This window comes from Balaenoptera borealis (assembly GCF_965194805.1).
Source record: "Balaenoptera borealis genome assembly, chromosome: 2".
Taxonomy (NCBI): Eukaryota; Metazoa; Chordata; class Mammalia; order Artiodactyla; family Balaenopteridae; genus Balaenoptera; species Balaenoptera borealis.
In genome coordinates, this window is record NC_138867.1 from 27,571,128 (window position 1) to 27,715,306 (window position 144,179).

The 144,179-nt window shown below is 36.9% G+C and overlaps 1 long non-coding RNA gene across 1 annotated transcript; it reads right to left on the reverse strand.

Annotated features, from left to right (window-relative positions):
- Positions 1–7,517: 7,517 nt before the first annotated feature.
- On the reverse strand, positions 7,518–116,823 carry LOC309624476. Its single transcript, XR_014241959.1, has 2 exons — positions 105,910–116,823; positions 7,518–7,642 (listed from the first exon to the last, which is right to left on the reverse strand). It is a non-coding gene; the product is annotated as an uncharacterized lncRNA (long non-coding RNA).
- Positions 116,824–144,179: the final 27,356 nt, after the last annotated feature.

Sequence of the window (144,179 nt, forward strand, 5' to 3'; positions counted from 1 at the left end):
TGAGAGCTGAAGGATGAGAAGCAGGTAGAAGCGAGTGCTGGGCAACACTACAGTAACTGGGAGTACTAAGAGCTATCTCTTATTGAGCACTTAGGATTTACTGCGCACTGTTTGAAACATTTCACATTTAGTCCTCAGAGAAACTCTGCGACATTGAAACTATTATTTTCAGCATTTTCCATACAGATGAAGAAAATGAATTTAGGCACAGAGAGCTTAAGTGATTCTTTTTCATGGCTGAGTAATATTCCATGGTATGTGCGGATATATATATATGACATCTTTATCCATTCATCTATTGATGGGCACTTAGGCTGCTTCCATATCCTGGCTATTGCAAATAATGCTTCAGTGAATGTTGGGGTGCATGTATCTTTTTGAATCATTGTTTCCTTTTTCTTCTGATATATACCCAGCAGTGGAATTGCTGGATCATATGGTAGTTCTATTTTTAGTTTTTTGAGAAACCTCCATACTGTTTTCCATAGTGGCTGTACCAATTTATTTCCTACCAACAGTGTATAAGAGTTCCCTTTTCTCCACATCCTTGTCAACATTTGCTATTCGTGGTTTTTTGATGGCAGCCATTCTGACAGGTGTGAGGTGTTATCTCATTGTGGTTTTGATTTGCATTTCTCTGATGATTAGCAATGTTCAGCATCTTTTTATGTGCCTGTTGTCCATCTGTATGAATTCTTTGGGAAAATGTCTATTCAGGTCTTGTGCCCATTTTTTTGATTGGTTTGTTTGTTTTTTGATATTGAGCTGTATGAGCTGTTTATATATTTTGGATATTAACCCCTATTGGTCATATCATTTGCAAATATTTTCTCCCATTCAGTAGGCTGTCTTTTCCTTTTGTTGTTGCTGATAGTTTCCTTTGCTGTGCAAAAGCTTTTAAGTTTAATTAGGTCCCATTTGTTTATGTTTGCTTTTGTTTCCTTTGCCTTAGGAGACAGATCCAAAAAATATTGCTGATTTTAGGAGGAACAGAAGTCCAGTTGCTGTAGTCCAGGAGATGGATGATGGTAGCCCCAACAAGGCAGAAACAGATGAAAAATGGAAAGAAGCAGATGATTTCAAGGTATATTTTGAAAGTAGAGTTGACAGAATTTGTTGACAAATTGGAAAATTGATATGAAATAAGAGTCCCTAATGCCTCGCAGGAGGTTTCTAGCTTGAACAAGAGGGTAGATAGAGTTTCCATTTTACTGGAGTAGACTGGTAAAGGACACTTTGGCTAACAAGAATCAAGACTTCTCTTCTTCAATCTTTGTTTAGCTCGAGATGTCTGTGAGACATCTAAAAACAGACGTCAAGTTGCAACTGCGTATGAAAGTAAAGAGCTCAGGAGAGCTCTGGACTGGAGCTGCAAAGTGAGACGTCATCAGTCTATGTAAGGAATGTAAAGCCATGGAGGTTGCTGCAGGCTTCTAAGGACAGAGGAGAGAAAGAAGAAAAGGCCCAGGTGGGTTGCAGGAAGATTTTGATGTGGACTGAGAAGGAGGGACCAAAAAGAAGACAGAAAATGTCCTACAGGTACGCAGAAAACCAGGCTAGTGCCAGGAAAGGAGAATGTTTAAGGAAGGAGGACCTGAACAGTTGTGTCAATATTATGCCCGTTTGAGGAAAATGCGAAGAGATGAGTGTCTATTGGATTCGGCAACATTTTGTGGATTGTTATAGTCAGAAGCAGATTAGAGGGTTGGAGAATGAGTGGGTGTAGAGACAAGAGGTATAGACAATCCTTCCAGCTGAGGAAAATCATCAGTGCCCCTGGTGTAGATTTTTCCACAGCCTCTCGGTTCTAGAAACCATTTTTCCTAGTAATAAATGTAGAAAGTTGTTTCACACTGGAAAATGAAAAGCATTAGCCAAATAGCAAATGACATCAATGATGTCAAATGATGTCAGTGATGTCAAATGACATCTGGTTTCTATATAGTAAGAACTGAATCAGGAAAATTATTTAAGATAAATTACCAAAAATCAAGAAAAATGTGTTATTTTGATCATTTTGACTGGGATGGTATCTGATGCAGTACAAAACAGGACACATATCAGTCAAGCCTAGTCATGGTATACATAGACATTCAATCACACCACCAAAGCTTATTTCCTACTGTGTTCTGGGCATTGGGGTGGACAACAGGATTCAAAGATACAGAGGTGAACAAAAAATAAACCCTCCTCACAATGAGCTAACAGTTTGGAGAGGGAAAGGAAAAAAATCATCCATTATAGGAAATTTAATTTCATATCAGAATCAAAATGTAAAATCAGATGCAGCAAAATAACAAGCTAAAAAATACGTTATGACATGCCTTTAATTTGATATTTGGGCCCATCCCTTGAGACTTTCAAGCAGTTGTCATCATCTGAATTAGGACCATTTCTATAGCTATTTCGAACAATGAGGTAAGTTATGCTAACAGTATGCCTACTGTATTCTAAATATAGTCTTTGGACAGAGGTGTTGCTCTATACATAATTATGGCATTTTAGAACATGCATTTTCTTGATAGCTAAAAATATATGCGCACAAATCTGTATCTTTGCATACCCTGATTTACTTAAACTTCTAGAACAAAGAGAAATTAAAGCACATCGATAAATGAAAAAATTTTAACGGTATTAAGTAGAATAGAGTAGGTATTTTAAAAATATTATCCAAATACCTATCACCTGTATAAACTACAACATCTTATACATTATCTTTATAATTTTTCAAATATGCATGTATTTATGATCTAGATAAGAATTCTAATGAATTATGTTTCTTTTTAGAAAAGCACAACTATCCCAAAGCATTAGCAGCCACAGCTAAATTCTTCATCAGTTACAAACATGTTTTTTCCATCATTCATTTAAAATTATCCACCCTCTTCAGAAAAACGAAGAAACAGCTTTAGCTGCCCAGATGGGAGGAAAACAGGGTAAAGAGTTCGTGCATTTCTATGAAGTGAAATTTCAGAGAGCAATTTCTGAAAGTGTAAGACAACTGGAAACAACACAAATGTCCATCAACACAAAAACAGAAAAACAAAGTATGTTATATCCACACAATGGAATAATAAGCAATAAAAAGCAATGAAAATAAGCAGGCTACTGATACAGACCATATTTCTACTGCTACATGGAAGAATCTCAAGAACACTGTGTGAATACATATTGTATGATTCCATTTGCATAAAGTTCTAGATCAGCTACAACTAATCCACCAAGAAAGAAGTAAGAGGTTGCACCTGGTGGTAGTGAGCGACCCAATAGAAAGGATCATGAGGAAATTTCCTGGGATGGTGAAACGCTATCTTTTATAACAGTGTGTGCAATTGTCATAACTCATCAAATTGGAAAACTTAAGATCTGTACACTTTATTGTATATAAATTATTCATTGATTTTTTAAATAATAAAAAGTTACCTTTTTAGCAATCTAAAAAAAGTGTTTGGGTTAAATTGATAAAAGCTAAAGTAACCCATACTTATAAAAATTCCTCTTTAGAATTTGTACACAATTATATATTCTGAAATTCTCATCTTGAATTTATTACTATTAGTCTTATAAAATAAAAAAGAGCAAAAATTACTGAGGACTTAATAAATATCACATCAAGTTTTAGTCTTTCTGTTGATGGAGGTATTTAATATTCTTTTTCAGAGAGATCAACTGACACTTTGATATTTCTTTTAGGGATGCAAAATTCCCTTACTTGAAAAAAAAATCCTGCATTAACAATTTTGGAAATAATGAAGAACCCTGTTTTTAATTTTTACTTTTTCAATTCTTTTCATGGAACACTTAACTCAATTAAAGTTGTTGACATGCCACAGTTCCATTTTTAATGTCAGGATGCAGTGATTGACCTCTTTCACTCCAGGGTGTTCTTTTATTAATCATGTTTATATGGTGCACGTTGGAGCAAGACTCTGAATGACAGGGCCCTCGTGATGGACTGTTAATTAATTGATTTCACCAGAAACATCCCCTCAATACAGAAGGACATTGAATGTTGAAACAAACATCAGGATTTAATGTTTTGAAATTCAGATGTGCTGTTCTCATTACAAATTCAATAATAGTGGGCAGTTCTTATTAAATTATCACCTATTGGACATGGGATTAATAAATGAAAGAGATGGAGGAAGCTGGACGCCTCTGTCTGACCAGCGTCCTGTCTGAAGGGAGAATTCCAGGACAACATTCTTTCCCATGAAAATACCTCTTAAATTGGAGGCAGAAGCCCATTAGTAAGTAGTACCATGATAAAATAGCCAGTTCAATTTCATGTAAAGTATCTTCAAAGAATTTACACATGTGTTCTACTTTTTTTTAAAATAAGACATGCATACAGTATGGTATATCCAGGAGGGTTATTATAATTTTTTTCATCTACAAAGACATTAGCACACCATGAATGCAGCTTGACCTTTTGCCCCATACCAATTTGCTCATCTTCTCACCAGGACAGCAAGTCAATTGCACAAGTCCCCTGATGGGAAGAGCAGACTTTAGCATGCCTGATATATGCTGCTTAAGTTATAGGTTGTAGAGCTCTGAGAAAGAGCTGGAAAATGGAGTTTGAGCCCTATAAGAGATAAAAAGAAGGATCACTGTTATAGCCCAACTGACTTTGTAAATAATGCTGAACTCCCTGGGGGGGTATTTCTTGTTACCACTGAATTTACATTTTAAAAATCTCTAGAATCTGTCAGCTTGTGAAGCTTTAACCTGAGTCATAAATCCTATCCAATTATAACATGTGAAAAAGTGGTTGTTAGCCAAACAGTAGATCTTGTTACACAGAACATGGTACTTTATCTTTGTATTACTATCATTGTTTTTCCCACCTTTGTTCGATTTAAAAATTGCTTTACTTCTTTGAGGGGGAGGCAAAGACCTAGTCTCCATGATATAGGCGCTCATTAGTTCTACATAATATTGACAATGTGTATGAAAACAAAAAGAAATCCACACTAGACAACCAAAGGAAAGTAAACCTGTAAACTAACATCCTTTTTTTCCAAATAGTATATTTCTATCACCTTACCGAGCTGGATTAAAAAACAAACACAGCTCAACCTATCCTATATTTCAGGTCAAGTTTATTAGATCAGTGTCATATCAGTACAATATATTATGTTACAGATTATCATTTGTGCATGGAAGAGCAGTCGTACTAGCTGCAGAGCAATGTCTCATTTCCGTGGACTGGGTCAATCAATGACATAAGGCAGAAAAAATAGTTTTTCTAAATATTTGAAGGACTTTCTAAAAATACTACAAGAATACTGCAAGAAAAGAAACTTAAAGACGCACTAACTATCTTCCAGGGGTGAATTTAAATATGAGGAGAAAATAAATTTATTTCACAAAAGAAGAAAATCTTAGTAGATGCCACCCACAAAGAGAATCTCTTCTCTTCCAAGGACCATAGATGAATTACATATATATAGAGAGAGAAGTTTTGGCTTTACCTTTGATAAACTCTGAACTTACTTGGAAAGATAAAAATATGCAGCTCCAAAAATTAGGAAAACTTGGGGGAGATATTTAGAGTGGGAGAAACAGTATGGTAAAAATCAAGGCTATGTGTCTTTATTAGAAAAATATAAGTGGAGTAAAAGACTGCTGTCTTTTCTTATAGTAGATATCATAGAAGTGATAATGGTGACTTGAACCTTCAAGAAAATAGGAATTTCAATTAGGACACAGGAGGCAAAATACTCAGGCAGGAAGGAGAGCAAAATTAGTTGATGAGGGAATAAGCATGCATTGTGAAAGTCTTTTGTAAATGTTAAAAAGCTTACGTAAAATTGAAAGTCTACGATTATTGACCTACAAGTGATGATGGCAAAGGAGAGCAGTGTGAGTTGAGATCTGAGTTGAGGAGAAGCCGTTGATGTATCTGAATAGGACCAGACACACAAGGAAAGACAGATACATTTGATCATAAATCTTCATAAAGCATTAGGAAGCTTTTGTAGATCCTAAGCAGGAAGAAAAATCATAAAAACAATGCTCTATTTATATTCACCTATCAGCTGTGTACAAGACAGATTGTAGTGAGAGTGCCTTGGAGGCAGGGAAGTCAGTTATGAAGCAATTGCAGCATTTCTTTGTGATCATAAGCACCTGGAATATTCTGGCTCAGTTCAAATTTGTTGAGCACTAAGTGTGGTCTAGGCACTGCACTGGGCACTGGGAGTGGAAGGATGGAAGGAACAGTGCAATGGAGGACCTCATAGAATGAACACAATTCTCCTGCAACTTCACAAGTGCTGTGAGAACGCTGTGAATTTGCTGCTATGGAGGTAAGAGAAGAGGCACTTAGCTCAACCTAAGTGGAAAAAGGACTGTCTCTAGAGTAGGTTATGCTTGAACTTAGTCATGAGGGTTGAGTGAGTTACTAATGGCTGGAGGGAGGGGTCAATTTGGAGAAGGAAGACTGCAATATAATAAGAGAACCAAGGCAAGCTTTTGAGTCATATTATGGGGCTTGGTATCGATTTTATAGATGAAAGAATACCATTCTAATTCTAAGAATGATACGGTCAGCTTTGTGTTTTAGAAATATCCATCTAAGGCATACATGAGGCAAGGTGAGACTGGAAAGAAGGAACCTAGGATGCTGTTAGAATAATCCTGATGAGAAAAGAGCTTTGACCTGTGCAGCAACAGCAGTGATGAAAAGATAAGGAAGACTCTAGAAATATTTGAGAGATGAAATGGAAAGGATTGTGGGGTTGACTGGACAGGAAAGGGGAAGAAGGAAATATCTAGAATGATTATTAACTCTCTGTCTCTATCAGCTGGCTCAAGGGGTCGTGTGTCAGTAACTGTCATTCAGAATTCGAAAGGATGATTCAAGAGGCAGAAGCACAGTGAATTCAGCTTTGAACACAGTTCATCTGAGGTGCCTGTGAAATTCAAATGGATAAACAGCAGAGTGTATAAATCTGAACATCAGCAAAGTTGTCAAGACAAGATATATAAGTTTGGGAATCATAAGCACTTAAGCAATTATAAAATGATGAGCGAGAATGAAATTTCTAAGGAAAAGAACATAACCTGAGGAGAGCAGTGGGAAGAAGGCAACATCAGCAGTTAACAGACAAGAGGAAGAAGAGGACAACAGGAAGAAGACAGAGGAGAAACTGGCAAAGTTGCAGGAAGAAGATTTGTAGGAAGGGATTAGATAGAAGCCAAAGAAGTAGAGAACATCCAGGAGACTAGCAGAGAGAAAACTTGCAGACACGTGATATAAGAAAGTGGTGACTAACAAATAACTCAATATCGTTTCTTTTTACGGCTGAGTAATATTCCATTGCATATATGTGCCACATCTTCTTTATCCATTCATTTGTCGATGGACACTTAGGTTGCTTCCATGTCCTGGCTATTGTAAATAGAGCTGCAGTGAACATTGTGGTACATGACTCTTTTTGAATTATGGTTTTCTCAGGGTATATGCCCAGTAGTGGGATTGCTGGGTCGTATGAGTTATTTGTAGTGAGGTGGATGGACCTAGAGTCTGTCATACAGAGTTAAGTAAGTCAGAAAGAGAAAAACAAATACCGTATGCTAACACATACATATGGAATCTAAAAAAAAAAAAAAAAAAAAAATGGTCATGAAGAACCTAGGGGCAGGACAGGAATAAAGATGCAGACCTACTAGAGAATGGACTTGAGGACACAGGGAGGGGGAAGGGTAAGCTGGGACAAAGTGAGAGAGTGGCATGGACATATATACACTACCAAATGTAAAACCGATAGCTAGTGGGAAGCAGCCGCATAGCACAGGGAGATCAGCTTGGTGCTTTGTGACCACCTAGAGGGGTAGGGGAGGGAGACACAAGAGGGAAGAGATATGGGGATATATGTATATGTATAGCTGATTCACTTTGTTATAAAGCAGAAACTAACACACCATTGTAAAGCAATTATACTCCAATAAAGATGTTAAAAAAAATTTTTTTTAATAAAAACCTGGTCACTAAAAAAAAAAAGAAAGTGGTGACTGATGTGATTCAGAGGTGATCTTGAAAAATTCAGTTATAATTCCTCAGAAGGACTTGAGTCCAGGGAGCTGGGACAAATATGCCAACATTGGTAGAAAAAGCATTTGAGGTAGATGAGCGTAAGAGACATTTTATCGGTGTAAGTTTTTTGCCAGTCCTCATTTGCCAGCCTGCCAATCGATGTGGGTCTACAAAATACTGTATAGTTTTCGACTCAGTTGCATTAAAACTCAACTCCATCCCTATGTTCAAGGGCTGTTAGCCTCAATCAAGGAACTCTTAACAGTTGGTAGACTTCACAAATCAGAAGGAACAAGACAATTTCCACGAAGGACTGTGATTCTTATAGCTGTTTCCTTTCCTCACTTTATAATGGTACCATTAGTTAGACTTCCACACACTACGTAAAGGGAAACCATTCACTCAGGTTGACATTTATAAGGCTAACCAAATGGCTGTGAGGTATAGCAAATAACTAACTGTAGTACCTAAAACAAGTTGAAAAAAATCATAAAATACACCCACAGTGCATCCTAAAAAGCCAACAAGGAAGGTTTTTCTCAATAATGAGACAGATTTGGAGAAAGGTAATTATGCAGACAATTCAATGCCTACTGAAGTGTGAGTTCTGATACCTCTCCTCCCTCCCTGACATGTGTAAGACATTCTAAAGCGAAAGGGAGCTTAAATCAGTGACAGTTTCAACACCTTCCTTCCGCTCTGCTGTGCGAAAGCCACTCGGCCACACTTTCTCACATTTTGCAAAGTTGAGAGGATGAGGATATCTTTGAAAGAGTCCTCTTGAAGGGGAACATGGGAGGCAGGAGAGTGCTGTACCACTGAAGATGTTGCCCTCAGCATCACCTTCCTCTTCATGTTTCAAATGTAAGGGAAAGAAATTGGCACGTGTGCATGATTCATTTGGGAACCTCCTGGTGGCCTTATGTGGCTCATAAATTATTCTGAGGATATCTCTAGGGTATTTTTTTTTCCTTTAAATCACAGCTAGATCTCAAGATCCATAAAACTAAACAGATTCATGGAAAGTGAAGAAACACTGAATAACACAAAAAAGAATACCCTCAAAATTGGTATGAAATTTGCTACGTGTCATGATGTTCTTAAAACAAAAGAATAAGACAACTTTATTTGGATCTTCTCTATTCCTTTCATGACTAGCAATCAGGAAAAACAAACACAAGAAGTGTTAAGTAAACTACACAAACCACTTTATTCTGCAGAGTTCAGGGGTGCAAGATGTTCAGTCACTTGAAAATAATACTTTGTACCTCAATAGCATCTTTAGGTCAAGGGTCTTGGAGTATTTACAAACATGAAATACCTCTACAAAACTCTGTGAATCTGCCCACGTTGTAGACTAGCAATCTTCAGAGAGATTTAGCTGCAGCATGCCCCACTGCATTGCAAGTCACTTGTGGAGGCAGAAATAAATCCCAAAACCTTCTGCTGCCTGCTCTCCGCTCAAAACATGATTTGACATTTCTGCCCTCATTTTGAGTCACTGGTTCTTCAAATATTAGGAGAAGATATAACCTCAAAGATAAGAAATTTGTGAAATTAATATGTTGAAGCTGAAGACAAAAAAAAAAAAAACTCTAACTATTTAAGGTTGCCCAAACTCTTCCCATTCAAAATATTACTTCAGGGTTAGTGTGGTCTCAAATCCAATGTGTGAGCCTTTCTTCCTAATTGATGCAGGAAACCCACTTTCTATTTTCCTCTCTATTTCTCTGTCACCCTGTCTCTCTGTCTCTCTTACATTTCAAGTTAAAAAAACAATCAAATTAATGATCCCCTGAATAGTACTTTTCCAGAAACACCGGAAACTTCCAGGAAATAAAATGGCACCTACATGCCAAAATAAATGTCAAGAAGTCCATGTACCAAACTGTGTGCCCTCCTTCTTCCCAAAGAGTTCTTTAGACCCTCACAACTCACAGCTTACTTAATTCTAATGCTAAAGAGTCTAGCTATGGATGTCTGTTTTACAGCAGATTGGAAGCAACAAATTAGAAGGAAAGGAGGTAGGTGACTAGTGTCAAGTAAACAAATTATGAGCAAACTTTTTTTTGCAAAATATAAGACAATACATACAAAAAAGTCAAGCTCTTTCCCAGATGTTCTCATTTTGCTAGAAAATGTTTTTTTAAACTGTATTGGTTATTTATTATTGCATAACAAATTATCCCAAAACTTAGCATCTTAAAACAGCACGCATTTATTTTCTTACAGTTTCTGTGGATGAAAAATCCAGGCACAGGTCAAGGGGCTCTCAGAAGGCCGCAGTCAAAATTCAATGGGGCAAGATCTGCTTCCAAGCTCACACAGTGGCTTTGGGGAGGATTCAGTACCTCTCAGTCTGATGAATTGAGGGATTCACTTTCTCAGTGGTTGTTGGACTTAGGCTCTCCTCAGGGCCTTGCCATGTGGACCTTTCTGTATTGGTCAGGGTTCCCCAGAGAAACAGAACACATATGATTTATATATAGAGAGAGAGACAGTTTTACTTAAAGGAATTGGTTCGTGTCATTGTGAGGGCTGGCAAGTCCAAAACCTGCAGGGCAGGCTGGCAGGCAGGAGACCCTGAGAAGAGTTAATGTTTCAGCTCCAGTCCGAACGCTGTCTGCTGGTAGAATTCCCTTTTCCTCTGGGGACCTCAGTGTTTTCTCTTAAGGCCTTCAACCAATTGGAGAGGGCCCACTAACATTAAAGAGGGCAATCTGCTTTATTCACATTCTACTGATTTTAGATGTTAATCACATCTATAAATACTTTAACAGCAACATCTAGACTGGTGTTTGACCAAAGAGCTGGGCACCATAGCCTAGCCAAGTTGACACATAAAATTAACCATCACACTTTCCAACATGACAGCTTGCTTCACCAAAGCCTGGAAACCATGAAGTCCACAGAGAATCTGTTGGAAAATCGGGAGTCAGGGTCTTTTAATAATCTAACCATAGGAATTTTGCCATATTCTGTTGGTTAGAAGCAAGTCACTAGGTCTATCCAAGGGTAAGGGATTATACGAAGGCATGAATACCAGGAGACAGGGATTCTAGGAGGCCATCTTAGAAGTCTGCCAACCAACTAACCCAATTTTAAGATTCTTATTTATAAACTTTGCGTTAATAGCTTTTATCTTATTTTAAAAGTATGCATTTATTTAAAACAGAAAACACAGAAAGATACCAACATTCCACAGCTTACAGAAAGCACTTTTAATATTCCTTCTTCATTACTTTTTCTTGGAATTGGGATTATACTTGTAAATATAATATTAATCATAGACATTATCATCAGTGAGCAGTAGTTCTTGATCTTTAAATATAATCTGATATAGGCAAAAACCTTTGGCATATCATTAAACAGAGGCAGGTGAATAATGAAATACTAGACGGACATAAAAACTGAGAAGTCATATGGCTCAGTAGTTTTCAGCTTCTCTTACATATATTTTGTACATATGGTAAAATATACATAAGATTGTATTTGTCATTTTAACCATTTGTAAGAGAACAATTCAGTGGTGTTAAATAAATTCACAATACTGTGCAACTTTCACTACTATTTATACCTACAACTTTTCATGATCCCCAACAAAAACTCTGTACCCATTAAACAATTACTGCCCCTTCCCCCTCCCCCTAGCCCCAGGTAACCACTATTCTACTTTCTGTCTCTCTGAATTTGACTACCCTAGGTACCTCATACAAGTCAAATCATACAATATTTACTCCTCTGGGTCTGACTTATTTCACCTAAGTAGTCCATCCATATCATAGTATATATCAATTTTATTCCTTTTTATGGCTGAATAATATTCCACTGTAGCTGTTCACCACATTTCGTTTATCCACTCATTTGTTGATGGATACTTGGGTTGTTTTCAACTTTTTGCTATTGTGAATAACGCTACTATGAAATGCGTGTACAAATATCTGTTTGCGTCCCTGCTTTCAATTCTTTTGTGTGTATATATATATATATATATATATATATATATATATATATATATCTAGAATTGGAATTGCTAGGTCATATGATAGTTCTATGTTTAACCTTCTGAGAAACTGCCAAACTATTTTCCACAGAGTTCCCAGACTTTTGAATTCAGTAAATCAGGAAATACACACACACACACACACACACACACACACACACACACACACACACACATATTAGGATCAACATAGGGTTGTTTCTAATTCTGCCAAAAGTAAAGACCTTAAAAGAAAATCTATAAATAAGACTTTTCTCTCCCATTACCATATAAAGCAAAGAAGAAAGTGTTACCACCAAAGAGGCAGGTAAATATAATCTCAGAATAAAGAATCATAGTTTAAACTTTCTCTTAACTGGTCTTGTATATATTTTTTAAAATTTTATTATTTCCTGTATTTTGGTTTTGTTTTAGATCACTGAATATTTTGTCAGGGCCTGGCATTAGGCTATGGGGTGACATTTCTAAACCACTGATCTAACTGAACACAACTCATGTTTTAGATCAGGAGGCAAGGACCAGGAGAGATTCAAACTGGGACTGTAACTTGTTGCAGCTTAAATTTGTATAGTTCCCCCCATTTCAACCAAACAGCCAGAGACATAGAGTAAAAATAACCAAAATAATAATACTAACAATAGGACCTGGATACCCAGTGGCTCCTAAAAGTGATTAAATTAGTTGAGAATTAGAATGTAAAACTGTCCTCTATTTAATCCTCTGAAACCTGGCACTCATTTTCAAAAACCTTGCCAAAATACTAAATTTCTGTTCAGTCTTCCTCTTGTTTCTTTTGCACAGTTAGTGCTTCCATCCACACCCTCAGCATGACCTCCAGCCACCCTGGCCAGAGAGGTGCTGTAATGGCGCCTGCACCCTCTGTCACTGTGCTTGTACCACTGTCCTCTCCACTCCCACAGCCCCACTCTGATGAAACTGTGGGCAATCCAGCCTTAGAAATTCACCAGCTCTTTCACACCTTTTGATTTGTTCCAACAATTCTTGGACCAGAAGCTTTTGCTCAAAGTATCAAAGGTGCTCAAAGTGTAAAATAATTTATTCCCAAACCTTTTTCAGAAGATGTATTGTTTTCCCAGTTAAAATTGCACAGATGTTGTACAGCGGAAAGTAGTACAACATTGTAAATCAACTATACTCCAATAAAAATTTTTAAAAGAGAAATGCACAGGCCATCTAAAAAAATTACACAGATGTGATTAGAATATTCCTCTGTTCCTTATGTTTTCGATTTTAAACGTTATCCTCTTAAGTCATAAACAGCAAAAAAAATCTTAATAACTGTGAAATCATAGTTAAAATCTGCAAGTGCTTACCCTAAACTGCCCCTCAAAATCACCCAGGAAGTTTTCTAAATTAAGTATTCCAAGAATACACACCAGACCTCCTGAGTAAGAATCTCTGAAGGAGTGGCTGGGGAACTTGAATATTGTAAAAGGTCTCCAAGGGATTTGATATACAAGAAGATTTGGGAATTCATAGTCTAACAAAGTGACCAAAAAAAGGTAAATACAGAAATCTGCATGAAATGACAGATGTAATTTATTATTAAATTGCTTCTCTTAGCTGGAAATACAATAAAGTATCCCCCTGCAATTCCTAGCATATACATAGATTAAATTGGTTAATGAATTTATCTGATATGCCACCTTTGCAAAGTTTCCCATTGAGTGATTGATGGCTGAGAAGAACTGAATTCCTGAGGGGTTAATAGTGACTTACATAGGCTTCAGAAAATGAGACCTTTGGTTAACTGTTTAAAGTCATTTATTAAAAAAATTATGTCAGGTGAGGTACTTTACTAAAATACAGATATATATAAAAGCATAACTAGTGGAGAGGTGTTGCTCCCGAGAAAGGGTGGAATATTGACAACTGAGGACGTTGGAGAGCCAGCTCAACACCTCATGCAACTTTTGGGAGGCAACTCTGCACAGGTCTTTCACATTTTTGCATGTCTTCTGAGCAGAGGCATCAATGGCTTTTGTTCTGGATTATCTTTTCAAGGATGCTTGTACAGTGAGCAGCCTTGGAAGACTGAGAAAAGATCTCCAACTGGGGCGTAGGATAGGTGTGTTTCCTGAACAAAATAATAAAGATAATATTTCTCCCTGAGGCAAGAGTTGGGCAGCTTTGCTTGCCCCACTTCATAATACTAAGGTTTTGTTAAACTCAGGGTTCCTCAGCTGTGACACACACCCACTGTGTTCAGAGCATTCCCAGGTCTCACCCCTGTGGGACTGATGTACAAGGAAGCCAATGAAGAGATGAAGCTCGGGCCACCTGTTGCTCTGTTCTGTGAGTAGTAAAGACCTGTGTCTCTAATCCAGGAGTCTGTATCTTCTGCCAGCATCCATGAAGCTGTGGCAGGCTAACTTTTTAACTTGCAATTAGAGTAAAATCTCTGACTCTTCACAGTTCTTGACAGATTCTTGCCTATCTAAGTTTTGCTTTATAACATATCATATTTCTATGCCCTTCCTGCCATTTCTGGTTTCTGTTGCTGCCTTCCAGTAAAGAATTCTTATCCTGCCTCCACTTTAAAACCAGCACTTTTCTATACAATGTGAGAGCAGAAACTTCAAACAAAACAACTGAGCCAGTTTTTGACTGAATACAGGCATGTCCTATGGCAGAGGACTCTGCATCAGTAACTCTAAGAAAAACCCTAGTGTTGTCCTTTACTGCATAAAAGTGAGATGCTTGGCTTTTCTGGCTTTTTGTATGACATTTATGGTTCTCTGCTGAAGGTAGAGAGCCAAAGCTGCTTCATATAGGTTACAGAATTCTCTGTCCCCAGATACAGAGTGGTCATTTTAAATATAAAAGCTTTGACCAGTGCTTTACACTGGCAGTAGAACCAGGGTGGCTTTTTGAAGTGTAAAGGGCATTAGGTAGCTAAGGGCTGGGTCAAAGTATTTCAAGCTTAAAATAGCTCCACATGGGAGCTAAATCATCCCGGCAGCTTTGCTTCACAGAGATGAAATCCTCAACCAGTGTTTCCCCCTTATTCACCACATCATCTCTGTGAAAAGCAAAGAAGCAAATATTATTTTCATGCTATAGAAACTGATTGACAAAGTGGTAATCTACTTGCTGTTTTATCATTGGCTAAGCTGAAGTTTCCTTCAATTGTTTGAAACTATTGTTCCAATAGTTTGAAAGCTACTGATTTTAATGTTAAAGGGAAAAAAGTATATATATAGATTCCAAATCTTTAGTCTAGAGACCAGACTTGCAAAAACTGACAGGTGGGAGTTCTACCTGCCATAGAGAAATAAAGATTGTTTTCTCTTTACAAATCTATAGGGCATATTTTTTTCAGAGCTAGAAGTGGAAAATCCATAAAGAATAGATTGATCAAAAGTTAATTTTGATCCCTTGGGGAATTGTTTAATTAACAGAACAATTCACCATTCAATCTACGAGTATTTGCAAAGTGTCTGCACTGAGCCCAGCACTGTTAGATGCTGGGAAATCAGTGTACAATCGGGGCTGCCTGGTAGAGAGGTGATGAAGTTTACTAAAGGAGTTAGCCAGGCACATGATGGATATGCAGTGCATCTTCCATAGGAGGAAATAGCAGTTTTCAAAAGTTATAAGCCTGAGAATCTAAATAGATGATAATGTTTGTTTTGAAAATGATGGAGAAATTTGACTTCAGGATTTACTTTATCAAGCGGAAGAAGTCTTATATACTTAAAGTCTCACATATTTAGCTTACCAAGTTAGAGACTTGACTATGCATAATGCATATCCAAAGATTGATTTTGATGCAATCACAATGCCAGTGACGGGAGTATTAACAAACATGTTTCACTGTTTTTAAAAAAAGACAGGTCATCCTGTGCTGATAAGCAGAAAATGTCAAAGATGCTAACTGTATCTTATACTATACACATTCATTAGGTCTTGCGTGGATAAAAATGTGTTTTTAACAGACTCTTAGCATGTTTTATATATAGGACTGTATAAAAATTGTGTCTGTGATTCTTCAGACAATCAATCAATCCCACAGCTCCAGGAAGGTACCACACCAACACATCAAATTATTGTTATTAAGTATACAAATCAGGAATTTAATTGGATATAATTTATTTATACAGATTATTTTGTGAAGAAAACTAGTCCTAAAATGACTTTTCTTCCGTTCTAAAATATTTTGCTTGAACTAGAGAAGAACACCATGGACTGTCCAATTGACTTAGTCTGTGGGTGATAAATCTCTATTCAGAGCTATATAAAGCCTTGATTCAGGGAGAATCTCTGACTATAGCTCATGTCTGGGAATAATTGTGAAGAAGGTAAGATGTGAAAGCTGACTTCCAACCTTCCTTCTCTTTGTCCATCTGCTTCTTTGTACCCTTGTCAACTCAGAAACTAAAAATTCAAAGACAGGCCCTCCCCATGGTACCATCACACACTGTGCCCAGGGACCTAGGCACGCCATCCAGCCAGTACCCTTCATTCTGAACATACCTACCCACAGCCTCACTCACATAACATTGGTTGTTCCTATGAAATGTAAATCATGCCTCATGGCTTTGTCCTGCCATAAGACCTTGGGAGGTGAGACTTCAAACTCTGGCACGACTCAGTCATTGGCTAAAGGCCACCCCAAGGGATATGAACTCTGAGGCACTTCTACCTCCACGCTGGTTATGGGCAGAAATGTGTGTTCCTCCCCCCCACCCCCCAAAATTCATATTCTTATTGAAGCCCTAACCCCCAATGTGAAGGTATTTGGTGATGGGGCCTTTGGGACATAATTAGGTTTGGATGAAGCCATATGGGATCTTCATTACAGGATAAATACCCTTATAAAAAGAGACCAGAGAACTTGCTCTCCCCCAGCCCCACCTGGCGCCACGTGAGGATACAGCAAGAAGACACATCCACAAGCCAGGAAGAAAGTTCTCACCAGAAAACAACCATGCTAAGCCTTGATTTTGAACTTCTAGCCTCCAGAAATGTGAGAAAATAAATTTCTGTTGTTTCAGCCAACCAGTCTATGGTATTCTGTTACGGCAGCATGAGTTGAGTAAAAGAGTACTGCACGTGGCAAAGTGGTGCCAGTACCTAAAGACAGTCATCCAAATGGAATTACAGATACAGATCATGAGAAGCAAAAGACATGGAATCCAAGGGGTGCACAAGAAGAATGAGGAAAAGGAATCCAAGGGGATCTGAGCAGAACTCTGATAGAGTCCTCCTACATGAGTTAAGAAGCAAGAGGAACTGCGTGGGAAGCAATGATTCTGATTCATTACCCAGGACACCTTGTTTACTGTTTGCTTTCCAATGCAGGAGGGAGACAGAGTAGCCACTACCTTTATTTTTAAGAATAAAATAAAAGTCTCCACACGGTGGGGTGGAGACCGCATTGTACAGTGGTAAAAAATTCTAAAATATAATGTAGTATAATGATTTCATAGTTAACACAAAGTTGTAGGAGACTCTTTGTGGCATGGCCCTCAACCTAAATACCACGATAATCAAAGCTCAGTCATGTTAATACTTACTGCAGTTGGGCTGGTTTTATTGAAGACTGAGAAAACTCTTGCTTAATAAAGGATGGAAATAGATAAAATGATTCTCATCTTTCTACCATGGAGAACATAAAAATGATCTTGTGCTAAATATAGTCTATTTTCCTCTCCAAAATCAATTTATTCAATTTAATCGGTATCATTTTCTTCACCTCTTCCTGACCTCAAGGGCTGGCCTATATGAAAGTCATCAATAGACCCCTTTGCCCTTTTTCTTCTAGCTCTTTTTAGGCATTAGGAGGCACAGGTAGGCAATTTGAGGGCAGGAGAAGTATAAGCCAGGCTATTTATCCTTCCAGTTTTTTCTGCCAGGTGTTTATGAGTTGGGGGATGCCCTGTGGTGAAGGGCACTGATCATCTAATGCAGCTCTCTCCATAAAGCTATCCACTTGGGTTTAGGACTAGGGATGGTAAGAACCCTCTTCTTGCTCTCCTCAGGGTGTTTCAATCTCCTGTTGATTCCTTTAAACCCTGCTGACACCTCTGCAAATTATCTTGAAATATCAAGTATATATGTGTGTACCAACTGACTAATAAAGACTTTCTATGCTTGACACTGCCAAGAATCAAAAGAAAAGAATTTCATGGACTGCGCTTATTTGTAACCTATCACTAATACACAGTATCCTTATAATAGTCCTAGAGTAGCCAAAGCAAAAACAAAACTTTTTTCCCATTTTTATGAGATTAGCATTGTATATGTTAAAATCCCTAATAACTTGAACTACACACTATTCCAAAATCATTTCCACTAGGAAATCATTTCTGAGGATCACTGGACAATGACAGCCATCACCAAAGAGTGATGATCTCCAAACTTTCCATCACTATTATTTTCATTCACAAAATACAGTGGTTCATCTGATGCTGCCAAACCTCATGATATTTAGGTACCTTTATCTCTTTGATATTCAAATTCATTGCATAGTAAAGCACTTACTAAATTGGGATCAGAATCCAAGGTAAAAAATATTTTTGAAATCTAAGATTAAGCAGATTCGTATATTTTTTTTTTATTCCTGTCAGACTTCTCAGAGCCTATGCTGCACTGTGCTGTGCATGGTGAATTTCCAAGAGGAGCTACATTGCGGTGCAGAGCTCTCTAGATATATACAACCACAGAACTTTCCATTGTTTTCGTAAAATACCTATTAACATCTCTCTTGCAAAATAAGGATTTGGCAGAATCCTATTTGAGAAATAGCACACTAGTGAGTAATGGCTCTCAGTGAACACATCTCAGCCACCCCAGGGCCATCAGCAATCTGAGGGCAGGGACTGCTTCTCCGCGATCACCCTACACCCTGCAGTTCCTTCTATGTAAAAGAAGTGCCCCTGTGATTCTCTATCACAGCCTCCACTTATTCATTCTTAGCACTCGTCACGCTCCACAATATTGTTTGTATATATCTATTTCTCTTGTCCTATGTCCCACTGCTAGGCATATGAAAACACCAAGTAGGAAGAGACTTCATCTGTCTTGTACTCTGCTATACAGTGCCTGGCATTCAGTAAATATTCAGAAGAATGAATGACTCATGCAGAAGACATGGTAAACATTTTGTCAGTTGCGTACAATTCAACACGTGTATATGTAAGCTGACTCACTCAAACCACTAGACAGCCTACTAGAACCAGGATGAAAATGCTCTGCTTAATGTAGGGAAGGCTGCAGGTTGCACAGTCATATTGATGAAGTTTTGCTTTTTGGCTTTGACTATATTTACAAACATAAATATTTTAATTATGTAAAATAACCACTATATCACATATGACCTTTTTAAAGAAAGCAGAGTAATGAATACTTCTATAAGCTGAATGCAATCACTGTTACTGTTTCCTCTGTAACATGGATCATTATAGGTTGTTCATGCATGCCTCACACATATTGGTGACAGGGTTGATTAAAAGATGCTACATCCAGGGGCTTCCCTGGTGGCGCAGTGGTTGAGAATCTGCCTGCCAATGCAGGGGACACGGGTTCGAGCCCTGGTCCGGGAAGATCCCACATGCCGCGGAGCAACTGGGCCCGTGAGCCACAACAGCTGAGCCTGCGCGTCTGGAGCCTGTGCTCCGCAACAAGAGAGGCCGCAATAGTGAGAGGCCCGCGCACCGCGATGAAGAGTGGCCCCCGCTCGCCGCAACTGGAGGAAGCCCTCGCACAGAAACGAAGACCCAACACAGCCAAAAATAAATAAATAAATAAATAATAATTAAAAAAAAAAAAAAAAGATGCTACATCCAAAGATATGAGGATTAGAAACAGAGAAGTGTATATTAATATTAGTTTTTCTTTTTAATAGGCCTCTACTGGATAATTCTTTGTAAAGACATTCACAGTAACAACTGATTATATTGGATGATGTAGCAGAAATAAGGGATGCTAGGTATATCACATATAATACAGCATGCACACTGCAATATTTCACAACAAATGGCAGTCCTAGAGACAAGTAAGTACGGATTCAACTGAGCAATATAGTGGATCTCACATGTTAGCTACCAACCATCTAACAAATCCATACCTGCCAAGAAACCTGGATTAAAAACATGGCCCTGTTACTAAACCAATTACTCTAATCAAGGTTTTGATTTGGTGTACTCAAAACAGAGAAGATTGGCCAGTGCAATTCCCATGCAAAGGGAAATGTAGATCAGTGTTAATCTGATGTTTATCTGTAAAGATAGGCTTATACGTTGGACTTACAATGACACCATAAAATCTATTCTACCCTAAGGGACATCAGTATATGAATGAAGTTTCTGAGAGATTTTTTAAAATTCTACTGAATCATGATGTATCTTTTCTCTTTTGCCTCAGCTTCTCACATCTTGAAAATGGGATATTTAACGTTTAATTCTATGAAAACAACAGCAGGAAACTATACTTGTAAACCCTAAGATGTTGTTTCTATGTAAGTACTTCAGTGAAAATTATCAGTTACTATGTCAAGCATTTCACATAGGTATTGAAACTCTAAAAGATCAAATATCTCCATTGACCAAGTTAGTATTTTTAATTTTACTGGTTGAATGGTAATTCTCAGAACTTCTTAGAACTACTCTTTGACAGCAGCAGGCAAACTCTGAGGAGTAGTGAGTCACTTCTCATGGAATGCCAGCCAAACCAGGGGGGCAATCTAGGAGCTCATGGCATCAATTACCTCTTTATGGGCAGCTGCTCTGGAGTATGGGCATGGCCTTCTTTTTTGGTCTCATCAAGGTCACCAGGGACAGTCCTTGAGCACCTTAATGCTGTGTGTCCATTTGAAACTGATGGGGACCACTATTAGCCAGGATTCCCAGCGGGTCTCCCCTGCAATCAATGCTTTTACAGAAAGGTAAGACCAGGAAACTGGTCCTGGGGAAGGGAACACCTCATTCTGCTGGCCACAGAACGAATCAACCATTAGAGGAGAAGGAGAACGTACAAAAGAGGAATGTAATAGTTTCTTTCCTGCTGGCTTCCACTTCTTGGACTTCTGCCACATTGAAAACACAAGCCAGGCTTAATGTATTTCCTCTGCGCAGACCGACTTGGTCATGGTTGAGACCCTCTGGACGTTTTCCTCTCTAAATTTGCTGATCAGAGATAGGTCCACTTGGTGCTAAAACTATGCCCCCCGAAGCCATATCTCTCCTACATCACTGAAGTTGACCTCCAACATAATTACGTGTTGCTTAAACTTAAAAATCAAGATTATCAATAAATTTGTACTATTAAAAAGGTGTAACTTATGAAAAATAAGATTCATTATTAATTTTCAAAAGCAATATCACTAAAATACAATTGTATACCTTATAAACTAAACTACAGATGAATAAGCCCTTGGAAAAATGTGGTATAAAGAAACTTTTTCACATCCTAATCAATGGCTTAACGGCCCTTTTGAGTTTCACCTTGGCTGATGCAGATTTTACGAATTCTGTTTGAATGAGAAATTCTGTTTGTCAGATGCTATCATGTGTCCCCATCCATTTAAAATCCAATTTAATGAGGCTGTCATCCATATGTATAGTTACTATTCGAATTACCTGTACAGGGCTATATATTCCTAATAAATTTTGACATCTAAAAATGGATTTCTTGATTACTTTAAGACATTTCAAAATAAAATAAAATATTGTAGTCCGCTTCCTTTTCATATCACTGAAACAATGGGAATTATTTTACACAGAGAGAAAAAAAAGTGGGTCAAGTAGGAATAGGCATCTCTGGTACTTAGATAAGGATTCCAGATGCCCTGATTTTTGACAGATTGTACTTGTTGTCTAGGATTTAGTTATTCTTGACCCCAAATATTTTCTTTACAGGCACTTACAGGCAATGGGTTTGAAAGTACATCGTCCCAAGTGAAAATTCTCTTCTAAGAGCAATATTTCAAAGATCCACGTATAGCTTTGCAAATGGCCAGATTAATGGCTTCGCTTATAAGGAATACAGTAATTTACAAGCCACTGGCATCATCTCACCATTTTTCTAAAACTAAATATGATCCAAACCCTTATAGAAACCAATAATGATTTGCTGCTTCACTGAAAAAAAAGGTTGTAGTACAATCATCTGCTGGGATCAATACATTTTGAGAAATTATGACCAATATTTTAAAGAATCTGTTCGAAAATATTTTAGCCTTGTAATAATATAAATACTAAATACAGACATGACATTTATGATTTAGACCTACAATTTCACAACCCCTGTACCAGGCTACTATTATTTGTTAATATATGTATGCCCTGAAAACTTACAGTGGCTCTTAGTAGCCACTCCAGAGTGACAGCCTATGCCTATTTGGGTATTCACGGAATAGATTTTACTTTTTTTCCAAAACTAGGGGGCTATACTTTTCTGTAAAGTAGATGAGTTAAAATTTAGTTAAATTTAGTTAAAACTTGTGGTTTCACTGGAAACTTCCAAAGAACTGCAGAAAACCAAGTTGCCAACACAGTGTTGATACAGGGTTATTCCTGCTCAACATTAAGAGAGGAGAGAGGGATAGGGAAAACATGGCAGAAACAGCGCTCCATACATTTGAAACTTTCATATTGCCCTTCTCTCTACAACCTTCCAACACACAGACGCTTATTCTTACCTTCCTTGGTATCATCTTTACACATTTATGCTGCAGTAAGTGCACAATCCATCCCTTTGTCCTTTTTTGCCTGTCTATTGTTTCTAAGGGCCCCATAAACATTTTTTGGCTCTAAGGATAACCTTTAAGATGAAAGAACTTACTGAACACAATCAGAAGGATCCTTGCTATTCAGAAATATTGTCTGTAAAGCAAACGGACACTCAGCTTTGCTTTTAGCAATAATAATAATTAACATTCGCTTAGAGCGTCTCATGGGTCCAGTGTGCTAAGATTCTCTTTGAAACCTCACAACAATATAAGAGATATTCATTCATTCATTCATTCATTCAAATAAATGAAGTCAAGTACCCCTGACTTAACAGTATCATGCTAGATGCAGGGGATACTATGATCACCAAAAGATATATGACCACTGCCTTCACGGAGCTCATAGAGCAAAAACAGTTTCACACGGGAGGCAGCAGAGGTGTGATTTAACCCTACACCCTCTCAACTACTAGGATGTATGGACTTAACCATGTATCCCATTACAACATATACAAAGCCTTTTTACCTAAATAATTGATCAGATATTGAGGCCTCAAGCCAAAGACCCTCATTCAAAGCCCTCCATTGGGCAGGTATGAATTTGCTCCTCTGTGTAACCTTGGTGAAACATTTATTCTTGCAGAGACCCAATTTCCCAATTCTAAAATGACCTAGTATGATTAGGTGATCTTTGAGTCCCTTCCAGCTGTAGAATTTTAGATTTCTTATTGGAAATTGGTTGTACATAGCAGATGGACCCAGCAAGATTTTTAGCTTAAGCAACCCATGAAATATGGCCTGTCCATTTATAGCTCAGGATATGGATAAAGCAAAGTAGTTTACAGGGTAATGGGGTCACTGAAAAAAGGAACTCATTCCGTGACACGATTTTCTTTTATAATACAATTCTGCCCTTAACGCTGGGCATGCACTTTGATAACCATTGCCTGCTACCATCTCAGGTGGTCAGAATCCTCTGATATTTTAAAGGTAGGGAAAGAGGGAGGGAGAATTAGGAAAGAGAGTGGTAAAGGATGTGATGAAAATAGAGGTGGGCCAAGGGATCCATTTATTGAACTATAAAATAAACAGAGAAATGGATAAAGGGAAAAGTAGGAACTGAAGAAAGTGTCACCAACATAAAAAACTTCTTCCTTGATCCTTTATACTTTTGTATGATTTCTGGGCTTAAGGGTATGTGGAAGATTAGTAAGTGTTATGGAAAATGCATAGACTGAATTCAGATAGACCTAGGTTTAGGACCAAGCTATTTGAACTTGTAATTGTGTTTTAACAGAGCCTCCATTTTTTATCTAGAAAATGGGAATGATAATATACATTTGAAGTTTAAATATTCAACATATAAAAAGATAATGACATTGAGGCATTCACAAATTAGGTTCCTAGCTAACTTTAGCTTAGAAAAAATGAATTAGTGAGATTAAGTCATCTTCTCCAAATCCCCGGCTAGTTAGTGATAGAGTCAACCCACTGGAAGAAAAAGAATTTCTTCCCCACTCCACACTGACCCACTTCTTCCTTTCTGTTTCCTCTCATACTGAAAACCTAACCCCATTGCAGAATACCCAGAATGTTAAAGGTACTAATCTAAACCATGTACTGATACAGATTTTCTAAATAATAGGATTATTCAGAACTTTATGCACTACTATTGCTATCTCACATACTTGCATTTCTGTCTCTTGCATCTGTTTTGTGTTCTTCATGAAGGCTGAAAAAAGACATGTAAGATCAAAAAACATACAATCCAACTTACTATGTGTTGGCACTGCCATTTTTTTGGAGATGTTTTAGGACATTACTAGGGGTCAAGTGCTTTAATCAAACACCTTTATGAACTTGTTTACATCCACGAGTGCCAAGTTCTCTTACATAACTCAGTTATTCAGATAGTAATTTCCTATAACACAGTGCTTAGAAACCTCAGCCAAATACAATAGACTATGGGATTGAGTAGACTCATGGATATGTTCAAAGGCTAACCCCTGATAAAAAGATTTCTCTGCATTTGAATTTATTACTGGAGCCCCTCTGCACCATAGCGCTGCCCCCTCCAACAAACATGGGAGCCACTAGAAATAAATACCATTAACTCCCAACCTCCAAACTGATGAACATGCTTACATCTACCTTTTCCTTCTTACCATGAAATTAATATTACATCTTGATATAATGTGGATCCTTCCACCCATGATCTATATACCATAACCCTTCATTGCCTTAGGCCCATGGCTTGGCCATTTATAGCTTCTCTCTCCAGTACAGTCAACTTCTTCCCCTCCACTGTCTCCCTCCTGTCAGTCTCTCAACATGCACGGACTTTTCCCATCTTGAAAAAATCTTTCCCCATCCCCCCACCCAGCTATCTGCAGGTACTGCCTTGTCTCTTTCCTTTCCTTGAGAGCCAAACATCTTGAAATATCTTCTTTTATATTTCTATTTCATTTTACTTACTTAATATTTACTCTTCAACTCATTTACTCTTACTTCTCCCCTCAACACGTCTAAAACATTTGCCCATGTCTCCCTTTTACTAAATCTGTTGGAGGCTTTTTAGTCTTGATCTTATATGACTTAATTGTAGAAGTTGTCACTAATGGTTACTTCCACTATCTTGAAATATTCTCCTTTCTACTACTTTTAGGCCATCACAGTCTATAACTGCTACTGCTGTTATTTGTAACAATATCAGTAGAAATAGCAGTGGCATTTGATGACTTCCAAACCACTCTTTCTAGCCCAAATTTTTCTCTTGAGCATGAGCTCGGAATTTGGTTTCCACATCGATCTTAAATGAATCCAGTCTGGAAGTTTACACATCTTCTCCTCTTCCACACTTCCATTTTCCTCTTCTTATGCCTCTTAGCTCAATGAGTGGTATAATAGTCCACCGCTTTGCACAAGGTATAAATTTTGGATCACCCTATGTTTTTCCTTCACTTTCCATATCCAATTAACAAAATTCTGTTGATTGCATTTCCTATTTGCATTTGGAATTTATTTATTTCTCTCCATGCCCACCATCACCCTTCTAGGTCAATGCACTACCATCTATTGCTGTGACATATTCAACAGTCCTTTAACTGGACCCTGCCTTCAGCCTTATCCCTTCTAAACCATAAATCTGACTATGTCACTCTCCTACTTAAAATTATCTATGTTCATAGGCTCAAGTCCAAACTTCACAACATGTCCATCTCCCCATAACTTCTTAGCCTGCTGTCCCCTTTTCATTCTTTTGATCTTAGTTTAGATGTCACTTTCCAAAGTCTGAATCAGGTTCTATCCTATATCCATCCATAGCATCCCAGGTACAATGTTTGTTATGTGTCATGGCACATGACACTGCAATTGTCAATTTACTTGTCTATAATGGTTATGAGAAAACAAAATCCAGAAGGTTGGGGCTCCTGCTATATTGCCCCTTATCTCAGGGAGTCAACTTTGTATTTGTTAAAAATGCCCAAGCTTATCACCCAAACCATACTTGCCCCTGATCCACTGCTTGCTTGCTTTGCTGACACTGAATCCCTTTACCCATGTCTGGGGCTCTTTGCAGCTATGAACTCACTCTTTTGGACACAAATATCTGGACACAAATATAGAATTGAGGCATGAGAGAAACACACAGGCACTCACTCTTAGTGTGTTCTTCTCCTTTGGCTTTCAACTCTTCTTTTTCTTTCTCCCTCTAATTTTACCATGTTTTCAGTCCTTAGAAAAGCTATCCTATTTTATCCAGATGTACTTACAATGGACTCTTTCTCTAGACTTAAATGACCACATCTTCATGCATGACCCCATATCCATATATCAAGCTTAAACTCAGTTCTATGTTCCAGATCTGCATCTCCATCTGCCTTTTGAATATGTTCACTCAGATTCCACTACCACCTCAAACTCAAAATGTCTCGAATAAACTCAAATTTCTCTCTCCAAACCAGTACTCTGCATCATGGCCTTCTGACTCCCTGCCTTCTATATGCAACAAGCCAAGATGTTCTTTCTCAGCTTTCTTCACTATTTCCTACTTTTTATTTGTTTACCCACCTGGCAATTTCCTCTTTTTATAAACACAGTTTACATTTCTCATATGTCATTATTTTTGGCTATATTAGTGTCCAGTACCTGTGAACACTTGTATTAGTTTGCTAGGGCTGCCATAACAAAGTACCAAAACCTGGGTGGCTGAAACCACAGAAATTTATTTTTTCATAATTATGGAGGCTAGAAGTCCTAGATCAAGGTGGTAGCACTGTTCGTTTCTTTTGAGGCCTCTCTCTTTGGCTTGTAGATGGTTGTCTTCTCCCTGTGTCTTCACATGGTCTCTTCTCTGTGCATGTCTATGTCCCAATCTCCTCTCCTTATAAGGACACTAGTCATGTTGGACTACAACCCATTCCCAATGACTTCCTCTCACCTTAATAGTCTTTTAAAGACTCGATCACAGTCACATTCTGAGCTATTGGGCATCAGGACTTCACTGTATGAATTTTAAGGGCACACAATTCAACCCATGACAACATTCTTTGTTTTTAGATTTGGGGAATCTCCTACATTATGAATCTTTTCCTACCACCACTGAAGCCAGGTTCCCAGATTTCCCTGCATGTAACTTAAGCTCACAACCTAGTAACGCATAGAATGAGGCATCTGAGCAATGCACTCTGAGAAAGAAAAGGTAGATACATCTTGTTTCCGGGGGCAGCAGTACCAAGATTCTAGCTTTATACCTGGTGCCCAGCCATGGTATCTGTGCTTTCTCTCCTGGAAAGGGTCTATGGTACAATCTGGGGCATTGTTTCTGGAGCGGAAGCCTCCACTGCTGGTTTTCTAAACCTCTCAGAGAATATGTGAGTTACTGTATATCTTTTAAAAAATTTTTCACCTAAATTAAGAATCTGTTTCTATTGTTTGCAATTAAGAACTCAGTTGATACCCTGAATTTCAGAGTGACTTATATAAACCTCATCCTGGTTGAGGTATTATTACAGAAGAGATTGATCAGAACCTATCAATTACTAACATTAACTTCTCAAAACTATCTTCTTTATTCCTGCTTTCAGTAATTCGAAAAAAAGGCAACTATAAGCATCCTAATTTGGACCTTATCAAGTGAGTCTTTCTGACTCATTCTCACTCACTGGTAGCAAATCTAGCATGTTATCACCAGGTGGATTTATTTAAAATACATTCTTTGTAACCAACTCACTACCCACCTCAAAACTTTCAAATCTATCCATTGCCTATAGGATTACATTCAAATGCCTCTTGTGTGTCATTTAAGCCTTCCAAAACAACTTAAATGTATTCCATCTTTCATTATAAATCCTCTCCTTTCTCTAGAAAAATAAAATGGAGCAATCAAAGTTCATTGAGCACATGGCATTTTGAAAAACCTGTTAATAAACACTGTTTCTGACCACACATACAACTCTTTGGGCTTATTACCCCCACTTGATGCATATGAGAAATCTGAAACTAAGAAAATTAATTAAGTTGCCTAAGGTCACACAAGTAATGAATAATAGGACTGGGTTTTGATATCAAGTCTCTGTAGCCTCTTCTCTCCCTATGTGATTCTCTCCATTGCTTCCCATACACTTTCCAGCCTCTCGGATTTTGCTTATGTGGTGCTGTGGCCTGGAGTATCCAACCAATCTCTCCTTTGTCTGCCCAAATCTTACTAATTCGGAGTCCAGCCCAAAACCTTCAGTCTCAGTGAAGTTTCTTTGATGTCTCCAGTTGATTTTTCTCCTCAGAACTAGTGTAGTATTCATTATCTATACCACTCTTTCTGATGTTTTAATACATTATCTCATATTAACCACTTTATACGCATTTGCTTTTCTTCCTGTTTGTGAAAATCTAAACTTCTAAGTATGAGATTGTCATACTCTACATGTCCCTAAGTATTCTGCATGGTTTTATGCACAGAGGAAGTGCTATTACACAAATCAAATAGTCCCCATTCTTGAGCCATGGAAAAGGATATTAAAATCATGTTTTACATTAATGTTGATCTTCAGGTGAGAGTATGCCCCAATTGCTTGAGTGATTGAGCATCTCCTTGATATTAATTTCTTTGGAAAAGGGAAAAAATTCTCATACACTTTTATCACTTATTTTTAATTTGTAGGGGCAATTATATTTTCAAAAGTATTTTCAGTAATTCCAGTCGAATAGATAACAAACCCGAATTTCACTGGTAAGCTCAGAGATTTTGGTTTGACTGAAAAAAGCAGCCTGTGATCAAATGGTGGAAGGTAATGTACCACAGTTTACAGCAGATCATTTTTAAATTTTTTGGAAAGTAAATCTTATTGCCTTTGCATCATAACTTGACAAAAGCAATGGACTTACACAAAAATTTGAGGTGGATTTTTCAAATGGCTTTTAAGGCCAAACAAATAAAAGCATAGGCTCACTAGAAATATTTTTTGTTTCATGCTAATCTATACAATACAACCCTATGCAACAAGGCACACAAGTTCTGTAATTAGACAGTACACATCAGAAGACATTAGAAATAAGATGTACAGAGATGCATTAGTGCATGACCACATCAAATTTGCTTTTTTAAATTTAAATGACCATATTAAATAGTCCAATTACTATCCTCATTTGTGTATAATTCCAAGCTCCATTTTATCCTTTGTGTGTGAAGAAAGTATAAAAGAATGACTATGGCGACTATAACTGTGTGTTTTTATCCTCAGTAATCTGAGCATCCTTCCCATTGTTGAAATAAAATTCTAAGTTTTAGTTTTGTAAATATCAGCAAACATTTAAAATTATTTTAAATCTCCATATAAGGCTGTTGAAACTAAATATCTTAATTGCACTAAAGTTTAATTTATATTTTAACTGTACATCACAGAACCCCTTAAAAAGAGAGTCAATAATATTCACTCTGACTGCCCCGTGATTGTAGGATTGTTGCCTAGAAATAGAGGCTGGGAAATTTCAACACATCTTCTCCTTTATTTGTAATGTAGCCTATGTCCACTTAAATATTTGTCTGGTGTCATTCTGTGTCTAATTGATGTGAGTAGATTGTCTGTGAGAGTCAAGTCATACATTCTGGAGAGTCTTTGTAAATAATTTGGCCCACAACCAACCATAGTATGATAGGACATGAAAATGAAAAAACTGAAACGGCTAAATTAATTATGACCCAATTAGATTATACTACTATATAGATCTAGCCATTATTAGAAGCCTAGGGTTTCAGAAGAAATCATATAGTAATCTAAATAAGTACTCTTAGAATAATGATCATTCAAGTTATATTTTTATTGCTTATGTTCTATCACAGGACTAGACTAATATAAGTTGGTAAAGCTGTAAATATGTACAAATGACAGGGTTAAGTAATTAGGAAATGCTCCTCAAAGGATCCTAGCATATTCTCCAGCATTCCTTTCCTTCAACCTGGACATGCAAAATCCAGGGTCCAAACTACAGGAACAAAAGAAGAGAAAGGATGAAGGAGATAAGTTTTGATGACATGTATAGGATGTTTAAGTCTTCCCTCACCTGGTGTATCTTTGAAGGTTACATGTAGTAATTTCACATATTAGAAAGACTGAGTCTTGTAACTATTCATTTTGCAACAAAAATCAGTTGAGGGCCACTATGTGCCAGACTGTTCTAAGCGCTTAGAATTCAGTGCTTTGCCTGTAAACGGCTGATGAGAGGTTACAGCCCAGTAGAGAAAGCATTCAATAAGCAAATCTTTTCACAGATTGCCAATTAATAATACTTGTGTTAAGTGCTGCAAAGGATAAGTACACAGTTTTACATAGCCATACACTGGTAGTCAGAAAAATTTTCTAAGCAGGTAATATTTAAGATGAGGTCTGACAATTAACTAAAATTTAGTTTGTCAAGGTATATATATTTATGTATTTGAGTCACAATAAAACACTTAATTGTTTTATTTTAAACATGAGAGCACAGGGAGATCAGCTCGGTGCTTTGCGACCACCTACACGGGTGGGATAAGGAGGGTGGGAGGGAGATGCAAGAGGGAGGGGATACGGGGATATACGTATGCATATAGCTGATTCACTTTGTTATACAGCAGAAACTAACAACACTGTAAAGCAATTACACTCCAATAAAGACGTTAAAAAAATAAAAAATAAAATTAAAAAAAAAACATGAGAGAGCCTCGAGTATATCTAAAAGCTGTTTGGAAGGACCTCGTAAACAATAAAGGTTAAAGATAAGAGAAAGAGAAGGGCTAATGGATGGTGTAAGTTTTCTGTGAAGTTTGGAGGGAGGTGAAGTGACTGACCTTAGCTTGGAGAAGAGGCAGCTCCTCTTACAGTTTGTGCCCAATAATTTAGAATTTGAACTTAACTATTGTGTTTTATTCATATGTTAATTACTTGATATGATTTTTAAATGATGCTAAGGCATCATCTCTCATGTTTCACATGTGAGAACCATACATATATGAATCCATCTATGAACATCTCTGGATATCTATTCTGTTGTAAAAGGCTGAATACACCCTTCTTGGTACTATTCTTTCACATCAAATCCATCTGCAAAGTTTAAAAAATTATTCTTAAAAAAAAAAAAAATTATTCTTTATGCGTAATAAGTATTCCACTGAGTTGTTTCTGCTAATATGTACAAACTTTTGCCCTGACTGTGGCCCTCTATCATCTGCATGAGCTGAAACTTTGCTAGTTTCCACATATTAAGATTATTTTTTGTTTTAGCTCTATTGGGATATAACTGATATACTAAAAATAGTACACATTTAATGTATAAATCTTAATGAGTTGGACATATGCATACACCCATGATACTATCATTACAATCAAGGGCCTAAACATGTCTATCACCTCCAAAAATTTCCTTCTGCTCTTTTGGGGGGTTTTGTTTTGTTTTACTTTATGTTTTTTTGTGTGTTTTTTAAAGAACACTTAACATGAGAACTATCCACTTAACATATTTTAAAGTGCACAATACCGTATCCACTTTTTTAGGAGTGTCCATGTGTAGTATAATATTTTGGGGTTCTCTTTGTTGACGTTTAAACAGCTAGCTTTCATTCGTATTACACATGTAGCTAATCCAACCAAGATAAATCAAAACTTCTTCCTTAATGCCATTCCAATAAAGTATCTTTTTAATGCATAGCCCAAGACCTACTTTATTCATAAAGCTCAGGTACTGCAATTCACACCAGAGTCCCTTCTTGTGAATTTCTTTAACTCTTTACATTTTGTTCAGAAAATTTTAAATTTGACTGTGAATTGTCTTATATGGTTCACTACTTCTTCATGCATGCAAATGTCAACTCTAAAATAACTTAGCTTGTTCTTCCTTTTTTTAAATGGCTTTGATTTTTCCCATAATGCCTAGCACAATTTGGGGCATAAAATAGATGCTACATAGATATATTTTGTTTTAACTTCATGACATTCTACTAATGCTGATGGACTGGTCAAAATCCTGTATGTTATTGCTGCTATCTAGATATTAAATGAGATTTATAAGTGAAGTTAATAAAACCTCTCAAGGAAATAAGGGCAACTTTTGTTGTGGAGCCAGTTTCCAAGTTTCACAATCACATTGAGGTTGACCATCACTGAGAAGGTCTTTAGGTTGTCTGCATGTGATTTGAAGTCACATATAATGCCACTGTGGATGCGTCCCCTGCAAGCATATACTGGATTTATAGATTTGTTTTCATCTTTTATCAGAGCATTGTTTTATATCATACTGCTGAAATGGCAGAATGGTAATGGTTTTCTCTTCTGTATAGTTAATGGAAATTTTTTACTGCTTTTAGATTCCTTATATAACTACATTTTCTTCAGGCCTAAGTCCATTTGACTGTCCCTAGTCTGAAAATGATCTGTAATCTCTTGTGAGCCTTTGTGTGGGAGAATTTCTAGCTTACTGACTCCGGATCTTTTCAATGATACCAATAGCATATTGAGTCATAAGAGGTTTGCCAAGGCTTTTAAGTGTAGCAGAACAAGAGTTGCTCTTGTCCATTGTTGCATTCTTATCTAAGCTATGGAATATGTATATAATCAATCTAAACTTACTACACAATTTATTTCACTTGATTTTAATTAAAAATGGATCAGTAGAAAAAAGTCAAATCTAACACAGCCTGCTACAAATTAAGGAAGTTTCCTTAGAAACTCGGTGATATTCTTAAGACAACCAAATCTACCTCTCAATAATACTTCCAGGTGAAGTGTTTTTATGAAGCTGATTAAACTACATCATTATCATTGAGAAACATATACTGAGAACCCATAACATTAGATTATAGTCAAAATTTTGAAATCGGTCTGGTTCTCATAGTAATTACAGACTACTTGTAGAATAAAGTCCTTGAAATCTTATTTCTCATTACTATTTCTGTTAAAGAAAACATTATCCAAATGAGAAAAAGGCTGAATGTGGAGACTGCACAGCTAATAGCATCACCTACTAGGATCTTTGATTAACAGAGCAATGGAATCTAGACAGAGCACCACAATTTGAGTCGCTGCCTTTCTTTCCAAAAATGATAGTGCAACCTTGGTATTTACCAAAAAAAGTTTAAAACTCACGTTCAGACAAAAATCTGCACACAGATGTTTATAGCAGCTTTATCCACAATTTCTAAAACTTAAAGCAACCAAGATGTCCTTCAGTAAGCAAATGGATAAATAAACTGTGGTGCATCCAGACAATGGAATATTATTCAGTGCTATAAAGAAGCAAACTATCAACTCATGAAAATACATGGAGAAAACGTAAATGCATATTACTAAGTGAAAAAAGCCAATCTGAATGGCTACATACTGTATAAATCTAGCTATATGACATTCTAGAAAAGACAGAAAGACCAGAGACAGTCAAAAGATCAGGTTTCCAGGGGTAACGGGGAGAAGGTGGAGCACAGAGAATTTTCAGGACAGTAAAAATATTCTGTATGATGCTCGAATGGTGGATACATGTCATTAAACATTTGTCCAAATCCATAGAATGTACAACACCAAGAATAAACTCTAAGGTAAACTATGGACTTTGGGTAATTATGATGTGTCAATATAGGTTCATCAATTGTAACAAGTGTGCCATTCTAGTGGGGAATGTTGATAATGGGGAGGCTATGCATATGTGGGGTTAGGGTGTATATGAGAAATCTCTGGACCTTCTTCTCAGTTTTGTTGTGAACTTAAAACTGTTCAAAATTTTTTAAATTTAATTTCATTTAAAAATAAAATAAAAGTGATCCTGAAATGCTAAGCCTTTTCATTGTACGTGTTGAAAACAAGCTTTAACAGGCATGGCATCAATCTCTACCTTGTCTTCTTAAAAGTCTCAGCAAGAAAGTTTTATGTTATTCTTCCACAGCCCCTCAAAAAGAAGTAAAACAGAGCTTAATAAAAAGAAACAACAGTAGTAATCTTCAGAAGGATCAACATATCATTTTCAAAGAGATTTTATTGGAGCTCTGAACACCAATAGCAAAAAGGATGCTCTTTATAAGGTGAGTTCTACTGTATCAAAACTTAAATTCATTGTTTTCTTGTAAAGTATGAAGACAAGATAAAATCAACTTCTAAACCAATTATGAAATGCAATTATTAAAATCAATAAATATAATTGATTAAAATCAATAAAATCAAGTCTACAATAGGAATATAGACTCGATATTCTTTGATGCTCTTGAAGCTCATGTTATGTCAATAGTAGAAAATTCAGTGAAGAAAAAGGGTATTCATTCTTAGCTAACAATAGAACTATTCTAGCAAGTATAACTAGAACATGTCCTATCCTAGTCAGCAGCAAACAAGTGTTTACCTAGAACTACTATGCTTTTGTTATTTGCAAGTAACTGTTCTAAGATAATACCAGTACTTCAGAGAAAAATTTGTTTACCAGAGTCTAGACAGATCAAAACAATGGTATTACAAAATATTTTCTCAAACAACTACTCAATAAAGGTCTTCTTCTTAAAGAAGAAAAATGTTAAAGAATGTCCTGTGCGGCATTTGGGTTTCCTCAATTAGGGAGGACCAGCATTATCTCCAAAAACATTTTTGCAGTCAGTTTTTTTACAGTGGTAGAGTTGTCTATACCTGTATGTGTATGTTGCTATTGATGTTTAGTCTGTGGTAATGAATAGGAACATCGAAACGGCAGTCCTTGACATTCTGTTTCATTAACCTTGCAGAGTGCTGTGCCATGCCATGCTCAGATGGACTGTTTAAAAACTGCTGCTTGATGCTGTTGATGATGATGATAATGATGATGATGATGACAATGACCACTGGTAGGTTAGTTGGGGACTTTCCGCTGTCCCCTAAATACAATTTCCTCCAGTTGGTCAATAATTTGCCTTGCTCTACTAATGATAAAGGACAATTAAAGTGTATACTGAAGATTTTAATACCTTTTAAAAATATTAGCCTTTGCAAAGCTGATAAAGTTAAATTATTACTACAGTTAGAGAAGCTCTCATAGGCTACTATTTACAAAAGGAAAAAGCATTTGTATTCAGGAAAATATTTTTTAAAAAACAGGAATAGCATTTTTGTTGTAAAAGAACATTTAAAAAATATAAAATATATAAAGCAAAAATTCATTTTTATTCCTGCTCAATTCCTCCTCCCCTCTCCAGATGCTTTTTTCCATAAACAGAGTAATTAATAGTATAAGTACCCCTGCAAACATTTTCCTGTACACTTAAACTGTGTGTGGATGCTTGTGTAAACTCTAGTTGATTGTCACATACTTAGTTCCATCTGGAGCTGGTAAAGATTTCTTGAGCTATCATGTCCTTCTTGTTTTGAAATGCTGTGAGTCAGCTCTAAGGGTAAAATGACACACAAGAGAACAGCCTCTCACATCTTCCTTCGAATCCCTCATCCAATAAAAGACACTATGTAACTCAAAGCACCTGTCCTGTTGCTTAGGCCTGAAATTAGGGAATGAGCCTTCCTGGTTATCAAATCCCTTCTCTTGTCAGTTTACAAGGTTTTTACCAATAAAAGTCTTACTGCCAGAGCGTTCAGTCAAGGTGGCCTGACTCTCAACAAGACAGAATGGCAGCCTATGGGGAGCAATTGAGCCGTTCATAAGATGCCCAGGCTGCAGCTGAAGGGCCACCTGGTGTTTGACAGCCTCAGGGAGGCTCAATCCACTGCTCGTTCTTGAAATAATGTAGAGCAAGGACACATTAGCACTTGGCACTTTAGCCAATGGAAATACTTTAAGACTATCAAAGTATTGAGAAAGGTTTTTTCTGCCTTGTAAAATTGTGGGTGGCTCTAAAACATGTGTCCATAAAACTGTCCTTTTGTCTCTCTCTTTATTAAATCCTCCATTTCTTTTAGAAGCACAAACCTGAAAGATGAGCGTTTTGTTCTTTGCATCATGTAACCAAGGTCTTTGATATTTCATTATCCTTATTTAAAAGGAAATGTTGGCTGAATTTTTCCAGTTCATCATCAGATGAGTATCAGGTGTTGAACACTGAATAAATGGCAATAAGAGGTGACATGACTAAAAACGCTCAACTCTGAGCAGCTATACCTGAGACGGACTGGTTTGCACCCCATGATCCACTGGATGGTCAGGAGGGCTAGGGGTCTGGCACTGAGTTCTCATCAATCAGTAAAAGAAGAAACGCACTGATGTTATAACATGATGTTATACAGAATTTCTTCTCATTATAATCAGAAGCAAAAATGTTTGGTTTTTATTTCTAACATCTTGGAAAATAGAAACAGAATTTATGATTACTCCAAAAAATAAAATGGATGTTCTATTGCAAGGAGCTAAGGATTCATCATGCATTTTTATCATAGGAAAAAATCAGTAAATAATGAAGACCCACCAATTAATAAATTTGGAAGATAAAGATTTAAAGTGATAATGAATACGAAACTGAACAAAGGGTTGAAAAACAATTCTCTGATTTTAAAACCTTACAATAAGCTGATATATTCAGAATTATGACCACCAAAATCTAGGGAATGCTATTTCTGCATAGATGATTCACTCTAGTTTGAATAAATTAATTTTAAGAAAAATGCAAAAAATAAAAAGGTAAATGTTCAGAGGAAACAATAAAATAACTTATAATAAATTATCAAAAAATATTGATTTGTAGATATTAGCTTTATAAAGACAAGTCTATAAAATTATTCATTATTAATAAACTTTATAATATTAGAACGAAATTGGGATGCTAGAGTCCAATTTCTCTCATTCACACCTGAAGCACTGGAAAACCTGGGCTAAGCCTTCAACATAGTAATTTGGGACTCACCTTCATTCATTCATTCCACATTCAAGAACTGCCTAACATGTGCCAGGCACTGTGTTAGGGACCCAGCGACCCACATGATAAGAATGCAACCCCTGTTCTTCAGGATTAGCAATGTTAAGGGAAAAACTGTCCTGTTTCTGTGATCAGGTAATCAGATAAATGATTATAGAAATCTCTTAAGTGCTATAATAGAGGCATGCATATAATAAAGTTCTTTCGTCTTTCTGGAAAGATAAAAAAAAAAGACTAAATATTCAAAATTCCAGCCAAATCTTGAAGTTTGAGTTGGAATTTGCCTAGTGAACAAAAGCTAAAAAGGGGGAATGGGGAGAACAGCTTTCTAGAAAGCAGATACTGTAGGTGCAAAGGCATGACAACAAATGAAAAAAAAAATTTAAAAACACCATGAACTTTTGGGAACTGTAGATAGGTCTTAAACATCAAATGCAGGACTCTTGTCTTAGCTGTAGCCTGAAAGAATAGGCAGATCATGAGGGCTTTGCGTATCATTCCAAAGTTTTTGGATTTTATGTTATATACAGTGAAGAGCCAGGTCAGGGTTTCAGTAAAAAATGTGTGGGATCATATTTATGTTTTAGCGATTAATCCCCTGGTATGAATGGATGACTGAAAGTCCAAAACTCAGTGTGTGTTTTAAGAAACTTTCTTGCAATTCCTGACTGTGTGCATAAAGCATGGTTTTAAGATAAAATCTCCTTCAGGACTGTCTTTGAATGGAAATGAAACAATGAATTCACCCCAGTATCATAGACTGCTCCAGATGGATAAAATCTTGTAGATCATTTATCCTACCCCAACTCTTATTACTAATTTATTTATCTGTTAGTTTCTCAGATATTTACTGAGCATCTACATTGTACTAGACAAACTCTCTGCTTTAATGAAGCATATAACCTACACTATCTAGACAATAAAGAAACAATAATTAAAATAAATTTACATTTAAAAATAGTAATACATGCAGGCAGTAATGAAATAATTCTATGACAATGCTATACAGGAGCCCCATATAGACGGTGGGCTTGGAAAAGTCCTGTTTGAGAAACTGATTACTAATTGATATCTAAGAATGATTAGGAGATGATTAAATAAAATGTGAAGAAGGGAAATAATGTGCAAAGGCAATGATGCAGGAAAGGTCTTGGTACATTCCAGGCATGAAAGAAGCTGGGCATGTTTAGGGATAGTGAGCAAGTGAGATGTTGGCAAGGGAGATACTAGGGAGTTTGGTGGCAGCGATCAGGGAACTGTAGCAGGTTAAGAAATGCAGTCAAGAAAAATCTGTATAAGTTCAGGTCTCATGATTCCTAGTCAATGTTCTTTAGAGCCTGGAAACAAAAAGATGTCGGGGGGCAAAAACATATATATATATATATATATATATAATTTTCCTGTATAATTCAGTATCTTCTCATGTCATCTACATTGGGGAAAAAAGTCTTGCTTCTAGCATGCTGCATTACATTTTTAGTACTTTTTTTTCCTTAAGAGATATATTAGGGACTTCCCTGATGGCACAGTGGTTAAGAATCGCCTGCCAATGCAGGGGACACAGGTTAGAGTCCTGGTCCTGGAAGATCCCACATGCCGCAGAGCAACTAAGCCCATGCGCCACAACTACTGAGCCTGCAAGCCACAACTACTGAGCCCACATGCCACAACTACTGAAACCCACGCACCTAGAGCCCGTGCTCCACAGCAAGAGAAGCCCCCTCAATGAGAAGCCCGGGCACCGCAATGAAGAGTAGCCCCTGCTCACGGCAACTAGAGAAAGCCCATGCGCAGCAACAGAGACCCAACACAGCCAGAAATAGATAGATAGATAGATAGATAATACAGTCTCATGGTCAGTTGTCACAAAAACTGGATCTACTCTGGCTGGCCATATCATTTCCCAGACCACCCTAGTAAGACTTTAAATAAAGAAGCATTGAAGGCTATGATCTAAATATCAGACACTCACCAGGATTATGAACAAGAAACAAACAAAAAAAACAGAATATGAGCGACTAATAAGTCATTCATGAATTCAGACTAGAATTATGATAGTTTGTTAATCCACATTTATCTAGAATAATTAAAATTCCCACTTTCAGCAAATAAGCCATTAAATGCAATTTTGCTATTTTTTCATGATCTGATTGACACAGTTGTGGGAAGTTTCACTTAATATATGTATATGATTATGTAGATCAATGTTTACATTTTTGCATTCTTATAGACATGTGCTGAAAATACAGTACATCAATAACTTATTCCCTGGTTACCAGAAAATGTTTATATATGCATTGTAATAGCATAGATGAAGGCTTGGCAGAGGAGGTACGTAGGCCAAAGGATCCTTATTCCCAATGTTCTTCTTCGTTATTTGTGGTTGTGGTAGAACTAATACCCCAAATATGCTTCCCTTTAGAATGAATTTTCTAAGCTTCTTCTCAAATAAGTACAATGTTGTAAAAAAGTGTTAAGTTTCCATTATGTGAAGAGAAAAATGTGATTTTTTTTTCGGAGAGCTTTTTACTCAAGCAACTCAGAGAAGGAATTTATTTTTTGCCACTTCAATCTTGTCATTTATTTAGTCGTCAGTGGGGAATAGTGTCTTTGCTTTGGTGGAACTGAGCAATTTGCAGAGGAAAGGATAAAGTCCCTGTAGTAAGTTCTGAGGCCAATCTTTTATAGATCTCTGGCACATGTGATTATTAATTACCTCCAAAGATAAATATACTCAGTTTGTAATTCTTATTCTAAGTTAACTCAATTTTTATATCTGTCATTACCCTTTTTTCTAAAACGATAACGTTACTCTATTCTTGAAGAATATGAATTCTGATGGTAAGCACTGTAGACTATTTTGATAGCATGTACAAATTTCTACATGTCTTCGAGCTTTAGATTTGGGGCATTTAATGGAAAAAGGAAGGTAAGTTAGATTTAGGTGTTTTGATCGTGTCTCATATCTGTGGCCATGAATACTGCATGCTGTACTATACCTAAAAACAAAATAGAATAGAAATATGCTAATGGTGAGCTTTTGAGATATGTTTTCTATTTAACAAACATTTGAAGTCCAAATATTTGCCTGAAATCATCCTGCTTTTCTTTGGGGTGGGAGATAGAGTCCTGGAAATAAAGAAATATAAAATATACTTCTTAGTGCCACCATAGACATGTACAGATAAATGGATAGATGATATCTATATCATGCATAGAGAGATTATATAGAGAGATAAATAATATTCCAATTACAGAATATTTCTAACACATGAATTCAAAACTGGCTCTATCATTTAGCAGTTGTCCTAAGGCTGTTATTTACATACTCAGGGCCTCAGTTTACCTATTTTGTAGGGGATGTGGATTAATGAACTATCATAATTATAAATGCCAACATCAGTGAAAATTCTTTCCCTTTTCTCCTTGCTTTCCCCACGGCATGCAGAAAGAAGAAAAAAGGGGAATGTTACAAAACATAAGGAAAATATAAGGTCTTAGAATCAGGAAGAAGGAAAAGAAAATCAAAGGAAGAAGTAGGAATGTAAAAAGGAGGAGAAGCAAAAGCATTGAACTGTGTGGTAAATACTTTAACACTACCACAAGTTTTTTACGAAGAATTTCTCCAAAATCTGTGGCATGAATTGCTTACCCCAGACACATCAAGGGTAGTTAAGCATAGGTGAATCCACAGTACAGTAGCAACTCGAGCTATTGCAATCAGAACTTTGAGTCTATTCACATGAACCCTTCATCAAAGAAACTGTTGTGTCTGGTTTCTAGTAACAGATTTATTACATTGACTAATGGGCTTTATTGAAGGTGACAACCACTAGAATCTACAGAACCTTTAGCTTGTTTTTTTTTTCAGGAATTCAAATGATATCCTAAACTCAGGAGGACAGATTAAGCTCAATGGTGTATATCCATTTAAGGAGAAAGGAAAACATATTTCTTGGATCTATATAGCTTGAGACTCTTAAATCAATATCTCAGAATCCTCTAAACCTAGTCTGTATATAAGCAATCAATCCACAAACTCTGAAAAAGAAAAAGTAAGCTACTATGTGATTCTGTGACGAAAAACCACTACAAACAATTTTAATCTCTTGCATTAGGGGAATGCATTTTATTTTTCACTACTGGGAATCAGAGCCATTTGATATTTTTTCTATAAGGGACAAGTTAATGGACAAAAATGATCTTCTTTAATTCAAATTCAGGGAATAACTGATATAAGGAACTTGATTTTAATCTGACCACCCCATCCAATTGGCAGGATTTAAACATTCATTTGCCTCAAATCAGTAGTCATACACATAATAATTATCCAAGTACAGTCTGTTTCCATTACCCTTTGCTAGAAATCAATTCTTTCATCTCTTTTTGCACTTTAAATTTTTAAGAAACCTGATTTGTAGAGTGAGATGATAGTGTCTGGCCTTTTTTTTTTTTTTAAAGGATTGCATTATTAATAAGCCAGTGACAATTAAAGTAATTGATGCTAAAAAGAACCAAAACACAAATTCAGGCTTTAAATTAGAAGAGAGCACTGAGTGGGGGTGGGGTGGGATGAACTGGGAGATTGGGATTGACCTATATACACTAATATGTATAAAATAGATAACTAATAAGAAAAAAAAAAGAAACAGAGGAAAGACAAAAAAAAGAGTACTGATTTACAATGTAGTCATTTAAGTGATCCAGAATATGCATATATTATTATTGCATTATTAAAATTGAATTCTTCTAGAGAATCCCCAAACATTGAAATTATATCTGCAGCTATTTAATGATATCCATTTGATAAACACTGGCTTAATGCATTAAATATCCCAGGTACATCTGTATTCTAAGAAGAAATTTTTAAAACAGAAAAGATTTTAAGACTCTAAGAAATTTGTCTCAAAGGTTAAATACCAGACAGATGGTGAGAAAAGTATTTGAGGCGTATATGGCTTTCCTAAGGCTTTCTGAATCTCATCCTGGAGGCAGCCATTGATGGTATTTTCTTGCTATAAAACATGTTCTGAGAATAGGCCCTCCATATTAAGAGTTCTTAACATAGTAAACAAAATCCATAATGCAAAATATAAATATAGAGCCCCATTATTAAGATCTCACTAAATCTTAATTGGATAATGTTCCCAAGAATGTCATCTTTCACATACCTCTGTTCAAAAGTGTAAATTTCATTTTCTTTTGAAGAGTAATGTGGTATCTATGGCTTTGAGATGTACAGAGGGATTTCCTCCATTCAACCCAAAACTGATTTCCAGATAAGAGAAATAAGATTGCCATCTGAAAGTTTAACTAAACATCAACATCAAATGGATTGAAACACATATTGTAAAGTCATGTTAAGTTCTAGAAGTTCTCCCTGGAATCAACAAGATTTGAGCAATGAGTCAATCAGAAGGTGAATTGCTAGAAACCTAACCACATACTAGACAAGGTAAAAATAAATAAATATATAAAGAGTAACAGCATTGACAGTGTCCCCCCAAATTCTTTAATGCCCAAGGACTTGACTCAATCTATCAGTGTATTACGTGTGTATTTCGGATATGGATGCTCTATGCTAATTTACCAGATGCCATCAAACCTCATTGAATTACTAATTCTTTCTGTTCCAGTGACTTAGTAATCACAGCAATTTTGTAATTATAATGTGGCTTCTTAGGGCATGGCTACAGAGAATGAAAGTATTGACCACAGGATGTGAGTGTTCAGGACCTTAGCCAGTTTGCTTCTTATTGTGAATGAAATCAATTGATGTTCTCATTTTATGTATCAACATGTATGAATTTTGTTAACATAAGCCCAGCATGAGAAACAGAGTCACTCTCATTACTCCTGAAATTCAGGTTTCTGAACCTGTAAGGGTGAGAGTAAGATTAAGCAGTGCAGTGAATGCGTCCTGGCAGAGGCACCCTGGGGTCTCCTCTAGACAACCAACAGACCTGACTTGATCAGTGACATTCTGATCCTGGCACTCTTCCTTGAAAACCTGGCTTGTAGAGGATCAAAGTGAGAGAATGGGTAGAAAAAGAGAGTACAGTCCAAGTAGTCTGAGACTACAAGTAATGTCAACCATCAGGGGGAGGAGCACAGAAGGCAGATCCTAAGACAAGGCTTGATATAGGGGAAAGAAAGCAGACTTTGAGTGACCTTATCGTTACTCAGTTGCTCTAAGCCTGCTCTATCCCTTAGCTACAAAATAAGAATAATAACACCTAATTCACAGGGTTCGTTTCTTTTGGGGAGGAAGAAGGGAAGTAAATGAATCTCAGAGCCTGATGTAGGTGCTTGATATATAGTTTACTTTTTCCCCTTATCATAATTTTATTCATGTATATTGATAATAGAGCAGCCTGCCCCAGTCTTATAGAGAATTTGAAAACAGGCAGCTCTAGTTTCCATATAGTCCTTTTCTGACAAAGTGCCTGTTTTTCTCATAATGTTTTCCTTCCACCATGAATGGTGGAAAGCAAAACAGATATAGTAATTTGTTCTCAGGTGTTGGACCTTCTTTTGTTGTTAGTTAGCATTTCATAGAATTGAAGGCCCTGTGAAATCTTTTTGTCCAACCTATTACTCAGCTTGATAATCAGACTTAATCCATTGAGAGTATAGTTGATTCACGATTTTACAGTCATTTTAAAATTGTCAGCTGGAAGACAGCAATGTTTAACCCCAGACAATGAATGATTGCTTTGGAAATCCAAGCATTTAAGAAAGGACACATCAACCTAGAGATCCTGCTCTTAAAGCAAACTTCCACACAGCACTTAGCAGTTTTCCCATAGATTCTCAGGAATACAAACCCTGCTAGAGGTAGCAAACGGCTTTTGTTCTTGTGGTAGTCTTTGGTTTTATCAGCCTTTTCCTAAGGAAAAAGAAAAGTGTACTTTAATTCTATATCACTTAATTTTGGACATGTGTTTCCCAGTTTTAGCTGTGTTTATGATAGATCATTTTATTGATATTACATCTTGTTTCTATTACACTGTATCAATTTCACATATAAGGGAAGTGGCATAACAGGTCATAATTTATCGAGAAAAATAGTAAGAGAAAATGTCAAATAAGAGCAGCAAGTATGTGATGACTCTCCTGTATACAGCACAAGTAACTGGAGGAAATCAGTTTTAAAGTTATAATTTAATTTAAGTCACAGTCTAGTGACTCTAGCCAGAGGAAATTTAAAAAACAGGTTGTAGCAATAGTGAATACAAATTCAGAAAAGGACTGGCTCCTAAAATTTCTACAAAGAACTATGAGTCAAGCCTTAAGGGAACTTCTATATTAAGGTACCAGTTATGAAACCATGCCATGTCTCCATATAGCAGGGTGAACTCTCTCTTGCATGGCTTAGCTGGGGAAAGAGATGCTTTATTTCATAACAATAATTAGCATTAGTGGAATGCGTACTGTGTGCCCGGCACTTGCCTAAGCTCTTTATTGCATCAACTCATGTACTACACAATAGTGCAATGAGGAGGATACTATTATTTCTCCTTTTCACCACTGTGAATATGAAGGCACAGAATATTAAGTGCCATGCCCAAGTATAGTCATCTTGGAAATAGCAAAGCTAAAACTTTAATCCAAGCAATTTGACTTACAGCTGAATTCCTAACCAAGTAACTATACTGCTTTTCTTTTATAATTTTTAAAAATAAATCTATTTATTTATTTGACTGTGTTGGGTCTTCGTTGCTGCACGTGGGCTTTCTCTAGTTGCAGCGAGCAGGAGCTACTCTTCGTTGCAGTGGCTTCTCTTGTTGCAGAGCACGGGCTCTAGGTGCGCGGGCTTCAGTAGCTGTGGCTCGCAGGCTACAGAGCACAGGGTCAATAGCTGTGGCACATGGGCCCAGCTGCTCTGCGGCATGTGGGATCTTCCCAGACCGGGGCTTGAACCCACGTCCCCGGCATTGGCAGGTGGATTCTCAACCACTGCACCACCAGGGAAGTCCCTACTGATTTTCTTTTAAATGCAAGTATTCTTGCTATCATGCCACATATGTGTTTTGGGGTGGGGAGAACATGCTTTCTGTAAAATCACATGGTGAAAATAACATTGGCTCTGGAAAAAAGAGTTGGAGCAGACCCCTGAAAGCCTACTATATCCAGAGAACTAACAAAAACAATATCAATCCTAATAAAAACATAAATGCATCTAAAATATGTTTGGCATTGGCTTCCAGTATCACAGTTAATTCTTTCCAACTTGAATTCTGGCAGTTGTACATTTTCCTTCGCTATGTACTTCTCAGAGGGCATTTGCTTCCAATACAGACATGTTCATCAACATGAAAAATCTTCTCCAGACCATAGCCTCTTTTGTTAATCATTGTTTAATAAGGGAGGAAATGTCAGCACCATCCCCTTCACATGCACTTGCATTTCACTGTAGCTTAACACGGTGGAGTACAAGCACGGCTTGCACTAAAAGAAGACACTTTTGTAGAGTTTTAGGTCTTTTCATAAAGGATTTATACGTTGATAAGGCATTTAATAACGATAGTCCACCTCAATCACTTAAAAAAAATTAACTCCCTGAGAAAAATCATGTGTGAATCAACACCCTTCACATTATACCAACATCACTCCCCTATTTACCAATCACCTAAGAAGTAATCAGTGTTAAAGAAACACAGATCATAGAATAGACATGATTGTTAACTAGTTGTGATTAATTGATTATTCTACCTATAAAAATGGTTGAAGTATAGAGTCACATTTACTCACAATTAAAACTATCCTGATTATAATGTCCTTCATTTTTTTTTCAACAAATATCTTTGAACATCTACCCTGTATGACACACTGTACAGAAGGCTGAAGATGTAATAGGGCACAAGATGGCCCTGAACTCTCTCATCATGGAGACCAGAATATCTCTTGGGTTTTTCAGAAGATGTGTACGAATCCTGCTGTGACTTTAAGCTATCATGATTTTATCAGGGAATTGTCAGTTGTGGATTGTTGTACTAATGGATGAACTAACTTTTCATATTCTGGATTTTGCCCTCAGTCAATGACAAACCTCCCACAGCACACATCTACATACACCTAAAAACACAGAAAACACATGAGCTCAATCCAAATATGCATTCTTCAACCCACTGATTGTGTTTTTTTAATATTACAGTGAACCGCCTCATCCATCTGACATAATCTGCAAACATGGTATTCTGAGTAATTTAATTGTCCTAGAAACTGAAACACATTCCAATTTTGGAAAGCCTATTTTTAAAGGAAAGAGTCCTTCTCATGTGATAATATACTGCTTGATTTCTTAAATAAAATGCAATGCCCAAAATGTAACCCTGCTTAGATCAAATTGAAGCATCTAAGTCTATGAATGCCATTCCCAATCTCCTCACTACCCCAGCCTCTTCAAGCTGACTTCAGACACTGGGCATGCTCATTACAATAGTGTATAGCACAACTGTCACTTGCAATGGTGATCTCACCCCTGGGCCTGTTCAGATCCTTCAACACATTGACACCAAGATGGCATTAGACAGGCTCAAGAGATTTAGTGGGTCAGATCATGTACAAATGGCAAAGGAGGAGGGATCAGAAATAGGTGGGAAGAGCTTTCAGGTAGCCATGCAAGTCTGATACTTGCGAAAGGAGATACAGAAGAAAGGATTGAGTAGGAAGAGCCTCATACCACAGCACAGTACTGAGAAAGTCTCAGCCAGGCTGAAGGGGAGTCCCTACCTATTAGAAGAGTCCAAAACTGGAGAAGAATAGCCCCTACTCTAGTACCTCTGCCAGGCTCAGCCACTGGCTGGTAGCAGCCTAGGGGAACAACGGCCTTAGCATGCTGGCTGTCAGTGAACCATGCTCCCCATAGCAGGCCGTTGTGAGCAGTGCACATCTATCACCACCCCATCAACTAAATGTTTGCAAGAATTGACTATTCCTTCCTTGGGCTTAATGAGAACAAATAGCAGGACAGATGGGGCACCCATCACTTAGAAAAGTTATGTCTAATTCCACTTTTGGGGAAGTAGGAGGAGCTGGCATTTGGCTAAGGTTTCAGTAACTCTGTCCATTGACAGAGACAGTGTAGCCAGCTCCCCTGTGGTTCCAAAGGCAGGGGAAAGCATCCTGTGAGGCAACCAGGAGACACCACCACTAACTTCTACCTGCTCTTATTGGAAGGTGTCATTGCTCAGAAAGTCAACCACCACATGTACATGCATTCATCAGTCAGATAAAGTCACTTACTGTCACCAATTACATTCTTCTATTATTGCCATGAAAAAAAAATGAAGAGAGCTGCTGAAATCAACTTTGAATAACACTGATATTTAAAAGATGGACAGCAGTTATCTCACCTTATGTTCCTTACTCACGGTAACTCCCAATACAATCCTTCCACCTCCACATCGTCCCTCCCGACATCATTGTATATGCTGTCAGATTTTATGTGTAAAACAGAACTTGTCATCTTCTATCTGCCCATAGTCAAACTTATTGCCATGATATCATTTCAAATAATTATTTTATAAATAACCTGGTCTCTCAAACTAGAAAATTTTGAATGGACTTCTCTTCTATCAGCCCTCGTAATTGTTTAGTCACCAGAATCCTTTGAGCATTCTGTAAGTTAGCACCTGGAAAAATGCCTAACACAATGCCTGCACATAGACAAATACTTAGTACATCTCAGTTGATCCTAAGTAAAAGAGATATAAGTTAATGTTCGGTAAGTGTATTAATAATTATTTTTGTAATAGAACATTTTTCTAATTTAATCAATCGAGAGCTTACAAGTTACAGAGTTAGTGCCAGATCACTAGAGAACTTACCCTGACTTTTTAGATTAGACCTTAAGCCAAGATGAACTATAAAATAACTTGTGACCTTTGTGCCACTGAAGCACATTGACTCTATGGTGCAAAGCCCTGTAAAACTCCCTCTATCAACAATTGCTATACAAAACCCCCTAATTCTTTGGCAATATTTAGAACTTCTGAGTGTATTATATCTTCAAAGAAATTGTCAGGGAAGGAAAAGTGGAGAGTTACAGCAATGCTTTGGATAATCAAATTATTGAAATATGTTGGAATCTAAGGTCCAAGTGCCCCTTGAGAACCAAATAATATAATTCAGACCTCTATCCACACCCTGTGAAGGGCTGTCTCAAATATTCTTCATATTTTCAGGAAATATATGTTTTCATGGATAACTCCATGTTACATCACCCTAAATATGGAACTTAGTCCTTTCCTTGATTTACACACACACACACACACCCACCCAAAACATCAACAGACATACTGTGGTAGGTGACTTTTAAGTTGGCCCACAATGACCTCTTGTATAATCCCCTTCCCCTGAGTGTAAGTTGAACCTAGTGACTTGCTATCGACTGAACAGAATACTGAAAACATAATGGGATGTGACTTCTATGTGTAAGTAACAAAAGACTGTGGTTTTCATCTTTTTGGCAGACTCACTCTATTGTCTTCTGGACTGCAGACTTTGATGAAGCAAGCTGCCATACTGGAGAGAACCAGCCAGCAAGGAATGGATGTCCTAAGTCCAACAGCTTGAAAGAAGCCTTCAGATGAGAACTTAGTCCTGGCCAATACTTTAATTGCAACCTTGTGATAGATCCTGAACTAAAGGGCCCAGCTAAACCATGCTCAAATTTCTGAACCACAGAAACTATGAGATAATCAATGTATATTTTTTAAGATGCTAATGTTTATGGTGATTTGTTATACAAAAATAGATAACTAGTACCCATGAAACATAAACTCAAATACACATTTGCCATTTGAATTCAGAGTACTTTTCTGGAGACTTAGGAAGGCTAAGCAGGAGTTTACATCAAGGGCATGTAAAAAAATTGCAAATTGAGTGTTAGAAATTGTAATCACTCCTTCAGCAGCCCACAATGAGGGTTTTGTTTCTCTGTTGTTATTGATATTTTTCTTTTGTTTTTATTCATCTATCCAGCAGCTATTCCCTCACTCTTTTCCATTTCTCTTTCTTACCTCTTCACTCTCAGATTTAATTTCAGCTCTTTTCACCTCCTACTATCAGTTTACTGCTGGGCTCTTTTTTTTTTTTTTTTTTTTTTAATATACAAGCAAATCAGGAGCTCTTCTACAAAAGGGCATTCCAGAAACAGGATCTACCTTTTTTATTGTTCATTTATTTATTCAACAATCATCTATTAAATTCCTACTAACTGCCAGACAGTATTCTCTGCACCAGGTATACAGTAGTAAGTTAAAAAGACCTGGTTCATGTTCACAAGGAGCTTATGGTCAAGTTGGTACGACAAACATTAAACAGACAAATGAATATGTAAATGAATAATTACAAATTATAAAAGTGCTTGGAAGATAATAAGCATGTTGTTTGTCAAAGCATGAAGGGGAGAGACCTGCTGAGTTTTTTTTTAATATATATCATTTAAAATCTCTACCTTTTAATGTAACATTTAAGTTGAGATTTGAAGAGTGATAAGGAGTGAGGGAGGGACATCTTGTACAGAAGCTCTGCAGGGGAAAGACTGCGTATAGATGCTCTGAGGTAGGACAGAGCTTGAGGTATTCTAGGAACTAAAAGGTGGACAATTAGCTGGAGCAACAGTGAGAAAAAGAAAATGGTTCAAAATGAGGCTAGAGAAGTAAGCAGAAGTCAACATAGCCAGGCTCCTGTAACTCATGGTATGGAGACTGCATACAATCCTATGTACAATGGGAAGCCATTGAAGAACTTAAGGGGAGTAAGGCAAGATTAGATTTACCTTTTTAAAGAATCACTCTGGATGCTGTGTATAGAATGGTTTGGAAAGAGATGTAAAAAGGAGGCATATGGACCAGTTGTTAAGGAACAACTTAAAAAAACAATAGAGAGAAGCTGGGGTAATAAATTAAAAAGTGGAAGTGGAATTGGGAAGAGACAGACAAATTCAAAGATTCTGTAGAATCAACTGGTTTGGTGAAGAAGGCAAAAGTATCAAAGATAACTCAGATTTCTAAACAATCCTGAAGGCAGTTGTGATTGTACAGAGCACAGTGGTTCTTTTTTCTTTGATAGACAGGGACACGGAGTTCTTTGAAAGAAAAGGTAAAGTTCCCAGTGGCACCCCCATATTGCTATCTGGTGTTGTCTCAAACCCTTCCATTAAAATACTGGGTTTCAAATTGCATCAAATACTAAGGTGACACATCACTGCTGTCCTTTGTTCCTATTTTACATAGATGGTAAAAATTTTGGCTTTAATCGTTTACATTATATCTTGTTGTTCCCTCATGTGCAGTGAGGCAACATGACATAATTTGTCAAGAAAAGAGAATCACAAAAAGGGTCAGGTACCACAGATGTTCCTAAGAGAGCTTTTGCCCAGCGCATCGCATAGCTGTTATGTGGTACTTTTTATGTGCTAAACAGTTAGACTAAGGTCACTGCTGAATATCCAGAAAACTTTTTTCAGGGCAGGTAAATTTGGCATTCCCTGCTTATAGAAGAAGAGAGATAAAGAGGTTAAATGACATACTTCCAAACAGAAGAAAGAATCAAGCTCAAATCTAGGGAAAGCCCTCAGAGCATCTTAATCTTAATTATACGTTCAGTATTTTCAGAGGAAATTAAATATCATTAATGGGTGCCTGTGAAGTGGCTGAAATTCAGGGAGGGATTTTGAAAGAGTGGGACAGAAAGATGCCGAGGGGGATCTATCCCTATTTAGCAGTAACTGTTCACCAGGCCTTGTGTTGTGCTGCCTCGGCTCTTATTAGCCAACTGTAAGATCTTTCAGGTAAAAGTAGAATAGAACTGTACCAGCTTCATGGAAAAAGATGATGCTCTACTTATTAATCAAGAGGAAAGAGAAAAATCATTTTACTGACAAAGCAGTATTAACTCCATGGATGCTTTGAAAGTAGAGCTATAGAGAAATTTCATTGCTGCAATGAGAAAACTGGAGTATAAAGGAACATGTAAAAGAGTGTGTAGGAAATCTGACATCACAGATACAGAGAAAAGCCTGCTTTTTACTCCTGTATCTGAGTGCACTTTTATTCTAACTTCAGTGTGTATTAGAATTACCTGGAGTGCTTATTAAATATGCTTATTCCACCGTGTTATGCCCAGAGATTCTGTTCTGGTAGGTCAGGTCTGGGTCAAGATTCAAGAATCTGGGTTTAACAGAAACTCCCTGGGGGATTTCAGTACAGGCAGAAATGCTAGGATGCTGTCCACCATAAGGCCAAGCACGCAGCCCAAAGACTGCAGCTGCCTGCCTAGGTGATGCCAGCCCTCCTTCCTTCCATCAGCCGCGTCCTCCTTGAGTGCATCTGGGTGGATGGGTTCCAAGTCTCACGTGTAATATTGATATTTTAAATCGCCGTCCATGTTACCGCCCTTGTAAAGCATTTCCTGAGTTCCCCCAAGCTAAATGAGCTCCTTCGTACTTCCAAAGCTCCTTTTTAAAGACTTTTATTATAGCATTTATTAAATAATATTATAATTATCTTCTTATGTGAGTCATTCCCCTATCAAAATGGGAGCAACTTGAACATGGCTTGTTTATTTTTTGTCTCTGGGACTGGATGCACTTCTTGGCACAAAGCCGGTACTGAATGAAATTTTTCTGAGTGAAAGAATGAAAGTATAAAAAGAATGAAAGAATGAAATTATAGCACACGAGGTTTGGTTACTGCTTCAAGTCACATAGGCACCTAACCAGTTAACAGCTAGCTGAAAGGGTGTCTTAGGCTGCTAGGGCTTCCATAACAAAATACCATAGACTAGCTGCTTAAACAACAGACATTTATTTCTCATTGTTCTGGAGGCTGAGACGTCGGAGATCGAGGTGCCTGAAAGGTGTTATTCTGAGGTCTCTGCTCTTGGCGTCTAGGCTGCTGCCATCTCACTGTGTGCTCACGTGACCTCTTCTTTGTTTCGTGCAGAGAAAGTGAGAAAGCAAATCCTCTGGTGTCTCTCCTCATAAAGGAACTAATCCCATCATAAGCGCCCAACCTTCATGACCTCATGTAAGCCTAATTACTCCCTTATCACCCCATCTCCAAATACCATTATATTGGGGGTTAGAGCTTTAACATATGAATTTTAGGAGGACACAAACATGCAGTCTACAACAAAGGGCAATAAACTCATCGTCTGAAGCTCACCATCTAGCTCGAGCTTCTTCCCTTAGTATGAAACCACTTGGACTCCCAGATTCTGCATCATAAAACAAGGAGTTACTTTCCCCATTACAGTTATTATTGACAAAGTATACTGAAAGGGCTCTGAAAATGGTAAAGTATTATACACAGTGTGGTTAATATAAGGTGCTTTTAATTCGGAGGCTGCTGCAGTCTGTAAAGAATATCTAAATTGCTACCAGCACCACACAGAAACTCAGCAGGACTGGTGATCAGTAAAGCTTGCATTTTCTCTCTTTGGCTGCTTAGAAATTTTTGCCACGGTGTAATTTTTATTAATTTATTTGATTAATTTGATAAACATAATTTAATCTGTACAAATAATTGTCATTAGTTTTGTTTGTAGGCAAACTCTTTAATGAGAATGCTGAGGGAAATTTTGTGCATTGCATTAACTTTTATTTGTATTTTTTGGCAGTCACAACACATGGCTCGTTCCTTATGGTGGGGCTTATACTGGACTAAAGCCCCATCCATCACTCCAGTGTATGCCAAGAGCCAATCACTCTATTTGCTCTCTGGAAAGAAATTTATGCCACAGTATCATCCTCAGCCTTATGCAGGCTAGGGGATGACAAAGAGGACATATATTACTGGAACGTGGTAAGAAGCAGGAACAGAGGAAAGGACTGGCTCCTCATCATCTGCATTCGCCTATAAGTCAGGTAAGCAGCCTGTCACCTTGGAAAACACATAGGAAAAAAGGGGGAGAGATCAAATCATTAAGTTGCAATGAGGTCAACTATGGCAGCCACCATATTTGGATGTCTTGGTGGAGTGGAGGGGGCAAGGAAGAAAATTAGGTGGACTTGAGGTGCTCACAGAAATGGCACCATAAGAAAATCTCAGTTACTCACAACTCGTAAGGTATGGCTGGCCTCTGCCTTGAAATGTCAGGGACTTTTTCTCTTACTTTCTCATGACTTCTGTCATGTATTGCTTGCTTTCTTGGAAGCTTGCATTCTTTTCCTTTGACCACTCTCTGTTATAAGTTGTGTATAAAGAAAGAGAAATAATGCTTTGGGAGAATTTACACAAAAGTATTTCCAATTTTATCATCTCAGCACACAATATATCCAGTTAACCCAGCTCTGAAGAAGTTCATGATAGAGCATTCTGAACTCAAAGTGACACAGGGAAAGCCAGTACAATGAGTCCTCTTGTGTCTAAAGAATAAAGACAATTAAGACCACCGACCCACAGGCCCAGCCCCCTAAAGGTGCCACATGCACAGATGGAAACAAATGTTTCCTAAAGACTTCTTGCTTGCTGCTTAATGTGCTATTTTTATTTTTAATCCAATGTTATCCCATCATCTATATTTCTGCTTTCTCTCAAACAAACAAAATGGCAGTGACAGGAATGGGGAAGAAATGGAACAAAAGCTTTTTCAAAGCAAGATCTCAGTTAAAATGTTAAGGCAAAAGGCATAATTATAGGTTCAGGATTTTGAACTATTTCCATAACTTTCACATCTGCATGAAGCACTGGAAATTCAAGGCACCCTAATTTGGGAAAATCTGTTCCAAATTTAACCTGCCCTTGCTTGTTATTCTGCACCTGAGTTTTTTAGGAATAATTAAAAACTAGAAAACAGACAGCATTGTTATCATTACTATTAGAACTACCGCTTTTTAAAAATAATTTCAGAGCTTGTGAGATTATTTCCAAGTCTATCTCCATCCTTTACTTCTCCCTCTAGAATGTGCTCTCATGTCTGCATCTCTTTCAGAGAACTTATTTTCCAGAATGACTGAGAACCACAGTTAACCACTGGAGTACTCCAGAAGTCCCTCTGTGAGTCACTCCTCCTTGTCCTCATTTTGACCTCTTCTTCCAGGCTCTGAGGCTCTTGATCTTAGAGACAAATACTCTTCTCTTCAGTTGTTATCTTGCTGAATTCTGTGTCTTTGCAATATTGAAATGTAGAACACTGTATACTTCAGCTTTGTTAAAGAAACAATTATTTGGACATGTATTGAAATTGCAGGTTTTATTCAGGGAGACCATCATGATAGGTAAAGGGGAGGTGTGCAGTAGGGGGGAGAAATTGGGTTCAACTCCAAGTATAAGGAGGAAAAATGGGCATCTATAGCCAAGGAGTGGAGTGGAGGGGGTCAGTGGATAGAAAATTAAGAGGGTAGGGTAATTTTTTGCTAAACTGACCTAACAGGATTCTTGCTGAAGGCAGCCTACATGATCAGATACAACCTGGGAGTTGGTGGAGGATGAAACATAATCAGGTACAAGGTTGATCAGACATTGAAGGTGAAAGATTCTGGCTAAACCAACTTGACAGGATTATTCTTAAAACTAGACTCTATAAAGATGGAAACAGAAGCCAAAGGTCCAGTCTAAGTGAGCAGAGGGCTCAAAGAAGCTTAACTAAGGCTTGATCAAGGAGAGCATCTTTATTAGCTTCCAGAACTGAGTAGTTACTTAGTAAAAATGCAGCAGAGAGGCAAAGAGAACAGATTTTCCATTCTCATGCAGGAGTTTGACTAGTAAGAGGTTTCTCACACCACCATGATGCATCACGATAATGGCATTGGAGGCACCCGGAAAAGTCTCCATGTGCCTTTGCTGACCAGCTGCCACTTAGCTGGGTGATGTATTAGACTCCTGTGAGCTTGTAATATCCTGACCATCACTGTACTATAAACTAAAGTAACGGAAGTCATGTTTTTTAGTATACTATTTATTTTCTATGAGTTTCTTTATTCTTTAAATCACTTGTTTAACAAAAAGTACCTAAAACAGCTACTATGTGTCACACATATTTTTACATTCTAGAAAAATAAATATTAATGGCCTACACTTTCAGGAAACGCACAGTGTAATGGGAAAGTAAGACATAAACTGACCTATCCAGTTCAGAGAAAGGTGTATGCACAGAGGTTATTACAAAGAGGTCACGAAAGTACATTTAGAAACTCAGCACAGTGCCTTTTAATAACTACGGATATGAATAGTTTTAACTGGGAAAAATGAAAATGAAATCTGTAGTCTACCTATTACTAATATAGAAACAAGTTCATCTGTCTTTTGGAATCATATGACGAGTATTCAATAAATACCTTCATTTCAGTAAAACCCTACTCTTGAACCAGGCATTAAGTTTCTATAAAATTTAACTTTAGGTTATTTGGAAATACCACCCATTTTCTCTAACACAAATGCTTCTGCATCTTTAAATTAGTTTCCTAATACTTCTCTAAGCTGACCATCTACATTCATTCCTATGATCCATTTAACATGTATTTCTCAAGTACTGATGATGTGCCATATTTTGTGTGGAAAAACAGAATGAAAGTGTGAGCAGGAGTTACCCAGAAGGAAGAGTGAGGGGTGAGATGGGTATACCATACACAGTGAAGAGTATACACAAAATCCCAGGAGTAAAATATGCACATTGCTCATCTGAAGAACTGCAAGGATCTCAGTAAAGGGAGCAGAGACTGTCAAAGAGTAAGAGATGAGTCATAAAGGGAACCAAGGGCCAGATGATAAAGCATGCACGTTGTAGGTCATGCTAATGACAAAGACAGCAGAAGGTAGGGCCAGAGAATACAGGAATTGCTACCATAGGTAGCCAAGGGGGAAAAATGAACTAGACAAGAAATTGTGGTGATGAAGAGACGTGAAAGAATTTGAGCGATATTAAGGACATAGAAAAGATATATCGTGGGAATTACTTGATTGGGGGTTGGGGGTGTTGGAAAGCAAGAAGGGAAAATGAAGAAAGAAGCCCTGGTTTCAGGCCTAGATAACAAGATAGATGATAATGGTGCCGTTTTCTGATACAAACCAAAAGAGAAGCCATTTAGGGGAGGGGCAAGGGAAGGTTAGGAATTCAGTCGGAGCCATGCTGTGTTTCAAGGCATCTATAAGACATCATGTGGACATGGTCACCAGGAAACATGAATATTGAGCTCAAGAGTGCACATAAACCTGAATAAAAGAAATCTCCCAATAGGAGTTTTAGGGTAGAAAGAGAATATAGAGCAGAATTCTTCAAATACTATCTGAAAGTTATACTGTTCAATTATTCAAAATTATACTTTCCAGAAATTTGTAAACCGTGATCCGTATGTAATAACTTCAGTTTTAGTTGCTCATATCCTTTCATTCAAATTTAGATGCTAGACTTGAAACACTGAACAAGATACAATCCTATTAAGTCTGTGTTCTCAAACTCAAGATGAACAGAAATGCTGTAAGAAATGCCTCTTTTGTCATAGAAACTGGAAAGGCCTTCTTCTGTCACTCTCAGATGCAATGCATTAGGGTTTATAGAAACACCCTGAGATCCAGATTGGTTGGTGCTATAGACTGAATGTCGGTGTCCTCCCAAAATTCATATGTTGAAATTTAACCCCCAATGTGATAGCATTTGAGGTGGGACTTCGGGGAGGTGATTAGGTCATGAGGGCTTACCCTCATGAATGAGATTAGCACCCTTATAAGAGACCCCAGAGAAGATCCCCCACCCTTTCTGCCATGAGAGGACAGAGCAAGATGACTGTCTAGGAACCAGGAATTGGGCTCTCACCAGACACCAAACTGCTGGCACCTTGATCTTAGACTTTCCAGCATCCAGAACTGTGAATAATACTCAGTTGTTTATAAGTCACCCCATCTGTGGTATCTTGTTATTGTAGCTGGAACAGACTAAGATGGTTAGGTTAAAACTGCAGCGTCACTACTTACCAGCTTGATAAGGTGGAAAGTTTCTTAAACTTTCTGTATCACTTTTTCTTTCCTCATAGGGTTTGTTTGGTTTTCTGTTTTTTGTTTTTTTTCATGGGATTGTTATGGAGATTAAAACAGACAACTTGTAATAGTCTCTGGCACACAGTAAATGCAATAAAAGCATCAGTCATTATTGGTGCTACCCGAGTACATTGAGGGGCACACAAGCCAGAAATTAGAACCTTGGTATTGTTTTTCATCTGTTTTTGATTTATATGGGGGCATTGAGAAAGACTGTGGTTACCTTAGTAAAAGTCAAAGATAAGCAGTAATCAGACAACATTGTTGATACCTCTGTGTTTATAACTCCCAACATCTCACGTGGTTAACATGGCTAACATACAAAGGGTTAACATGTAACACTTTATATACAACTGTGGATCCAATGAGAGTTAGTAATAATAATAATAATAATAGTTCATAATAATAATACTCAAAAAATCTGTTAAATAAATGTAAGAATGAATGGCAGCCTTACAGAACCAGGTATGAAGCTCAGAACGGGCACAGCATCTTCAGCTGATCCAGAATAAAAGACTAAGTTCAGAATTGTGGAAATGGGGACTATAAATTCCAGAGACAAGTTCACTAAAAGGAATAAGGTTCAGGCAAAATAGCAGATGAGTAGAGAACAAAATTGTGAAGTCTATACACTGGAGAAAAATACTTGTTTATGGCCCAAGAAGACAACTTAACCTCAATGAATGTCCCACCTGTGACTTAGGAGGCCAAGGCAAAGGGCAAGGAGAAATATACCCTACAAGCAAAAGTACATGAAGGAAAAACTTACTGCATATCCTTCGCTGACTTTGTATAACTGTTTGCCAGCAGGTGCCAGGCTGGTAGACCATGAATCATAATTGAAACTGAAAAAAATAATTATAAAATTTTGAGCAATTTAAGATTAATTTCACTAATAGTACACCATAAAACATGAAGTATTACAAATGACTCCTGATAAGAGAATAAAGAGAAGAATAAATGCTGCATTAATCCCTTGATTCAAGCTGGAGTCACGCTTTATACATTAAACATGGAGCCTCTCATCACACCACAGTTATCTGTGAAAATCAATGTGACTGCACAACATGAATTTCTAATCATGAGGGCCATTTGAGAAATGTGGACACACCTACTCTGTAAAGAGAGCTGCTTTAAACCATGCTGATTCAAAGACAGATGAACTATATCATTTCAAGCCCTCTTGATTTACTGACTTCTTTCAACACACAAAGGAGTTGAGCACTTTCCATTGGTTCGGATGGTGCAAATCTTCTATACTTGGTTTCTTCTTTGCTCTCTTCTGTAAATAGTGGTGCAGTGTGATTAATTCTATTCTGAAAGGACCCCTTCAGTCACAGCATAGGTCCAGAATGCGAATATGGCATTGGCTCTGGAAAAGGAACATGCTGTGGTCTGGCATGAGCTACCTATATCATTCAAAATGACTGGCTCATAGTCATGGATGTGGTGGCTCCAATTAACCTGTTCCATAAACACATTTTAGTGAAGTCAGACCAAAGAGATTAATGGATTTCAATTTGGAAATATTATTTGAAATTGACTGGCCCTGGGATAGATTAGAAATACTGCAATTGACCACAAGCACAGAGTCATGAACTAATTATTAAACTGACAATGTAATAAACGAGAAACTATTCCTACATTCCATTCCATCATGCATTGAGAGCTGCAGCAGAGGCATAATAGGCTGTGTGTGTACTGAAAAAAAAGGAGGGGGCAACGATATCTTGGTACACATATTTTATAAAAGATTTATGTGCATTATAATCCCATAGTGGTCCCAAGGTGGAATTGACCTGGAAACCATATTTAGATTCTTCTTAGTTATCATGTTTGAAAATGCAATGAATAGATACATTGGATATTTGTCTCATAAAGGACACTGAATATTCAGGAAGTATGAAAGTTAAAATTCAGTTTACTACTGTTCTATCCATGTAAGCATGAAATGGTTACATAGTATTGAATGATCTTGTATCTGCAAAAATCAATATTTATGGGACCTAACAACTGTCATGGTGCATATGAGACTGTCTTAGTGAGCTAGAGTAAATTAAATTGAACAAATATTTCAGGAGACTTAGTCACAGAATCCAAAATCAAGTAAAACCATACTTTAGCGCCCAGTGTTAACCTAGAAGAATGACTGTTTCTAATCCTTTCATGCTATGCATGTATTTGTCTAACATTTCTGTTCATCTGATCACAATGGGCCTTATCCTTACCAGATTTCTATTAGATGTCTGTGTGCTACCCTCAAAGAGAATTCCCTCTGTGATTTTCACTTGGCAGCAATAGTCATAAATGAGAGAATTATTCTTATTTGATTTCATAAACTCAATTTTTCCCTTCCCAGTCTTGAAATAATTGCATTATTGAACTCTATCTGACTGAGAATTGTTGGGAAGGTCATGGATGTCTGAGTTTGTGAGCCAAATCATGCTACTTCCAAGTAATTCACTTTGCTGTTTAGTAATTCAGAACTGAAAAAAAACTATATAAAGTCCTGAACCCATACACTATGGAGGGTATTAAAGTGTAAAAGTGCTTTACTGTGCCCTCAATAAGTTGGAAACTTCAAGTTAGAAGACTGAAGATCCCTAAAATGAAGAAATGTCTAAAAAATTAAATAAGTTGGTATTGTGCATTCCACTAAATTTATGCCATTTCTGATGTGATGTGGCTATAAATACAAGAAACTGAAAACACTTTGATAAAATCAAATCACTTCTGCTTTATAAAGCAGAACACAAAAATAACAATGAAAAGTCAAAGAATAAAAGTGTTACTACATGCTACAGCTAATTGTAACAATTGTTTATGATGTTCACCATTTCTAGTTTTCAAGTTTGTCTAAAGCGGTCATTCTTTTTTTATTATTATTTATTTATTTATTTATTTATTTGGCTGCATCGGGTCTTAGTTGAGGCACACAGGCTCTTCGCTGAAGCATGAGGGCTTCTCTCTAGTTGTGGCATACAGGGTACAGAGTGTGCAGGCTCAGTAGTTGAGGCAAGTAGGCTCTTTAGTTGTGGCACGTGGGTTCTAGAGCACGCAGGCTTAGTTGCCCCACGGCATGTGGGATCTTAGTTCCCTGCCCAGGGATCAAACCCACGTCCCCTGCATTGGAAGGCAGATCCTTAACTACTGGACCACCAGGGAAGTCCCTAAAGCTGTCGTTCTTAACATATCTTTTCTGACATACATGTTAGATTCACAGTATGGGACACTTTCAAGTAAAATCACTTCGTATCTACACTGTACTATAATACTGTTATCCTTGTCTCCAAGTCATTATCAAAGAAAAAAATTATATCTTGCCTTTAGAAATATAGAGGTAGTCAAGTTAAAATGAGATCATTAGGGTGGACCAAAATCCAACAGGACTCATGGGCTTATAAAAAAGAGAAATTTGGGCACAGAGGCAAACATGCACAAATAGAAGACTATGCGCAGGGACATAGAACATCATGTGAAGATGGAGAATTAGAATGACTCATTGCCAAGCCAAAGAATACCAAAAATTGCCAGTAAACCACAAGAAACCAGGAAGAGACAAGGAAGGATTCTCCTATAGGTTTCAGAGGGAGCATAGCTCTCTCGACACCTTAATTTCAGACATCTAGTCTTCAAGTCTACTAGATAATAAATATCTATTGTTCTAAGCTCCCAGCTTACGGTACTTTGTTAAAGCAACCCTAGGAAATTCATACACTTTCCATTATAAAGCTACTGTAGTGTCCCTGATGTCATCAATTTCCTGCAAAGAAGTTTCATTCTTTCAGAGAATTACACCATTTCCCTATAGCAAAATGGTGAGGTGGGAGCAAGGAAAAAAAGAGGCAGAAATGTCACAACAGCTAAAGATCATATAAAAATGATTAATTAATTTTATATTTAAGTATAATAATAGGATGCTTAAGATACATGAGTTTTGAAAAATCTTGAAAGCTATTATACTTAAAAATTTAAACTTTTAAATATAAAAAAAGTTTGAACATTTATTATAGGAGGGATGGAGTGGGAGATTGGGGTTAGCAGATGTATGATATTATATAGAGAATGGATAAACAACAAGTTCCTACTGTATAGCACAGAGAACTATATTCAATAGCTTATGATAAACCATAATGGAAAAGAATATTAAAAAAAGAATATACATATATGTATAACTGAATCACTTTGCTGTACAGCAGAAATTAACACAACATTGTAAATCAACTATACTTCAATTAAAAAAAACGTTCAAATAGTTCAAATTGTAGAATATTATCACCAAGATATGGTAAGAATTTTAAACCTTAAAGCTTTCACAAGTTCAAGTTGCCAAGACAGAATAAAACTTAGATCACCCATAAGTGAGAGATTATTTTTTTCTCTTTTAGAATCATATCATAAATGTATTAAACAGTAGGAAATTCTAATGAATAGACAATGTATACAAAATGTCCTGCAGAAGCCTAACAAAACTGCCTGCGTGAACGTTACCACTTTTAACAGACCTCTACCAGTAATTTCATAGAGGAGGGGAATTGACCATTATTTTTTATCCAAATAAATTTTACATGTTAGCATAACCTTCCTCCAACTTCCTTACAATTTTCATGTTTGTAATAACTATTAGGCTCTTCAAGGAGTCTGCTTGCATGCCAAATGCTAAAAACAAAGCTGGTGTGGGAACTATCATACCAGGATTTAATTCAGGCTATCACAAGTCAAGGTCACGCTTGATCCGGGCTCCCAGAGGTGCTAACAGGCAACTTTCAATGGATTCAAATTATGGGCCAGATCATTAGACGAGCTGACTGACTCACTCATTCTTGCTATTAATAAAGAACTCATCTTGGAGATTTTCCGCACGGCTGTATGGATAACCTGAATTTATGTGGACCTCAGCAGTTCAAAGCCTGAATTCATTTTCTTGAAACAAGCAGAATCTGAAGTTTATTAGCATGAAAAAAAGTTCTCTTTTCATTAGATTATTCTGAAGTGCTGTCCATTACATAATATGCCACGCATGTGGAACCTTTAGAGTAAAAATTGTGATTGCCACTCAATGGGGGAGTATTTCTAAGATGTGACAGATTTTATAACTGTGAAGAAGGAAATACCTGCCTATCTGGGTCTCTTAGCCTTTCATACATGCTCTTTAAATTTAAATTATAGCACATAGAAAACTTCATTACCTGTTTCACTTGCAGATAATTGTTTCTCCTCTTTGAATATGTGTCCTTTTCAGGGTAAGTGCTGTGGACGATACAGAGCTGAGCAAGTGGTAAATGGGATTCCTTTGCTTTCCTGTTGGACGGCCCAAGGCAATTTACCTACGGTATTAGAAATAAGGTAGAAGGAACGTTGACTTACATTTTAACTAAGTTTTAAGTAATTTTTTACTTGTTTTTAATAAATACAAAGGAGGTTAAGTGATTTAAAGTTTCTCCCTGTCAATTTTTATTTAAAAGACACTGCGGTAATCAATGGCAATGAAATGGAGTCAAATAAAAAAGTTTAAAATAAATAATAATAGATCAGTTCATGGTCCTTAAAAGTACTGAAAAATGACTCAGGCATTCATGATTCTTTTTAATACTCTCATTTACTCATTTTTAATTTATGTATTAAGCAATTATTCTTCTGAATATTAGTCATATCTCAGTCAATGTGGGTGCAAAGATAATCAGCCTCCATCCTCAAATAATTCACTCTTTAATGGCACAAACATAGAGAAATCATTTAATACCTTGTGGTAAAATGTTAGAAAGTACATTAAAAAATGTACGTTGATGGTGCCAAAGAGCAGGTCTCAGCATCTCCGTGAGAAGATGGCAAGAGAAAAGCATTAACAGAACAAGACGTTGGTTGGCATCTCGAATGGTAAGTAAGGCTTTAACAAAGTAGGCAAAAGTACAGAGGGGCACTTCCTTCAAAATGAAACATCATGGCATACAAAATGGAACTTCAAAGAGTTTGACATACTTGGAGCATAGATTGCAGGTAGTATGATGGAGGAAGAGAGATAAGCAAGAGAGACATAGGAAACAGGTGAAGTCATGGAAAAATGCATGCAGAAGACAATGGACCGCCTTTCGTTAGCAACATGATGTCATCAAAGGGTTTTTTTCAGGGCCTGTCTAATATAATTTCATTATTAAAAGATAGCTCTGTAACTTTATATAGAGTTAGTGGATTGAGAATTTCTGCATGTCCCCTCTTGCCTAAAATCCCATAAAATGACAAAAAAAGTTATTTTAGCTAAATAAATTTATAAGGCAAAAGGAAAACAAAACAAAAAGTGACACTAGGTTTCCAGAAATAATGTAAGAACAGAGATAGAAAGAAAAATATCAAGAGACCATTCTTTAAAGGTAGTATATTAGTTTGCTAGGACTACCATAACATAAAACAAGAAAAATTTAATTTCTTATAATTCTGAAGGCTGGAAACCGAGATCAAGGTGTCAGCAGGTTTGGTTCTCCTGAGACCTCTCTCCTTGGCTTACAGATGGTCACCTTCCCTCTGTGTCCTCACAAGGCCTTTTCTCTGAGTGCACATCCCTGGTTTCTCTCCCTCTTCTTATAAGGACACCAGTCATACTAGATTAGGGCCTACCCTAATGACCTCATTTAACCTTAATTACCTCTCTGAAAGGCCCTATCTTCAAATACAGTCACATTCTAAGGTATTGGGGGTTAGGACTTCAACATATGAACTTGGAGGGGAACAATTCAGTCCATAACAGTCGGGTAGTGCAGGGACCACTAAGCCCAGAGTCAGTGGGTATAACAAATAGGGTTAGAGTTTGTCTGGAGGTATATCATCCCTTTCCCTTCTGCAATCAGTTTGCACAGTGCTCTACTAAGCAGCTACAAACAAGTTAATGAAAGAGAATAGGTGCTAAAATCAAAGAGGCCATGATAGAAGGGCTAGTATCTCCAAGAGGTATAGGGAAGCACCATTCCCAGAAAGCAAGCTTTTAATGATCAGGCAAATACCAGAATACACATAGCTAAAGACTGAATTAATGCACAAAGATACGAGGCCAATAAGTTCTTCCAGATTTCATTGCAAACAGACAGACATGGTATGAATGAAAGGATAATTATGTGTCATGGTTCAACATCTGTCTAACAGGAGTTCTAGAAAGAACAGGGAAAAGCATAGGGAAGAAACTGGCAGAGCAAGAATTTTTTTTCTATCCCAGAAATGAAGACTAATAGAAGACTTAAGTTTACAAGGGCCTACTGAGTTCTGAAGAGAATGCAGATAAACATATCCACAACCAGACTCACTGTGGTGACATTTTAGAATCCCAAGAATAAACACACATTTCTTAAAATTTTTATAGATACACGTTTCTTAAAATCTTCTAGAGAAACAGAAAAAGAATAATCAGATTACATTAGATTTAGAGGTGCTTGATAAAATGCAGGATGCTCAGTTAATTTATAAATTTCAGATAAACAATGGATAGCTTTTTTCTGCATCCACAAGATAACACTGAATTCATATTGTCAATGTTCTAAATATGGATTTTCATGTCCAGCCAAATCACTATTCAGAAAAGCAAATCCTACAAAAATCCCCAAAAAGAACTGCTAAAGAATTTTTGTAGCACAATAGTTAAATATAAATGTTAGTAATTTTAAAATAATAATTTGGAGATAAAATCACAAAGCTATTAATTTGGGAGGTAGATGAAGAGCTTGGGCAGGAAATAAAGGACAAAAGAACATGGTAAGTGCCTACCTTATTGATGAGGGGAGCATAAGAGACTGAACTGGCACATGGTAAGCACTGAATAAATATTTGTTTGATTCGGTGACATAAATCAATAGAATTTAATGAACCATTAAATTGGAATATGGTACTCAAAGGGTTGGAGGTGACAAAAGGAGGAGTCAAAACTAACCACTACGTAACTAGATATTTTGAGGAGAACCAAGTACTGGAGGAATAATAATAAATTCAGTCTTCAGGTAAAGATTTCTAACATACAGATGGAGATGTAAGTCTACAGCTAATGAAAATATGCTCTGCTAGGAGTTTAGATTTGGGTGTCAAATATAGGTGACAAATAAAAACACAGTTGTGATAAGATTGCCAAATAAGTGCTTGTAGACTGAAAAGAGGACCAAGAAAAGAATCCCTGACCTCAACAGTCTTTATCACTTATGGTAGAGATAATCAAGGATTATGAAGAGTGATCAGAGTCAGAAGGACAATTAAAGACAGTGGTGTTGTGGTAGACATGAGGGTGTAGTTTCTAGAAGGAAGGAATATTCCTTTGTGCCAAAGGCTGCTACAAAATCAGGGAAAATGAAGAGTGTAACCAGAGTTAATTTTGAATATTAGACCATTAGTAATTTTAATACAATTGGGAGGTTGCTTGCAAAAAGGGTTCTGATCCTCTGCCCCTTACTGTAACAGCACCCTTTGCAACATAACTTTCACCTCCTCCCATCAAGACAGGAAGTCTATTTTCTTACCTCTTGAATTTGGCTGGCCTTGTGACTTGTGCTAGAGGCAGCACTGTGCCAGTTCCAACCCTAGGCCTGAAGAAAACCCTGCATACCAGACACACAACTGACTGATACATTCATGAGCCCAGATGAATAATTATCCACATGTTCCATACATTTGTGAATAATAATAAACACATTATGTCAAGCCACTGAATTCTGGGGTGGCTTGTTACACAGCAATAACTAACTGATATAAACAGTTAAGACTAGTTGCTGAAAAATAACTAATGGAATATAGATTTGAGGAAGTAGACATAGCGATTGTATAATATTCTTGGAAAACTTCTGTATGAAGGAAAGAGGAAAGCTAAAGTCGAAGGAAGGAATTTATATTTAATTAGTGAGTCTTGAACTGATGGAGAATGAAAGGTTTGGGATGAAAGAGAAGGATAAAGAGATGAGTGATGAAATACCCGGGAGGAGATGGGGCGGGACGAAATCTAGAATACAGATGAACCAATTAGCTTGGAAAGCAGAAGGACCTGCTCTTTTTCAGGGCTAGGGGAATGAGGGTGAGGGCTTCAACGGAAGGACTTTACGTGCAAATACGTTTGTGAATGGATAGGTGTTGTTAAGAGAGGCATGGTTGACAGCCTTTATGTATTCTGTGAAATAAGGGCCAAGTGGTAAGATCATCTTCTTCAAGAAAGAGCAGTGGTGGGATTGGGCAGAGAGGGGTCTTGCAAATAGGGCTGAAAGCAGGGTTTCTCAACCTTGGCACTACTGACATTTTGGACTGGATAGTTCTTTATTGCAAGAGGCTGCCCTAAACATTGTAGAATATTTAGCAGTATCCCTGGTCTTTCAGACTCCATACCAGTAGCGCTTTCCGGTTGTGACAACTAAAAATGTCTCCAGACATTGCCAAATGTGTGCTGGGGGTAAAATCACCCCCAGTTGAGAACTGGGTTGAGAATGGCTCAAGGGAATGAGAGAGTGAGCAAATCAAGAAAAAAACTTGCAGATGTCTGAGAGTCATAGTCAGTTCTTAATTGATCAACTTAAAAAGATTATGAATATATTCTGCAACATTTTCAAAAATGCCCACCTGATATCATTTGAAAACTCTCAAGGTTTCCATGGTCAACAAAGATGTTCTTACTAAATTTTCTCCTCTGTGCTTAAGAGCTGGACCATGGGTTTTCTAAATAGAGAACCCTATAGCAAAGACTTAGAATAAAATGCAATCTTCTCCAAAAATAAAATGTAAGCTTTTTTTCTGCTTAACCTTCTCCCTTCATTTTACCTGTCAGTCACCAAACTCTTTGTTCTTTATATGCAATAACGAGTCAAGCTTTTGTATGTCAGCCTTCTTATTAAGGCTCTTTTTTGCTCAACCCCAATTGAAAGTCCTCCAGAGCAGTACAATCTGGTGTGATTTGTTAGAGGTATAACTGAGGCTCTGGAGCCTCCTTTTCCAACAGTTTGTGTGCAAGGTCTGAATATTAAACAAGAGACAGGGAGGTGATACCCACACATATTGCTGTAAATTGTGCCTTCATTCATAAAACTACTTTACTTAGCTGTAATTACTCTGCTACCCATTCATGCACGTGAGGCATCCAGGAAGCAAACTTGATTGGTGAATAAATGCAAATTAAACGACAGGGACAGAGGTAGTCATATGAAAACTGAGAGGAGGCATTCAGTATGCAAATTCCCAAGTCTGTATATACTACCATTTACAACTCCTGCCCTGGAATAAATTGAATAGCAATAAAAGCTACTGACTTTCTCCTCCATTCTAATTTTGAAAGCCTGGGTGGCAGAAGGATGAGAGTTGTTTCCCAGCAGAATTACAGAGCTCAATAGTATAACTGTCAAAATCTCTTTTAAAGGAAGGGGAGCTATCAACATTATCTGTGTTAAACTCTTTTCTTTATTGTTAGTGTCTATTCGAAGAATTGGCACTTAACAAATATGTTAATTAAAGCTCTAGACTACATGCTGTAATGTTTGCCATGCATTTTGTGACAAGTTCCATTGTGTTTTTATGTTAATATTATTCTTCTGCAGATTACATCATTCCTCATTCAGTCAAATCAAAATGTTCAATCTGGGCACAGCATCTAAGCGAAAGAAAACCAGGGCTTTTTTCTGCTTAACTTTTGTTGGATTCTGATGGGGACAACTACCAAAAAAGTAAAAGTATTTATTTTATCTAAATAAGCATGAGAGAGAAGAAATTAAAAAGGAAAGAAAGAGAGAAGAAAAATGAAAAGGAAAAAATAGAAAAAGAAAAGAGGGAGAAATGTGTACTCGTTTCATTATTCCGGGGAGAAAAATGGAACTCTTAGCTACCTTCACTTTTTGCAATAACACCCTAAATTGAAATTCTAGTCAAGGAGCAATTTCCGTTTGTTATGTATATATATGCATTTTTCATCTAGCATAACACAGGCTCATACAACACAGGATAAAGATAAATTGAGGTCTTTCTTTTTCTTTCTTAATTTACTTCCTTATTCCATATACAAAGAATGTGCTTGAAAATGAGAGATTTGACCTAAATTCCATTTTATCAAGAAGGTTGCGTGAAATTTACAATGTGAAAATAAAGGGGGTGCTTTTGATTTCCCAAAGTTCAAATCTGGGAAATATTAGCATAAGCACTTTGATGATCATGACAGTAAGTCTAGAGAATTAATCTCTAAAGCAATCAGAATTCAGATCTTCTACAGCTTTATAGATCAGAATGGCCTATTTTAATTAATTATTCCAGATACAAAGAGACAGCTGCTTTACATAGACGATTGGAGCTGTTATCTGCTTTCAGGACTAGGTTACCTTGAGTAAATTGCCCTCAAAACCTGGCTTCATATGTGATTTTTTGAGTGATCTTTAAATTGGAGAAAAGCTACATGGCCCTGCTGGGAGATAGCATAGCAACGTGGATAAGAGTCACACTGCTTGGGTTTCAATTCTGGCTCCTTTGCTTATTTGCTATTTGATATTGAACAAGTTACTTAAACTCCTTGTGTCTCAGTTTTTCACATAAAATGTGGACAATCATACTGCATTCATAAATAATCCATGCAAATTTTTACTTGTATAGCTATTATTATTATTGTATATCTATTATTATTTGTAATAGAGCGGAAGAACTTACAGATACATTTCACAAATTAAAACAAAAAGATATACTGTGGAATCTCAGCATTTGAATTCCTAAAGAAGAAATTATAATTCATCTCATTTCATATCACTTACCTGTTTCATTCTAAGTGTTTCACTGGTATGCTCATGTATATAAAGATTAAATTAAATAATTAAAACAATAAATAATAATTGTTAATACTTACTGACCACTGACCTTTAGACATACACTGTTCAAAATGCTTTTTCAGACATTATCTTATTTAATTTCTACAATAAAACTACGGAATGGATGCACTTATTGTATTTCCATTTTACAGATAAGAGAACTGAGGAATAAAGAACTTGCCTAGGGTCAATCAGCAGGTGGCAGTGAGGATTCTAGCTCGGGATGTAGGGACTTGTTGTCTCACCTTTAATCAGTACCCTAGAGTCCAAGGTTCCCAGCTTAAGAAATGTTATCTATTTTTGCTCTTCTTATTATTTATTAGCCTTATATTTTTAATCAACTGGTTTGGCATGCGGTAGAGACATAATTGTTGAGAACTGGATGAATAAATGGATGAATGAATGATAATATATAAAAATAAAATAACAAAGTACTTTTTTGCTTCTACGAATCTGAAGAGGGCTGGAGAAAGAATCATTTTCATAAATATTCTAGAAATTGCCATAGATATTCAAATCATTAGTTTTTGTTTGCCCCCAAAACCAAATCTTTAGGTATAGTTAATAATGGTGTATTCTTCTTTTATAGTGGCACTATTTTGCATGTTAATTGGCTTCAATTGTTCTAAAAGTCACCATTGGGAAAGTATTTTTTCCCAAGTTTCTAGCAATAGAAATTGTTTAACTAAACCAATGGACTAATATTTCTATGTGAGTTGCATTTAATAAATTCCTTGGATCGTTTTTTAAAGATGTATTAGAAAATCATTATCAAGTCACAAAACATGGTAAAACAAATGAATGAATGTCTAAGAATGTTATTTTATCCAGCATTTTCAGCCATCATTAGCCAAACTGTCCTCATACTTTCTGAAGCTAAACCATGTCTAATGGTATCCTCACTAATAGCAGAAAGACATTTGAGTAAATTCATTTTTTAAAGGGTCATTGAGTGCCTTAGCTAGTTAAACCGGAAGCCCGGAAGCCGGAAGTAATCAGGGAGAGGCATTGCTTGCCTTCTCCTATGGTTCCTTCATTAGCAGTGGTAATAATGACAATAGTTGGTTCATAACTAGTACATTGTTAAGGTGATCCCTGGGGCGCCATTATACACTCTATTTAATTTTGGCTTCTGGTTTGGTCAGTTTATTTTGCAAGCCAATTGCCTCCCTGCCATTCCCAGCTCTCCAGAGTTTGCCTAACTTATAGAAAGCAAGCTGTTTTCTTTCTGCTTCATGCATCAGTACTAACAGCAACCAAACAGCTGAACACAGAATTCAGCCTCCAGAGCTTAGGCTACGTGAGCATCTGAAAACCTACAACTTTACTTTTAAAATCAGAATTCAGTATCCTGGTTTAAAAAGTTAACAAAACAATCATACCCACTTCTATCCCATACTAATGTATTTGCATTTTAATACGTACATTTGACTTTGTTGCTTTGTTATTAAGTAATAGTTCTCATGTCTTTTTGGAACCTTTTGGTGAATCTTAAATACCTTCACTACCTCACAATCTGTCTTATATGTCCTTTACACCCCATACCATCACATGTAGCACCTAGATAGTTACCTAGCAGTGCTTCATACCTACACAGTAGGCATCTAATAAATGCTCAAAAATTAGCAGCAGCTAAACAATATGTGTCTCATACTGCTTAGCAAACATGTGGATACTGAGAAACCTGCCTATAGCTGCATTGTTTTTAATGTTCACATTTAACACTCCCAAAGATCACACCAGATAGTCCTGTTCTTACACTTCTTGGGCAGGGCACATTAGTTCAGATTTCCATTGATTTAGTTTCCAGACTACACACAACAACAGATTACAGTACTGCAATTTCTCCAGTCATTCCTTCCCTATGACACTTTTTCTTATCTCCCTAAATCTATGTAATTTCTACGTATATCCTTCTAAGTAGGGTTGCTATGAAAAATGAACCGGAAAGAAGAGGTAAATCTTTTGAATAATTACAGAATAAAATGGAGTATTGTTTTTATGCTTGAATGGTCCAAATTAGTTGCATACATTGATTTATTGTATTGATAATCAATACAAACTCTATTTTATTTCTGCCCAGGGAACAAATACTGGGAAATAAAACAGTCTAATCCTTGCACTACTGCAATTGATGTCAAAATTTTGGAATAAGTTCTCTGCTTAAAACTTTTGAATGACTATAGAAATTATTCTATAAAATTGGAAGGAAATCAAAATCCATATCCAGAGAGTTCAGTGATTTTCCAATATGCTGCTTTTCATTAAAATGAAAAGAAGTAAATGTTATTTTGCCATTTATTTTCACACACAAAAAAAGTTTTATAATGCTACTTTCCCCACTTAGAACATGAAATAATTTCAAACTTTACATAGGAGACTATGGAAGCCACAGACTCTTCTGTATTTTTTAAGCAATTTAATTTCCTCCTGTCCCAATTCAATTACAGTAACATAAATTATAACAAAAATTTAATAAAGTGGACAGTTAAGTGAATTTAATCTATTCTCTTCAGAATAAATAAGATTATCCAGATAAGATGCAGATTTGAAAAGTATTTTAACTGATAAGGTAAATCAGAAATCAAAAACATCCCTCAAACTACACAGTCAGATAATTAAGGGAAATAATTTTAAGAAGAAAATAAAGGGTAACAAGCAATATAGTACTGATTTCTTTCTTTGTAAAATAATTAAACTTTGGAAAGGCTTTCTGTCAGTGCAGTCTTTGTCAGTTAAAAGAGTCAGAGACAGTCCTGAAAAGCAAATAATAGGCAATAAACCTTGGCTGCATTCAGTCTCTAGGGAAGTAAGACTTACCAAATTTTTCCTCCCATTTTTGAAATCTGCAATTTCTCTTTCTTGGTTATTAGTTCTCATTGTTCTGCAGATTAATGAAACATATTAAAATCATCAAAATAAACATATAGTACCCCAGAGAATTTACAACCATGCTAACATGTGGTAGCAGTAAACTTCTCCTTTATACAGCTGTCTGGAAGTAAGATTTTAAGTATGGAGAACATAGGGGGGAAAAACCTTATGGTTCTTCAGAGCTTTTTAAAATCCTCCTTGGACCTAGTCTAACAGAAATTGAAACAGTTAAATCAGTATATTAAATCAGTACATTAGCATTCTTTTGGAAAAAAGTAAATATCCAATAGATAATTGATGAATAAAATTGCAGAACAGAATAGAAGAGAATACAGTACAATACCATTAAAATTCACCTCTCTGGACCAAACGTGGCATGAATTAATTATTCCAAGCATCCAACTTTTCTTCTTCTTTAAGATAAAAATTCGTTTTCATTAACTGATGCACTAATAATTTTGCTTACTGCAGTTAAGATTAACCTGCGAGTCAAATTAAAATATCATCACTTTTCAGGAATAACCCTGAGCCAATTTTGAACATTATTATCTATAGTAAGCCAGTATTATCAACCATGATTGTATATGTCTTTTATGGAAAGGAAAGCGATGAGCCCACTATTGCTAAAATGTCTGGCCTCAGAATCCCAAATATACTTACTGCTTCAGGTGTTAAAGGAGAATAGAGAAGACGTGAGGACTGCAGCAACAATAGTTTCATAAAGAGGGGCTTTCAGAGTCAGCGATTACAAATAATTTATCAAAATCAAGACAACATCAAAAGCTCATGATAACCAATGAACCTGCCTTTTAAGAGGTCACGACCTGGAGGACAAGGACATTAAAAACTTTGGGTGGTTCACTGAGTAATGATTCTGAGTCTGGTTAACCCTTAAAATGAGTAAACTTCAGTATCATGAAACAATAGGGAAAATACAGCTAAATGATTCAATATCAAATGAGTTGAACCTAGAGATTTCTCTAGTGTTACACACTTAAAATTCCATGAAGGATTATTTACTCAACTTGAATTAAAAAATAATGAAAACAGTTACAAAATGCGAGTCATTGAGTATACCATTCTAGTTCCAAAGAAATTTAGGAAATTAATAAAATCATTAATTTATCTAAAACCAAACTGTATATATGTGTAATTATTCTTTTATTGGTGGGTCATATGCAAAGTGAAATAATCCCATTTATCCGTGGTGAAATTCTTTCTTTTCTCTTTTCACAGTTATTTCATAATGACTGAAATAAACTTGATAAACAGGAATGCTCCTATCCCATCTCTATGTTTTTTTTTTAATGTCTGAAACATTTATATTAACTAATTCCATACAAATAACCCAAAGAAAGTTTAGTATTAGTTGTTTTTTTTTTTGTTTCTTTGTTAGTTTGTTTGTACTGCAGGTTCTTATTAGTCATCAATTTTATACACATCAGTGTATACATGTCAATCCCAATCGCCCAATTCAGCAAACCACCATCCCCACCCCACCGCAGTTTTCCCCCCCTGGTGTCCATACGTCTGTCCTCTACATCTGTGTCTCAACTTCTGCCCTGCAAACCGGCTCATCTGTACCATTTTTCTAGGTTCCACATACATGCGTTAATATACGATATTTGTTTTTCTCTTTCTGGCTTACTTCACTCTGTATGACAGTCTCTAGATCTGTCCACGTCTCAATAAATGACCCAATTTCGTTCCTTTTTATGGCTGAGTAATATTCCATTGTATATATGTACCACAACTTCTTTATCCATTCATCTGTCGATGGGTATTTAGGCTGCTTCCATGACCTGGCTATTGCAAATAGTGCTGTAACAAACATTGGGGTGCACGTGTCTTTTTGAATTACGGTTTTCTCTGGGTATATGCCCAGTAGTGGGATTGCTGGATCATATGGTAATTCTGTTTTTAGTTTTTTAAGGAACCTCCATATTGTTCTCCATAGTGGCTGTATCAATTTACATTCCCACCAACAGTGCAAGAGGGTTCCCTTTTCTCCACACCCTCTCCAGCATTTGTTGTTTGTAGATTTTCTGATGATGCCCATTCTAACTGGTGTGAGGTGATACCTCATTGTAGTTTTGATTTGCATTTCTCTAATAATTAGTGATGTTGAGCATATTTTCATGTGTTTCTTGGCCATCTGTATGTCTTCTTTGGAGAAATGTCTATTTAGGTCTTCTGCCCATTTTTGGATTGGGCTGTTTCTTTCTTTAATATTGAGCTGAATGAGCTGTTTATATATTTTGGAGATTAATCCTTTGTCCGTTGATTTGTTTGCAAATATTTTCTCCCATTCTGAGGGTGGTCTTTTCGTCTTGTTTATGGTTTCCTTTGCTGTGCAAAAGCTTTGAAGTTTCATTAGGTCCCATTTGTTTATTTTTGTTTTTACTTCCATTACTCTAGGAGGTGGATCAAAAAAGATCTTGCTGTGATTTATGTCAAAGAGTGTTCTTCCTATGTTTTCCTCTAAGAGTTTTATACTGTCCAGTCCTACATTTAGGTCTCGAATCCATTAACAGTTTATTTTTGTGTATGGTGTTAGGGAGTATTCTAGTTTCATTCTTTTACATGTAGCTGTCCAGTTTTCCCAGCACCACTTATTGAAGAGACTGTCTTTTCTCCATTGTATATCTTTGCCTCCTTTGTCATAGATTAGTTGACCATAGGTGCGTGGGTTTATCTCTGGGCTTTCTATTTTGTTCCATTGATCTATGTTTCTGTTTTTGTGCCAGTACCATATTGTCTTGATTACTGTAGCTTTGTAGTATAGTTTGAAGTCAGGGAGTCTGATTCCTCCAGCTCCGTTTTTTTCCCGCAAGACTGCTTTGGCTATTCGGGGACTTTTGTGTCTCCATACAAATTTTAAGATGATTTGTTCTAGTTCCGTAAAAAATGCCATTGGTAATTTGATAGGGATTGCATTGAATCTGTAGATTGCTTTGGGTAATATAGTCATTTTCACAATATTGATTCTTCCAACCCAAGAACATGGTATATCTCTCCATCTGTTGGTATCATCTTTAATTTCTTTCATCAGTGTCTTATAGTTTTCTGCATACAGGTCTTTTGTCTCCCTAGGTAGGTTTATTCCTAGGTATTTTATTCTTTTTGTTGCAATGGTAAATGGGAGTGTTTCCATAATTTCTCTTTCAGATTTTTCATCATTAGTGTATAGGAATGTAAGATATTTCTGTGCATTAATTTTGTATCCTGCAACTTTACCAAATTCATTGATTAGCTCTAGCAGTTTTCTGGTGGCATTTTTAGGATTCTCTGTGTATAGTATCTTGTCATCTGCAAACAGTGACAGTTTTACTTCTTTTCCAATTTGTATTCCTTTTATTTCTTTTTCTTCTCTGATTGCTGTGGCTAGGACTTGCAAAACTATGTTGAATAATAGTGGTGAGAGTGGACATCCTTGTCTTGTTCCTGATCTTAGAGGAAATGCTTTCGTTTTTCACCATTGAGAATGATGTTTGCTGTGGTTTGTCGTATATGGCCTTTATTATGTTGAGGTAGGTTCCCTCTATGCCCACTTTCTGGAGAGTTTTTATCATAAATGGGTGTTGAATTTTGTCAAAAGCTTTTTCTGCATCTATTGAGATGATCATATGGTCTTTATTCTTCAGTTTGTTAATATGGTGTATCACATTGATTGATTTGCATATATTGAAGAATCCTTGCATCCCTGGGATAATTCCCACTTGATCGTGGTGTATGATCCTTTTAATGTGTTGTTGGATTCTGTTTGCTGGCATTTTATTGAGGATTTTTGCATCTATATTCATCAGTGATATTGGTCTGTAATTTTCTTTTTTTGTAGTATCTTTGTCTGGATTTGGTATCAGGGTGATGGTGGCCTCATAGAATGAGTTTGGGAGTGTTCCTTCCTCTGCAATTTTTTGGAAGAGTTTGAGAAGGATGGGTGTTAGCTCTTCTCTAAATGTTTGATAGAATTCACCTGTGAAGCCATCTGGTCCTGGACTTCTGTTTGTTGGAAGATTTTTAATCACAGTTTTAACTTCATTACATGTGATTGGTCTGTTCATATTTTCTGTTTCTTCCTGGTTCAGTCTTGGAAGGTTATACCTTTCTAAGAATTTGCCCATTTCTTCGAGGTTGTCCATTTTATTGGCATAGAGTTGCTTGTAGTAGTCTCTTAGGATGCTTTGTACTTCTGCGGTGTCTGTTGTAACTTCTCCTTTTTCATTTCTCATTTTATTGATTTGAGTCCTCTCCCTCTTTTTCTTGATGAGTCTGCCTAATTGTTTATCAATTTTGTTTATCTTCTCAAAGAACCAGCTTTTAGTTTTATTGATCTTTGCTATTGTTTTCTTTGTTTCTATTTCATTTATTTCTGCTCTGATCTTTATGATTTCTTTCCTTCTGCTAACTTTGTGTTTTGTTTGTTCTTCTTTCTCTAGTTCCTTTAGGTGTAAGGTTAGATTGTTTACTTGAGATTTTTCTTGTTTCTTGAGGTAGGCTTGTACAGCTATAAACTTCCTTCTTAGAACTGCTTTTGCTGCATCCCATAGGTTTTGGATCGTCGTGTTTTCATTGTCATTTGTCTTTAGGTATTTTTTGATTTCCTCTTTGATTTCTACAGTGATCTCTTGGTTATTTAGTAATGTACTGTTTAGCCTCCATGTGTTTGTGTTTTTTACGTTTTTTTCCCTGTAATTCATTTCTAATCTCATAGCGTTGTGGTCAGAAAAGATGCTTGATGTGATTTCAATTTTCTTAAATTTACTGAGGCTTCATTTGTGACCCAAGATGTGATCTATCCTGGAGAATGTTCTGTGTGCACTTGAGAAGAAAGTGTAATCTGCTGTTTTTGGATGGAATGTCCTATAAATATCAATTAAATCTATCTGGTCTATTGTGTCATTTAAAGCTTCTGTTTCCTTATTTATTTTCATTTTGGATGATCTGTCTATTGGTGTAAGTGAGGTGTTAAAGTCCCCCACTATTATTGTGTTACTGTCGATTTCCTCTTTTATAGCTGTTAGCAGTTGCCTTATGTATTGAGGTGCTCCTATGTTGGGTGCATATATATTTGTAATTGTTATATCTTCTTCTTGGATTGATCCCTTGATCATTATGTAGTGTCCTTCCTTGTCTCTTGTAACATTCTTTATTTTAAAGTCTATTTTATCTGATATGAGTATAGCTACTCCAGCTTTCTTTTGATTTCCATTTGCATGGAATATCTTTCTCCATCCCCTCACTTTCAGTCTGTATGTGTCCCTAGGTCTAAAGTGGGTCTCTTGTAGACAGCATATATATGGGTCTTGTTTTTGTATCCATTCAGCAAGCCTGTGTCTTTTGGTTGGAACATTTAATCCATTCACATTTAAGGTAATTATTGATATGTATGTTCCTATGACCATTTTCTGAATTGTTTTGGGTTTGTTTTTGTAGGTCCTTTTCTTCTCTTGTGTTTCCCACTTAGAGAAGTTCCTTTAGCATTTGTTATAGAGTTGGCTTGGTGGTGCTGAATTCTCTTAGCTTTTGCTTGTCTGTAAAGCTTTTGATTTCTCCATCGAATCTAAATAAGATCCTTGCCGGGTAGAGTAATCTTGGTTGTAGGTTCTTCCCTTTCATCACTTTAAGTATATCATGCCACTCCCTTCTGCCTTGTAGACTTTCTGCTGAGAAATCAGCTGTTAACCTTATGGGAGTTCCCTTTTATGTTATTTGTCATTTTTCCCTTGCTGCTTTCAATAATTTTTCTTTGTCTTTAATTTTTGCCAGTTTGATTACTATGTGTCATGGTGTGTTTCTCCTTGCGTTTATCCTGTATGGGACTCTCTGTGCTTCCTGGACTTGGGTGGCTATTTCCTTTCCCATGTTAAGGAAGTTTTCGACTATAATCTCTTCAAATATTTTCTCGGGTCCTTTCTCTCTCTCTTCTCCTTCTGGGACCACTATAATGAGAATGTTGTTGCATTTAATGTTGTCCCAGAGGTCTCTTAGGCTGTCTTCATTTCTTTTCATTCTTTTTTCTTTATTCTGTTCTGCAGCAGTGAATTCCACCATTCTGTCTTCCAGGTCACTTATCCGTTCTTCTGCCTCAGTTATTCTGCTACTGATTTCTTCTAGTGTATTTTTCATTTCAGTTATTGTATTGTTCACCTCTGTTTGTTTGTTCTTTAATTCTTCTAGGTCTTTGTTAACCATTTCTTGCATCTTCTCGATCTTTGCCTCCATTCTTATTCCAAGGTCCTGGATCATCTTCACTATCATTATTCTGAATTCTTTTTCTGGAAGGTTGCCTATCTCCACTTCATTTAGTTGTTTTTCTGGGGTTTTTTCTTGTTCCTTCATCTGCTATATAGCCCTCTGCCTTTTCATCCTGTCTAACTTTCTGTGAATGTGGTTTTTGTTCCACAAGCTGCAGGATTGTAGTTTTTCTTGCTTCTGCTGTCTGCCCTCTGGTGGATGAGGCTATCTAAGAGGCTTGATGGGAGGCTCTGGTGGTGGGTAGAGCTGACTGTTGCTGTGGTGGGTAGAGCTCAGTAAAACTTTAATCCACTTGACTGTTGATGGGTGGGGCTGGGTTCCCTCCCTGTTGGTTGTTTTGCCTGAGGCAACCCAACACTGGAGTCTACCTGGGCTCTTTGGTGGGGCTAATGACAGACTCTGGGAGGGCTCAGGCCAAGGAGTACTTTCCAGAACTTCTGCTGCCAGTGTCTTTTTCCCCCGGTGAAACAGAGCCACCCCCTGCCTCTGCAGGAGACCCTCCAACACTAGCAGGTAGGTCTGGTTCAGTCTCCCCCAGGGTCACTGCTCCTTCCCCTGGGTCCGATGCGCACACTACTTTGTGTGTGCCCTCCAAGAGTGGGGTCTCTGTTTCCCCCAGTCCCATCGAAGTCCTGCTATCAATTCCCACTAGGCTTCAAAGTCTGATTCTCTAGGAATTCCTCCTCCTGTTGCCGGACCCACAAGTTGGGAAGCCTGACGTGGGGCTCAGAACCTTCAGTCCAGTGGGTGGACTTCTTTGTTATAAGTGTTCGCCAGTCTGTGAGTCACCCATCCACCAGTTATGGGATTTGATTTTACTGTGACTGTGCCCCTCCTACCGTCTCATTGTGGCTTCTCCTTTGTCTTTGGATGTGGGGTATCTTTTTTGGTGAGTTCCAGTGTCTTCCTGTCGATGACTGTCCAGCAGCTAGTTGTGATTCTGGTGTCCTCGCAAGAGGGAGTGAGAGCACGTCCTTCTACTCTGCCATCTTGGTTCCTCTCAAAATGCCTCCATCTATATGTTTTCCAAAAAATTCTCACAACTTAAAATTTTTAATTAGTGTTTGAATTTCCTAAAATATGACATATAGTGAACCAAATTTCAGGAATATAAAAAATATTTAGTAATTGACTGCCTAGGGTTTAGTGCCTTCCAAAGAATACAATTTTTGAAGTATAATTTTTCCTTCATGAGAACATCTCTAAATTAAACAGGAAGTATCCCTGTTTTCATTTCTGACGTACAGAGAAGGAAAAGCACCAAGCCTAAAAAAAAATTCCCCCCAAGAAGGCATCATTATTGACTTAAGACTCTTGTCATTATATAATACTAATTTATTTTTCATACAGTGCTGTTGGATATGTCAAAACTGACTGTGAACCCTGGTAAGCAGATGTCCCGGACAACTGTTATTCTAACTTCTCCCACCCTGGTTGTTATATAAAGATCAGTATGTGGAATCTCTCCGAAGACTTAAAAATATTGAAAGCCTCCTCTCTATATCGTTTTAAACACAAACACACAGAAGAATGCTCCAAAGCACTGCCCCTCCCCCTTCCTCCCCACTCCACACACACCAAACCCCATAGTCACAGAAGGATATGGTAGCCTTGGCAGATTAAACAACAGGTTGTCTTTGACACTGAAGAGATCCTTTCTCCAACTGCTTTTAGTCAGTATCTCTCTAGAGGTTTAAAAAAGGTAGATAGATAGATAATAGATTATACACACATATATTTATATATATATATATATGTATGTATGTAAATATATATAAATGGAGATTCATGTGTATATCGATCATGCAGAAAAGCAGAACACAAGGTATTATTTTTGAGTGGTCCTTGAAAATGGTCTTGTCAGTAGGGTAAGATAGACATTTCAGCACGAGGACAATGCACACCTGCGATTTGTTCCAGTCTTTCCCTGACACTGGGCAGACAGAAGGGTTAAAGAGCATGCAGTTTGCTTTACCATTTACTGATGTGGGAAAGCAGTGGATGCTGAGACCCATATATTTTCCTTTTTGACGGACATCGGTGTTCCTGCTTCTTCCTGAGGCACACTAGGATGACACAGTGTTTTATGCACACAATTCCATAGAAATTCTGCCTAGGGTATGAATCTGTTAGGTGACAATGGCTCTCAGATTCACAACAAAAGCATAGGCTTCAAAGACTCCTCAGCAGCCGTTTCCTCCAAAGAAAACCATTTGCATTTTTTTTTTTTTTTTGTATACAGATACTTTAATAACATGCTGCTGAAGTTTTGAAGGAATTTCAGTTTATGCAAAATGAAGGAAGGGAGGAAAAAATAATACTGATAATGATACTAACATAGACTCACTCTCCAAAAGGCCTGTGGTGGCATTGTATTTATTGCAATGCTAGACACTTTATCAGTTATTCTTCTAAAGGGGTTTAAAAATGGGCTTGGGAGGTTTGAACTAAGCTCTGTTAACAGTTAATCAGCCACAGTTTAAAATATATTGGCATATTTTTCTAGAGAGAAAGAAAAGAATAAATCAAAAGTGAAGATTTTTTTCATGATAGTAGTTTTACTGACCCTGTGGAAAGAGATTTATTTTTAGAGAAATGTAGGGTCCGACCTTTCATGTTTCAAGACACCCTGGCATAGTATGGGCCTTCCTGTTACCTTCTGCTTCTGCTTGTCTTCTAGAGGCAAGTCCCTCCTATCAAGAGCCAGATTTAGGAGAATTTTGGAAGGAGGAAACAGGCAGGAATAAACCGGAACTAAAGTCTTTAACATCCATGAAGTGATTAAAATGCATCCATGCCCAACAAGACCACACTGCTGTTATCAAACAGACATTGACAACTTCTTTGAACTCAACTCAATGATGTATGGGGGAACAAAAAAACTTTTTAAGTTTGGGGTGTCTCCAGGAAATAGACTCAGATTTCTCAACACACACTGGCAGCGTTCACATATTACCCAGAGCTAACAGTGATCCCACACTTCGCTTGTCCTCTGCCAAATCAAGTAGAGGGCAGCATCCAGGAAAGCAGCATGCTGCCCAGGTGTATAGGATGACTGGTTAGTTTATCGATTTGTGATGGTTCTAAACTTGGCAAATCAAAAAACACACAGTACCGCAGAGTACACACATTTTAAGCCACTGCTGTTACTGATCAAAACACTGTTTCACAAACTCGTTTGTTTCTTGAACCTAGTTTTCAAAGAAACTAGTAGAGAGGAAATTTTCTCCCATTTTACCTTTGGCCATTACACTGAAGAAATACCTAGTCGAATTGTTTTTCTGGTTTGGGGGGAGTTTTTTGGTTTTGTATTTTTCTGGCAGGGGTGGTGGGGAGGTCAGGAGAGGAGCATCCAAGTGAAATTAAAATAGCACCTCACTGTCATGTTTACTTTAAAAGAAAAAGGAAAAGGAAAAAAGAAGAAGAGAGGAAAGAAGAAGAGGGGAGGAAAGAGGAGGAGAGGGGAGACAGGAGAGGGGAGGCAAGATAGCAGAGGGGAGGGGAGGGAAAAAGAGAATGAGCTTCTTATTCTATTTGGTTTTCTCTTTGCTAAATTGCTAAAGGAACAACCAGCACTACCAGGCTCAAAACAGAACTAATCATTGCAACCAAATATAAGAATATTTATATTTTTAAAGATTCACATTTGAGCTCCACATCTGTGTTAGCTAAGATTCCTTTCACATGCTCCTGTGCAGACCTACCTCCCCAAACCAACAATAGTCTTAGTGGTTTATTCGGCTGTTAAAGCATCAGCAAAATGCTTGACAGGGCATCCTAGGGCCATGGAGAAGCAGGGATGGGTGACACCACAAAGGATGATGTGTGATGCCCTTGGAACATCTAGCTCAGTGAGAGTGTGCTGTCACTTGCACAAAACCAAAAGGTGCAAGCATATGTCACTTATTATTGTAATTTGGTGTTAAAGAAAATATGTAAAAGCCTGTCTATGAGGAAGTTTATTTGTCTATGAGGAAGTTTATTTGCTATCCCAAATGGCATTAGCTTTGCATCCTAAATAGTCTTTGGCACAAAGCTTATTGGCAGAGTCTGCCATACATGAAACTAGAGAATAGAGAAACAATTGGTGCCCCTCATATTATGTTCATCATCACCAGTGCACTGCGGGGTGGTCCTTCTGACCCCCACATTTCTAGCATCCATAATTTCTACGTGTCAGTATAACACCTCAGAATCCAATCTTAGAAGATTCTTCCTTATGTGAGAACTACTTAAAAGGTGGACAAGTTATTCAAAGGATTGAACTAAAATGTTCTCATTTTTCATTATTATGTCAGGTATAAAATGAAATGACTCAATTAATGTTTACATTATTTATATTATATCTGTTTTAAAACCAAGAAATATAATTCCCATAGGTCAATAGTTCAATTGCCACCACTCTTCCAAATACCCAGTGGGGGGATTGGTTAAGGACACTTGTTTTATACAATTCTAGAACTGAATTAAGAAAGATAATAGGCTGATAAATGGTTTATGTATAATTAATAACTGAATCTGCAAGGTCTTTGAGATATAACATATCATAGTTTCTGATTATAAAGTATTCTACTCAATACAAAGAATTATCTGTATAACTCACACTTCTGCCTTCTATTATTCCTATTTTTCAGAAAGGAACCCCAGAATCTAAGCTAAAAACATTCTTTCTTACTCAAAAACCATTTAGACTATTGGTAAAATATATGCAAAAGGGTCAACAAAATGCTTTTATCTTTCATAATCAGAACAGTCATAAAATGGGGTAAATTTTCCACTGCGTTCATTATTTATATCATCTCCATTTCAAAACACATCTGCTCTTTGTTTCCTTTCTGGTTTCTACTTTGCTATTTCCAGTCTGCTGAAGTCTGAGAAATAAGAAAACCCATCTCACTCATAAATAGGGTTAAAGGGCCCCTCAATAAAATCCTGAAGGTCTTGTTAGGAGCACAGCCACCAAGCTCCCAATCCACAGATTTTTCCGGGAAATACATAATAAGCAACTCCTACAACTCAGAGGTCTTTTCCAGCATTTATTGAAACTTCAAATGGTTAAAATTGTCAGATAAGTGACTCCACAATGATTAAGCAGCTGCGTGTGTGTTTCTTTCTTAACATGTATATTTCTCCATTTAAATGAGCACTTGGCATAAGTGCTTCTTAGGCTATGCAGCTTTCTTAAAGAAGAGAAAAGGTCAGCGCTAACCCAACGTGATTAAAAAGAAATATTTCATAATGAGAGGTTCTATTGCTATTTTACAGAGCATTAGAAAACTGCATTTGGGGTATTAAAACAGTCTCGGCATCTCCCAGTTGAAAAAGGATGGAAAAGTACAGGGAAGCGCTTCTAAAAATAATGTAGGGTCTTGGCAATGTGAACTCTGAAGAGAGATTAAGTGAACAGATAACGTTTAGCTCCTCAAAACTTACTTAAGTAGGTAGAGAAGAGCAACTTGATAGAAAATAAATAATCTAACTGAAGGGGAATCACCAAAGGGGGAAAATAACTGGAGCTGCTCCCAGTTAGAAATGAAACAAAAATAACAAACTTAACATCTTTAACAATAAATGTCAGATGAAGCAGTATTTCTTAGGGAGTAAATGCAAGGAAGTAACACAACAGTATATCTAATAAGGTCACTTTTTCTTCCCTCTCCAGGAATGATCTTGGAAGGAGTTTATCTTGTCCTCCCTCAGGATCAGTTAAATATCCATTTATAGGTTCAGAGGATGGCCCTAGGAACCAAGGTATCTGGTATATCTTTAACTGACAATAGTTAAAAATTGTTCACTCTTCTAAATCAAAATAATCCACATGTATTTTTGAAATGTTCCCCAACTGTTTTGAGAGTAAAAGAAGTGACAGATTAAAGAGAAGAAAAAGAAAAAGAAAAATAGACCTGTGAACCTGGCCAACAACTGAGTGTATTTACTAAATGCTTAGCATGCCTCCTTTCTGAAGACAGAATGTGTTAAACATTATTTCAAAACTTCTGATCCTACTATGAGTCTGTGATTATGCGAAGGCCCAAATTTCAAGACTAGAGAAAGTTTAGTTATTTATATCCAGCAGCTACATGAATGATAACAGAAACATCTGCAATGCTTTCAGTAAGACTCCAACAAAGAAAAGAATATACAAAAATTGTAATTCAATCTGAACATTTCCCACTAGGCATGTTACCTATGAATGCCCACATGGGAAGAGCCACTTAGAGTCTTTCCAAATTGGACGGTTATTGGTGATTACTTGAGCAAAGCAACACAAGTAAATCACAGCTCGTGGTGGAATCTGGTCCAAGTGCCTTTTCCTGCCTCCCAGAACCATCACTGCAAATCTTCAGTCTCCTTAATATTAGTAAGAGAAATCACCAGTGTGTGTCTAGGTGATACATAGTCCCATGTTTAGTAATTTGTTAGATACCTAAAAATATAAAACACTTTTCCTATTCTCAAGAAGGCTCTAGTGTATAGGTGAAAGAGAGTAAAAAGTTATGAGAGTTGGGGAGAAAATAAACACTGCTTTTAAAATATTCAATACAGTAAGAAATTGGCATCCTAATTAATAAATATTTAGTTAAAACTTCTACTTATCCTTCAGAAATTAGCTCAAATGTTATGTCTTCCAGGAAGCCTTCCCTCAATTCTCCTCTCCCTTGTCTTAACAGAAATTGAGTTAGGGACATCTAATATGCATTCTCACCACATCCTCTACTTATTTCTAGCAAAGGACTTGTACTTAACATGCATTATTTTAAATTTCTTGTCCACACTGTCTGTTCCTTGAAATAATGGATTGTGTCATTTTTATAGATAAATTCCTGACAAGAAAAATACAACTTTATGTCTGGCTAGTAGGAGGCAACCAATAACTATTCATTGAATTAATAAAGGACTCATAGTATCCACTTAATACATGTTCCTTAATTTTGTTGAATTGCCAAATGCAAAGATAATAGTATTATGATTTCAGAAAAATAGAATAATTTAAAAGGAATGTTAGAAGAAATCACCTGAACTTTGTAGCCATATCACTTAACCTTTTTTTATTGTTTATTTTGAATACCATGCTAGTAAACAGACTTTACTCCAATTGACATGTGGGTCTCTCTAAACTCAAATCCATATATAGGAAGTCTGAGACTTTTCACCATTTCAATAGTACTTTGACTTATGAATTCAAAAATCGTACATTTACAGGTTCCAACTTTATTAAGAGAAAAGTCATCTTTGCATTTAGAAGTTCTCTGACAAAGACACATGAGGATTTTTTCCAGGGAATTAATAATAAAAGCAAAAATTTCTAATCAATTTTCTAATGCAGAGTACCCAAAATGACCTATTTTGAAGTACTACCTATAGCCACATCAACTACTTAAACTCAGCCATTAAAATATTTGAGTGATGCAGATAACACAATAAATACTATTTATTCATTCACTTATTGATACAACCAGTCAACACATACAGCTTAAGCACTTACTATGTGCTGAGTGTCATGTTAAGCATTTTGAACACAAATATGAATTTTAAAAGTAGACAGATATAGTCCAGTCCCCATGAAGCTCACCATCTATCCAGCCGAGAGAGATGGATATTAATCACACAATGAGAAAAATGATTGTAAAATTACCGTGTGGTCTAAATGATACAAAGGAAATGTGCTAACAGGGCAGAGTCCATCAGGGTCAGAGAAGTTTTTCCTGAGATACAGCATAGGGCAAATCTAAAGAACAAAGAGTAGCCTGTTGGAACAGAGGAAGATGGGAGGTGCAAAGGAAACTGCAGGTAGAGGGATCAGGGCATATGAATGATCCCTGATAGGAAGGAATGAGAGCATCTGAGGGTCTGAAGGACCATTGGTGTAGAAGTTCAGAAAACAAATAGTGTCCTATAGATGGAGCTGGCGTGATAAGGGTTGAGTCAGCCCATGGCAAGTCTTACCAGTGGCAATTAAGATTTTTTCTTTTTTTTTTTTTTTTTCTAAGAGCAATGGCTTCTGCTGAACTTTCCTAAGCAGAGTAGTAATAAGATATGCATTTTGAGCCAATCACTTTGACTGCAGAGTGGTGAACAGATTGGAGTGGGGGTAGAGTGTCTATGGGAAGACCATTTAGGAGGCTTTTGGAGTGGTCCAGCAAGAGACTGTGGCACCTTGAAGCACAGTATCTGTGGCATAGAAAGCAGAGAAAGACATTTAGACAAAAACATTGATAGTACTCAATGATAGATTTAATTTACTTATGGTGAGTGAGTGGGAACAAAGACTTATGGATAAGTACTAGATTTATCTGACTCCTTTTCCTTAGGAATAGAAGTTATATTTTGAAGGAAAGCATCATGTTGGTTTTTTAGCCTACTACTCCCAGCATAGACTGTGTGAACAAAACTTTCCTCTCTTTCCTCTCACATCACACCCAGAATAGGTGGTGAGGAATAGACAGGCATCACATCACATACACACACACACACACACAATGTTGGACAGCCCATATCGAAATGACTCTATTTAATATAAAGCAAAATATATTGTATTTAGTTTGTTTAATCAAAATAATCAAGGATTCTTAGCAGATGAACACAGATCTATTTGACAAAGACCTACTTGAAAAACTGTTATTTCCCTTTGCCTCCTTTCCTACTGGAGATGCTGCTGCACAGATACCTGAGGCCAGAGCCATAGCAGCATGTCACAACCAGGTGACGATGCGCCAGAGGAAGAAAAGCCCACACACCGAGGAATGAAAGAGATCCTGGATTGTTGATGTCATTGCTGAGCCATCCCTGAAGCCACAGACCTCGAGGTCACTTGTTATATGAAAGAATTATCTGGATTTTTTTATAGCAATTGTTAACTTCCACCAGAAAAAGCATACTTCTGAGGCTGAAGTGCAAGCAATATGTGATTCAAATAATTCAAATGAAAAGGAAAAAAACGCATATTGGAAGCAGCTCGCGTTACAGGACACTTGAAATTCTAGATGAGAAATATTGTGTATGCTCAATTAAAATATCTTATTAGCCTATTTTTATGAAAATATGAGTATAGGGAAGAACTCCATAAATAATCAACTGTTTGAAAAGTTTCTAGAATGCCTTTGCTAATTCTATAAAGGAAAAATCTTAAAGAAATAGGGGTTTTATGAAACTTCTCTTGACTCACTTAAAAAGACGTGAGCAGCCTTTCCTCTTTAAGAGACTCTTTGTGCATGCATCTTTATTAGACTTATTTGTACATCTATTCTTCCGTTAAACTGTAAGTTCTTGGAAAGGATGAAAGGTTTTTTTTCCCCCATTGCTATCAGAAATCTTGTTAGAACCTATTTATTGAATTAAAAAAGAGAAAAAACATCATATTAGGATCCAGGAGATCTGGACTCTGAATTTGGTTTTCCATGCAGTGGACCTGTGGTTTTGGGTGACCCACTTAGCTTCTCTGGAGGCAAGTTTCCTCATCTGAAATGTAGGTGGGGTGGTTGGCAGCAGAATCACATGTCACGAGAATGCCAAATATATAAAATGAAGTCAGAATACCTTTCATCTGAGAAAACGTGGGGACTGCAGGGCTGTATGTGTTTAACTTCACCCTCATTCTTACTGCCTCATCACCTTATTATCTACTATCCCATTTATCACCCCCAAACCCCACCCTTGGGGAAAAATGAGAATCACTGGATACAACCATCTTTTATGCACCTTCCAGCTTTTAACAGTGAATGAACATAGGAACAAGGAGGGTGAGTATCTTCAATTAGATTCACTGCAATATTAAAGTCCCTCCAAAAAGCAGGATAAGCTAATAACTTCATTACAGCACATAAAAACTTAGTGATTATTAGACCATACTCTTCTGTGCATTCATACTCCACTGAGTAAAAATATCAGTTATATCATAGGCTTCAAGATAAGAAACTCAGACCTCTCTGCATTTGGAGATATTCTAATCCTTGTATAAAGTTAGAATAACAGACTTTCTGAGGTGCCACGGACCTTAGCCCATAGAAAAATGGACTTAAACATTAAAATTCTGGTCCAAGTTAGATACTCAAGTAGATCTAGTCTGCAAAGCCAAATAGCATACCTTTGAAGTGGAAGAATAAAGGTAGAATATAATTTTATTTTGTTTAATAATTTGTAGGCACATGCAGTTATTTTTATGTCCAACTCTCAAAATTTAGCTTGGATACTATTGATTACGATTAATTATGATTCTGCTCAAATAGAGTGACACTTGAGGGTCAGAGGCTCTGGTGATTTCCATATAGAACACTACCCCTAAAACATAAAATCCCAAGCAATTGTAATTACTCTTGTTAAACCTCACTTCAGCAAAGTTACTTAGTAGTCACTGTTCTATTTTCTGGGAAACATTCACCACAGTAACCTAAACCTTTCAGATAGTGCCAGTATTCATCAGAGGCCTAAAGCATTAAGCATTCCAGCAATAGCATATATAAAAGAAAATGATAAACAAATGAGAAGATAAATGTTACAAATAACTTTTTAAAAAGGAATTCTGTTATAAGGCATATGCTACATTATGCTCCCAGAGATGAAGGTTTATTTCAAAGGTGATTTTTTTATTTTGGTCTGTTGAAGTGTCATCAGCAAGCAGGCAAGCAGAATAACTCTGACACCATTATTTGGTTACCTGGATTTTGCACCCTCTATTGAACAACTTACACAACCTTTACTGCGGTTTTAAGGTTTAGTTGCCCATTCATTAGGTTGACAAACTTGTCAAAAGCCTCCAGGACTATGTCAATTATGTCAGAAACACTTACAGAAGTCACAGCACATTCCAGGGCTCAACTGAGTCCTGTCAAGCACTGCCAAAATGACAAGAAACCCTTCTGGGGACAAAGGGCTATGGAGAGAGATGAGCCCTCCCACTCAGATTGTTGACTTGCCAACCCAGTTACACTGGTGCAGCTCTGAGCAATTCTGCCTCTGTTGCTTGAACACCTTAGTCTTTCTGGATGCATTTTATGATGCATTTTAAGAATCCCTAATTCACCTGAATATTTTGGCAGTCAAGATGAAAGTTGATCAGCCATAGTTTTTGATGTAAGAGCCAAATGCTTAAAACGATATTTTGACACAAGACAGTTAAAAACAAATGCATGTTTATGAAAATCAGGAAACCAAAATGAAAACCAAATCCAAATAAATAAGGCCGAGAAAATATTCAAATATAAGAATTAAATTATTTCGACCCCTACAAGGAAACATGGAATTCAGTAGCTAAAATAATGGAGAGGTACATTAAGTACTTTCCCTCATCAAAAAAATTTACAACTTAAGGACTGGCAAAAACCATATAACTGGCAATAAAATAACCTAAAATATTTCCAGTTAGACACCTATAAGTGACTCCTGTAAGTGCTGATGACGTAACTGACACAGTCCTGGAGTTAGAAATATTTTCATATAGTTCAAAATGTTTTAAAATTAGAATACTTCATGAATACATCACATGAGAGTAACAGAAGAACAAAGTGACTCATAGTAATAAAAAGGTGAGGACAGAACTACATGCAGGAAAATATGTTACACTATACTCTCCCCCGAATTGCCAGTGGTAGAAGCCCAAAACTGCACTTCTTGGAACCCCTTGCCAGCTCTCTTCCAGTTAAGTTCTGTGAACGGGAAGCACTTGCATGACATTAGGAGAGAAGAAGGAAGGAACACAGTGGCAGGGTTAGTGAGGGTGTGGGCTCCTGAGGTCCTACTCAGAACAAGGGTTCTAACAATGTCGGTTGTGAGCAGATTCCTAAGGCTCTAAAAGACACCACTTTAGCCCTGTGCTTCTCCTGCCCATCCTTCACTTTGGTAACCAATCCCCCATATCAAACCCCAATAGAGTGATTTCTGTTTCCCTGATGTAAAATGGCTGATAACATACTAAAAGTTGTCTCATTTATTTACCACCAAATTAAAAAGGAGAGAAATAAAGCCCCGGCATTCTACTAGCCTCAGGGTGGTTGATCATAAAATTTTCTCATACTCGTTGTATCAAAAGATTATAGTAAAATTCCCCAAGCATTCTCTTAAGTCTCTTGGGAGTAACCTTTAGGAGGCTCACTGTTTCCAAATAGGTTTATTTATATTGGAGAAATAGCCTATTTTACACGAGACATATAGAGTATACGGTTGCTTTTTAGTATCATCTCATGTAGCAAATTTAAATATAAAAACAGTTGCCTTTCATGACCTAAAAAGGGCCAAATGGGCATAGGACACTCAGATGTTATGTTTAAAGACAAGCTAAAGATCAATTTGTGGCAATGCAATATATTTGAAGACATCTGGGAAATAATGTGACTGCAGGAACTTGTTGGAGTACTGCTATCGAAGATGACTGGATCAGTTTATCCTTAAAGCTAAAAGACAGAGCTGAAAATAAATGGAAGCTCAGAATGTCAGCAGAAAAGTAAACTTCACGTGAAATTCTGTTGGAAAATAATTCATTTTACTGGTCACACTTGTCTATGTAGGAGAGCTCACATATGTTGTTTGCTCTTAGTTTATTTTTAGGGCCTGTATTGTTTTAAAGGGGAATCAGGATGACTTACAACAGTGCACATAATACAGCAAAATAAGAATAATCAAGAATAATTAAGAAATACACAGAAGAAAATGAAGAGTAGGAAAATAAGATGGAGGCAGGACAAAAGATGTATGCAATATATTTACTAAATAGATGCATCAAATGTGACATAAAATTTTCTAAAAACACAAACATGATTCATTATAAGTTTAAGATTCTCTATAAAATAGAAAAACATAATAACAAGTACGACTATTTCTATTTCTGGAACAGGAGGTAATAATATTAGTAATAGTATCACCTCAAATATTTGTCTATGCTAAGCACTGCCCTAAACACTTTTCATAAATTGATATATTTGATCTTAACAAAAATCCTAAACAAGTGGTACTACTGCTATCTCCATTTTACAGAAGAGGAAATTGAATCAAAGCAATATCAAATGCCAGGCCAAAGGTTTTCAGCTGGGAAATGCAGGAGGTAGAACTGGATTCCAGGCAGGCTGGCTCCAGAGTCCATCCTTTTAACCACTATATTTATAAAATTCCCAAAATAATGAAGAAATATTCTTAAAGTAAACTCGGGAATGAGTTCTATAGGGCCATTTCCTTGTGTCACAAGGCCTATGGAATCAGGCTAAAATACAAATCCAGAAAATCACTTCTAGAAAGTCAAATGATGTAGCCCAATTACCCCGTTCTTTGTTCTTTTGCTATAATCTAGAATCAGGCTGTTACTCAAAGGTGGTAAACTCCAGTGCCTACAGGGACCAGAGAAGTAACCTGAGCCAGCGACGTGAGCCAGGTGTAAGCAAAAAGGGAGTAATAAGGATAGTGATCAAAGAAAGAACTGTTTCCCACTTCTAGGCCTTTGTTGCCACGCGTGGACATGTGCCTAGCTTTGCCAGATTTTTTTATTGTTTCCAGAGAAATCTGGATTTTATGGAAATTCTGTATTCCTTGTTAAAATGTGTGTATGTGTGTGTGTGTATGTGTGCTGTATATACTAGGCAGAGAGAACCTGTCTACAAGCTGGATTTGACCAAGGGTCTCCAGTTTGTCACCTCTACTGTAGCAACACTTGAGAAGTGGTTCTCAAATTTTATCCACGTCAGCACCCGAGGGGAGCAGGGATGTCTGGAAAAGTGGATCACCAAAACCTAGTCTTCACCTCGGGAACCAGACCCTCCTGTGAAGAGGGCATCAGTCCTCCCCCCTTTCCTCCTCCTCCCTTCTTCCCTTTCCTCCCCACATTCCATTGAGAATCACTGATTCATAGAAGTGAATTTACGGCTTTTCTCTCAGGCAATCCTCCAAAAGCATTGCTTTTCTCTGCCAAGCTTTTGAAAAATATTGAGAGGTTGGGAATTTGGCATTATACTCCCTGTTAAGTACCTACAGTACCTACAATGCAGCTAATTTGGCTGCCAGGTAAAAGCAGAGCCAGTGGAAGTTAAGCCTCTCTTCATACTCTGTTATGAAATTTCAGTTGCCTAACCAACGTCACTCAGAGGCAAACCAAGGTTTTCTTCAGAAACCTTGTAATTGTAGGTTCATTCAAACAGTGATGAGAGAGAAAGAGAGGAGAGAGAGGGAGAGAGAATATGAATGAGTTTCTGTGGTTTTATGTCTAAAATATTTTAGTATGAAAGTCCTCCATTCACCTTTTCTCAGTCACTATTTTACTAATCAACCATGTGGCAGTTAGGCTCAGGAAAAACTATAATAAAAATTTAAAACAATGTTAGGAGTTGGGGGTGTATAATTTTTAGTGCATTCATAATACCCTAACAAAATACTGAAGGGACTGGAGAAGAGCTAATAGCCATGATATGATTAAAATACAGTATAGTTAAACTACACCTCCACGCTAATCTTAGTGTTATTAGTCCACACCACCATTTCCAATCATAAATAAGTTTACTAAGATTTCTTCATTTAGAGTTTGGGAGACCATGTAAAATATACATATAATCATCAATACCACAGCTCTCATGCCACACTGCTTTCTACTGAGTGCCAACATGACATGAGTCAAGGAAAACAATCTGGTGAACATCAATAGCAGTGCAATATGGTGTACACAAGTTGAACACTGGAGTCTTCAATAGGAGAGACCCCAACAAAGCTATGGATTACAGAAATTAAAATTACTTTTAGAATCAGGGTACAGAGTGCAAGGGACAACTATATCCCATTCCCTGGTCTTGTGCATCAGAGTACCTACAGCAAAACTACACTAACTGCTTTTTGGGTTTTGTTTTTGTTTTTAATTTTAATTATTTATTTTTTATTGAAGTATAGTTGATTTACAATATCATGTTAGTTTCAGGTGTACAGCACAGCAATTCAGTTACATATATATAGGTATGTGTATATATCTATATCTATATATATATATATATATATACACACATTCTTCCTCAGATGCACTAATTGTTTTAACACATGATGGGCCTCATAAGAAATGAGGACTTCAAAACATGTTGGAGCAAAATGGAAAGAGCAGTTGTTCTCCCAAAGCACTCCTTGGTTTCATTATGCTCTTCTCATGGGGAAAGAAAAAAATATTCATTACAATATTATTTATAATTCTAGAAACCTAAAAATGAACATAAACAATAAGGGAAGGATGAAACATTATTTTACAGCAAACATCATGCAGCCTTATAAATATTACACTTCCAAAAGTTTTTCAATGATGAGAAAAAAAATGTGTATCCTACAACAGTAGGTGAAAATGACAGAAGATAAAACTGATTACACAGAAAGATCTCACAAATGCCAAGCCAGACATGGAAAAAATATTAACAGTGGTTACTTCTAAGTGGTGGAATGAAAGGTGTGTTTTTCTTTTTCTTTTTTTTTTTTTTTCTGTTTAATCCAAATGTTCAACAGTAAACATGAAATTATTTTTATAATCAGAATCCCAAAATTCAAACTTCTTAAAGAGCAACTGGCCCTAAAAATATGGATGATGAATAGACTGAGGATCTTCCTACCAAGAAGTTCTGCCTTCCACCGTTTAAAAGGAAAAGTACAGGGCTTCCCTGGTGGCGCAGTGGTTGGGAGTCTGCCTGCCAGTGCAGGGCACACGGGTTCGAGCCCTGGTCTGGGAAGATCCCACATGCCGCGGAGCGACTGGGCCCATGAGCCACGATTGCTGAGCCTGCGCGTCTGGAGCCTGTGCTCCACAACAAGAGAGGCCGTGACGGTGAGAGGCCTGCGCACCGCGATGAAGAGTGGCCCCCGCTTGCCACAACTAGAGAAAGCCCTCGCACAGAAACGAAGACCCAACACAGCCATAAATAAATAAATTTTTAAAAAAATAAAAAAAATTTTTTTTTAAATAAATAAATAAATAAAAGGAAAAGTACAGTCTTATAGGGTAACAGTAATCAAAGTCCTTGGCCTCTGTCTACATTGGTCTGTTTCAGTCATACACAAAGCACTGTCTATAAAGGCCTAGCCTAGCAATGCTAAGTGACCACAAACACCATGAAGAAATAGCCTTTACGTCTCACTGGCTGCCTTTTCTCCATTCACTGACAGAAAAAGATGAATACCTACTCAATTTGTCAAGGCAATTTTGTGATGACAAACTGATGAACTTAAAGTCATTAGTATTTCTGCAGAACTACTATAAATGTAACTCACATATTTTTGTGCTCTTCAAAAAATCAAGGTTATGCTTGAAGGGTAAAAGGGATATGAGAGGACTCAGTATAGAATTGTATTTCTTTTGAATCGATGTTACAGAAATAGTGTCATTTGTAACTCTTCTCTTCCTATAATATTAAAAAGAGAAAATCTTATACTGCAAAAAAACTTAAGTTGGCAATTTGCAATTATTAGTCATTGATTCTGTGCAAGCACTGTCTATTTCAGAACGTTTCTGTAGAGATAAGACATATTTAAATATTGGGACTAAAGTTGGCTAAGCCTACCTTTCTCTGATTAAATAATACACCAGGGAGTTCTCTGGTTGTCTAGTGGTTAGGATTCCAGGCTTTCACTGCAGGTTAGATCCCTTGTCTAGGAACTGAGATCCCACAAGCTGCGCGGCTCGGCCAAAACAAAACAAAACATCAATTTCATCTGCATTTTCTACTCCTTATAACCAGGTAGTGTTATTCACTAAAACCATGATGATATAGGAAATCATCTTTTTAAGTTATCTATGAGGAAAATGAAAGACTGAATTAAGGTTAAGACTAGCTTTATTATTAAGTCCATCAGATGACAAGTTATACAATGACAGCTGTGTATGCTTAGCCCATTTAAATTGGCACTGTCAGCCTATTTCACAGAAAAGATAAATTTAGCTTAGAAAGTTTAACTTGTTCAAGGTCACACAGGTCCAGGCTTTGCAAATCATGAACAGTGTCCACCCTGAACCAATATCCAAAGAACTTTAGAAAGTGAAGGATTAGATAGATGTTCTTTTAATCTTATTTTCCAATTGTACCTTCACAACTTTCTCCATCACTTATCTCTGCTTGCCTTTGTGTGTTGGCTTTATTTTCTCTCATTACAAACTGTTTTCTTAGACGTAACACTCGCATCTCCAGATGTATATCATATTTTCTCTCTTTAAAAAAAATTCCCATAAAGCTTCTGATTAGCCCTGAAGAAGTAAGACCCTACCCCACCATACCAATCAAATGTGGTCAGTGGATAGGATGTTGTAAGAAGATGAAAGCTCAGTTAGAACCCGTATCATTTGAGTGAAGACAGAAGCAGTTCTTGGAGGAAGGAAGGTATTCTAGGTAACAAAACAGGTGGTACCCATTAAAGTGCAATACACAATTAAATGTAAATATAATAGAGTAGGGTTTGTGACTTAAACCATATTTTAAATTCATTTATCCCTACCTCTCTTTGCTACTTAACAGCAAAGACTTTATACCATTATATGGACAGGAATAATGTAGAAAGAAAAGAAAGACAAATTTTGGGATTTTGAAATTGTAAGTAGATTTTGGCAAATAGCCAAGATAACAGTCTTGACACCATGACTTTTGACTGCCAGAGCTACATGAGTAAGAAAAAATGTTTTTATGAATTCTAATGACTTGCCTTTAAATATCAAGAGCAAAATCACAGAGGAACCAGACATAAAGATAGTGCCATAAAACAAAATACAGAAGAATCATGACAGTTTTCTCTTACAAGGAGAAAAAAAAAAGACGAACGAACAGTGGATTAGTATAAAAAGAGAAATAACAGAGTAAATTTCACTAGGGTTCAGTGGTTGCAGAGGGTGAGGAGAGGGAGGGATGAATAGGCAGAACACAGGATTTTTAGGGCAGTGAAACTACTCCGTATGATACTATAACGGTTGCTTTATGTCATTCGACATTTTTCAAACCCCATAGAACGTACGACACCAAGAGTTGAACGCACAACACCAAGAGTTGAACGCTAATGTAAACTATGGACTTTGAGTAGTAATGGCGTCTCAAGGCAGGCTCATCAGTTCTAACAGTGCACCACTATGGTGGGGGATGTTAATAATGTGGAGGCCATGCGTGTGTGGGGACAGGGGACATAAGGGAAAGTTTTGTATCTTCTGCTCAATTTTGCTGTAAATCTAAAACGACTCTAAAATTTATATTTAAAAATATATTTTATAAAATTGGACATGACTGGGTTACCTTAAAATGGCTAGAATAAGTGTCCTACCACCAAGCAGAAATGAAAGCCCATGAGTTTTGTTGGATTTAAAGAAATAAACACATTACACTTTTGCACAACCTAGATTATGACTGTGTAAAATTAATAACCAATATAAATACATAATTTATGCATATATATGAATTTATGTGCATATATAAAATCAAATATGGGGTATTTGATTTAGAGGTCTAAGTTAATATAATTTTAATTATGAAAATACTTAAATGGATTGAACTGCTCCTTTCTCAACTAAGCATTACCCATCCATGAAATTTTTTTGAATATGTGGTAATTGGCTGAATAATCTCCTTTACATTTCTTGAACAAAGGCTGGGATTCAGCATTTACTGAGGTAATGAGATAATGTATGAATGACTATGTACAATGTGTAGTACAGCAATGATCAAATACAAGAAGAAAAATATTTGGCAAGTTGATGATACAGTATTTGTTTTGATTGAATTTTTCACTGCATTTTCTGGTAGTTTTGGTATCATTTAAACAATTTTTGATAGATACTCTCTTTATTATTTTATATATATTTTATTATTTCTGCTCAATTTTTTAACTGTCCCCTTTAGCTGGTTCTTATCTGTCTCCCTCTGCCATCACCCTTGAAGGGGCTCCCTCAGAGACAGCTACTGGTAATGATTATGTGTAGACCATATAATGATGTGTAGATTATATCATACTTCCTTTACAGTGAAACTAAATTCACAGTTAATACAGATTTCATGTCTTTCTATTGACTGATTATTAATCATAAAATCATAAAATGCATTTAGATAACACATTATATACTTGTAAAATTCCATTCTTATTTATTCAAAAACTTAATTGGAAATATAAGGCATTTTAATTTTTTGAACATGATTTATGCAAACACAGCAATTAACATAGTGATAGAATGCAAACAAAAGTTAAAAAAGCAATAGTAGAATAAAACAAATCAACTCCTAAGCACTTTAAAAATTAAAAGAGTATGTCAAATAGAATGTCAGAGGGAAATATCTTGCTAATTTTATAAGACTAAGGTGAACTTGATTCCACTGTAATATGAAATACAATGAGATATTTTATGATAAATTGATTAAAACCAATGCCCCATAGACATTAGTCATATTTATAATATGAATTATTAAAGCAAATACTACAACAAAAATCTGTATCACATAAGAAAAGTAAAATTCAGTTGAGAGTTTGCTTTCTTTAAACAGTGATTAAAATATCAAAAGGTCAGGACTCTATTTTTTATTTTTTTTATTTTTGGTCGCACAGAGTGGCTGGCAGGATCTTAGTTCCCCAACCAGGGTTCGAACCCAGATCCCCGGCGGTGAAAGCGCCGAGTCCTAACCACCGGATCGCCAAGGAATTCCCCAGGACTCTTTTTAAGAGACAGAGGAAAAAAACCCGTTTGTCTTAATGGTAGCATCTCTACAGTATATATCTTTTTCTATGTTCAAGCTGCCAAATTCAGTGAACAAAAAAGAGAAAACAAGATATCCAGAAAGAAAAGTGACACAGTCATATAATATTAGAGTTTGAATCCTTTCATTTATACTCCACAATGTTCTTCTTTAATTATCTCCTCAAGATAGACTCAAAAAAGAGGTGGTCCAAAACAGGAGTGAAGACATCCTAGAGCTTTGTCTTTCTGCCCAGTGTCAGAAAGCGTTCCAGAGAAACTTCCCACCCAACCGATCAATGCCATTTACCTACACAGTAGCCTCATCAACAGGTAACCAGATTCAAAACACACCATACTGCTTGCTTAATTAAAAGTTAAACTGAGAATTTTGGTTGGTTTTTTTTCTAGTACTGTGCAAACAGAAGCAGACTTTAAATGGGATACTTTAATTTCACAAGTTACTATAAATAAACAGTCCCAGCACATTACTTTATTTCTCATTAAAGCTGAAACTTCCTGACAATGAAATTGAGGCACCAGAAGAAGCTTTTTAGTAACAGGTAGTTGAAGAAGGAATTTTGTCATTAGAAGGCAAGAGAGTACACTGCTTAATGCCCCATTTTTCTTTAAAGAGCAATGTGGTTCTCCCTTATTCTAAATTTCTATAACTCTGTAATTTTCAGTAAGTAGAAACAGTTAACATGTGAGAACAATGTAAATAACTTACTTTTATCTTGCAAACACTTTTTTTTACACATGCCAAGCAATGTTTCAAATACTTTATAAATATGAACCACTTTAATCCTCATAATAACACAATGAAATAGGTACTATTAAGGTCCCATTAAAAAGGCGAGAAACCTGAGGCACAGAGAGTTTGTCTTGCCCATGGACACACAGCTGATAAGTGGCATAGCCAGTGTTCGCCCTGGTAATCTGAATCAGAATCTCTACCCTCAAACTCTGTAGCACGTAGTCATAGAAATGTGGACGCCTTAATTCTCTCCAACAGAGGAGCCTGTCTCATCCAATCAAATCCTACACTTTAAACTACCTTCACGGTTTCTACCAGAATTTTCTAAGGCTCACAGTTAGCAAGATAAATTAGCAAAAAAAATTATAACTATATTTTTCCTTATGTTTCCAGACATCATGCAACCTATTTTTCAGCAACCATAGTAATGCCTTAATAAAAGAGTGGAAGAAGGTGAATTCCTATACAAAAAGTGCAATACCCTTGACCCTTTGCATGACAGTCCTGAATGCACAGGACAGTGTTTTTCTCCCTAGACAACTACTTTGCAAGTCAGGTCTGCACACATCTCTGACATGTATCTCAGAGTCAAGTGTCTCAGGGTGAGATTTTGTATATTTGAACAGCAGAGCACATTTGATACAGTGATTTCAGAAGGACTTACAGTGTGCTTCTATCTCAGGGAGCTTACATTCATTACACTGACTTTCCATAGAAAGAATTATGATTAGAAAGTCACTCATGGAACTCCCTATGCGTTAACCGGGCTGAAAATTTCCTATTCCTTGGGAGTCTAAAGCCGTTTTCCTTTCCAGCTGTGAGAAATCACCCTCTTGTGCTTTTCTGCTCTCCCTGTCACAGCAAAACGCAGACCTTGGAGAGGCTGCTTGGTTTGCTTTTGATGGCAGGAGCACTGTATTTGGAGTCAGAGACTGGAACTGGGTCTTAATTTTGTCACATTCTGGCTGTGAGGTCTTGAGCCAATCACTTGCCATCTCTGACCTGCAGAATCCTCATTTATAAGAAGGGAGCAATACTGACATCTCCCACACAGGACTGTTGAATAATTAAATAAAATCCTGTATGGCATGGGGCAATTTACAGTTAATTGTATCTAATATAAGTTTGGGTAATAACTAGAAGAAAAGTGACTAAAAGCCAAAATTTGTAAGCATCTGAAACTCAGTTACTAATTGCCTAACAGAGGAAGCAATAATGATTTATATATAAATAAGCTCTATGTTTATGATATGCAACTGGTTACAAGTGATGGCTTTCCACAATCACTGTTTTCTCCAAACAAATTTAAGCAAAGGCCTTTGGATATTCCAAAAGATTTAGACAACTGATTCACAGAATGTTATGAAAAACACTATTTTTACATTATTTTGAGACTATTATACCAAGAAACATTAAAGTGGAAATATCATTACCAACCCAATTCCTTTAAGCTTGGAGATTTAGGGGGGCAATTAAATTAAATACTCCTGAAAGTCCATACTGTATTTGGTATATTTGAGAATGGCATTCATAAGAACAAATTGTGCACTTCCACAATGCAAGGGGAGAATCTGGTCTCCATGAACTTTCCATAAATCTGAGAGAAGAAAAATAAATTGTCATATATTTAGGCAAGCCAGACATGTTACTTATATGAGCAGGACAAGAAATTCTGTTTAAATGAACTTAGGTGAAAAATAGACTCTAATAGAAATGAAACCCTTTGATATGTCTCTTGGAAAGTTCATTTATAGCACTTGCACGTGAAAAAGCCCAGTGTCAAAGGGTTTCTCAAGACAAGGCTGCTTTTGGCCACATGCACAATGAAGAAGCAAGCAAAGGTTTTAGTGATAATCCCCTAGCTCCACTTTCTGGGGATTTTGTCCACCCTTTAGGAAACACTTTCTTACCCCTAACTATCATCTTGTTTCCTGCTCTATCAAGTGAGAATTTATTTCTGATAAATTCATATCTAAAAGGAAATAATCACTTAATATGTTACTCCTTATATTTAAATACTGGAAGCAGTGTCTATCCAAGAGTAAAATAGTTTAGTCAGTGGAACATTGATGTCTAGGACATAATGTTGAGCAAACACACATATGGTCACTCTCCTATTAAGACCTGATCTAGGTCTTAAGATCTTGAGATCTTTCTGAGGAGGACCTACTCCTAATGACATGGAATCCTAGAAATATCCAGGTAGAAAACAGAACACGACACTGTTCTTTTTAAAGTAAAGAGTCAGCAGGTTAAGATGAGAGTCGTATTTAAATATCCCTTCTGTTCCCATAATAAATTATTACCAGAGGGAAATATAGTCAGTTCTTTATCAAAATACATGTTTACTGATCCAGATAATAGAGATATTACTTTTTGTTTCATTTAAGTATACCTTGGTTTGACATTCTAGCCATAAAATGATTGAATAATAATTACTAACTAAACTTTAATTGGTAAATATGTAGGCAACCCCTACTGGCATGCTATATGTAAAAATATCTTACTTTTAGAGTTGAATGAGATAGTAGAAAAATCAACATTTTTTAGGGAAGAAAATGTTGATTTTTTTTTCCCCTCTTCCTCCCTGTTGCAGTCATGTTTGGGAATTGAATTTCTTCTCAAATGTCATGAGATATGCTATTAAGTAGTCTTATTATGTGCTAAGTCCCCTCTCCCAGGGAAAAATGAGTTAACATAAACCCATTATACCATACAACAACCTAAAATTTTTCACTTTCTATTGAATTTTATGCAGTAGTTACTTTATCCTTTATTCCTTTTGCCTTCATTTGTTTTATTTTTTGCTGTTGTTTAAAACGGTTTAATTTGACTTAATCATTAATATATGACTGGATAAATGTAGCTAGGAAATATACAGATTTGTATGTTTTTTGTTCACAAATATACATTTTTAAAAATAAAAGTTAATATAAACTGTAAATCCTTTTCTTTTCAAAGAGGATGAATTTCTGAGGAAGAAAGCATGGTAATTTGTAGGTAGTTATCATACCAAAAGGAACATCAATTGCAAATGCCATGTTAAACAAATGAAATACAGTAAATTAAATGAAACTACTTTCTGTAACACTTTATGCCTCTTTCTGTTAATTCTGAAGAAGGCACCATAGTGAGGCTCATTTCAGTACAAAGCCATATTATGCAGATGTACTACATTGATTTATTTTTCTTTTGAAAAAAATATATAAAACTTTATAGTCTGCCCCAGTTCTACGCTAGGAATAGCATGAAAAGCTTTTCTATGTCTAACTTACCTAATCCCTTAGCTCGCTCTTCACATTTCCTCTTGCTCATACTACCCAGTGTTTCAAATCTGCCTCTGAACCCTGGAAACAAGGCTCAGGGGAGGAGACGTCCTTTCTTCGGCCCTTCTCTGTACTTCTGACCCGTCTCCTCCAACATCCTCCAAGATATTATTCTCTCAATATTCCCTTCTGTTGTATCTTCACCACCTTCAGTGGCTCCGTCCCCTCAGCCTTTATCTATAAACAAAATGCTAAATCTCTTTTCTATCTTAAGGAAAAGAAAAGAATCTTCTTGGATCTCCTTCTCTTCTGGTAGGGACCTATGCATCTTCTCCTCACCACTGATTTCCTCAGTGTTGCCGCCCTTCAGGCAGCTACTCACTACCCCACTCACTGCTCTTCAATTCACTCCTCATCCTTTGTCCTCAGTTTCCACCCCACCACCCTGCTAACAGTGCACAGAACAGGTTGCAAGGGCCCAACTTAAGGTTTCTTTTATCCTCAAATAACTTGACCTCTCACAGTCTTGGCCTACCAAGCCATCCTTTTCTTTTCAAAACTTTTTTCCCGTTTCTGCCCGTTCTTCTAAATTTCTGATCACTTATTATAAGTCCCCTGCTGACCCCTCTCCACGTCCACCTCCACAAATGTTGTTGTTCCTTAGGATTCTGTCCTTGGTCTTCTTTTTCTGCCCAGAGATTCTCTTCTAACTCTGCCCATTCCATTTCTGTCACATTCAAAAATCCCTCTTCCTACACCCACCTCGGAAAATCTGTTGTTCCTCAAAATTCCTCAATGGACCTCTTTGGTTCTCAGCTATAAAATGTCATCAGTAAGAACAACTACTCATTAAGCTGTTAGATGATTAAATTAGACGGTGTAAATAAAGCACTTAGCATGGTGCATGCCACAATATCAATAATCACTACCTATTGTTTTTATAGTCCCTTTATGTACACTTCCCTCTAGGTAATCCCAACTATAATTAAGGACTATTCCAGTAACTCCCGAGTTTCTCTACCAGACTCTACAATCCCTTTACTCACTGACATGCTAAGAGCTGTTCTATCTTTATTTATGTAGCAAATCTTTATTAATATCCTGCTGTGTGTAAAGAACTATTTTAAGAACAGACTGTACAAAGCTGGAAGAGGTAAAAGAATGTCTTTGAGATCAAGTTGCTCACAGTCTGTTGGGGAAGCTGGACAAGTAAACAGAGCTATTAAATTATGTGGTAAGGTGGCAAATGGAAAGGTATATAGGTGTAAAATTAGGGAATGGCCATTCTTTACCTGAAGCTAAAAATCTGGCAATCATCCTTTACTCTTCACTATCACAGGTATAAAAAAGGGGTCGATGGGACAGAAAAGAAATCAAGTCCTGAGATACTGCTTCTTAAATAACTCTTGAAACCCATCCACTCATCTCCATTGTCACTTTTACTGCTTTGTATCAGTAACCCTATTCTACACTATTTGTCCATTGTATCATCTTTCTAACATACAAATCTAATCCATTTTCTCCTTTACGTAAGGTCGTTCAGTGGATCCTTACCACACACACACACGTACAAAAAATTTAGATCTGTAGATGGCAGAGAAGAAATAATTTTATGTCTACAGTTTTATCTGACTTACACATGTTCTGTGCTCCAGACCAAAAAAAAATTTTGCATTTCTGGAAACACCAACAATTTATCACTTCTTAGTTCCTTTGCATATACTTTTTCCTCTGCCCGGTGAATCACTCTCTTCTCAGAGGGACTAGCGGTGGTCTGCCTTTTATGCCAGCCAAATAATTAATGGCAGGGGTTAAGTGCTTAGAGAAACAAAGGAAGAATTCATAGAGAAGAGCAAGCCAGGACAGAGTCTACATAGGCAACCTCAAGTCCAACACCAAAGCCAGGGTAAGGTGATAAGGATATTGTATCCTGGCAACGATAAGGTTCAGATGTGGTGACGCATTCTATGTTAACTGGCAAGAATACTAACGGGTGCTTGTAGCTCACCTTTTTAAACTAGTATCTGACACATGGATGAATTAGGGGGTCTTATAAAAAATAGCAGCAAAGCATTCAATGTTACAAATTTAACTTCTGTCTAGGGAAATATTGCTAATCTTTTATACAACTTATCTCTCCCTTTTTTATAAATACTTCCCTAAATTCTCCCCATTCTTCCAGATAGAGTTCATTCTCCCCCAAGCACTTCATTCTCTGCAGACCCATAAGTTCTTTTAGTTCTTATCAAATTGTATGATTGTTCATTAGTTACAAATTTGTCTTCTCAATTTGACTATAAATCTCAAGTAACAGACTCCATATTGTTTATGACAGACACTTCATAAATCTTTGTTGAAGGGATAAGGGAATAAGTACATAAACAAATACCATTCCTCCTCTCTGTGAAAAGGGTTAATGTTTAATAGATGGTTGAGATAGGTCTTTACATGTGAAACTCTCTTCTGAAGTATAAAGAACTAAGATGTAAGTGTATGCCTAGTTTGAAGACTGAATGTCTGACATAAGCCTACCTTCATGATTTGTCCTATCAGCTATATTTAAGAGTGCCAGCATGTCTTCCTTCTCAGGATACCATAAAGATAAACAGAACTTCTAAGGTGAGCTCTTCCCTTGGCTAAAAACCATAAAGCTTTCTGTTTCATCATTATAAATAAAGATATAAAGAAAATACATGTTGAAGTTGAAGGTAAATATCTACACTTAAGTAACTCTGGTGTCAATTTTGTTGTTGTTGTTATATATTGCTTCTTTTCCCCTTCACACAAATTTGTGAACCTCCAAAGAATAGTCAGTTTTGGGTTGCAAAACTGCAGTCACTTCTCAGCCTTTCACACATGCTTTGGTTATTCATTTACTGATCTTTATGATATCGTGTGAAACAACTGTGCTAAATTAGACTCAACTCTTCTGCAGAACTTCAGTAGGGAATTGTAATGCATCTGCATAATATGATGTTGGGACTGAACTGGGCCATCCTGCAGTACTTTTTTTAAAGTTATAAGCAACAGGAACAAACTGTTAGGGAAATGTCTTCTCAATTCCCTCAACTATGCATTTAGCAGATTTCTACTATATGGCTTTCTGTTCATTAACATTCATGCCACTGTCTACAACCTCATGTTTCGGTGTTTGCTTTGGATTTGCCTTGCTGAAATATTTGCCCTTCTTCTTTTTCTTACAGCTTCTTCTGGAGCTTTGATTGTTCCTTTTGATTTTAGCAGAATACACCAGGAGGATAATTACTAAAAACTTGTTTATAAACACAATTTACAGATAATTTTTTCTAAAAAGAAATACACATATAAGGCCACTTTTCACTGATCAGGAAAACTTTGTGAAAGATACACTTACTGAATTCAGTGCCTTCCCCAATCTCCCAGTGTTATTTCAAAAGGAAAGAAACAATTGTAAATACTTGCATTTCCTGTTGTGAGTTGTTTACTCCTTAATGAAAAGTCTTCTCTCTGAATCTAACCCTAATCTGCGAGATTAGTCAGTAGGACATGGGCTTTATGTTTTTGTTTTTATTTTTTTCTATTAAAGATGATAGTTTGCACAGGAACACCCAAACCATCCTATTTGGTTCCCCCCCATGATAAAACTACACAAATTTCTCAGAGCTCACACATACTGAATTTGGGACTACAAGGTTAAAGTGTGGCTGTATTTGCTTGAGAAAATTTGGCCGACCCATATATGTATTTAATTTATCCCTTAGGTTTCATCATGATTATGTTCTAAACAGATAAATAGAGACTATATAGTAACATAGACATTCTAAAACATTTTAATTCCATTTTGACATTTTGTCTTTTTCCTCTTTGTATCTATACAGATTTCCTAACATATAATAGATGTAAAATTATTTTGTTTGAAAGGACAAAGATGGAAGGAAGGAAGGAAGGAAGGACGGAAGGGGGGGGGGAGGAAAGAAAGGGAGGAAGGGAGGAAGGGAAGAAGGAAGAGATGCAGATGTGGTGAGCAGAGAGAGAAGGGAGGAATCTTTGGTTTTCCTTCCAACTTATTTCTGTACTATTTCTGGAAGTCACCAGAGAATGCTCCACAAATACTTCCATATAATGTCCCAGATTTCTTCCAGACTCTCCCATATCAAGATGAAAATGCATCAGGAAGCTTTACCATGCCCATTGCAGTATGACCCTATGGCTTATGGCGCTTCCTGTTATGCTAACACATATATACATGGAATCTAAAAAAAAATAATAAAAATGGTTCTGAAGAACCTAGGGGCAGGACAGGAATAAAGATGCAGACGTAGAGAATGGACTTGAGGACACGGGCAGGGGGAAGGGTAAGCTGGGATGAAGTGAGAGAGTGGCATGGACATATATACACTACCAAATGTAAAACAGATAGCTAGTGGGAAGCAGCCGCATAGCACAGGGAGATCAGTTTGGTGCTTTGTGACCACCTAGAGGGGTGGGATAGGGAGGGTGGGAGGGAGATGCAAGAGGGAGAAGATATGGGGATATATGTATATGTATAGCTGACTCACTTTGTTATACAGCAGAAACTAACACACCATTGTAAAGCAATTATACTCCAATAAAGATGTTAAAAAAAAAAAAGATATGGAAATAACCTAAATATCCACCAACAGATGAATGGATAAATAAAATGTTGTATTACCATTCAGTGAAATGTTATTCTGCCTTTAAAAAGAAGGAAATCCTGCCATTTGTAACAACATGGATGGACCTGGAGGACATTATGCTAAGAGAAATAAACCAGACACAGAAAGACAAAAAAAAAAAAAAAAAAAAAAAAAAAGAATTTACACTGTGTCAAAACTACACTTGTGGAAGTCTGTGTGATGAAGCAAAGAGGACCGGATTCCCCTTTATCAAGGTTTCTCAACGGTGGCACTATTGACATTTTGGACCAGACAATTCTTTGTGGCAGGGGGGCCTGTCTTGTGCATTGTCAGATGTTTAGCAGCATCCCTGGCCTTTAGCCACTAGCTGCCAGTAGCAAACCTACCCCTGAGTCATGATAATCACCAATGTCTCCAGACACTGCCAGATGCCACCCAGGGGAGGGTGAGAATTGCCTCCAGTTGAAAACCATTGCCCTATATACACACTTATCTTGTACAACCGTCATAGCATGTCTCAGATTTTTCAGTGGGATGGGGAGCCACTCTTTAAATTTCCCCCAAGAGTCAAGCACAGATCATTTTGGGCCACTGAGAGATCAACCTCAAAACAGACTCTGTGATAGGGCCCAATTCTACCTCTCCCCAACACCCCCAATCCCTCCACATGCATAGCTCTGAGTTGCTCTCCCTTCGTCCAGTCATTCATCTCTCTCTCACTCAGTGACCTCTAATCAACCCATCCACAGATAGTTTGAATTTAAATTTGAAAGTGTAAATAAACCAGCAAAGTATATATGTCAGGTGTGTATTACTTTCCCAATAATAGAGTTATAGTCTAGGCTCTATTGTAGATGATTCTGCAACAGAACCTGATGAGGTTCATAGTATGACTACTTATAAAGGATGATGATTAAATTCTCATGAGACAGAACAGGAACATGTGTTGAGGTTAAGAGGTTAGCCTCTGAATATGAATACCCTGGGTTAGAATCCCATCTGTGCTACTTACTCGATATCTGTAACTCTGGACAAACAACTGCTCTTTGCCTCATTTGTGGCCATCTGTAAAATGGGCATAATAACAGTAACTGTTGCATGGAACTCTTATGATGTTGAAATAATAGTCTACCTGAGAAGTCATTTAGAAGAATGTTTAATATATATTAAGTATTTTTCTTATATGCATGATAATAGAATATCTTATAACAGTACCTCCTACACAAAAATACACATACAGCACAACATGCACACACACAAGACAACCGAAAACTATCAACATATTTTACTGTTGTCATTAACTTTGTTATTAAATAAAATGTCATGTTACATTGTTTGACCTGTCTTACACTAGTGAATGCTTACAGTAGCATTTTTGATTTGCTTTTATTTCCATGTCAATCAATAAATGCTTAAGCAGCATGCTACTCTTTTCAAATCTGTTCTTCAAATTTGTTTTAAAGAAGGAAATGTTTAGTTGTTGTTATTATGATTAGCACTAACTTTAGGTTTATTATCAGTGGTCTTTCCAGTGGCCTTAATTCTCCTGGTTCATAGCATCTCACCCACTGACACATTGCTTCTCATAATTATTCAAATTTTTGAAAAGAAATATTTATGCAAAGGAGCATATATAATAGGAGGAAGAATAAATAAATGGTTCTTGATGATTTATAGATTATGATAGGCAAAACGGAGAAAAAGAGAGAACAAGGTGATGGGAAGGATTGTGTGATGACTCCAGGTTTACATCCCATAAAGTGTACCAAATAGGAAATTCAGAAGAAGGAAGTATTTTTGGAGGAAAGATGGTAAGTCCAATCTAGATATAGATAGAGAGAAAAGAGAAGTTAAGTAGGAGTCTGGTGCTATTTTGACCTTGGCTCATAGTAAAGACTATGAGCATTCTCCACATAATTATTACAGGAGGTTTGGAAGAAAATCTGCAAAGGAATCCAAAATTAACTAAAACTTTGGAAGCCCAGAGAAAATATTTGGATAGATTTGTTAACGGTACAAATAAGTTTCCATTAACAGTCTAGATTTCCTAAGAAAAAGTACATAGTCAATTTATTACACTGTCATTTAAATTAAAAGGACTAACGATGTTATTGCTCATGCAAAATGAGAACAGGTTCCGTTACTCCTTTAACTAGTTTCATTTCTAAATATCACTGTCATTTATCTATAAAAATCAATAAGACAAATGGCATCTATGGTTTTCAAAGGCAGAAGAGATATTAGTAGCTTCATTTAATAGATGAGGAAACCAAATTTCAACTGACTTAAATAATGTATCTGAAGACTGGTGCCTATAAACGGTAAAGCAGGAACTAAAAACCAGGGTTTCTTAATTCTGCTTTAATGTTGACCCATATTACTTCCTATCCATTCACTTTCGGTAGACACTTAATAAATATCTCTGTAAAAAATGTAAAGAAGTTAACCTCTCTGCCCATTACATCAAAGCAGATACAATCTCAAGGAGCAGTCTTCTAGAGTCAGTAAAGTGTTAAAATATTGCTTTTATCAAAAAGCTTTTGTAATAGGTTGTTTGACAAACTGCACAAGGACTCCTTGTCCATCAAAATCACAAAATGCCATTTAGGCAAGAATAGCGGATAATATTACAAGTAGTCTAAAAGCAAAGAAAAGAAAAGGGGACACCCAGCTGTGCCTCTCCTCCTCCTGAGCAATAGCTGGTTTGCGTTTTTTCACAGACTAGTACTAGGAAATAGGCAGGGAAATAAAAGTGGCTATTCTTGCTTTACTGAAAAGAAAACAAAAATCAGAAAAAGATAAAAGGATTTACCTGAAATCACACAGATAGTCCATTAAGGAACAAATAGAACTCAATTGCTTTTGGCTATCCTTTCCAATAGGTTATGCTACCACCTATTATATAAATGTGAACAATTAAATTGGAGAGCGGCTCAAAAGCAAATTAAATCTCCTTTAATTTGCTTCTCTAACTATAAAAAGAACCCATGTTGAAGCTTCACTATAATGTGACTCACTGTGGTGCAGAATTTAATACACTAAGTTCATCTTTAGAATTAACTTCAGGAACTTGTCCACTAGAATTCTTGGAGAAGCTGTTCATAACATAATATGAATTTGACTCACCATCGAGATTAAGCGTAAGAAAGCTGCCACAGAGAAATAACGACTCTTTAAAGAAGCTAGTAGTCAACATTTTACTTCTGCTATAATTCTATATCTGTATACAGGACTCAAACACTTTGCCATTGCCCGTATAATATTATCTAGTCACATCTGTAAAATGGGATAATGATAGTACTCTGTCTCACAGGGTTATAATAAGGATTAAATGAGTAATACTTTAAAGCACTTAAAATATAAGTATTTGTTAAAATAAAAAAATAAAACAAAGAGTTCATTTTCTTCCATGCTGTGCTTTTAGTGTACCTAACTAAATATTTGCCTTTTTTCAGACTTAGGCTATTTTCTAACAACCAAAAGGTAAAGGAAAACATTAGGATAGAAAAATATGTTTAACAAAGGTCACTTAAGGATCTTATCTCTGAAAAAGAAAAGCTTTCCTGTACTGAAGGAATAGCTTCCTTCCTTCCTTCCTTCCTTCCTTCCTTCCTTCCTTCCTTCCTTCCTTCCCTCCCCCTCCCTCCTTCCTTCCTTCCTCCCTCCCTCCCTTCCTTTCTTTCTTTCTTTTGACACAAAAGGGGAAGAAACAATTTTCCCTATAAATTTCCAGAAATGTAAAGGGACATAATGAGTAACTACCTGGAATTCCTAATTAAGTGTATCAGAGCAGTGGGTGCTTCTTGCTTTATTTTATCAACCGATAGCATTTCCAAGAAGTGACATCCTCTTACACAAGGGTCTAAAATGCAAATTAATTATAATTCTGATGGCCTTGAATCTGAGCAGAAAATGACACAAAAGTGTGAAGTTTCCTTGAATATCCCTGAGGGTTTAAAAGGTGTGGAAGTATTGAATGTGTATAAAGAATACAAGGAGGCTGCTGCATCCCATTTTCCTAAATTAGAAACTGACAGGACAAACCCAAGAAGTGGCCCTTGGCGCTAGTTGATATTCAAGGTATGTGGTGAGCTAAGGAGGCATGGTTCAGGGCTGAAAAATTACTAGACCTATTGAATGCATTCAGATAAGGAAATAAGAGTAAAAAAGCAGGACTTCCTACTTGAAAATCTGAGATCTCAGCGTCTTAGTCTGTTCAGGCTGCTATTATAAAATACCACAGACTGGGTGGCTTACAAGCAACAGAAACTTATTTCTCACAGTTCTGGAGGCAGGAGGTTTGAGATCAGCGAGCCAGCATAGTCAGGTGAGCGCTCTCTTCCGGATCGCAGATTTCTCACTGTGTCCTCACAGGGATGAAGGGGTGAGGAATCTCTGGGGCCTCTTTTGTAAGGGCCTTAATCCCATTCATGGGTCTTCACCCTCATGACCTAAACACAGCCCAAATGACCCACCTCCTAATACTACATCACCTTTGGGGGTTAAGATTTCAATATATGAGTTTTGGGAGGACACAAACACTCAGCCCACAGCACTCAACCTAAAGTAAAATATTTATTTAAGCTATGGCACGAAGCTTCATTTGAGTTCTAAATGGCTGAACCATGTTACGTAAAGATTGTGCTATATATAAAGGGCTGTTACCCTCACAACTACACTACTTTGTGAACAGGAAAACAAGTAGTATAAGAAAAGAAACACAACAACTAAGACTAAGTTACCTAGACTAAAAACAAGTAGAATTGTTTCAATTTACAGTGTTGCTTCATTTCTAACCCACTTAATCAAATTAGGGATAGGAAAAAGCAACTTAAATGTTACAAATTGAAACTTTCCTGATTCAGCGTCACATATTATGCCTATGAACCTCAAAGTTTTGGTATTAAGAGGTCCTAATTTATAGGATCTGCTAAGGATGCAGCTGAAGCCCCATGACAATGTTGTTTAAGGAACAGTTTAAAATACCGTTCCCACAGCAGATCCTAAGATATTTTATGACATCATTAAAATGTTGTGGGAAATAGTTCAGATTTTGAATTCACACTAACCTGGATTCAAACACTGACTCTAATTGCTTGTAACTTTGGGAACATCTTTGAATATGTTTAATCACAGCTTCCTCACCTGTAAAATGAATATAATACTATCAGCCACATAACTTTGTGGGAAATAAATAAGATAATTTATGTGAAGCATTTATAAGGTAAACAGTCGGCAAATGGAAGCTATTTTTATTGACCTAAAAAGGGAAAAATCCAATTTCCATTAACCATATTAGTCCCTTATCACAATATGTATGAAATGATGAAAGTATTTCACAGGTCCTGTTGAAATTAAATGAAAGTGTTTCTCCTCTTTAATTAAAGGGAGATGATATAAAGCCCTAGATTAGGGACTCCTACCTCCAGATATCTGTGTTTAATACCTATAAATACTTCTGGTAGAATTTTCTCTGTTACCATCTCTACTGAATGTGTTATTACATGGTGATGACGTCACTGTAGTTTAAAAAGCCCTTTTGAGTTGCTTTTCTTTTATTGTCTTTCTAACAAGGCATTTCCCTTCTTATTTGAGTACAGTTAGCTTTAAGTTCAGGAAGCAATGATTTGCCTTTGACATTTTATCACATGAACTGTCTAGTTAAGGTCAGATTATCCAGCTTTCTGAAAAGATTAGAAAGCTGGGATGGTAGGGGGGAATCAGATCTTCCCTTTGGCTGAAGTAATACTCTCAGTTTATATATTGAAGGTATCCCCTCCAGGGGTAAATTAACATATATACCCAATGACACAGTGTCTAGAAGCTCAGTTGGCACGATGAAGCAACCCTTGTTTCATATTGTTGTTTTGCTGTTTTTGAGGTGAGTAGCTATACTGCTGAGTTTTCTTTTGGACACTGAATTAGGGACCTAAGTTCTATGTATGATGTTGGTTTAATTAGAGTACTGTCCATAACAGTTCGACATATAGAGTCCACAGAAATAGCTTCTAAAGTACAACTATACAGCTTCTTCAAGGCAAATGTGGAGGTTAGAATAAACTCTAAATTGCATATAGTTTACCTGACCTAACTTTTTAAAATTTAATTGTTATAATCAAATTCTCCATGAATTCAGCTCTCCAAATTTCCATCTCTGCTATCTCATATATCAAATGGACAGAAAGTTAAACAAGGAGCAAAGATTTAGAAGTATCACCCTCTGTTCCTCTGTTATTTCTTTCTAATTAAGAGAGATGTTAATTGAAATCAGAGTGACACAGACCCTGTGCAGAAATCTCCTGAGTATTGTAATTGGTTTGTGGAGCTGTCGCCCCAGGGTCATTCACTGGAATGATTCCTACCTGGGTTGGGAGTAACTGAAAAGCCTCACCTAAAAAGCAACCTCAAGTTTATGAAATAGGATTGCCAGGGGAAAAGCAAATATATCCACAGCCAAATTAGATTTTCTTTAAACATTTACGGAGAAAGTATTTGAGGTCAGATGCTTTTGCTAAGCAGTTCACCTCAGTGGTCCTTTCCCCATGCAAATTCCTGTAACTCAGTTTGATCACATCTAGACCTATTAATGGCTTCACATCACCTACAGAACCAAGCAGAATATTTCAAGACTTTGGCACCAGGCTCCAACTACCTTTCCTATTCCTCCTTTTACATCCACAGTATGTTTCAACCAAACTCTATTCCCCATACTTGCACGCCCTTGTGTCTTCCCACGAAATAGGTATGTTCACATTGTCACATTCACTGGACAACTCTTCTGCTTTCTTCTTTTCTCTGGAATAACAAATGCTTACCAAATCCCACCAGACCTTCAAGACTCAGACCAAATACCATGTGCTCCAATAAATCCTTTTTTGATCCTTTTGGCTGAAAATAATATCATCCGCTTTGAACTCTCTTACTCTTCATCTGTATCTCCCACTGATTCTTCCCTCTTTACCTAAAATCCTAAGCTCCTTGAGGAAGAAGCTGTCTTGTTAATTCCTGAAGCCCCAGTGTTTATCCCATGTTAGCTACCAACTGAGTATTCATGAAATAAATTTAGGACTCAAAATAAATTATAAATTAACAATTACAAATATCTCTTTAAAAGCTTTACGTAGGATAGTTTCAGGACAGTCTGTATAATCATCTTTCTTTGCATTAATTTAGAAAGAAATGAAATAAGGATAATTAAAGAGAAAGAAGACAAAAATTTGGAGTAATTAAAACATCAAATTTTAAACTAGAAGACAAAATTAACATTTTACATATTTCTACCTTATAATACAAAGCATTGAGTATATCTTAAAAATGTACATAATATATATGACATAATATAATAAAACTTAATGTCAAATTTAATGAACATTTGTCTTCATTTACTAATATCAAAATCTCTGAAAAGTCTTTTGTCTTAAGCCTAACTTAAGTCAATGAATATTAGCTTATGCCAAGCAAGGCAGAATGTTAGGAATTAAAGTGATAAAAATATATGATGTAACCCTTACCTTTGAGAATTCCATAAACAATTCACATTCAAACAAACTAATATAAAAAATAGGATACACAGATTCCAAGAGGGTGTACAAAAAATGTTATGAGGGTTTAAAGTTTGGAGAAGAAAGATGCTGTCTTAGTGTGTTCAAGCTGCTATAACAAAAAACCAGAGACTGGGTGGATTATAAATAACAAACATTTATTTTTCACAGTTCTGGAGGCTGGGAAGTCCAAGATCATGGCAGACAGGCAGATTCAGTGTCTGGTGAGAACTCATTTCCTGGTTCATAGATGGTCCTCTTTGCGGGCCACATGGTGGAAAGGGCAAGCTAGCTCTCTAGGATCACTTTTATAAGGGCACTAATCCCATTCATGAGGGCTCTACCCTCATGACCTAAGGACCTCCCAAAGGCTCCACCTCCTATACCATCACATTGGGCATTAGTTTCAATACATGAATTTGGGGGGAACACAAACATTCAGTCTGTTGCAGATGCTTTCCTTGAGAATTTGTGGAATATAAAACAAAATGAGGGGAAGAGAAAAAATGAATCTACATAGAGATAGGGGTAGAGAATTCGATGCAGAAAAGAACATAAGCAAAGACATCAAGGCAAAACATTTTCCACAATTAATCCAGTTTGCCAGAAATGTAAGATGCAACTGGATAATAATCACAATAATACTACCTAATATCTTTTGAGCAGTTCCCATGTGCTTGGCATTGTTATAAGAACTTTACATATCTTAAATTCATTTAATTTTTATAACATCCATATAAGTTGAGGGTTATATTTTAGTTTAATACATGGGGGGAAAGAGGCACAGTGAGTAGAAATGAGAATTACAATTTAGAAGATAAGCTGAAATCATGTTGCAAACTGCATGGAGAAGGTAATGCCTTATCCTGTGTGTAGAGAACTAAAACGCATTAGCTGGAGGAAGATGAAGATGGTAGAGGATATAATTGAGGGAGAAAAGAAACCATGGAAAAGGCATGGGGAGCCTATGTACATGCATGATGAGAAAGGAGCAAGAAGAAAGTGTGGAAAATTTGTTTTTGTTGGAGAGTGCCATGTAAACAGGTTATACGGTTTGGCAAATATCATGAAGGGCTTGTATACCAGGTTGAGGGTTGTTCTTCTATAAGAGCCTTGAGGGTTTTAGAAAAGAAATGATGTACAGATTTCCATTTTATATAGGTCACCCAGAGTCTGTGGCAGAAGAACAGGACACAGCTAGCATTTTCCTGTGGGGAGATGAGGAGAGAGGATGGTCAACCCTGAGCCATGTGGCTAACAGGGTCTTGGTGCTCCGGCCAGGTGTCAGGACTGTGCCTCTGAAGTAGGAGAGCCAAGTTCAGGACATTGGTCCACCAGAGACCTCCCGGCCCAATGTAATATCAATCAGCGAGAGCTCTCCCAGAGATCTCCGTCTCAACGCTAAGAACCAGCTCCACTCAACGACCAGCAAGCTACAGTGCTGGACACCCTATGACAAAAAACTAGCCAGACAGGAACGCAACCCCACCCATTAGCAGAGAGGATGCCTAAAATCATAATAAGTTCACAGACACCCCAAAACACACCACCAGATGCAGTCCTGCCCACCAGAAAGACAAGATCCAGCCTCATCCACCAGAACACAGGCACCAGTCCCCTCCACCAGGAAGCCTATACAAACCACTGAACATACATTACCCACAGGGGGCAGACACTAAAAACACAATGGGAACTATAAACCTGCAGCTTGCGTAAAGGAGAACCCAAACACAGTAAGTTAAGCAAAATGAGAAGAGAGAGAAATACACAGCAGATGAAGGAGCAAGGTAAAAACCCACCAGACCAAACAAACGAAGAGAAAATAGGCAGTCTACCCAAAAAAGAATTCAGAGAAATAATAGTAAAGATGAACCAAAACCTTGGAAATAGAATGGAGAAAATACAAAAAACATTTAACAAGGAACTGAAGAAATAAAGAGCAAAAAAACAATGATGAACAACACAACAAATGAAATTAAAAATTCTCTAGAAGGAATCAATAGAAGAATAACTGAGGCAGAAGAACAGATAAGTGACCTGGAAGATAAAATAGTGGAAATAACTACCACAGAGCAGAATAAAGAAAGAAGAATGAAAAGAATTGAGGACAGTCTCAGAGACCTCTGGGACAACATTTAACGCACCAACATTCGAATTATAGGGGTCCCAGAAGAAGAAGAGAAAAAGAAAGGGACTGAGAAAATATCTGAAGAGATTACAGTTGAAAACTTCCCTAATATGGGAAAAGAAATAGTCAATCAAGTAGAGGAAGCACAGAGAGACCCATACAGGATAAATCCAAGGAGAAACACGCCAAGACACATATTAATCAAACTATCAAAAATTAAATACAGAGAATAAATATTAAAAGCAGCAAGGGAAAAGTAACAAATAACATACAAGGGAATTCCCATAAGGTTAACAGCTGGTCTTTCAGCAGAAACCCTGCAAGCCAGAAGGGAGTGGCAGGACATATTTAAAGTCATGAAAGGGAAAAATCCTACAACCAAGATAACAATACCCAGCAAGGATCTCATTCAGATTTGACAGAGAAATTAAAACCTTTACAGACAAGCAAAAGTTAAGAGAATTAAGCACCACCAAACCAGCTTTACAACAAATGCTAAAGGAACTTCTCTAGGCAGGAAACACAAGAGAAGGAAAAGACCTACATTAACAAACCCAAAACAATTAGGAAAATGGTAATAGGAACATACATATCAATAACTACCTTAAATGTAAATGGATTAAATGCTCCCACCAAAAGACATAGACTGGCTGCATGGATACAAAACAAGACCCATATATATGCTGTCTACAAGAGACCCAACTCAGACCTAGGTACAAATACAGACCAAAAGTGAGGGGATGCAAAACGATATTCCATGCAAATGGAAAACAAAAGAAAGCTGGAGTAGCAATATTCATATCAGACAAAATAGACTTTAAAGACTATTACAAGAGACAAAGAAGGACACTACGTAATGATCAAGGGATCAATCCAAGAAGAAGATACAACAATTGTAAATATTTATGCACCCCAACGTAGGAGCACCTCAATACATAAGACAAATGCTAACAGCCATAAAAGGGGAACTCGACAGTAACACAATCATAGTAGGGGACTTTAACAACCCACTTTCACCGATGGACAGATCATCCAAAATGAAAATAAATAAGGAAACACAAGCTTTAAATGATACATTAAAGAAGATGGACTTAATTGATATTTATAGGACATTCCACCCAAAAACAACAGAATACACTTTATTCTCAAGTGCTCATGGAACATTTTCCAGGATAGATCATATCTTGGGTCACAAATCAAGCCTTGGTAAACTTAAGAACATTGAAATCGTATCAAGTATCTTTTCTGACCACAATGCTATGAGACTAGATATCAATTACAGGGAAAAATCTGTAAAAAATACAAACACATGGAGACTAAACAATACACTACTAGATAACCAAGAGATCACTGAGGAAATCAAAGAGGAAATCAAAAAATACCTAGACACAAATGACAATGAAAACACGATGACCCAAAGCCTATGGGATGCAGCAAAAGCAGTTCTAAGAGGGAAGTTGATAGCAATACAATCCTACCTCAAGAAACAAGAAACATATCAAATAATCAACCTAACCTTACAACTAAAGCAATTAGAGAAAGAAGAACAAAAAAAACCCCTAAGTTAGCAGAAGGAAAGAAATCATAAAGATCAGATCAGAAATAAATGAAAAAGAAAAGAAGGGAACAATAACAAAGATCAATAAAACTAAAAGCCGGTTCTTTGAGAAGATAAACAAAATTGATAAACCTTTAGCAAGACTCATCAAGAAAAAAAGGGAGAAGACTCAAGTCAATAGAATTAGAAATGAAAAAGGAGAAATAACAACTGACACTGCAGAAATACAAAGGATCATGAGAGATTACTACAAGCAACTCTATGCCAATAAAATGGACAACCTGGAAGAAATGGACAAATTCCTAGAAAAGCACAACCTTCCAAGACTGAACCAGGAAGAAATAGAAAATATAAACAGACCAATCACAAGCACTGAAAGTGAAACTGTGATTAAAAATCTTCCAACAAACAAAAGCCCAGGACCACATTGCTTCACAGGAGAATTCTATCAAACATTTAGAGAAGAGCTAACACCTATCCTTCTCAAACTCTTCCGAAATACAGTTTGGGAGGAACACTCTCAAATTCATTCTACAAGACTACCATCACCCTGATACCAAAACTAGACAAAGACGTCACAAAGAAAGAAAACTACAGACCAATATCACTGATGAACAGAGATGCAAAAATCCTCAACGAAATACTAGCAAACAGAATCCAACAACACATTAAAGGAATAATACACCATGATCAAGTGGGGGTTTATCCCAGGAATGCAAGGATTCTTCAATATATGCAAATCAATCAATGTGACAAACCATGTTAAAAAACTGAAGGAGAAAGACCATATGATCATCTCAGTAGATGCAGAAAAAGCTTTTGACAAAATTCAACACCTATTTATGATAAAAACCCTCCAGAAAGTAGGCATACAGGGAACTTACCTCAACACAATAAAGGCCATATATGACAAACCCACAGCCAACATTGTTCTCAATGGTGAAAAACTGAAACCATTTCCTCTAAGATCAGGAACAAGACAAGGTTGCCTAGTCTCATCACTATTCTTCAACATACTTTTGGAAGTTTTAGCCACAGCAATCAGAGAAGGAAAAGAAATAAAAGGAATCCAAATCAGAAAATAAGAAGTAGAACTGTCACTGTTTGCAAATGACATGATACATAGAGAATCCTAAAGATGCTACCAGAAAACTACTACAGCTAATCAATGAATTTGGTAAAGTAGAAGGATACAAAATTAATGCACAGAAATCTCTTGCATTCCTATACACTAATGATGAAAAATCTGAAAGAGAAATTAAGGAAACACTCCCATTTACCATTGCAGCAACAAGAATAAAATACCTAGGAATAGCCTACTAAGGAGACAAAAGACCTGTATGCAGAAAACTATAAGACACTGATGAACGAAATTAAAGATGACACAAACAGATGGAGAGATATACCACGTTCTTGGATTGGAAGAATCAACATTGTGAAAATGACTATACTATCCAAAGCAATCTACAGATTCAATGCAAGCCCTATCAAACTAGCAATGGCATTTTTCTACAGAACTAGAACAAAAAATTTCACAATTTATATGGAAACACAAAAGACCCCGAATAGCCAAAGCAATCTTTAGAAAGAAAAACGGAGCTGGGGGAATCAGGCTCCCTGACTTCAGACTATACTACAAAGCTACAGTAATCAAGACAGTATGGTACTGGCACAAAAACAGAAATGTAGATAAATGGAATAGGATAGAAAGCCCAGAGATAAACCCACGCACATATGGTCACCTTCTCCTTGATAAAGGAGACAAGAATACATAATGGAGCAAAGACAGCCTCTTAAATAAGTGGTGCTGGGAATACTGGACAGCTACATGTAAAAGAATGAAATTAGAACACTCCCTAACACCATACACAAAAATAAACTCAAAATGGATTAAAGACCTAAATGTAAGGCCAGACACTATAAAACTCTTGGAGGAAACCATAGGCAGAACACTCTATGTCATAAATCACAGCAAGACCCTTTTTGACCCACAACCTAGAGAAATGGAAATTAAATCAAAAATAAACAAATGGGACCTAATGAAACTTAAAAGCTTTTGCACAGCAAAGGAACACATAAATAAGACCAAAAGACAACCCTCAGAATGGGAGAAAATATTTGCAAACGAAGCAACTGACAAAGGATTAATCTCCAAAATTTATAAGCAGCTCATGCAGCTCAATATCCAAAAAACAAACAACCCAATCCAAAAATGGGCAGAAGACCTAAATAGACATTTCTCCAAAGAAGATATACAGATTGCCAACAAACACGTGAAAGGATGCTCAACATCCCTAGTCATTAGAGAAATGCAAATCACAACTACAATGAGGTATCACCTCACACCAGTCAGAACAGCCATCATCAAAAAATCTACAAACAATAAATGCTGGAGAGGGTGTGGAGAAAAGGGAACCCTCTTGCACTGTTGGTGGGAAAGTAAATTGATACAGCCACTATGGAGAACAGTATGGACGTTCTTTAAAAAGCTAAAAATAAAACTACCATACGACCCAGCAATCCCATTACTGGGCATATACCCTGAGAAAACCATAATTCAAAAAGAGTCATGTACCACAATGTTCATCGCAGCTCTATTTACAATAGCCAGGACATGAAGCAACCTAAGTGTCCATCGACAGATGAATGGATAAAGAAGATGTGGCACATATATACAATGGAATATTAATCGCCATAAAAAGAAATGAAATTGAGTTATCTGTAGTGAGGTGGATGGACCTAGAGACTGTCATACAGTGAAGTTAGTCAGAAAGAGAAAAACAAATACCGTGCTAACACATATATATGGAATCTAAAAAAAAATGGTTCTGAAGAACCTAGGGGCAGGACAGGAATAAAGATGCAGACATAGAGCATGGACTTGAGGACACAGGGAGGGGGAAGGGTAAGCTGGGATGAAGTGAGAGAGTGGCATGGACATATATACACTACCAAATGTAAAATAGATAGCCAGTGGGAAGCAGCCGCATAGCACAGGGAGATCAGCTCGGTGCTTTGTGACCACCTAGAGGGGTGGGATAGGGAGGGTGGGAGGGAGACACAAGAGGGAGGAGATATGGGGATATATGTATACGTATAGCTGATTCACTTTGTTATACAGCAGAAACTAACACACCATCGTAAAGCAATTATACTCCAATAAAGATGTTTAAGTAAATAAATAAATAGGTCACCCTTATGCTGTGTGGAGAGCAGATATGAAGAGAATTAGAGCTCAGGCGGGGAGACCAGACAGGAGGCTATCAGCAGTAATGTCCCAGCAAAAGATGATGAGACACAGATCTAAAATTATGATTGTAGGTAAGGAGAAGAGGGAAAATGTGCAGACTGTAATGTCCCAAAGTGTCTGCCACAACTGCCATCCCACAACTCCAACTCCCAATGTGACTTGCAGACTCCTCCCATCAAGAGGTGGGGTCAGTAGTTCCTTCCCTTGTAATTATAGAAGAAGAAACACTATGTGACATCTGAGGTTAGGTCATAAAATGTGATACAGCTTCCACCTGATCCTCTTAAAATACTTGCTCTTAGAATCCAGCTGCCATCCTGTGCGGAAGCCCAAACTGGCTCCACATGAAAAAACCATATGGAAAGCCCTCATGTAAATGCCAGCCCACAGCTCAGATGGGGTCCCAGCCATGCTACACCATCAACTGCCAGATGTGAATGAAGATGCCTTCTGATGATTTCAAACCCCATTCTTCCAGTCTTTCTAGCTGAGGCCCAGGCACGACCAAGCAGAGATTAGCCGTCCCACTGTTATTTTATGCTCGTTGAGTGTGGGGATGATTTGTTACTGAAACAAGAGGGAATTGTTAAATATTAGAAGATGAAATCAAAAGGATTTAATAGTTTCTGAAAACTATAGCCTGAAGGGTTGAAGACTCTGAGGTTGGCAGAAGACAGGAGCCAGGAAAGCAAGGGATTTAAAGCAAATGTCTTCAAGTCTTTGTCAAGCTGAATTCCTAATGGCCCAAAGAGAAAACTGAGTAACCTGGTCGCTCTTTAAAATATAAGAAATTACATTTAAAAATATTCATATATGTACCAATAAATCCCATTCCAATCTGAGCAAGTACCTGGCATGTTCAAAAGCAACATTCTGGAAATTATCATTTCAGGTAGGTAACACAATTTCTTCCCTAGAAAACTACAAATATTTAAAAATGTTTGGAACTTAATTTGGGGAAGTTTGAAGGAAGATTATCTCTTGCTTTGCTTTCCCCATTTTTTATGACTCCTATTTACTATGTAGAAATATATGTCATGTTTCCAAATAATCTGTCCAAACTTTCAGTAGCCAGACTTTTAAGATATATGACTTGGTAGGAATACAGCTGGATATCTGGTAGATTTTGAAAATGTATTCCTTAGAATGCCAATCTTAAACAAATGGGCCCAACTGCTAAAACTGCTAAAAAAAGAAACACTTTTTAAAATAAGTGATTTCATAAATCTTGATTTATTCTCAGTATGTTTGGGGATATTTTGGGGGGGGCCGTTCAGTTCTGCTAGATGATTTCTCTTCCTTCATCAAAGGGTAACATCTAATTGTTTTTCCTTAAGGAAGTAAAAAAACTGAAGGAGTATTTTCTCCTTGGTGTCAAACTACCTGCATGTGATAGCCAGCACATGACAAGCATCTTACTACAAAAGCACTCAGTATTTTCCCTGCACAATTAGTCTAATTCAAACCAAACATAAAAAAAAACTTGGAGGGTAGCTTATCAACCAGATCCATGACACATCATTTGCGTTAGACTCTGATTTTTACATGTCATCTCCTCATGTCCCCAAGTATGGCTTATGTGATTGATTGTTAAAGCTGCATTTAGTAATCATTAACTGCCAATAATTATTGAGTAACAAAATGGATACATACTTAGCAAACAGAGAATATTACACTTGCTCACTTCAGTAAGCCTCCTGGGAATGTGATGCTGAACAATAAGACAGAATTACAGAAAACAAAATGCTTCTTTCTGTCGCTTAGAATAACATCATCACAGTCTTTCTGCCTCACTCTTCCAGACCTTTCCCTTGCCTAAAACTATCTCTAACAAATTCACTGACATGATTTGGGGATTAAGTCGATGAGTCATGGTCAAAGAGATGTACTCATAAAAATGATTAAACTGGTAGATCCATATAAAAGCAGTAAGGTCAATACACACCATATCTAGAATAAAAGCTGTTTTAATCATGTATATTTTTATGGAGGAAACCCAATATGTATATACTCTGTGTGTGTGTGTGTGTGTGTGTGTGCGCGCGCATGTGCGTGTGTGTGTGTCAGGAGCTATCTTCTAATATTTTTAATATATAACAAAGGCGTGGGTTATTGTAGTTTCTAACTTCATGCTTATTCAAAACCTTCAGCAGCACACATTTTTAAAGTAATTGATGGTCAATATTGTATAAGGTAATAGAAAATACTTCTTTGTTGCTAAGCTAAATGGACAATTTGGGGCATACATATTCATAAGGCTTTGGAATGTTCCCAATAAATGCTGCACTATGTAGGAAGAAGAATGGCCTTGCATTAAGCATATTTTGGTAACTAGTAATGCAACCTCCCAGCTCCCCTGGGTGTGCAACTCTTGAGAGATCATCTTCCAAGCCATGATGATTTCACAAGCTCTAATGCACTGGTTTTACATAATTAAATTTTAAAGTAAATTTAATGATATGCTCAAGAATCTCAGAAAATAGGTGTTATTACTGCAAACAGGGGAGCAAAAATGAATTTTCACATGTTTCTTCTGTCTTCTGTCTAAAAGCCAGACTTAATGTGTACTTAAAGCAAATATATATACACTAAGTTCCACAGAAAGTGACCTCTCTTATAAATAAAAGAAAACAATGAAGGAAGGAAAGGAGGGAGAGAGGAAGGGAGGGAAGTAAAGGAAGGAAGGGAAAGGAAGAAAGAGAGAGAGAGAAGGAAGGAAGGGAGGGAGGGAGGAAGGGAGGGAGGGAGGGAGAAAGGATGGGAGGAAGGAAAGAAGGACTGAAAGAAGGGAAGGAAGGGATGAAGGAAGGAAGGAAGGAAGAAAGAAAGAAAGAAAGAAAGAAAGAAAGAGGGAAAGAAAGAAAGAAAAAGAAAGAAAGAAAGAAAGAAAAAGAAAGGAAGAAAGAAAGAAAGATCAAGGAAAAATAAAATGTATTAACTTCCTCAAACACAGCTTATTTTGGGGACTTTTACACGTAAGTAGATTTAATATAATATTCCTTCTTTCCTCCTGGAAAGGAGAAGAACTCAAACTCTACTTTAAACTGTTATAAAAAGGTTGAACTTCAAGTGGTTTAACCAAACTGTCCTATCATAATAAGGTAACAGACACACCAAAACACACCACTGGGCATGGTCCTGCCCACCAGAAAGACAAGATCCAGCTTCATCCACCAGAACACAGGCACCAGTCCCGTCCACCAGGAAGCCTACACAAACCACTGAACCAACCTTATCCACTGTAAGCAGACACCAGAAACAACGGGAACTACGAACCTGCAGCCTGCATAAAGGAGACCCCAAACACAGTAAGTTAAGCAAGATGAGAAGACATAGAAGCACACAGAAGATGAAGGAGCAAGGTAAAAACCCACCAGACCAAACAAATGAAGAGGAAACAGGCAGTCTACCTGAGAAAGAATTCAGAGTAATGATAGTAAAGATGATCCAAAATCTTGGGAAAAAAATGAAGGAAATACAAGAAACATTTAACAAGGAACTAGAAGAACTAAAGAGCAAACAAACAATGATGAACAACATAACAAATGAAGTTACAAATTCTCTAGAAGGAATCAACAGCAGAATAACTGAGGCAGAAGAACAGATAAGTGACCTGGAAGATAAAATAGTGGAAATAACTACCACAGAGCAGAATAAAGAAAAAACAATGAAAAGAATTGAGGACAGTCTCAGAGACCTCTGGAACAACATTAAACGCACCAACATTCGAATTACAGGGTCCCAGAAGAAGAAGAGAAAAAGAAAGGGACTGAGAAAATATTTGAAGAGATTACAGTTGAAAACTCTCCTAATATGGGAAAGGAAATAGTCAATCAAGTCCAGGAAGCACACAGAGTCATATATAGGATAAATCCAAGGAGAAACATGCCAAGACACATATTAATCAAACTATCAAAAATTAAATACAGAAAAAAAACATTAAAAGCAGCAAGGGAAAAGCAACAAATGACACACAAGGAAATCCCCATAAGGTTAACAGCTGATCTTTCAGCAGAAACCCTGCAAGCCAGAAGGGAGTGGCAAGACATATTTAAAGTCATGAAAGGGAAAAACCTACAACCAAGATTACTCTACTCAGAAAGGATCTCATTCAGATTTGATGGAGAAATTAAAACCTTTACAGACAAGCAAAAGCTAAGAGAATTCAGTACCACCAAACCAGCTTTACAACAAATGCTAAAGGAACTTCTCTAGGCAGGAAACACAAGAGAAGGAAAAGACCTACATTAACAAACCCAAAACAATTAGGAAAATGGTAATGGGAACATACATATCAATAACTACCTTAAATGTAAATGGATTAAATGCCCCCACCAAAAGACACAGACTGGCTGCATGGATACAAAAACAAGACCCATATATATGCTGTCTACAAGAGACCCAATTCAGACCTAGGGACACATACAGACTGAAAGTGAGGGGATGCAAAAAGATATTCCATGCAAATAAGAAGAAAGCTGGAGTAACAATTCTCATATCAGACAAAATAGACTTTAAAATAAAGACTATTACAAGAGACAAAGAAGGACACTACATAATGATCAGGGGATCAGTTCAAGAAGAAGATACAACAATTGTAAATATTTATGCACCCCAACGTAGGAGCACCGCAATACATAAGGCAAATGCTAACAGCCATGAAAGGGGAAATTGACAGTAACACAATCATAGTAGGGGACTTTAACACCCCACTTTCACCAATGGACAGATCATCCAAACTGAAAATAAATAAGGAAACACAAGTTTTAAATGATACATTAAACAAGATGGACTTAATTGATATTTTTATAGGACATTCCATCCACAAAAAACAGAATACACTTTATTCTCAAGTGCTCATGGAACATTTTCTAGGCTAGATCATATCTTGGGTCACAAATCAAGCCTTGGTAAATTTAACAAAACTGAAATCGCTTCAAGTACCTTTTCTGACCACAATGTTATGAGACTAGATATTAATTATGGAAAAAAAATCTGTAAAAAATACAAACACATGAAGGCTAAACAATACACTACTAAATACCCAAGAGATCACTGAAGAAATCAAAGAGGAAATCAAAAAATACCTAGAAACAAATGACAATGACAACACGACCCAAAACTTATGGGATGCAGCAAAAGCAGTTCTAAGACGGAAGTTTATAGCAATACAATCCTACCTTAAGAAACAAGAAACACCTCAAATAAACAACCTAACCTTACACCTAAAGCAATTAGAGAAAGAAGAACAAAATAAACCCCAAAGTTAGCAGAAGGAAAGAAATCATAAAGATCAGATCAGAAATAAATGAAAAAGAAATGAAGGAAACAATAACAAAGATGAATAAAACTAAAAGCTGGTTCTTTGAGAAGATAAACAAAACTGATAAACCATTAGCCAGACTCATCAAGAAAAAAAGGGAGAAGACTCAAATCAATAGAATAAGAAATGAAAAAGGAGAAGTAACAACTGACACTGCAGAAATACAAAGGACCATGAGAGATTACCACAAGCAACTATATGCCAATAAAAGGGACAAACTGGAAGAAATGGACAAATTCTTAGAAAAGCACAACCTTCCAAGACTGAACCAGGAAGAAACAGAAAATATAAACAGACCAATCACAAGCACTGAAATTGAGACTGGGATTAAAAATCTTCCAACAAACAAAAGCCCAGGACCACATCGCTTCACAGGAGAATTCTATCAAACATTCAGAGAAGAGCTAACACCTATCCTTCTCAAACTCTTCCAAAATACAGTTTGGGAGGAACATTCCCAAACTCATTTCACGAGGCCACCATCACCCTGATACAAAAACCAGACAAAGATGTCACAAAGAAAGAAAACTACAGGCCAATATCAATGATGAACATAGATGCAAAAATCCTCAAGAAAATACTAGCAAACAGAATCCAACAGCACATTAAAAGGATCATACACCATGATTAAATGGGGTTTATCACAGGAATGCAAGGATTCTTCAATAGACGCAAATCAATCAATGTGATAAACCATATTAACAAACAGAAGGAGAAAAACCATATGATCATCTCAATAGATGCAGAAAAAGCTTCTGACAAAATTCAACACCCATTTATAACAAAAACCCTCCATAAAGCTGGCATAGAGGTAACTTACCTCAACACAATAAAGGCCATATATGACAAACCCACCGCCAACATCATTCTTAATGGTGAAAAACTGAAACCATTTCCTCTAAGATCAGGAACAAGACAAGGTTGTCCACTCTCACCACTATTATTCAACATAGTTTTGGAAGTTTTAGCCACAGCAATCAGAGAAGGAAAAGAAATAAAAGGAATCCAAATCGGAAAAGAAGAAGTAAAGCTGTCACTGCTTGCAGATGACATGATACTACACATAGAGAATCCTAAAGATGCTACCAGAAAACTACTAGAGCTAATCAATGAATTTGGTAAAGGAGAAGGATACAAAATTAATGCACAGAAATCTCTTGCATTCGTATACACTAATGAAGAAAAATCTGAAAGGGAAATTAAGGAAACACTCCCATTTACCATTGCAGCAAAAAGAATAAAATACCTAGGAATAAGCCTACCTAAGGAGACAAAAGACCTGTATGCAGAAAACTATAGGACACTGATGAAAGAAATTAAAGATGATACAAACAGATGGAGAGATAGACCATGTTCTTGGATTGGAAGAATCACATTGTGAAAATGACTATACTACCCAAAGCAATCTACAGATTCAGTGCAATCCCTATCAAACTAGCAATGGCATTTTTTACAGAACTAGAACAAAAAAATTCACAATTTGTGTGGAAACACAAAAGACCCCAAATAGCCAAAACAATCTTGAGAAAGAAAAATTGAGCTGGAGGAATCAGGTTCCCAGACTTCAGACTGTACTACAAAGCTACAGTAATCAAGACAGTATGGTACTGGCACAAAAACAGAAATGTAGATCAATGGACCAGGATAGAAAGCCCAGAGATAAACCCACGCACATATTGTCTCCTTATGTTCGATAAAGGAGGCAAGAATATACAATGGAGAAAAGACAGCCTCTTCAATAAGTGGTGCTGGGAATACTGGACAGCTACATGTAAAAGAATGAAATTAGAACACTCCCTAACACCATACACAAAAATAAACTCAAAATGGATTAAAGACCTAAATGTAAGGCCAGACACTATAAAACTCTTGGAGGAAAATATAGGCAGAACACTCTATGTCATAAATCACAGCAAGACCCTTTTTGACCCACAACCTAGAGAAATGGAAATTAAACCAAAAATAAACAAATGGGACCTAATGAAACTTAAAAGCTTTTGCACAGCAAAGGAACACATAAATAAGACCAAAAGACAACCCTCAGAATGGGAGAAAATATTTGCAAACGAAGCAACTGACAAAGGATTAATCTCCAAAATTTATAAGCAGCTCATGCAGCTCAATATCCAAAAAACAAACAACCCAATCCAAAAATGGGCAGAAGACCTAAATAGACATTTCTCCAAAGAAGATATACAGATTGCCAACAAACACGTGAAAGGATGCTCAACATCCCTAGTCATTAGAGAAATGCAAATCACAACTACAATGAGGTATCACCTCACACCAGTCAGAACAGCCATCATCAAAAAATCTACAAACAATAAATACTGGAGAGGGAACCCTCTTGCACTGTTGGTGGGAAAGTAAATTGATACAGCCACTATGGAGAACTGTACGGAGGTTCCTTAAAAAAGTAAAAATAGAACTACCATACGACCCAGCAATCCCACTACTGGGCATATACCCTGAGAAAACTATAATTCAAAAAGAGTCATGTACCACAATGTTCATTGCAGCTCTATGTACAATAGCAAGGACATGGAACCAACCTAAATGTCCGACAGCAGATGAATGGATAAAGAATATGTGGCACATATATACATGGAATATTACTCAGCCATAAAAAGAAACGAAATTGAGTTATTTGTAGTGAGGTGGATGGACCTAGAGACTGTCATACAGAGTGAAGTAATTCAGAAAGAGAAAAATACCATATGCTAACACATATATATGGAATTAAAAAAAAATGGTTCTGAAGAATCTAGGAGCAGGACAGGTATAAAGACACAGACTTAGAGAATGGACTTGAGGATATGGGGAGGGGGAAGGGTAAGCTGGGACGAAGTGAGAGAGTGGTAAGGACATATATACACTACCAAATGTAAAACAGATAGCTAGTGGGAAGCAGCCGCATAGCACAGGGAGATCAGCTCGGTGCTTTGTGACCACCTAGAGGGGTGGGATAGGGAGGGTGGGAGGGAGATGCAAGAGGGAGGAGATATGGGGATACATGTATATGTATAGCTGATTCACTTTGTTATACAGCAGAAACTAACACACCATTGTAAAGCAATTATACTCCAATAAAGGTGTTTTAAAAAAAAATAAAAGAGATAGTGGCAAGCTCTGTCCAAAGTTTTCGAAATGTACACATAAGAGCAAACTAAATACCTTTGAGTGTGACCTATATTTGGCAGCTTGCTTATAAAGTACAGAGGATGGAAAATGACAAACAGTGTATTCGTTTCCTAGGGTTGTCATAACAAAGTACCACAAATTAGGTAGTTTAAAACAACAGAAATTTATTGTCTCATTGCTCTGGCGTCTAAAAGTCCTAAATCAAGTTGCTGGTAAGGCCATGCTCCCTCTGACTCTCTAGGGGAGAACCCTTCCTTGCCTCTTCCTAGCTTCTGGATTGGCCCTTGAGCCATGGCTTGCAGCTGCAGCACCCCAAACTCTGCCTCTGTTGTCACATGTGTGTCTCTGTGTGTTCACAGATCCTTCACATGGCATTTTCCTAATCTTATAAGGACACTTGTCATATTGAATTAGGGCCCATCCTAATGATCTCATCTTAACTTGATTAAATATGCAAAGACCCTATTTCCAAATAAGATCACATTTCCAGGTATGGGGGCTAGGACTTCAAATTATCTTTTTTGAAGAACACAATTCAACCTGTAACAAACAGCAACTTTTCGGTAAAGAAACCTGGCAAACACAACTTTAACCAAGTAATCAATATAATATCACTATTTGTTAGTCATGTTGATAGTGACAGGATTCAAGATACACTACCCCAAAATATGGCACCTTGGCACGTTGGATATTTTAAGCTAAAGGAATTTGAGAAACGGCAAGTGCAGGAAGGATTCTTGGACCCTCTCCTGAAGCAAGTCATAAATCCCTCATGTGAGAGGTGCCCTCCCTATACTCAGAGGAGCATCCTTATCTCTGAAGATGGAAGGATGCTGAGAGAAATCTGAACGAACAGGCCTTGCTAAGTTTCCTCCAGTTTACTACATGTAACTCATACCCCTTTTGTCCTCTATCACATTTTCCCACAACTTTCCACTCTTCCTCAAACCTAGCATAAAAATGGTCAGATCTTCATTTCCTTGGCTACCATGTCATATAAAATTTATGTGAAATAAATGTGTATGCTTTTCTCTCTTTAATCTGCTTTTTGTTACAGAGACCCAGCCAAGAATCTAAAATGGGTAAAAGAAAGATTTTTTTTCTCCTCTTACAATATCATGCACTCCCTGATGAGATGCAATGAGAAGGCCACTTCACATCTGTGGTTTTCTTCCCCCAAACCCAAAACCCTAGGCTAATCATGACAAATACCTCACAGAATTAAACTGAGGGACATTCATTCTACAAAGCACCTGACTAGCACTCTTCCAAGCTGTCAAGGTCATGAAAAAAAAAGGAAATATTTAGAAACCATCACAGACCAAAGGAGACTATGGAGACATGGAGACTAAAGGCAATGTGGAACCCTGGATTGGAACCTGAAACAGAAAAAGGACATTCGTGGAGAAACTAGTGAAATCCAAATAAAGTCTGGAGTGTAATTAATAGCAATGCTATTAATGTTACTTTCTTAGTTTTGACAAATGTACCATGAGAGATGTTAATATTATAGGAAATTGGGTGAGAGGTATATATGAACTCTCTGTACTATCTTTGCAACTTTAACGTAAATCTAAATTTTTTCCAAATTTTTTAAAAAGTTTATTTAAAAAAATAATAATAATGGCATTTATGCTCTTTCATCACATGCACAGTTATCAAGTTGTCAACTTATAAAGATGATCTGTTCTAATTAGAGTAATGGAGGATATTTACCCTCTCTCTTTATTCAATGGAGATGTTTCCTTCTATAAGGGAGGCAAACTTGAGATAGTGGCAAGATTACAACGTGCAAATATTTTGGATGACATATATGTATATTCAAAAGAGGAACTGCACAGGTAGTTAAAAACAATGGACAAAGCCCAGATTTGCAAGCCAGAAGAGCCATCTCTGCAATCTTCGCTCCACATTACAGACTGTGACTTTTCAAGTGGATTATTTTACTTGGTTCAGTTCTTTCGTCTATAAGACTGGAATATAATATGCCTATATGGAAAGGATACAAGGGAGATTAAAGAAAATGTATATTATTGCCAAGTACATATAGATGCTGGTTATTTTTGGCATTACTTGTAGAGAGAGAAGGGAAGAAAAAATGTACTATAACACTGCAACATTGGCAACAATATTTTCAACCTTTCAGTTCAATGTTGATGGTGCAGGAGTGACGACAGTCAAGAGGCAAGTAACTAGACACTTCCCTGCAGAGTGACAATAACTGAGCCACTAATGACCTTTGCAAACAATTACTTATCCATCTAGCACCCTCCTAGATATTTCCCAATATCATGAGAACTATTATATATTATATTTTAAAGTTACAAATGCATTGTCTAATTTCAAAAAACAAAAAGAAAAATGGAGTTTTTTAATTTGGGGCAAACAGTAGTTGTTTCCAGTGATCAATGTTAATTTTCATAGTTCCTCACAAACTATTTCTATTGATCTGTTCAAATACCTTTCTCAGGATGCATGTCAAAAATTAGAGAGCCTATGGGAAGGGAACAGAAATTATTTCAATCATTCCTATCATTAATAATAATATCTTGAACAGCATTCAAAACATGAGGTCCAAGCCAAGTTAATGATACACCTGAATTAATGTATAGGTGAGCCTTTAATGAATTCAAAGAGAGAGTGTGATAAGAGGGTGGAGTGCTGGAATGGAGGCCATATGCAGCCGTGTGGAAACTACCTGTTCATCTCACACACTCGATTTTTCTGAGTTCCCCATATGGACAAGTCTTTGCTCTTTCCCTCTGTAGGCAGTTAGTTGACAATCATCATTCTTTGAGTTTCAACTCAGAGATTTCATTATCAAGGATGGGTTTCCTGCACAACCAGACTTCACTCTGCCCAGATGCCTTTGTCAACTGTGAGCTCCTTGCAGGTGGAGACGGTTTCATTTATCTCTAAAACACAAGGTCTAGCATTGGCACACAGCATGCAACAGGTTCATCTTGGTCAATCTACACTGAAACTTTGTGAGGCACTGGTAAAATGCCAAGCACTGATTCCTTACTACTGGAGAATTTTATTCTATTTCTCCAATATTTCCTTTTGTGGTTTTTTCTTCCTCTATTATAATCTCTTTGCTATTTCTTTTATTCTTATAAGCATTATAGATAAACTTGACCCAACACAAGAATATGTAAGATATGTTCTCCCACTAAATAAAATAGGTATCCACTTAATTATGTCTTCTCTCTGCTTATTGCACCTCCATTATGGTAAAACAAATTTAACCAGAGTAGTTTATCTCCCAAGATTGCTCCATCAATTTACAGTTAATTTCACTAATTCAAATTTATCTTCAAATAGATGTGCAATGAAGTACTTGTAGGGGAAATATACAGGCATGTGTAGTTGGGGAGCTACCTTCATATTCTGCATGAGCCTCTTCACTGGGTCTCTTCCAGCCTCTCAAAGAAAATTAAAGGGGGTGGGGAAAATCAGAATAAGTGCAGGCTTTTCAAGAATCTAGTGGGTCATGGATGTGCTGGCCTTCCTGGAATGACATATTCTTAGTTTGCAAAGGGATATGAGCTGTGGGTAATTTGCAAATGAATGCCTCTGCAAATGAATGAATGCATCAAACACAATGAAAACATTGTATCCAAGATTATGCCATATTGCTCATTGCTGCCACTTCCACCGAATTTGTTTCTCTACCATCTGCACCAGTTCTATTCCACTATCTGACACGAGGCCCAGAAAAATGCAAGCCACTAAGAATATATTGTTAAAGGGGCTGTGTGAACAGTTATTATGCTTGTGTAACTCCCTTAATACCCTTTTTTAATGAAAAAGAAGAAACCTACATCAGAAGCAGTACTTAAAATTCAGTTTGGAGAGGCTTCTGGCCTCTACTGAGTAGCTTTTCCCCTTAATCTCTTCTTTTTGTTTGCTGTCTTAATAACATGTTTGGGCTAAAGGAAAGCTAAATTCTCACATCCATGTCTGGGTGGAAAATATTACTTTTAAGGGAGTAAATGGATAACTTCATCTATATTTTACAATGGATATTTTATAAGCATGATATAGTAATACCATTTTAATTCTGACATATATCATCCAAAATACACTTTTTTTCACTCCAATAAATTACTCTCCTCCTCCTAATTTTCTTATTTTACAAGCAATTTAATTCCACTTGTAATTTGTTAAATAATTGTATTTCCTTCATTATACATATCTAATTTGACAACTGTATATCAGAACTAGCCCTAATAAGGCAACTAAAATAAGATTGAATTTCAGTCTAACTATTTTGCACAGCTGGGCCCAGATGAACTATATCACCAATATAGGAGGAAAGCACCATCAGACGCCATCATGACTCTCATTTTCAGAAATTTTAATGTTTGTTTGCTACAGAACAATAGCTCTTACCTCAACAAACTCCTGGGATTCAAATCCTGAACTTATATCCTGGGCCCTGAAGGTAAATTTTTTTATGACATCTGTGTGTTTCTGTAATTAGATCCACAGCAATCTGCAACACATACTTTCCCCTTTGAAATGTGTCTTCAGAAGAATAAATAATACACTGAAAATTAAAGAAAGTATACAAGGATGTTTTGCCATTGCTTTGATAAAATTCCTCCAGGAATCTGGGAAATGGGCTTGACCAATTTTTCACAGTACCCAATTATGTCCATGAATAGGCTAAATTTCTAGAATATCTTTAAAAGTTTCAAGGGGTTTGATGATTTCTAATTGATGTTCCAAGTATTAGCCACTGTTAGTCATTCATTCATTCCTTGATGCTGTTAGAAGAAGGGTTATGCAGTTTTCTAACCAACTCAAAACTGTCTCCAGTTATCACACTATCCAAATAGTGTGATCATAGAGCATTCATTGAAGCATGAATTGTGAAGATGTCATCACCATGAATTTATCCAAGAGAAGTTTATGTTTCTCTGTTATGGTACAAAACGAACAGAGAAAACTCTTGTAAAAAAAAAATCCATCCAACGGAGACCCAGTCCCCTTTCAACATGTGTTTCCTTCCTGTTGCCAGGTATATTTTCAATTATTTAATAAATGATTTGCAATCTATGTGCCCCAGTTTGGGTACAGGATATTTCTTTAAACCTTTCCCAATATGCTGAAACTTAAATGACTTACACAAACTATAAAAACAAAAAATTCAGGTGAACACCAATCTTTTCTGCGTTAATCTCAGTTAACATTATTTTTCCTTCAAATTCAGTTCAAAGTAGGTCCCACTGGTAAATTTCACCAACTCAATAAGAGTGAATAATTCTAACTATGTAGAGGGAAAACAACCTAACAAAAATGTGATTTATCTTTGCGAAATTACCAGTGTAACATAGCATTACTTTATCTAAATTAAGTAACTATGACATAATGGCTAAAGAATGCTATACTGAAAAAGTCATTCATTCCTGCTATTTCGTAAACATAGGAAACGCTTTTAAATCCACCCAATACACAATGTTCTAAATCTGTCAAGAAAAACAAGTGACAAAGTTATGAATTAATTTTAAAATAATGTCACATACTTTGCAATAATGGGAGCTTACAGAGGTAAACACGTGATCAAACAGTGAGCAGTCTGCTAATTTAACTCGACTGAAAGAAGTCATACTTGGAATATCTTTTATGATAAGCAAGTTATAAAAAATAGTGTGTTTTATACCGCATTAATAAAGCCTCTCTTAACCAAATTTTTATTATTTATTGGTGGAAGGAATTATATAAATTTTACTTGAGAAATCAGGGATCATGTTAAAACAACATTATTTTTAAAGTAGAAAATGTGTGATGAGTGAGTTTAAAACAGAGAATAATGAGAAAAGGGGGGTAGGGGGGAGATTTACAATATAAATATGATACTTGTTTCTTACTTTTTCTGTCCATGAACCTAATAAAAATACTGTGAAAAGGTTAAATTCTCCTGAAGACTTAGAAATTTTTTTTTTTTTTTAGAAATTATTTTTTTGTTTTTTTGTTTTTTAAAATAAATTTATTTATTTATTTATTTATTTTTGGCTGTGTTGGGTCTTCACTGCTGTGCGCAGGCCTTCTCTATTTCTCTAGCTGCAGCAAGCGGGGGCCACTCTCGGCTGCAGCGCGCAGGCCTCTCATTGCGTTGGCCTCTCCCGTTGCAGAACATGGGCCCTAGGCACGCAGACCTCAGTAGTTGTGGCTCACGGGCTCCAGAGCACAGGCCCAGCAGTTGTGGCGCACGGGCCCAGCTGCTCCGCGGCATGTAGGATCCTCCCGGACCAGGGCTCGAACCCGTGTCCCCTGCATTGGCAGGCGGACCCTCAACCACTGTGCCACCAGGAAAGCACTAGAAATTATTTTTAAAGTGAGTTAAAGTCTGCTGTTTAAGGTAAAATGCATACCTCTTCCTTTAAGGCTTAAACATTCTTTTACTGACTGCCGTGAAATGAAATTAAATGTTTAGAAGCAAACCCTTTCTTAGTTCATAAATATCAAAAAGTTAAATTTGCTCTGGATTTTGAAAAGTGAAATATACTGCCCTTTTGTTTCCAATAGGTGTTCTATTGACTCACTTGGGAATGTGATCACCACATCTCCATTTGATCAACTTTACATGGGGATTTCTGATAATCCAGTAGAGCTGCTGGATTGCACACTGGAAACATGGAGACAGACACACCATGCACTGCAAAGAATGCACTGTCTCCTCCCTGCACGGATGCTGGGACCATCAGGTACCCAGAACAAGACCAAGGGATCTAGCTCTACCCATTGGCTCTCAGCCAAAGAACATGCCTGGTGTTGGGAGTACATGTGTACCCGTTTGCGTTTTAGCTCCTAAAATGAAGTTTCATTGTCATTTGCACTCTCTTAATATTAGTTTATATTATGTAAGGATTTATCCCTTTAATGGTTTGATATGTTTTTAAAAAGTTACCACCTCCTAATTTTTCATGGCCTGCTTTGAATTTTTTTTAACTCTCATATCCTATTTTTTAACATCATTATTGTTTCTTATTAACCATACAATTTTTTATTTTAAGGTAATGATAATACTTCTTGATGTTTAGTCCTTATTCCAAATGTTGCTTTATTTTCACTTTAATTTTATTTACTCTAAGTATGGCGAGCAGAAAGTAGAGGGGTATGGGGTTCAGCTGCAAGGAAAGTCTCTGACAGCACTCTTAGTCTATCAATAGGGAAAGACCAGGCTTTTCCCCCAATCTGTGCAGATTCATATTTTTGTTACTACAAGAAAAATGAATTTCTGGGAAAACAAAATAAAAAATAAAAGAGTATGCAAAATACAAGCATAAGCCATTTATTGGATTTCATGGATATAAAATTGTTCCTTCAAATTATTTTAAAAGGTTCTGAACACTGACTCTAAGTTACTGAATGTGTCTTGTCATGGTCTGGTGCAGACAGTTTGCAAACCAATACCAGTTCCTGGATCTGGCCTATGATTACAGCTCATGAGCTTGACTCTCTCCAGTGAACCTTTCCTCAGGAAAGTCTTCCCTCTCCCGCAGATTAGGTCCGATTTTCCTACTATATGTTCTCCTAGTTTTTTGTATTTCTCCACCACACAATATAATTGAATAATGTGTTACATGACTAGTCCCTTAATTGTGTCTGCCTTGCCCAGAGGATACAAGTGGGTTGACATTGTTTATACAAATGTAAACAAAGGTAGATTTACTTTGAAGCTAATAAAATATCAGGTTGTTGTCCATTTGCTTACAGAGGTCACTGTGAGTGGTGGAAGTTGCAGAAAGTTACAGAGTGTTCTAGGTGAGGTGGCAACTAAGGCTGCAATCAGTGAGAATTATTGTGTGAACATTTTTGGCGAATTGCCTAAAGGGATCATACACAAAAGGGACCTGAAGCTTGAAGAATATAATGTGATATTTTTTCATCGTAAATAATCACTTTGGCACCTAAGTTTGTATTTGCAATCTTACAGTCTTTTTCTTAAAACGGGTACCTAAATTATGTAAGTTTCAATCCCACAAACTCTGGATCTGCCTGGTGTTGAATGCTTTATCCCCAACAACTAGCATGGTGCCTTGCCCGGCTGGAGTAGGTAGTCCATAAATATCCATTGGCTGAATGGGAAATGAATAAATGATCAACTTACTGGTTTAGAACTCCTCAGCAAGATTCCTGTGACAAGATCCACAAGGGCCCTAATTAGTCTCCTAAAAACTCTTTCATACCCAGCCTACTTTCAATAAAGGTATTACTAGTAGAATTCATCTTTATATAAGATTCAGAAGAATTATAAAGGCAGATTTTCAACCTATGGATTGTGCCCTCTTAGTAGTTTGCAAAAACAACTCGAGGGGTCATTAAATCAAAATTTATTTATTTTTACAGTGGAACAGATGGAATAAAAGGAACAGAATGAAATGGAATAAATGGAATGGAATGGAATGAAAAATACTGAGTGCATCACAAGAATTAAGAGTGAGTGTTGTTGTATAAAACTTTTGTGTCAATGGTGTATGCACATGTGTGCATGTACTAAAAACCTACTTTTCACACTGGAAAAAAAGAAACCTATAAATTCAAAGTGCAGGACTGCCCTACAGCCTTCTCTGATTAAAAAGGATAAATGGAGGTTGTTTACAACTAAGACTATACCTAAGAATTTTGGGTTTTGGTGGTTTGCTTGCTTTGTTTTGTGTTTTATATTTTACACATATACTCTTTTGTTGAATCATCAGTATAAATACAAATCAGAGACTCCGGTTTTTAAGATCTCTAAGAAAAGACACCAGGCTTTTTCCATGACCTTAAGCATGGACTTTCCAGAAGAAGATTCTTTAAATGTTCCAAGATCTTTTGTTCCTTATCTCTAAAAAATAAACCAGTTTGCCACTGTGCCAAGTTACAGTTCATTCTCTGTTTATTGCCCCACTGTATATACTTCAGCTGTGATGTCCTCAACAATGGTCTCCATGAAAACTCATCTAGTAATGACTCCTGAACCTGTATCTCCAGCCTTGGATACTCTCCTGAGACCCAGACCCTTGTAACAACTGCCTGCCAGGCACATCCATCTGGCCACAGACACCCCTATAAACAGAAGTCATTACCTTTCCCTAATAAAACTTACTTTTTCTCCTTTTCTCTCTACACTGATTAACAGTCCCTCTACATCCAGTAATATAATATAGATAAATGGGAGCCATTCTAATATCCTTCATCACCTTTAGTCAGTAACAATAATTGCGTGTTATAAATCCTTAACATTTCCCAAATCTATCCCTTTCTCTCTACGCCATGGTTGTTTCTATCTTGGTTTCTGGCCTGGGCTACTCCATCAGGCTTCTAACTGGTCTCCTACCCTGGCTTGCCCCTCCCCAGTCTTTCTCCCCATGGACTCGATTTTGATGTTTTCAGAATACACACTTTATCACATTACATGCTTGCTTAAAATCTTCAGGCTGATTTAGGAGATTGTTTCCAGAGGGGCCAAGCTCCAGCAGTGGGTGTGTGGCTCTAAGAGGAACTCATCTGACCCAAGTGATCTGGTAACCCAGTGATAAAATAGAAGGAAGTTCAACAAATACTTCATCTATTACAGTGCGGTGTGATGGAAACATACACAGCACAGACTCAGTATAATCTGTCATCCACAATAAGTTCTCTCATGAGCTAAGTTGCCCTTAAATAAACCTGCTTAATACAGTCAGGAACCAGGGGAGTGAAAACAGTGAGAACATGAGATTTTCTAACTAGATATTTCAAGTGTCAGCAGTTTAATGTTTTCTCTAAGTTTTATTATGGTCCTTATTAAATCTGACAGGAATAAAGAAATACTAGCAGAGGAATGGTGAAACCCACTGTGTGCCAATGATCTCACTCAGAACAGTAAACTTAGAAATGTTTAAATAAAACTTCATCAGTTTTTACTTTTAATTTTGTCCTTTGTGAAACAAAAAGAAAAAAGTCATCTATTCATTCAAGAAAGATTTGATGCATGCCAACTATAAATTTATAAAATGAATGTCACAACCCCTGCCTTCAGAAAGCTCACTTTTGGTCATCAAGATAATGACATGGGTGGTTCCTGACTTCAGTCCCCCTCACAAGAAGACCAACTAGCAACTACCCATAGACAAGACAACCAGGGTTTCTTCGCTAGTGCAGACATAACACTCACCAGGATAGATCATATGTTAGAATACAAAACAAGTCTCAACAAATTCGAGAAGATAGGAATTATACCAAGTATTTTTTATGACCACATTAGTGTGAAACTAAAACCAATAACAGGAGAAAAGCTGGAAAATTAACAAAAATATGGAAATTAAACCACACATTCCTGAACAACAAATGGATCAAAGAAGAACTTAAAAATAGAACTACCATATAATCCAGCAATTCCACTTTGGGGTATATATCTGAAGGAAATGAAATCACTACCTCAAAGAGATATCTGCACCCCTCCAGCCGTTCACTGCAGCATTGTTTGCAAGAGCCAAAACGTGAAAACGACATAAGTGTCCATTGATGAATGTATGGATAAAAATAATGTGATATATATATTTCAGCCATAAAAAAGAAGGAAATCCTGCCATTTGCAACACGGATGGACCTTTGGAACTTGAGGGCATTATGCCAAGTGAAATAGACAGAGAAAGATAAATATGGTACAATGCAACTTACACATGAATCTAAAGAAATCAAACTCATAGGAACAACAGATTGGTGGTCACCTGGGGTGGTCTGTGTACATATTATTGGGGTGTGCGTGTAGGGGGGTTGGGGGGAGAAGAATTGGTAAAGTTGGTCAGAGGATATAAACTTCAAGTTATAAGATGAATAAGTTCTAAGGATGTAATTTGCAACATGGTGACCATAGTTAACAATACTATACTGCATATTTGAAAGTTGCTAAGAGAATAGATCTTAAAAGTTCTCACCACACACACACACACACACACACACACACAATTGTAGCTATGTGAGGTGATGGATGTTTTAACTAACCTTTTGTAGTAATTATTTCTCAATATATACATATATCAAATCATTATGTTGTACACTTTAAACTTACACAATGTTATATGTCAATTATACCTCAATAAAGCTGGGGAAAAAAAGAAAGCTTACTTTCTGGTGGTTAAAAACATATGTTCCAGGCACTGTCCTAAGAGCTTATCATATATTAACTCATTCATTCCTCACAACAATCTGTGAAATAGATCCTGTATTATTCCTATTTTACTAGTGAGGAAAATGAGGCACAGAGAGGTTATTAACATTCTCAAGGCCATACAGCTAGTAAGTAGCAGAACTAAAATTTAAACCCATATACTCTGGCTCCACAATGCTATACTGCCTGTCGAGGATTAAGTCAAAAATTACAAATATGACACAGCATTATGGGAACATATTGCAGATATATTTAATTCAGATTTGTTGGAAAAGGATTGGAAAAGTTATTTTAATGATAATTAATATATACAGTACTAATACAGAGTGTGCTTATTTACTATGTTCTAAGTAGTTTCGTGTGTTGACACATTCCAACCTCACAACAACTCCACAAGGTCGGTTCCATTATTATCCCCACTTTACTAATAAGGAAAGTAAAGTGTTTAGCAAGTTATTTAAGGTTGCATAGCAATTAAGTGTTTGAAGCTTCCTTAGTAGACAGAGTAGAGCTTAGTCGTAAAATTTGAAGAGGCATTAGCCAAGCAACCAGGTAAGTGACCAGGAGCATGGGCAATGAAGACAACCTGTGAAGGTGTGTGCGGTCAAACAGGGACATGGGCCACGCAGAACAGTGCAAACGTTCAGATGAGGCACTGAAGTACAAGGCGTGGAGTGGGAAGGAACAAGGCAAGCGGACCAGGAGCGAACAGTGAGCCATGCCTAGATTTTTACCTGTGGCAAAAGGGGCTTTGAAGGGCTTTTAGACAATGGACTGACAAGGCCAAGTTTTCATTTTAGATGGGATCCTGATGATTGTGGATTAATTTGAAAAAACAAAGCTGGAGGCCACAGAAGTTGTTCAGGAGACGGATACATTTCTAAAGTATGACGGTGGTGGTAGACAAACGAGAAAACTAGCAAAGAAGTAAAACCAGAAGATTGCCACTCTCAGACCATAGTCTCTTCTCTTTCTGAATGCTTGATTATTCACACCATCACCCACCTACAGCCATCCTCTCCTCCTTCCTTTCTATTAAATTATAGAAGTCAGTCTGTTTAAAGCTGACCTCCCTACCTTGATGGGTTCTCTGCAACTCCTGGTTATCAGGAAACTTGCACTCAATTACTATTTTTTAGAGCTTCACTAAAAATTATTATACTTTTTACCAAAAAACAATAACATAATGAAAAGTTTGAATAGTACAAAAATAGCAAACGTTTCCATGGATTCTGTAATTCCCAACTCTGTTTCTTATTCATGTATAACAAATCAGAGAATGAGTTCTTGCTTTTTTCCCCATGTGTGTAAGGTAGTTTGGGTACAGAAGTGAAGAACACAACATCTGCATTTAAGGAGTTATCATTAAAGTGAGACATTGTGTTAACTAATAGTTAAAACATAATACAAAAACAAAGTAAAATATAAAAAAACACAAAAATACTAAAAGATTTTAAACATTTAAAAAACACAATACTTAAGCAAAGATTGGCATGATTTGCTTTAGGCTGCAAGTAAGCAAAAATCATAGTAGCTTAACCAAAGAGAGATTTATTTTTATGACAAAACGAGAAGTCCAGAGGGAGGTAGGTCAAAAAAGAAATAAAGAAACCAAGATCTGTCTGGCTTTGCTTTTCCAAGTCTCCTTGGCTTTGCTTTTCGCCCTCAAGGTCATAAGCGAGCTTGTCTACCTTCAGGAATCTAATATGCGTGCTTTGAATTCTTGGCAAGAATAGGGGGAAAGGGAAAAGGCAAATGCCCCTATCTAGAAAACAATAGTTTTTCCAGAAGCCCACCCTTGAGAATTTTTTATTCCATCTCATTGCCCAGAACTGCTCTCAGAAGAGTCTGGAAAAGTGACTACATTTACCTGTAGTATGGTTTGGCCCCATTAAAATCAGGAACCCACTAGTAGAGAAAAAGAAAAGAATGGATATTGAGTAATTAGTAGGATCTGCCACCATGAGAAACACATACATTTGAGGGATGGATAGTGAGATAGGAAAACATGAAGGGAGTAGAGAGGAGCATTACAAGAAGCATGTGAAAGTAGAATATCACAGAAACGTCAAATGCAGCCTCAAGATCCAATAAGACAATGACAGAAACACACCCACTGCATTTCACAATCAGGATATCACTAGGGATGTCTGAATATAAATGCAACTATCCTGATAAGGGAAGAATTCAAACAATTTAGTGCATCTAAAACTGTGGGCATTAAAATAAACAGTATTAGTATTCCTGACGGAAAGATGTACAAAGAGGTTAAGGTGATAGTTTATCCTAGGAGTACTGGCAAAAATAACTTTATGGTTCATCCAGAGAGAGTCTGATGTAATGCTCCCTGGGCTACTCTACCTAAGTTTATCAAAATGGTCCCTGCTTTACAGGGCTGATAAGAGGAAATAAAGATGGCTCTGTTTCCTTTACAATTTATTGTCCCTAAAGTAGTATTACCATCTACTGCAATGACGGAGAATGAGAAGAGGGTCTCTGTCTATCAATTATGTATTCCGTGGTCGTGTTCTCATCTCTTTGCCTCTGGATTATAGAAATCATATTAACAGCTACAATTGCAAGGCAGGTGGTCAACAGATCAAATAGGCTGCTTTTATAAAATGCACATTCTGTTTCAACTAGCTCTCATACTTTGTATCCTAAATAATTATTTGAATTTTTTTTTATCATATTCTAAAGTAAAAGGCATTGAGACAGTATCACTCTTAGCTCCTGAGAGCATACAGGGAACAAAAAAATATGCTTTTGAGTATTTTAACATCTCCTTTGGTGGAAAATGAGCAATCTTTTAACAAGGAGAAAATATGCAGAAATATTATATTAATTTTATTCAAGTTATCCTGCATAAAGTGTCCTAGCTTCCAAAGCACAGAATACTTGCTATGTTAACCAATTATTCAAAGTCCAATTTGCCACTTCAAGTATATTTTGCACCTAGAAATCCTACTAAAGTTTCATGTTAGAGTTAAAAGTAAACTTGTTTTTTCAGATTTCACTTCAGTACAGAGGCTCAAATATCTCCCCCAATTTTGAGTCAATTAAATTTTATCAAATGTAGAGTATTGGTTTCTTTAGCCTCAAATAGCAGCTAAAATGGAAACTCTGTCAACTAACTGTCTTAAGGAATGCCTATGCTATGTACAATCTGTGGGTTAAAGCTCTTAAAGTACATCCCTGCCCAGAATGTGTATTTCCCCTTTATCACATTTAGAAACAAATATGTTGAAATATAGTATCATTACAATATCACATTCAACAGAATTTTGTAGTCTCTTGGGTAAAAATAAATCCAGTTATGAGAAAACAGAAGCTTTTTTAAAAAACCTATTAGCTTAAAATCTAGAGAAGTACATTCCAGCTCTGTCTCGGCTCAAGGGGCCTTTTAGGGGGTCTAGATACCTTACCATGTGAGAAATAATTAGAGAAAAGGTGAACATATCTGATGATGTTCAGATCTTATCGGGCACTATGGTTTCTCCAAATATTTAGAGCATTAAGTGGAAGAAGAAGTAAGAATCAAAAAAGAAAGGATAGATTTTAGTATACTGAAATTACCACCATTAGAAATATCCAACCTCAAAATTAATTAAGTAGTGAATTCCTTTTCTTCTGAAGGTTTTAAGCACTTGAGAACCAATTTTAAAATATTTGGTTAGATGATCCTCTATAGGAGAGCCACCCCTTTGCATAGCCCATAGGGTGCCATTCACATTTTTTTTTTCTGGCTGAATGACATCCCACTGGCCCAGCTCTATAAAATAGTTTAGAAACTTATGTCTTCGTTGGGTAAA